Source organism: Stegostoma tigrinum, chromosome 9 (genome assembly GCF_030684315.1).
Source record: "Stegostoma tigrinum isolate sSteTig4 chromosome 9, sSteTig4.hap1, whole genome shotgun sequence".
NCBI classification, from domain to species: Eukaryota; Metazoa; Chordata; class Chondrichthyes; order Orectolobiformes; family Stegostomatidae; genus Stegostoma; species Stegostoma tigrinum.
Genome location: NC_081362.1, coordinates 37,043,961 through 37,188,139, shown reverse-complemented (window position 1 = coordinate 37,188,139; position 144,179 = coordinate 37,043,961).

The following is a 144,179-nucleotide window of genomic DNA, read 5'->3' as shown; positions in this document are numbered from 1 at the left end:
ATGTGGAGTTCAGTATTGTCAGAAAACCAGGAGTGAGAAAGCACCACACTGTTCAGAGTACATTAAAAAAAAATGCAATATTTGGTGAGAGTACTAAAGGCCAGTTGTGCTGTCTGAGAAGTATTGAGGGATCTGTGCAATGTTAGAGTTGAAATATTGATCAAATGCAGCAAGGTCAAGGCACTACTGCTCTGCACTGCTGTGAAGCTAGTACTAATGACTTGGATATTCTGATAGCCAAATAGTAATTGGAGCAGCACAGATTGGAGTTGTGCATTGGGACCGTGCAGAATTTCAGTGCAACAGAATCCTATTCTGTTCTATATCAAAAGTCAGGTTCCTGTGAGAGTTGGAAACCATAAACAGTTCAACATGTCCTAGTACTTTAATAACTCCACCAACTGAAGTTTTTTTTCCTTTCATTCAACCAAGAATGGAAAATCATAATCTAGCATATTCGCACTCCACCATTACAATCAAGTCAAGGGATCAACCCTGGTTCAGTAAAAATAACAAGAGGGCATGCCAAGAGCAAAATTAGCATACCTAAAAATGAAGTGTCAACCTAGGAAGCTTGCAGGCCAAACAACATTAGCAGCAAGTGGTAGACAGGGCTAATTGATCCCACAATTAACAGGTCAGATCTAAACTCTACAGTCCAGCCTCATCCAGTAATGAATTATGGTGGACAATAAAGCTCAATTGATGCGTCTCCATCTTCAATAATTGGGAATCCCAGTGCATCAATATAAACGGAAGTATTTGCAACAGCCTTCAGCCAGAAGTGCAAGAGGAATATCCATGTTAGTTTCCTCTGAAAGTCTCCATCATTACTGATGCCAGTCTCCAGCCAATTTGTTTCACTCGGTTGACGTCAAGCAACAGCAGAAGGCACGAGATACGGCAAAGGCTATGGGCACTAACAACATTCTGGCAATAATACAGAAAATTTGTGCTCCAGGACTTGCCACCAACTTAGAAAAACAATTACAACACTGGCATCTACCTGACATATGGAAATTACCCACGTATGTCCTGTGCACAAAACCCTGGACAATTCAACCCAGCCAAATACCTCCCCATCTGTTTACTCCCAATCCTCAGTAAAGTGATGGAAGGTGGCATCAGCAATGCTACCAAACAACACCAGCTCAGCAATAATCTGTTTGAGTTCTGCCAGGGTGAGTCGGCTCCTGAACTCATTATGCTCTTGGTTCATATGTGGACATAAGACTTGAATTCCAAAGGTGAGGTGAGAGTGACAACTCTTGACATCAAGGTCGCATTTGACTTAAAAGCCTGTATACCATCTACAAGACCAGGAGTGTGATAGAATATTTTAGTGAATCATAGAATTTTACAGAATAGAAGGACACCAATCCACCTTGCATGTCTGTACTGGCTCTGGACAGAGCTAGTCAGTTAGTCCCATTCTCCAGATCCATCTCTGTAGTCCTCTAAATTCATTGCTTTTAAATATACATCTGGCCCTATGGAATCAGCCCTCCCAATTCTCTCAAGCAATACCACCCTCGGCTAGATGAGTGCAGCTCCAACAACACTCAAAAGCTTGACACCATCCAGAACAAAGCAGCCTGCTTGACTGGTAACACATCCACAAACATGCACTTCTTCCACCACTGACACTAGGTAGCTGCAATGTATATCATCTACAAGCTAGACAGCAGAAATTCACCAAGACTCCTTAGATGGTACCTTCAAAACCCACATCCACTGCCATCTATAAGGACAAGGACAGCAGATAAAGGGGAAAACCACCAACTGAAAAATACCCTCCAAGCCACTCACCATCTTGCCTTGAAAATATATCAGCATTCCTTTGGTTCCACTGGGTCTAAATCCGGAAGTTCCCTTTCAACACTATTGTGGGTCTACCTACAGCAGTTGGATCGCAGCAATTCAATAAAACAGCTCCTCACCACTTTCTCAAAGGCAACAAAGAAAGGGTAATAAATGCTAGCAATGCCGAAGTCCCTCAAGTGAATCAACAGGTAGGACTAATTAAGCTCCTTTTGAAGAGATCTAGCATGAACATAAAAGACAAAATAGCCTCCTTCAGTGGTTCTAAGTCTATTTAAATTGCTTTTCCAGTAAGGTGAAATTGAAGTCTTAGATGGCGAGGAGCACAGAAATAAGAGGGCAAATCTTCCATCTTGTGTGTTTTCACAGAATATGCCATGAGACAGAAACATGATTTTGGGAAACATCATTGATGAATGGACTAGGGTGTCACAGAGGAAGGGCTCTCATTGGAATGTTTAAAGGGGAGGTAAAAGTATGTTTTGTAGTGTGATTGAGTTGGATATGATGAACACAATGAAGAATGATTTGTTGAATGATCTGCTGGCGGTTTGGAAGATGATGACAGGAGAACCCATAACATGATCCTGGGATGGAGTAAAAGTGTGAGAGCTGCAATATGGAACATGGGAAGCATGTCAACGTCCTTGTCTCCAAAATGGAGGAAATCATCAAATGAGAAAACATACATACAGAAGATTGCAATATCAAAACAAAGACAATAGAGAGAATTGAGAAGTTCTTAGAGGAATCAGGATATGAAATATTTATGGGAGTCATGAGCTTATAGTGAATACTCTTCTTAGATAGCCAAAGATTCAATGATGGTAATGCCATTATGTGACAAAGGAAATGGTTATTCTTCTTTTTGATGTTGGTCATTACGTAGCAGTTGTATGGTGTGAATGTTAACTGCCACTTATCCTAACCTAAACATTATTAAGATTTTGCTGCATATGGAAGTGGACTGCTTCAATATCTGAGGAGGCACAAACAGTACTGAATATTGTGCAGTCATCAGTGAGCATCCCTACTTCTGCCCTTATGATGGAAAAACAAGATTTATTGATGAAACAGTTGAAGATGGTTGCATCTAGGAACGTATGTTAAAGAATTCCTGTAGTGAAGTGCTGAATTTATTGACTTGGGAGACCAGAACCAATTTACTTTGTGCTGACCACGACTCCAACCAATGGAGATAGCTCCTCTGAGTCCAATTGATGTCGGTTTTGTGAGTGCTTGTTGATGCCATACTGATTCTAATGCTGCCTTGGTATGAAGGGCTGTCATCTTCTCTCTTGAGCAGAGATTTTCTGTCCATGTTGAGACCAAGGCTGTAATAAAGTCAGGAGCGGATGAAACCCCAAACCGCCTTTCAGTGAGTGGATTATTGCAGAGCAAATGCTACTTAACATTGCCAATGACAACTCACAATCCATTTTGCTGCTAACTGAGAAAAGATTGATGGGGTGAAATTTGGTCAGGTTGGATTTATTCTGCCTTTCGTAGATAAGACACAACTGACAATAATCCTTATTGCCAGGTAGATTCCAGTATCACAACTGTACTTGAACAGCATGTTTTGGGGCTTAAATATTTCTGGAGCACAACTTTTCAGTACAATTGCACATAATATTGTCAGGACTTGTAGCCTTCAGCCATTTCTTGATATCACTTGGGGTGAATCATCTGGTTGAAGACTGGAATCTTTGATGCAGGGGTCCTCAGGAGAAGGATGAGCTGGATCATCCACTCAGTACCTGTGGCTGAATGCTATTCTCTCCTCTTAAAGCTTTTTCAGTTATCTTCCGGTGGTTTTAACACTTCCCAATCCTCTGTATGCTTTTTCTTTTATACTAGGCTCCCTTTCCAATCAACTCTGGCCAGTTCCTCACTGATGCCTTTTTTGTTACTTTTACTCAATTGCTATTCCATTATATCTGATTCCAGCATCTCCCTTTCAAAATGCAGGATGGATTTTATTGAATTATGGTCACTGTCTCCTGAGGATTTCTTCACCTGAAGCTCCCTGATCAAGTCTGTCTCATTACACATCACTAAACCCATAATTGCCTGTTGCCTAGTGGGGTCTACCATGTGCTGCTCTAATAGACTATCTCGTAGACATTCTACAATTTCCTTTCTTGGGAATCCACTACCACCCTGATTTTCACATATTGAAGTCTCCCATGATTATCATAGTTTCTTCTTAGGTGCCTTTTCTGTCTCCTGATTTTTTTTCTGCCTCACATCTTGACTTCTGCTAGGAGACCTGTACATAATTCCCATTTGAGGCTTTCTTCCTTTGCAACTCCTCAACTCTACTCACACAAGTTCTATGCCTTCCAACTCTGTGGCATTGCTTGCTATTGATTTAATTTCATTTCTTACTAACAAAGCAACCCTGTCAACTCTGTGATAATGGGAACTGCAGATGCTGGAGAATCCAAGATGACAAAGTGTGAAGCTGGATGAACACAGCAGGTCAAGCAACCTCTCTGATGAAGGGTCTAGGCCCGAAATGTCAGCTTGTGTGCTCCTGAGATGCTGCTTGGCCTGCTGTGTTCATCCAGCTTTACACTTTGTTATCCTGTAACCCTGTCAACTCTGCTCAACTGCTTGTCCTGTCATTGGGACGCATTTACTTGGGAACTTTAGAATAATACATTTAAATGGTATAAATGCAGACTATTTGGGTCTTATTCTACACCATATTCATAATGTAACCAACTACAGTTTTCAATCTTGAAAGATCTTTTAAAACAAGTTTCATACGCTTACTAATTTGAATTGATTCAATTGTAATTTCCCTTTTATGATTTGAACTTCTAAGAGATTTACATTAACAAAAAGAAAACCTACTGATAGAAACCTGAAAACCTATCAGAGAAATTTGAATCAATCAATCTTCAGTGTTACTGTATCTTCCAAAAACAACCTGTCAAATAATCAACACCTTAAATAATATCAGAACACGTTAACTTTGAGTCACAAGCTAACCCTGAGAAATTATTTTTCTCTCCACTTGCAATTGATGTATTGTTACAGTTCATGGGTTTTCTGTCAATGTAGCCCAAAGTTTCAAACTCTTGTGTAATATTAAGTTGTCATATTTGTGCAGTACATACAAATTCAATCCTTTAATACTGTGGTAGCTGCTATTTCTGTCAATTAATCACTTCATCATTGAAAGTTAACTATTATTAATGCAGAGTTAAGTTCAACAAATTTTAATTTCTTATGCTGGGAACCAGTTTAGAGTTGTCAGTTGAGCTTGCATCATGGCACACTTTTGTGTAACGGAAGCTGCATAAATAAAACCCTGTTATTTATATACAGTAAGAACATACATACCAATATAAGAAAAGCCGACAGACATTTGCTGGTTCATCTCTTGCTTTGATCAGTCTGAGTCAACCTGCCCGGATTAGAATTTACACAAAAAGCCCCAAAGTTTTTTGAAAATTATCCTTAACTTGTGCATTTTCCATGGTGATGCCACTACCAATCGGAATCTACTCGCTTTTCTTTCCTCATACAGCATAAATGTTGGTTTTCCCTTAACTTGGTATTTGTGTGAATTGTCCTCATAAGTACATAAATGTAAAGATGTAAAGCTTCAACAAATGTCTTTTTCAGTTATACTCAAGTTCTGTACAACCAAATGACTACAAGTTTTAATCACTGGATATGTTCAAAACATAAAATTTTAAACATTTTTCTTACATTTGCTTTCTGTATTTTCCCTCTCTAGATAGAATTTTTCATTTCCTTTTTTTTCTGTACCTGATTTGGCCTTGAATTCAATCACTCTAATTGGCATATCCTTTTCAGTAATTGAACTGCTAATTTCATAATCCATGAAACTGATTAATTAAGGACATGGCCAGCTGTTTGCCCGGATTCCCTTACAGTGACACTATTGGTTAGAATTTCAAATAGCTTCCCAAGTAAAATGATAAATAACCTGAAGTCTGAAGACAGGTCTAACAGCATGTTATATTCCTTGTACACTGTGTAACATTCAGTATTATTGTCACAGGATTTATTAACATTTTCTAAAAATGTTTTAATTACATTGAATATTATTCCTTTCTTGAAAGTATGTAGGTGGCGTTGACGTCTCTCCTGTAGGATATGCTACTTCCCGATTAGTCCGCCTCATTAAACTAACAAGGATAATGAGCTTACTACGTCTGTTGCGTTTCTCAAACCTTATGAGATATGTGCGATACTGGAAAGAGGTATGTGTAACTTTGTATTAAATAGTACAAAAAGCTTTGTAAATATATTTATATTAGTATCTAGCTTGTGTTTCATTCAACATATGAGCTTATAGGTCAAATTGAGATATATTTAATTTTTACAATCGGCATTTGAATTAAAACTATATGAGTTTACAGCAAAAAAAGACTATATTGCCTGTTTCACTTGAGCAACTTAAAACAAAGCAGAAATTTTGCATTCCTGGTGTGGTGTGAACAATGAGTACAAAAGTGAGGAAGTACAGAGAATTCTCACATTACTTCAGAAGAGATATACAGGATTTGAAACATTATCTCTCTTTCTCTGCTGCACATATGCTGCTAAATCTACTGAGTTTCTCCAACATTCTTTGTGTTTATTGTACCCTGTGAGGGTCTACTAGCTTCCAACTTTGAGGCAGAGGTGGAGATAGGGTTTCCTATGCTATCATTTTTGCAGAACCTCTCTACCTGACCCTAATAGCTGCATAAGAGAGGAGGAACAAAAGTTTTTGCAGATTAAGAATGAGTTACCACTGGTGTTATGGGAGAGTGGTACACCACAGCAAAATGCAGCTCACTGGGTTGGTTTGCCATTGGTGTTTCCTCATCGTCACAAGAATATTTGTGCTCATCTCTGGCTAACACTAGAAATTTTGCCTCAGTGTGAGGAGTCTGATGTCCATCAACATCTTGGTGAGCCAGCTGAGCCACCTTTACCTGCAATGAAACATTGGGAGAGAGTTAAAATGATAGAAGTGGTCAGAAGAGCAGTTAATGGTGATTCAGGAGGAGCAGGGGTGGTGATGTGACCTCAGTGTGTGAATAGAAAGCACAGAGCGTAGGAAGGTTTAGTACCTTTAGAAGGATGATGTGGGTGGGAGCCATTGAATCGACATGTAAGCGATATTAAGAGTTGTAATCCATGAATCTGAGTGAGATTGAGTGCATTGGCAGAGTTAGAATGAGTGATGGCCCTGTAGGCATGAGTTAGCAGAGAGAAGATTGCAGAGCACAGAAGATTAGCGATCTTCTTGCACTGATGGATGACCCCTCTAAACTGGAACATTGCACTGCTCTGGTCTATTATCTGGGTCCAGGCTGGTTTGGCCTAGTGGGATAGCTTCCTATGGTGATCAAGAGTAAAGACGTTGGATCTGCTCTCCATCATCCTTCACCATCCATTAATCCCCCCAATGTTTTTCTCTGTGAAGTGGGATGAGAGTGTGATTTTCTTCTGGGCCATAATGTTGGAGCACCACAATGTAAGAAGTAGTTCCTGGCTTGCAGCATCTGAAGTAGTGAACAGCTGGGCTTGAAATATGGTGCTAGCAGCGTGAATTCTGGCATGGTCCCATCAGAAGCATTAGCACCTCTCCAGGCACCAGGAATCTTACTCAACAAAATGCTTAACTCAGAAATGGGGAGATTCAACCCAATGTGCTTGCTGTATGCTGTCCCTGTTCATTGTCTTACCTTGCTTCAAATATTTATTTGATTATGTTGTAAAAGAAGCTGCACCTCTAGCGTGACAACTGTAACTCAAAGCAGTCCATATTCCGTAAAACATCTAGATAAATTTCTCCTTGAATTGATTACCTTACTTCAAGATCATGCCCTGCCAATTTTGAAAATAAATTCTTCACTGTGAATTACATTTTGGATAGCAAGATATTATAAATGTCAGTAGAGGGTTAAATAATAGCACCACCAAATGAGTAAAAGATCTACTCAGAAATAAGAGAATATAATCACCTGAACATACTTAATTTAGATCAAAAATCACACGACACCAGGTTATAGTCTAACAGGTATATTTGAACACACCAGCTTTTGAGAAAGGGTCATTGGACCCGAAACGTTAACACTGTTTTTTCCTTCACAGATGCTACCAGACCTGCTGAGCTTTACCAGCAACTTTGTTTTTACTCCTGATTTACACCATCCACAGTTCTTTTGGTTTTTATTTAACTTTTGAAGTGTTGCTCCTTCATCAGGTGTAGTGAGAGAGGAGGTATCAAGGCACAGAATTTATATTTAACAGATCACACAACTGATGCAAATGTACTGAATAACCTCAAATGGCTGGCTGACTCCTTCCTGTTAAAACTTAAATCAGTTAGAAAGGCAATGCAGATTTCCATTGATCAAAATGTAAATCTCAGAATTTCTTTCAAGCCACTGCCCTAAGATAACTAAAAGTTTTATCAATGTATAAAAGAGATGACATCTCAGGTTAGACAAAGCACTTTAGGTGTTATGCCTTGTTTGGAATCTGTCTGTGTTTTAACCTGGAGTCAGAGTAGTTTAATTTCCAAAGCATAAATTTATAAAATGCCCCATTGACTGATTGTGTCTACAAATTGTGTGCTTTTTGAACCATCTGATGGACCTGATCTCAGTCAAATAGAGCTTCCTTCTCCCCAATATCTTCAGCATCCTCTTCAAAAGACTGCTATCATTCCCCAAGTTTATCAGTATCTATCAGATTGCTTGCTTCAGATCACATGATAGGATGGTGCAGCACAATGTTTGGATTATACTGAGACACCATTCCAAAATGGCCTAAGCAGTGGAACTGCACCTTCAAAAACAAAAACAAAATTGCTGAAAAAGGTCAGCAGGTCTGGCAGCATCTGTGAAGGAGAAAATAGAGTTAGCGTTTTGGGTCCGGTGACCCTTCCTCAGAACCTGAGTTTTGAGGAAAGGTCACCTGACCCGAAATGTTAACTCTATTTTCTCCTTCACAAATGCTGCCAGACCTACTGACCTTTTCCAGCAACTTTGTTTTTGTCCCTGATTTACAGCATCCGCAGTTGTTTTGGTTTTTATTCAGTATTGAACTGCACCTTCATCTGGTCTATCCTCTGCTCCACCATTGTATCTATGCTCTGCATCAGTTGGGGTTGTACAATGGCATCACATTTGCATTGCTTATCCCTTGTCTTCCAGTAACTAGCCTTGTAAGGCACCTGCCACCTCAGACACCTGATGCTCAAGATTGGTTCAGGATGTAGGAGTCATGGCAGATGCCAGGGTATCAAGTACATAATAGTGATCATAGTTCACCCTTGATTGAACCCCTTCTTGTTGATAAATTCCACAGCTTTGTGATAGAAGCCTCTCAGTGCAATTAATGGCTTCCCGCACTTGTGGCCAGCCAGGTATGTTCCCAAATTCTATTGTTGGGCTAGTACTGATCTCACTAATGGTACACAAAATGACCCAGTGTGATCTTGCACAGATGGCATATTTTTGTGAGATGGATATATTTGTGAGTGCATGATTGAGAGATCCCATACAGGTCAATTGTCACTTCCCAGAAAGAACCAGTTACACAGAAATTCAAAGCATTGATCACCTTCACAGCCACTTGAAGAGATGGGTTTTCCACTCCTGCAGTCCTGAGGCCCTGCATTAACAACTGGCTCAGTATCCTGGGATATATTGAACTGAACTTACCCTATTCCTTACTTCTAGCCAGGAAATGGAGTTGAGGCCTGTAGACTCTTATTCTCTTGTAGATCCCATGCATTCTGAGGGGGCCTATAGCTTCAACCTCTGCTGAGCTGGGTGATCATTGTTCTCTCTGGTGACCTGCTGTTGCTTCTGGGCTTGGCCTTGGCCGTGGTCTTCCTGCACCCACTTTTCCTTCTTAGGAAAGCAGCAACAGTGACCAATCTCTTATCAGTGATAGGATGCAGGAGCTTTGGTAGAAATTACCTACACTGGGAATGTAAGGAGCAAAAGATATTCATAGTTCTCAGAAGAGTTACTGGAGACATACCCTGGAGATGAGGGCTGCATACACTTCTCCCTGAGTGAGACATGCTGACAAGAAGGGACATGTCTCCATCATTCATTTAGCTTCAGCGTCAGCATGTGCAGTACTTGTGAAGATGCTACGTCAGCTAAATGACCACACATTACATCAAAAGACAGTGTCTGCTGCACTCGGACACCCAACCTATTTCAGACGCACAAAAATCATTCAGTTTTTCATTGCATTCAGTGTAGATCATCGTTAAGCTCAAATGTCAGGTGATGAAACAATATTCTGTGTCTCAAACAGGACCATTGGAAGTTGCACATTTAATGGTTCACTTTGGCCCAACATTGATTTATTTTTAAGCCATTGCTGCTAAGTTCAGTCTCATTGCAATGGCAGTATTCAATTTGCAAGGATCGATGGCTTGTTGCACGTAGCTTTTGACCAGCATTTGAAACCTTAGAACATTTACTGTCCATGTATTGCAAATAGGCAAAGAAATGCCCATGATCTTGATCAAATGTGTCAATGGGCTGAAAACCTGCGGATGGAGTTCAATCTGGATAAATGGGATGTGTTACATTTTGGTACAACTAACAAGGGTAGGACTTGTACAATTAGTGATGGGGCCTGTAGAGCAGAGGGACCTAGGGTTCAGGTAAATAATTCTTTGGAACTTGGTTAAAAAGGTGTTTAGTACGTCAGCCTTCATTGCTCAGTCCTTTGAGTATAGGAGTAGTGAAGTCATGCTGAGGTTGTATAGGACATTGGTGAAGCCTTTTCAGAGTACTGTGTCCAGTTCTGGTTGCCTAGTCATAGGAAAGATATTAGCGAGGTTTGAGAAGATTTGTAGCTCAGGTTGAGGTTCTGGATGTGAGTTTGCTTGCTGAGCTGGAAGGTTAGTTTTCAGACGTTTCGTCACCATTCTAGGTAACATCATCAGTGAGCCTCCGACGAAGCGCTGGTGTTATGTCCCGCTTTCTATTTATCTGTTTAGGTTCAGCTGTTCGCGGGTGGCACTCTGTCGGATGGCATTGGTTTCCCATCTTCGGGCCAGTTTTAGTGTATTGTGCCCATAGGTGCTAGCGAGTTTTGAGAAGATTTGTAGCTCAGGTTGAGGTTCTGGATGTGAGTTTGCTCGCTGAGCTGGAAGGTTAGTCTTTCAGACGTTTCGTCACCATTCTAGGTAACATCATCAGTGAGCCTCCGGTGAAGCGCTGGTGTTATGTCCCGCTTTCTATAAATCTTCTCAAAACTCGCTAGCACCTATGGGCGCAATATGCTAAAACTGGCCCGAAGATGGGAAACCAATGCCATCCGACAGAGTGCCACCCGCGAACAGCTGAACCTAAACAGATAAATAGAAAGCGGGACATAACACCAGCGCTTCGTCGGAGGCTCACTGATGATGTTACCTAGAATGGTGACGAAACGTCTGAAAACTAACCTTCCAGCTCAGCAAGCAAACTCACATCCAGGAAAGATATTATTAAGTTGGAGGGGTTTCAGAAGAGAGTTATCAGGATGTTCCTAGGTGTAGATGGCTTGAGTTATAAAGAACGGCTGGATTGTCTGGGTCTTATTTCACTGGAGTGCAGGGCATTGAGAAGTGATATTATAGAAGTTTATAAAATAATAGGGGGTATAAATAGGGTTAATGGTAGGTGTCTTTTTCCTAGGATGGAGGATTTCAAGACTAGGGGACATGTTTTTAATGTGAGAGTAGAGAGATTTAACAAAGACATGGGGGCTGTATTTTTTACAGTGGCGCTTGTGTGGAATGAACTTCCTAAGGAAGTGATGGCACAATTACAACATTTGAAAGGTATTTGGATAAGTACATGAATAAAAAAGGTTTGGAGGGATATGGGCCTTAAGCAGGCATGTAGGACTCGTTTAATTTGGGATTATGTTCAGCATGGACTGGTTGAACTGAAGGGTCTGTTACCTTGCTGTACGTTTCTATGGGCCAAAAGGCTCCCTTTGATGCTGCATCATTTCTGTGGATCCAAATGATTGCAAATTAAATGGAGCTGCAGTTTTCAAACATCTGCTTCAAGTATTTGCCCCTGCAATGTCCTTGCACCCAGCATTCATGGAACCCATGCTTCCATCCACCAAACTGACACTGACCCAGCCCACCCTGGGCATTGACACAGATATTTCCTTTCCAATTGCATTATGCATCGCGTGAAAAAGTGGCATCTAGAGGCAAATGATGGCAGGGAATAGCAGGAAACCCTCCCCCCTCCCCAGAACTTTCATGCACCCTTTTACCCCATTTACCCTGACAACCCCTTTCCATCCATCTCTACCAGGTGTTGAGCTACTGCAGCAAACTTCCCCAATTGTTCTCTCCACCTCAAAGTCCCAACATTAAACCTTAATGATTCCCATTCTAAGGTACCCTGTTGGAGGCTGTAGTGTTGGTCACTGCCAATAGCCATCCTCTACTATTTTTTTAACCATGCCTTACAATACTGTTCTGCCTGACTATGATACAACTTGACATTTTTGTCACTGTCATTGTCTCACCATTATAAATGCCTCTGCTTTACCGCACCAGCCTTGACTCCTCTACCAGTGCAGGGAATCCTTGCACCTTTCTGACCAAACAGCAAACCAATCCCCAGGACTGTATTTACTCCAGACCTCTGAATGACTTCAACAAGCAGCTCCCAGGCATAACTGACCAGACCCTGAACATAGTGTTTTCAGCTCCCCGATTGATGATATGTGATTCCATTAACTGTTGATGCTGGCCCTATAGGACTAACCAATGCCCACTACCTAAACTGTTACGACATATATTCCTGAACTGTGCCCAGACCAAGAGGATGAATGAATGCATTCAAGCCCGGGACTGAATGCAGACCGTTCCCTTGACTGACGACAACGGGAATCTGTGAAAGACAAGCCCTCTAGCCTTGACCAGACCGATGATCATACCCCATCCAGGTTCTCTGGCATAGCTTTTTAGTTGACCAAATGAGCAGTGCATTGTTGTACAGCCAGGTGGCACACACTGTAGGTGTTGGATTAACCTCTCGTGCACCATGCAGCAAGATATCCCCAGCCCTTGCCCCATTGACAGATCCCTATTGTCAAGCACAACAAGCAACCTGTCTGTAACTGCTAAAAAGCACATCAATATGGCTTACTGGTAGCCATTGGCTCTCACTCAAGTGCCAATGTGCTAACTGTTGTGACAAGGTAAGGCAACGCAAGACAAGCAAGGCATAGATGCTGTGAACATTCAGGCACATGCTTATGGAGCAAGTGCTAAGAGAGCAAGTGAGCAGCCCTGAGACATAGCCTGGTCCAATCTGTCAGTTGGATGCCTGACTCTGCATGCAATGCATCTCTGCAGCAGGTTTTCAATGCTAGTCACTGGTGCACCCTGCAATATAAATCTGTGCTACCTACATGGGCTGCAGATGAATCAGAGAAGTGCCATGATAGTCATGAGGGATTGTCAACTGTCAGATGCCAACATCTGTTGATGAGATATATGTGTGTGGCTGGAACCTATGTGCCCTCAAATTCTCTGCATTATGAGCAACAATCAGTCTGGTCACACTCAGCAGCAAGCTGAATTTGCCAGGTACCAGTTCTGACTTCCCATGTTGAGAATTCTCGACGTCTAGTTTGCTTGGTAACTTAGGGACATGAATAGTAATGAGAAGAGTTGTGGCAATGATGAGACATGTAACAAGCCACAATCCCTCCTAATGGGCAACTTGCCACTGTCAATCGAGGAAGCCACCTCACCGGTCAGCAAAAGAGCACAAGATGCAATGAGATGTCTCAAGCCTTGTGATAGGTTTCAATGGAATTCTCATCCAATTCTGCCATAAATCCCATCATGGACCAAATCCCTCAGACCCTGTAAGATTCTGCCCTCTCCTTTTATTTCAAATGCACTCCTCATCAGTATCTCATCAACTTATTTTATTTCCTTTGTAAATATTAAGTGAAATAGTTACTTATTCCTTTAGCCATCTCTCTACCACAATCTATATTTTAACCCATCTAGTCTCACAGTTGCCATATTTTATCATAGAGCTCCTTGATTATTTAATGTCATTATACATCTTTGCCTTCTTAATTTGTTTTTACTTTTCTTCAATTCTATTCATGTTCTTTTTTATTATGTACTCATTTGTTGTCTATGTACTTAATATATGTCCCCTTCTTAGCCTTCAACTGTTTCCTTATGTCCTTGTTCATCATTGCTGTCCCACTGGTATTTAGTTTGGTTTTGCCTTTCATTTTCCTTTATTTCTGGCTGTTTTATCTCTTGTTTGCCAATATAATTGTCTATTTTATTTTGCCCAAATTCCATTTTCAACCTCTCAAAACCAGCTTTTCTCCAGTCTATTACATTGTTTTTGTGATACTTATGTACTCTTAAGTTTAGAATGTAATGGAATTTAATGATATGATAAATCATTACCAAAATGTGTTTGTTTCTTTCTAATCAATTTGTTTTACTTCTACAGATTCATGAGTGGGATGTAGGTATGACAAAAGTCTTGCATTTAGTGTATTGGATTGGTGTTGCAGTACTTTTTTGTCACTGGAATGCCTGTTTACAATTTCTTATTGTCATGATACAAGAATTTCCTGATAAGAGCTGGGTGCGTATTCAAGGTCTTGAGGTGAGATATTCATTGTTCTTCAATAAGCTGCCTTAATTTTTCACTTTTTACCTTTATAAACTTCTTTTTTCTTTAAAGTTTCACAGTGCAAATGTTTTTTTGTTAATCAAGTGCAACGAAAAAGAGCTTTTACATAAGAAAAATTCTACAACCTGGCATATTTAGAAAATCTTCCAAATGTATAGCAATTTGACACAAATTATTTACATTCTAAAAATAAATGCAAATTGTGTATTTTAACATAAATTATGTTAAATCATGTTTGACTAATTTATCCTACTTCTTTGACGAAGCAACAAACCTCATAGATAGAGATCCATCTGTAGATGTGTAATGCTTAGATTCCCAGAATGCAGCTGACAAGCAGATGCATCAAAGGTTATGACATAAATTAAGAACTCTTGGTACAAAGATTAATATATTAGCATTGACAAAGGAATGGTTATCCAACAGCAAAGAAAATAAATATAAATGGGTCACTTACAGTTTGGCAAGATGTGGTGATTGGACACCACAAGGATCAACGCTGGGGCCTCACCATTTACAGTTTATCTGAATGACTTAGATGTTGAGACAAAATGTATGGTAGTTTCATAAAAATAGATAGCAAAGTAACTTGTAAAATGGAGGTGTGGTTATTATAAAGGAATACCAATAGGTTGAGTGAGACGCAAACATTTGGCAGATGGAATGTTATACAGTAAATGTGAACTTATCCACTTTGGCAGAGGCAGCATATTATTCAAATGAAGAGAGTTTGCTGAACTATTGGGGATGAAGGAATCCAGGTGTCTTGGTATGCAATCAGAAAAGGTCAGTATTAAAGTATAGAGGTTGATGTCATTTATTGCCAGTGGAATGAAACGTAAAACAAAATGTTCTGCTACATTTATGCAGGACATTCGTGAGATCACATCTGGAGTATTACGAACAGTTTTTGATTCCTTATTTAAAAACAATGGTGTAAATGTATTGGAAGCAGGTCACAGAAATTTTATTTGACTGATACCTGAGAGGAAGGAGTTAACTTGTTCTTTGCAATTAGGTACAATAGGCTGAGATAACGTGGGGATAACAGTTGTTATGGAGTTGGGCAGCAGTATGTGCAAAGTAGTAATACGGTAAAGCATCTTCAGGTAAGATGGCACCAAAGCACAGTGACTCTGTACACTGTTACAGTAGATCTTATTCTTTCTTACCGCAAGCCAGGAGGGATCAAAGGCCTTCTGGCCTCTCGTAGGCCTGAACTCCCTAACCTCATGGAAACCTGGAACGGAGACCTGCCCAGCGTGGGAACAAGAAACATGGTGATCCAACATCAAGAAGGCCCAATCGAACTGATTACGTGACACCCCAGATGCTGAAGACAATGACTGGTGCTCAGGACCCCATCAGGAGCACATACTTACCTTCTGCAACAACAGACCTCCCTCACCGACTCCTGGGATTGACTAGGAGCAGCCACCTGCCCAGGAAATGGAGGAGACGTTCCGGCACTTAAAGTGAGACTGAAACTATGGGTTTCAAGTCCTCCCTCCCCTACTCCTAGCAAATGCCCAAGCCACTGAAAATAAGATGAATGTCCTCAAAGCTAGACTCATCTTCCAAAGAGAATTGAGAGACTATTGTACGCTGTGTTTCACAGAGGCATGGCTCAGTCCTGCTACACCTGACTGTGCCTCACAACCTGAGGGCTTCTCAGTTCACTGAATGAACTGCTTGTCATCCTTGGGCAAGGCAAGGGATGATGAGTTCTGCTTCCTTATCAAGTCCTCTTGGTGCTCAAATGTGATGACCCTGGCAGGTTACTGCTCCCCTTCTGAGGAAAGGTCACCGGATCCAAAATGTTAACTCTGATCTTTTCTTCACTGATGCTGCCAGACCTGCTGAGCTTTTCCAGCAACTTCCATATTTATTACTGGTCCTTGTACCTAGAATACCTTACAGTGAAGTGCTATAACCAGCCATTGAGTTTATCTCCACAATCCTGACAGAGGTTTATATCCCATCCTGTGCAGAAGTGGAGTGCATTTGATGAAGTATACAATCATTTTGAGGCGGAATACCCTGAGGTCTTGTTCATCATTGCTAGTGACTTCAATTAGGTCAACCTCAAAAAAAGTGCTACCAAAGTACCATCAACACGTCTCTTGTCACAGCAGAGGTCCGAACAACCTTGACGATTGCTATACAATCATCAAAGATGCCTACTGCTCCGTCTCCTGCATTTTGGAAAATCAGATCTCAACTCTGTTCCTCCTCCTGGTTTACAAGCAGAAATTGAAGCATGAGGACCTGGTACAGAAAGAAGAGCAGTGTGGGTTTGAGAAAATGGAAGGGCTGCTAGTGGACTGCTTAGAGTTGGTGGACTGGTTCATGGTCAAGAATTTAGCAGCCAACCTAACTGAGTTTTCCACTACAGTGAGTAATATGTAGATGCTTGTGTGCCAAAGGTGCTAATCTGAATATTCCCCAACTGGAAACAGTGGAAAAACTGGGAAATTCACTCCCTACTGAAGGCCAAGTCAGAGGGATTCAAGTCGGTTGACCTGCTCCCATACAGAAAATCCAGGTACAACCTTCAAGGCCACCAGTGATGCCAAAAGACAATACCAAACCATGCTTGAGACCCAGACTAACTACATGGGCACCTGCCATTTGTAACAAGGCTTACACTACATAACGGATCACAAAGCGAATGCAAACAGAATCATAGGCAACAATACGTCCCTATCCAATGAGTTCAATGTATCCTATGCTCACTTTGAACAGAAGGGTGGCAAATGCACCTATACCCATGGTCACCGCCACAGACATTAGATCGGCCTTCTTGACAGTGAACCCATGGAAAGCAACTGACCTGGATGGAGTCCCCGGCTGTGCACTCAGATCCTGTGAGGACTGGCTGGTGGGAGTATTCACTGACATCTTTAACTTCTTCTTACTTCAATCTGAAATCCCCACCTGCTTAAAGAAGACCACCATCATCCTGATGCCAATGCAGCGTGTCTCAATTATTAAAGCTGGTGGCTCTGACCTGCATGATTATGAAGTGCTTCGAGAATTAAGTTACGGCTCACATCACCCCCAGCCGACCAGATTGCCTTCATCCTTTGTAATTCACCTACTAGCACAACAGGCCCATGGCAGATGCCATCTCCCTGGCCCTGTGCTCATTCCTGGAACATCTGGATAACAGGGATACTCACATCGAGCAGCTACTTATCAAGTACAGTGCCATCTTCAAAACCAGAGTTCCAAACAAAGAGCTAGGTCTGGCTCCCCCCTCTGTAACTGGATCCTTGATTTCCTGATGCCTAGATTGTAGTAAGAATAGGTGATAACACCTTCTCCATGGTAATCCCCAGCACTAGTGCCACACAATGTACTCAGTTCCCTACTATATGTACGCTCATGACTGTATGGTCAAATTCTGCTCCAATTCTGCTCCAACTCCATTTACAAGTTTGCTGACAACATCATCGCTGAGGGTCGAATCTCAAACAAAGATGAAACAGAGTATGGGAAAGACAATCTTTCCATCAATGTCAGCAAAATGAAAGAGCTGGTCATTGACTTCAGGAAGTGAGTGGATGTCAGACCCCTGTCTGCATCAACAGTGCTAAGGTGGAGAAGGTCAAGAGCATCAAGTTCCTGAGAGTAATGATCACCAGCAATCTGTCCTGGTCCATCTACATCAACATGATGGTCAAGAAAGCACAACAACGCATCTGTCTCAGCAGGCTAAAGAAATTTGGCACTTACCAAAGACTCTTACCAATTTTTATAGACGTACCATAGAAAGCATCCCATCTGGATGCATTACAGAACGGTACAGCATCTGCTGTCCCCAAGACTGCAAGAAACTACAGCAAGTTGTGAACACAGTCCTGTCCATCACACATAACAGTCTTCCATTCATTAGTTCTATCTATAATTTCTGCTGCCTCAGGAAAGCAATCAAGATAATCGAAGATAATAAAATGTGAGGCTTGATGAACACAGCAGACCCAGCAGCATCTCAGGAGCACAAAAGCTGACATTTCAGGCCTAGACCCTTCATCAGAGAGGGGGATGGGGTGCGGGTTCTGGAATAAATAGGGAGAGAGGGGGAGGCAGACCGAAGATGGAGAGGAAAGAAGATAGGTGGAGAGGAGAGTATAGGTGGGGAGGTGGGGAGGGGATAGGTCAGTCCAGGGAAGATGGACAGGTCAAGGAGGTGGGATGAGGTTAGTAGGTAGGAGATGGAGGTGCGGCTTGGGGTGGGAGGAAGGGATGGGTGAGAGGAAGAACAGGTTAGGGAGGCAGAGACAGGCTGGACTGGTTTTGGGATGCAGTGGGTGGAGGGGAAGAGCTGGGCTGGTTGTGTGGTGCAGTGGGGGGAGGGGACGAACTGGGCTGGTTTTGGGATGCTTTGGGGGAAGGGGAGATTTTGAAGCTGGTGAAGTCCACATTGATACCATTAGGCTGCAGGGTTCCCAAGCGGAATATGAGTTGCTGTTCCTTCAACCTTCGGGTGGCATCATTGTGGCAGTGCAGGAGGCCCATGATGGACATGTCATCTAAAGAATGGGAGGGGGAGTGGAAATGGTTTGCGACTGGGAGGTGCAGTTGTTTATTGCAAACCGAGCGGAGGTGTTCTGCAAAGCAGTCCCCAAGCCTCCGCTTGGTTTCCCCAATGTAGAGGAAGCCACACCGGGTACAATGGATGCAGTATACCACATTGGCAGATGTGCAGGTGAACCTCTGCTTAATATGGAAAATCATCTTGGGGCCTGGGATAGGGTTGAGGGAGGAGGTGTGGGGGCAAGTGTAGCATTTCCTGCAGTTTCAGGGGATGTTGCCGGGTGTGGTGGGGTTGGAGGGCAGTGTGGAGCGAACAAGGGAGTCACGGAGAGAGTGGTCTCTCCGGAAAGCAGACAAGGGTGGGGATGGAAACATGTCTTGGGTGGTGGGGTCGGATTGTAGATGGCGAAAGTGTCGGGGGATCGAAGATAATCGAAGACTTATCCCATCCCAGTTATACTCTCTTCCATCAGTCAGAAGATATAAAATTAATACACATGCGAATAAATTCAAGAACAGCTTCTTCCCCGCTGTTAGCAGACTTTTGAATAGACCTATTTGTCTCTGCGTCTGCACCTTCTCTGCAGCTGTGACACAGTATTATGCACTCTGTTCTGTTACCTGATGCACATTGTATGGTACAATCTGTCTGTAGAGCATGCAAACAAGATTTTTCACTGTATCTTGGTACATGTGGCAACAATTAGTCAAGTCAAATCAAATCATACTTGAGAAAGGGTTCATATGGGGGATTGTTAAGTTTTGGTCAGGAACCTAGCCTCAAAGAGGGGTTGTGTATGACCTCAACTGATATGATCACCTCATAAGCAGGGGCTTGATAGGAAAAATTAGCTGATGCAGGCTCATGTGGATGGGTTGGGTGGGAACATGAGGAAATGCAAAAACTATGGGTTCCTGAGAAGGGCTTGCAGAGTGTAGATATGGATGTTTGAGATCTCATTGACACATAAAGGCAAAGATTGCAAGCCACTGGCTGAAGATTGCTCACTTTCACCTCCTGTTGTCCTGGAAATAGAAAGTATGAAATGAGAAAAAAAAACTGAAGCCACACTCAGAGTGGGTGAGGTAAGTGAGTCAAAGTTTTGAGTATTAAAGAAAGGCAGGTTTTTTTTCACTGGAGTGTGGGAGGTTGAGAAGTTAACTTATAGAGGTTTATAAAATCATGAGGCTATAGATAGGGTTAATGATGGGTGTCTTTTCTCTAGGATGGGGGATTTCAAGACTAGGGGGCATATTTTTAAGGTGAGATGATTAAGGTTTTAGAAAATTACGAGGAGCAAATTCTTTACACAGAGGGTGATTCACATATGGACTGAACTTCCGAAGGAAGTTGTGGATTCAGGGACATTTATGACATTTAAAAGACGCTTAGAAAAGTATATGTATAGGAAAGCTTTGGAGGGATTTGTGCCAAGGGCAAGTAGGTGGGACAAGTATAGTTTGGGATGATGTTTAGAACAAAGAACAAAGAACACAGAACACAGAACAAAGAAAATTACAGCACAGGAACAGGTCCTTTGGCCCTCCAAGCCTGAGCCGATCGAGATCCTCTGTCTAACCTGTCATCTATTTTCTAAGGGTTTGTGTCCATTTGCTCCCTGCCCATCCATGTACCTGTCCAAATATATCTTAAAAGACGCTAATGTGTCTGCGTCTACCACCTCTGCTGGCAACGCGTTCCAGTCACCCACCACCCTCTGTGTAAAGAACTTTCCACGCATGTCTCCCTTAAAACTTTCCTCCTCTCACTTTGAACTCATGACCCCTAGTAATTGAGTCCCCTACCCTGGGAAAAAGCTCCTTGCCGTCCACCCTGTCTATACCCCTCATGATTTTGTAGACCTCAATCAGGTCCCCCCTCAATCTCCATCTTTATAATGAAAATAATCCTAATCTACTCAACCTCTCTTCATAGCTAGCACTCTCCATACCAGGCAACATCCTGGTGAACCTCCGCTGCACCCTCTCCAAAGCATTCACATCCTTTTGGTAATGTGGCGACCAGAACTGTACACAGTACTCCAAATGTGGCCGAACCAAAGTCCTATACAACTGCAACATGGCCTGCCACCTCTTGTACTCAATACCCCGTCCAATGAAGGAAAGCATGCCATATGCCTTCTTGACCACCCTACTGACCTGCGTTGTCACCTTCAGGGAACAATGGACTTGAACACCCAGATCTCTCTGTTCGTTGATTTTCCCGAGGACTTTTCCATTTACTGTATAGTTCGCCCTTGAATTTGATCTTCCAAAATGCATCACCTCGCATTTGCCCAGATTGAACTCCATCTACCATTTATCTGCCCAACCGTCCAGTCTATCTATATTCTGCTGTAATCCCTGACAGTCCCCTTCACTATCTGCTACTCCACCAATCCTAATGTCATCTGCAAACTTGCTGATCAGACCATCTACACCTTCCTCCAAATCATTTCTATATATCAGAAACAATAGTGGCCCCAGCACAGATCCCTGTGGAACATTACTGGTCACAGGTCTCCAATTTGAGAAATTCCCTTCTATTACTACTCTGTCTCCTGTTGCCTAGCCAGTTTTTTATCCATCTAGCTAGCACACCCTGGACCCCATGTGACTTCACTTTCTCCATCAGCCTGCTATGGGGAACCTTATCAAACGCCTTACTGAAGTCCATGTATATGACATCTACAGCCTTTCCCTTATCAATCAACTTTGTTACGTCCTCAAAGAATTCTATTAAGTTGGTAAAACATGACCTTCCCTGCACAAAACCATGTTGCCTATCACCGATAAGCCCATTTTCTTCCAAGTGGGACCTATCACTGATAAGCCCATTTTCTTCCAAGTGGGAATAGATCCTATCCCTTAGCATCTTCTCCAGCAGCTTCCCTACCACTGACGTCAAGCTCACCGGTCAATAATTACCTGGATTATCCTTTCTACCCTTCTTAAACAAGGGGACAATATTAGCAAGTCTCTAGTCCTCCGGGACGTCACCCTTGTCTAAGGATGCTACAAAGATATCTGTTAAGGCACCGGCTATTTCCTCTCTCGCTTCCCTCAGTAACCTGGGATAGATCCTATCCGGACCAGGGGACTTGTCCACCTTAATGTCTTTTAGGATACCCAACACTTCCTCCTTCCTTATGTCAACTTGACCTAGAGTAAGCAAACATCTATCCCTAACCTCAACATCTGTCATGTCCCTCTCCTTGGTGAATACCGATGCAAAGCACTCGTTAAGAATGTCACCTATTTTCTCTGACTCAGCGCATAACTTTCCTTCTTTGTCCTTAAGTGGGCCAATCTTTTCTCTAGTTACCCTCTTGCTCTTTATATATGAATAAAAGGCTTTGGGATTTTCCTTAATCATGTTTGCCAGCAATATCTCATGTCCTCTCTTAGCCCTCTTAACCCTCGTTTCAGATTTGCTCTACATTCCCGATATTCTTGCAAAGCTTTGTCTGTCTTCAGTCGCCTAGACCTCATGTATGCTTCCCTTTTCCTCTTGGCTAGTCTCACAATTTCACCTGTCATCCATGGTTCCTTAATCTTGCCATTTCTATTCCTCATTTTCACAGGAACATGTCTCTCCTGCACGCTAATCAACCTCTCTTTAAAAGCCTCCCACATATCAAATGTGGATTTACCTTCTAACAGTTTCTCCCAATCTACATTCCTCAGATCCTGCCAAATCTTGGTATAGTTGGCCTCCCCCCAGTTTAGAACTCTTCCTGTAGGACCACTCCCATCCTTGTCCGTGAGTATTGTAAAATTTACGGAATTGTTGTCGCTATTTCCAAAGTAGTCCCCTACTGTAATATCAACCACCTGGCCTGGTCATTCCCCAACACCAGGTCCAGTATGGCCCCTTCCCAAGTTGGACTATGTACATACTGCTCTAGAAAACCCTCCTGGACACACCTTTCAAATTCTGCTCCATCTTGACCCCCAACACTGAGTGAATCCCGGTCAATGTTGGGAAAATTAAAATCTCCCATCACCACCACCCTGTTTCTCCTACACCTTTCCATTATCTGTTTCCATATTTGTACCTCTATCTCACGCTCGCTGTTGGGAAGCCTGTAGTACAGCCCCAACATTGTTACTGCATCCTTCCTATTTCTGAGTTCTACCCATATTGCCTCACTGTTTGAGTCCTCCATGGGCCCTCCTTCAGTATGGCTGTGATATCATCTTTGACCAGTATTGCAATTCCTCCACCCCTTTTACCTCCCTCTCTATTCGTCCTGAAGTATCGATATCCTGGGACAACTAGTTGCCAATCATGCCCTTCCCTCAACCAAGTCTCAGTAATAGCAATAACATCATACTTCCAGGTACCGATCCAAGCCCTAAGCTCATCTGCCTTATCTACTACACTTCTCGCATTAAAACAAATTCACCTCAGACCACCTGTCCCTTAGTGTTCATCATCTGCTCCCCAACTACTTTTCCCTTTAGTCACACTGACTCCGTTATCTAGTTCCCTGCAGGCTTTCGTTACTACCTCTTTTCAGTCCAACATTTGGTTCCCATCCCCCTGCCACATTAGTTTAAACCCTCCCCCATAGCATTAGCAAAAGCACCCCCAAGCACATTGGTTCCAGTCCAGCTCAGGTGTAGACCGTCCAATGTGTAATAGTCCCACCTTCCCCAGAACTGGTTCCAATATCCCAAAAATCTGAACCCCTCCCTCCTATACCATCTCTCAAGCCACGCATTCGTCCTGGCTATTCTTTCATTTCTGCACTGGTAGCAATCCTGAGATTACTACCTTTGAGGTCCTACTTTTTAACTTGGCTCCTAACTCCCTAAATTCTGCTTGTAGGTCCTCATCCCGTTTTCTGCCTATATCGTTGGTGCCTATATGCACCACGACAACTGGCAGTTCACCCTCCCGCTTCAGAATGTTCTGCAGCCGATCGGAGACATCCCTGACCCGTGCACCTGGGAGGCAACATACCATTCGGGAGTCTCGTTTTCGACCGCATAACCCCCTATCTACTCCCCTTACAATTGAATCCCCAATGACTATCACACTTCCACTCTTTTTCCCGCCCTTCTGTAGAGCAGAGCCAGCCACGGTGCCATGAACCTGGCTACTGCTGCCTTCCCCTGGTGAGCAATCTCCCCCAACAGTATCCAAAACGGAATACCTGTTTTGGAGGGAGATGACCGCCGGGGACACCGGACGCGGTGTGACCAACTTGCTAAACGTGCTATCCACGACCCCCTCAGCATCGCGTATGCTCCAAAGTGAGTCCATCCGCAGCTCCAGAGCCATCATGCAGTCTAACAAGAGCTGCAGCTGGACACACTTCCTGCACGAGAAGGAGTCAGGGACATCAGCCCTGTCTCTGAGCTCCCACATTGAGCAAGAGGAGCACAATACGGGTGTGAGATCTCCTGATATTATTGAACTTAACTTAGATAAATGAAAAAGGAACCAAAAAGGTTTTTGGCAATCACACGATATATATAAAGAAATGTGGAATAGAAAAAGCCTAACCTTATCTACACACCACTGAGTTTTTTCTCGGTTAGAGGAGGAGGGCAGGTGGGAGACACTACACGTGTAGTGTCTCGGGTTCAGCCGCTGCCCAAATAAATGAAGACTGCTCCCGCTCAAGGTAAGCTTTTTAAGGTGGGAACAAAAGGCCTTACCCTCCCGGCAGCCTCCTGGTGCTTTCTCTCTCTCTCGCTCTCGCTCTCCTCCTGAAAACGAAGACAGCTCCTGCTCAAGGTAAGCTTTTTAAAGTGGGAAAAACATGGACTGGTTGGATTGAAGGGTCAGTGAAATAACTGCACAGAGCCTGGATCCCGTCACCAAGCCATCCTTTCATTTTATCAGTACAATAGTGTCTCTGGCTGTGGTCAGCCAGCTTAGAGTCAGTCCTCCACTGAGGAGATTCTAATCTCCTAGTTGTATTTTTTCTTTCTCTCCTTTGCAACAGTTGTGCTTTTTTTCCCCAATACTCTGTTGTGTGTGTGTGTGTGTGTGTGTGTGTAGGTGCAAGACACAGTGAAAACAACAGTTGTGTAGATAACATTAGTAATATTCCACCACTAGGAAAAATACCCATGTGGCCAGGCAACCAGTGACAAACAGAAACTGTGCTGGGGAAATGGTCACATGAAAGAAAAAGTGAAGGGGAAGTTTGGGATCGAATCAAAATAGAATTGGAAGGGGAGATAAAGCATTGCACCCACCTCAGTGCTGTCTCTCCCTAAAGGTAGCAAAAGCATTAGTGGACACGGCGTGCTCCTTTTCCAGGAACACCTAAGCTCAAATATAACCACGGAAGAGGTGCAGGCAATCAGCATAAATTACCCTTCCATGGCCTGCAGCCTGGACCTGTTAATGGCTAGCTTGGCCAGGCCCAGGAGCAGGCCCAAAAGGAAATTGTCCAACCTGCCTGCTCCCCAGAGCATCATGTATCTTAAGATCAGGAACATAGGACTGAAGTGCAACCACAAGCAATTTGCCAGCCAGAATTCCTCAGCTGAGCTAAGGTAAACCCCCAGATAGAGGAGGTTGGTGGTTCTCCAGCTGAACCCCTGGAATTCCAGCAGACAGTCCATTTGCCACAAATTGACCAGGGGTCTGGAACATTTGGCCCAGTTGACCTGGTGGAAGATGCCGAGCACACCACCCGGCTCTCGCGCATCCTCCCCAGTTCAGTCAGGCTGGTGAGCATGAGGAACTGGAAAGACCACGCCCATGCCCAGTCTGTGCAGAACCAGCCCCAACAACTTCCTCCACAAGATGCATGGAAAAGGCTCTATGAACAGGAAATACAACTGACAGGACAAGGGGCAGCCCTGATGTACGCCTCTCCCAAAGCAAAGGGGTGCCATCAGGGACCCACTAACTTTAACCAAACACTCTGTGGCAATGTACAAATGTTGGATGTGAGCAATGAATTGTGTCCCAAGCAGGTACTTGTGATCGACCCTGTCGAAAGCTTTTTCCTGATTGAGAGAAAGGAAGGCATCCAACAGGCCAATCCTCTGACAAAAATGGATCAGGCCCAGACCAGATGGACATTGTTGTGAATCCTCTGGCCTGGGACTGTGTATGGCTGGTCAGGGTGGACCATGAGAAGTCAACACCCTGGTGAAAATTTTTATAGTCCATGCTGAGAAGGAAGTCCGGATAACAGTTCTTCAGAGATGACTGCCCTGTGCCAAGGGAGTGGCAGTTCACTGCTGGAAGATACTCAACCAGGACCTGTGTATAGTCGCCTCTCGGGATGTCCAGACCACCCTGACGAACACCACAGTCAGCTTGTCCAGCCCTGGGGACCTGCTCCTTGGGAGCTGAGTGAGGGCGCCGGTCAGCTCTTCAAAGGTGACAGGAATGTCCAGCCTTCCAGTGTCCTCTGGGATGAGCTGTAGCAGGTCCTCCCACAAAGATCTGCAAGCATCCTCACTGGTTGGATCTGGACAGAACAGAGCCGAGTAGTAAGTGTGAACTTGGGCCCTGAAGCCCTCCGGATCTGAGATGAGGGACCCATCGTTGGCCAGCAGCACAAGGAGCTGCTGATGAATGTCACGCCTTTTTTTCCAGCGAGTGGAAGGAGGGACAGTCGTGGTCCAGGTCCTGGAGGGACTACATCTGCGACCTCACGGGACCCGACAAGCTGGAGATCCTGGAGCACTGCGTTCTTCTCTTTGTTACGCCAGGTCCATGTCGGGCTGACTGAGACATGTCTCCAGGTCAAACACCTCTTACTTCAAATCCCTTTTCCTCGATTTCTGCCTCTTCATCAACCCCCTCACGTACTACTGACAGAAGACGCGGATGTGAGCCTTGCCCACGTTTTGCCATAGCCTTAAGGATAGGCAGCCCCTCTGCTTCCTCCCCTAGCCCAGAATTGACAAAATGAGTTTCAGAACCACTGTGATCCAGAAGCAGATTGTTAAAGTGCCAGGTTGCAGACCGGAGCTGGGCAGTGAACAGAAGGAGTTCTATCCACACCGGGTGATGGTCTGTACACAGTACCTGCTGTGTGGACGCCACCAGCACGCCGGAGGCATATACCCACGAAATGTACGGCGATCGATCCTGGGCGCTCCAACACCAGGCCTCATGAATGTGAAGACAATGGAGTCAGGATGGAGATTTTGACAGATGCCCACCAGATCAAAGGTCTTGACCAAGTCCCTCAGCCTCCTCCCCAACACCAAACCAGACTGGGCAGCGCTGTGATCCCTGCCCTCGAGGACATAGTTAAAGTCTTCTCCAAGGGCAACGCACTGGCCTTCATCGATAGCAGTGAGATGAACGGACACTTTGTAGAACTGCATTTGCCTCTGCCTGACTGAAGAAGCATATATGTTCACAAAGTGAAGAAGCACACTCCCTCCAGCCAGACCATCAAGCGAAGCAAACGGCCTGGCACTGGCTCCTTGACTGTCAAGTTCTCCAGCTGAAAATGTGAGACCACTCAGATAGCCACTCTACCAGAGTTGCGGGTGAGGTGATTCATGTATGCCCTTCCTCACTTTAGGAGCCAGGCAACTTCGTCTCCTAGAGATGCATGGGTTTCTTGCAGGAAACACACCGCATACTTCCAGTCCCACAGGACCAATAAGTTCTGGAATCTGTGTTATGACTCCCTGCCGCTGTTGACGTTGAGGCTGGCTATGGTGGTCTTCCTACCAACAGTATCATGCAACCACCACCAGTACAGTGAAACCGTAGGGGAGGACAATGGAGGGGCATACAGTTCCTTAGCGCTCTCCAGGAGTGCGCCATGGAAGTTCCTCAACCACTTCTGCTTGTTCAGGTCCAGCTCAGGTGTGTGGTGAGCAACCTGGGTGAACGAAAGACCAGCTCAAAAATCTTCCAGCGGTCGATTGTTAGCTGGACTCTATCCCGATTACCACGAGCATTATCAACAAAATCCCAGAGTTCCCAGAGGGGGAGCTCGGTGGGGAGCACCAGGGAGTCCAAAGCGTTGACAGAGACACACTCCACATCGTGCCCAGCACTGAGCCTATGCCCACTTCTGGGAGGACATGCACAGCTGTTGACCCCGCCCCCACAGCAAGAGTGAGGTCTGGTCCAGCATTGACAGCTGCTCCTAACCCCCCAGTGACCCCACTCCCATGGTCATTGGCGGGACCATCCTTCTTGCAATTCATCAAGAACTGTTCTAGGTCTGGGTCATTGGGTGGCAGGGACTCTGGGCCACACTCCTCTCCTGACACCAGGATGCCTTTCCCCTCAGGGAAAACGTTCTCCTGAGGTCCAGGGTGCTAGGTAAAACAGTCTGTGAGGGAGGAATGAGGAAAACATTTTCCTCCTCCCTATAGATCGCCGACCCGACAGGAATTGCAGGCCCACCACCCACACTGTGGCCTGTGTGGGGCTCAGGGACATGTGGAATGACAGTAGTGGGAGGACCCACTGCAACCCCTGGGGTACCAGACAGGTCAGGCCACTGTACAGGAAGAGCAATAGGCACCACAAGCTTGTCCCTGGGGAGGAGCTGTGTTTTACCCACCATGTGGACTTCTCCCTCCTGCAGGGAGTAGCAGCGGCACCACTTTCCAGTTTTTAAAATCTGCAGCGTTGTCCTGCCCTCTCCTCTCCCACCCACCCTGGTGATCACGGGATCTAAAGGTCCTCCCCCCAGCTTTTCCAAGAATACTATTGGCTGCAGGAAGGCAGGGGGCATTGCAAGGGCAGGGAGGGTCGGTTGTGTCACTTCCTACCCCAGCCCTTGGGGCAGTGGGCGAGGCAGGAGCCAATGTCAGAGCCCATGAGGGTGGGTGAGTCAGGGCAGGGGTCAGGCATGGAATACCCAAAGGCTGGTAAGACAGGGTTAGGGTCAGGGCTGGGTGCGGAACCCGAGGTCCCATGAGGCAGGGGCGGACCCGCAGCCCTCTGGGGGCCAGCAAATCAGGGTCAAGGAGGTCAGGCACAGAGTCAGGGGTTGAGGGTGTGCATTTTCACACTGGGACGGGCAGACTGCGGTTCTGGCTCCCTTGGGGATGATGGGGCAACCAGGGCTTGGTGGGAACAGGGAGATACATCTACAGGAATGTCCTTCATCCTCCCCCATGCCTTTTTTCAAGCAGGATGCCCATGCTTGTGGGGCTCTGCATGTTGTTTTAGGGGGTGGGGGAAACAGGTGCAGGAGTGCCACCTGCAGTTGCCGTGGAGGCCTGGGCAATTTTTGTGCATATGGCCCACTTCAAGGCAGAGGAGGCACACCGTCCACTGTCCAGAAGACATGGTAGGCCATGCCTTCATTGTGAAAGGTGAGGGAGCCTCACAGTGACCTCCCAGGCCAAGCACATAAAAACCTGGTGTTAGAAGGAGTAGATATGTTTAATGGCAAGTTCCTTTAGACCGAGCAGGAGCAACTGACTGGATATCTCCCAAAGCTTGCAGATGAGGGAGAAGGAGTTCACTGGCAATAAAGGTGGTGGTGGGGTGGGGCGGGAGTGGGGAAGAAGGGGGTGGCAGCAGGGAGGTGCATGGAAAGTTGGAGATCACAACCCTCTGGGCCGTGACATCCAGGGGTTTGACAGGCAGAAATGCACCATCCACAGTGAGCCCCTTCTCCATGGCAGGCACACTGCCTGCTCGGCCTTCAGATCTTTTCATACATTTTGGCCACAGTAATGACGGCTAGTAGGCTGACTACACTGGCTATAGCCTTACTACGGGCCTTGTTAGTCATATTGGGGTAGGGATAGGCCTTTATCCTTAGGCTCTTAGTAAGGAGACAAAACAGGGATGGGGTCATAACTGGGGCTATGGCAGCCAAGCCTAAGGCAATGCCTACCCCAGCAGAAGTGTAGCTAGGCCCTGCTGCCCTTGGGGTTAGACATGTCACCAGAGGAGAGAGCAGGGTTTGGGGTGGGGTGGGGTGGGGGGGTGCGTGCAGGGAGAAGAGTAGTGCTGCTAGATGCTGCAAGTAGTCAACTCATTGGCAGGGCTCAGGCAGCAGCAACAGTCCTCAGGTGACAGGGTCTCGCAACAACAGCCTACAGGCAGGCCCAAGGCTGCAACAACAGTCCTCAGGTGGGGCCTGTGGCAGGCCCCAGCAGCAGTTGGAGGGCCAAGGCAGTGGTAGCAGCAGAGGTGGAGGGCCAAGGCAGTGGTAGCAGCAGAGGTGGAGGGCTCAGGCAGTGGTAGCAGCAGCAGCAGCAACAGAATGAGAAAGAGGGGCCTAATTAGACTCAGGCAACAGCAATAGTAGATATTAGAAGGCTTCCACAGCCTAAAGGAGAGTTGAATCAACTCCACAGTTCAGATGCAAACCTTCTTCTCTTACACAGTACACTGGCTATGGGCCAGCCAGCTTAGAAGTCAGTCCTCCACTAAGGAGACTCTTATCTCCTGGTTAAATTGTTCAAGCAAGACTTTCCTGATTGGGGTTATTAACTTGGGCCAATTAAGAACCTCATGGTCCATGGGTCCACCTGGTCTCAATTGCTACAGTCTGTTTCCATGCTGTATGACTCTATGACCCAACAATGTGAGGGTCTTTAAAGGAAAACGACATTGGATGGTTGGCTGGGTCATCCGAGCGTACTTGTGCCTGGATGGTTTGCTTATCCATCTAGGCTTTGCTATATTGATCTTTGCTAGACGTTTTTAGATATTTTCATTAATCCTGGTGAGGCATGACTTGAACATGATTTAACATGCAATGCAAAAAAGATGCCAGCTATTTCTCTTTGGCAGGCAGCTGTTGCTGGTAATCTTTCCTGGTGGTGGGACAGCATCAGGAGTTGTCTGATATGTCTAACCAGCATTTTACTGTTAGCCCACTGCCCACCTCTTCCATTCTGCCACCCATGGGCTTATGAAATTCTATCAAATGTTTCAGATGGATTATATTCCAGTTCGTGGTTTTGCGTGAGAGAACTGGTTCTGCTGAAAAATCATAAACAGCATGATACCTCTGGCATTCCAGATGTAGCCTGCTCCGCTGAGTACTTCAGCCATTTTTTGGTTTTTATTTCAGATTTCCAGCAGGAATATTTTCTGAAGAACAACCACACTAGCCTCAAAATGTTAACTGAGTTTCTGTCTCCACAGATGCTGCCAGACCTGCTGAGTTTCTCTTGTCTTCTCTGGATTTGTTTAAGTACCTTTCTTCTGTTGGAATAATGTCAATGAAATAACTCCATAAAGGCTGGTATCCCTTCAATGAGCCAACCTTCATTTACACATGCATAGTACATGGCACTGCCCCAGCTAGCTCAGAGCCAGCTCCTAGAGTGAGCACAGCCCTGACACTCTTGTTTATAATATTAGAATATGGGGCGCCACAGTGGTTAGCACTGCTGCCTCAGAGGACCACGGACCTGGGTTTGATTCCACCCTCAGGCGACAGTCTGTGTGGAGTTTGCACATTCTCTCTGTGTCTGCATGGGTTTCCTCTGGGTGCTCCAGTTTCCTCCTATAGTCCAAAGATGAGTAGGCTAGATGGATTGGCTGTGCTAAATTTCCCGCAGTGTTCAGCAATGTGTAGATTAGGTGGGTTATGTGGGATGCTCTGACAGTCAGTGTAGACTCGTTGGGCTGAAGGACCTGTTTCCACTCTGTAGGGATTCTATGATCTATGGTGATCTATCAGCCAGGGGTCCCTGAAAGGACCTGATTAACAGCCCCAATCAGGGAACTCATATTCCACACCGGTCTGACCTCATTCAAATAACAATTGTCAGTTGTATTTCTTTTTGAATTCTGTTTCTATCCTGTGACTGAAATAACAATTTAACACTAATGTTTGTTTTCATTTCCACACAGAACCTGTCTATAAGGGTCCAATATACATTTGCTATTTTCAGGGCTCTTAGTCACATGATGTGTCTTGATTATGCTGCTCTTCAATTACCTGAAGGTAAAAGTCATGTATCTTTAAATTCTTATATTACTAATCAAGATTTAAACAGATTAATTGTTTTCAATATTTTGTACTTATTGTAAACATACATATGTTGGAAAGGTAAATCAGAGCAGGACTCGTGCACTTTATGGTAAAGTCCTAGTGATTGTTGCTGAGCAAAGAGATCTTGTAATGGTTCCTTGAAAGTGGACAGGATAGTGAAGAAGGCGTTTGGTATATTTAACTTCATTGGCCAGTGCATTGAGTATAGGAAATTAGGAAGTCCTGTAGCAGCTGTACATGACATTGGTTAGGCCACTTTTGGAATACTGCATACAGTCCTCCCTACTCTTGGAAAGATGCTGTGAAACTTGAAAGGGTGCAGAAAAGACCTACAAGGACGTTGTCAAGGTTGGAGGGTTTGAGCCAGGTTATATTTTCTGGGATGTCCTGTGCCTTCTCTGTCGATTCTTCTGTCAGAAATCCCTTCTCCATTGATTCTTTGGTCATGAATATTAACTAGTTGTGCCGCGGGTATCGTTGTTATTTAGATGGTGCTTTCTCTAAGACACAGAGGAGGCTGTGAGAGCCAGTGATTCTCTCTTGAGAGCTGAGGTCTATTAGCTCTGATGGATGTCAGCCATCTCAGTGGCTGTGACCAAACGCACTCTTCTTTTTTACCCTTCACGACAGATCAGTTTCTTACAATAGGATTGGTCTTATGTTTTTAAAGCCCTCAGATTTAAATTTAACTGGTTTTTGGTATCTGAGTTCCTGGTTCAAATTGATTGGTTAAATTCAAAAGCCTGTTGTCTTGATAAAAACTGCTGCTTGTCCTGCTAACTATATGGCATTTTGATATAAATGTTTCAATTTGGGTGCTATCTATGTATTTGCAAACTATCAAATTGCTGCTAACAGGTATCCATTTTAAATCTCTGAGCACAGAAAAAGTACATCATCTTTTAAAGACACCATGCAATGTTTTCTCTCCAAGCATTTTACAAACACCAAATTCAAATTTTCTGCCTCAAGCACTCTACCCAACATCACAACCGAAGTTTATAAGATGATGAGGGGCATGGATAGGGTGAATAGCCAAAGACATTTCCCAGAGTTGGAGGGTGGGGTCCAAAACTAGAGGGTTTAGGTTTAATGTGAGACGGGAAGATTTGGAAGGGACCTAAGCAGCAACTTTTTCACACAGGAGGTGATGCGTGTATGGAATGAGCTGCCAGACGAAGTGGTGGAGGCTGGTACAATTATAACATTTAAAAGACATCCGGATGGGTACATGAGATGGGAATTGTTCAGAGACACATGGGCCAAATTAACGGGACTAGATCTATTTAGAGATAGTAGGAACTGCTGATGCTGGAGTCTGAGATAACAACGTGTTGAGCTGGGTGAACACAGCAGGCCAGGCAGCATTAGAGGAACAGGAAAACTGACGTTTCAGGTCTGGAACCTTCTTCAGAAATGGCAGTGGGGAAGGGGGCTTTAAATAAGTAGAGAGACAGGGAGGCGATGATAGAAGGTGGATAAAAGGTGGTCAAGGAGGTGGGTATGACACCAGTAAAGGTGGATGTAGGTAAGGAGTTAGGATGGGGGTTGGTCAGTGAGGTGGGAGGGGCAGGTAGGTCGCAGGGAAGAAGGACAAGTCAAGGAGATGGGGATGAGACTAGTAGGTAGGAAGTGATGAGGGTGGTCAGTGAGGTCGGAGGAGCGGATAGGTGGGAGAAAAGACGGACAGGTCAAGGAGGTGGGAATGAGATGGACCGGTCTTGGGATGAGGTCAGGGGTGTGGAGATTTTGAAGCTTGTGAAGTCCACATTGAGACCATTGGGCTGCAGGGTTCCCAAGTGGAATATGAGGTGCTGTTCCTGCAACCTTCAGGTGGCATCATTGTGGCACTGGAGGAGGCCCAGTTTGGACATGTCATCCAAGGAGTGGAAGGGAGAGTTGAAGTGGTTCACAGCTGGGAGGTGTTGTCATTTGACACGAACCGAGCATAGGCACTCCACAAAGCAGTTTAAAACCTCCGCTTGGTTTCCCTGATGTAGAGGAGGCCACATTGGGGACAGCAGATACAATATACCACATTAGGAGATGTGCAGGTGAATGTCTGTTTAATGTGGAAGGTTTTCTTGGGGCCTGGGATGGAGGTGAAAGGGGAGGTGTAGGGGCAGGTGTGATACTTCCTGCGCTTGCAGGGAAAATTGCCAGGGGTGGTGGAGCTAGTGGGGAGTATGGAGCAGACAAGGGAGTCACAGAGAAAGCGGTCCCTCCAGAAGGCAGATAAGGGTGAGGGGGGAAATATATCCTTGGTAGTGGGGTCAGATTGCAGGTGGTGAAAATGACGGCGAATGATGCATTGAATCCAGATGTTGATAGGCTGATACGTGAGGACAAGGGGAATTCTGTCTTTGTTGCTATTGCAGGGAGGGGATGTGAAGGCTGAGGTGCAGGAACGCAAGAGATGTAGCCAAGGGTGTTTTCAACCACTCTGGAGGGAAAATTGCAGTGCTTGAAAAATGAGGACATTTGGGATGTCCGGGAGTGGAATGCCTCAGCTTGGGAGCAGATGCAGCGGAGATGAAGGAATTGTGAATAGGGGATGGCATTCTTGCAGGATGGTAGGTGAGAGGAGGTGTATTCTAGATAGCTGTGGGAGTTGGTGGGCTTGAAATAGATATCAGTTTCCAGGTGATTACCAGAGATGGGGACAGAGAGGTCCAGAGAGGAGAGAGAGGTATCAGAGATGGTCCAGGTGAACTTAAGGTTGGGGTGGAAGGTGTTAAAGGTGTTAGTAAAGTGAATGAACTGTTCGAGCTCCTTGTGGGAGCACGAGGCAGCACAGATCTACTTAAGATATCTGGTTGGCATTGATGAGGTGCACCAAAGTCCCTGTTTCCAAGCTGTCTACCTCTATGACTCTACGTAAACTCTCAAAGATAGTTTATAACAAATTGTGTCCACTCTTGGCAGCTGTCAATCTCATCAGGTGATGCTTTGTGTCTTGGGTGGGTATCTTTGTGTGGCATGGGGGCCCTGCAGTCACATTGCAGTTAGGGTTAGAACATATAAATTCCTAGATTAATACAGTGCAGTAAGTGCTCTTCGGTTTAACGACAAAACTACACTAAACATTTGCTCATCAAAATTTTCTGCACTTGTCCTATCCTTGAATATTATGATATTTGAAGTAATCATTGAAATATCTTTAAAAGACTATAAAATTTCCAGCCTCCACTACTTTCCAAGGCAGTGGATTCCAGATTACGACCAGAAGGGGGGTGAAAAGGGTTTTTTTCCCAAATCCCCTCTGAATCTCTCGCCCTTTACCCTAAAACTAAGCTGTCTTGTGATTGACACCTCAACTAAGGGGAATAGCTGCTGTCTATTCACCGTGTCCAAACCCCACGTAGTCTTATACATCTCAATCATGTCCCCCTTTGTCTTCTCTACTTTAAAGGGAAGAGTCCAAGCCTATCTAGTCTCTCCTCATAGCTCAATTTTTCCACCTCAGGCAACATCCTAGTGAACCTCCTCTGTACCCCCTCCAGTGCTATCACAGCCTTCCTGTTGTCAGGTGACAAAAACCACACATTGTACTCCAGTTGCAGCCTGACCAACACTTTTTACAATTCCAACCTTCCGTCCTTGCTGTTATATTCTATGTCATAGATCATAGAATCAATTGAACTTCCCTCATGCACACACTTGATGACATTTTCAAAAAATTCTGACAAATTTGTCAAACATGAATGCAATGTAACAAGAAGTTTCATGCTTCCACATCAGTTACTAAGGTAAATTTTCAAAATGAATATTTCACCTAACCGCACCAATTCATTGTATTCTCATTACTCACCCACCAACAATCTCTATCATTCAGGATCAACTGTATTTCAGTTGACTTTGCCATCAACTTTCCTTGCTTTCACAGATGAAGCACTATCGTAAGCTCAGCATCCACAACTTTCACCGTAACAGTGGATAACCAACCATGGTGGCCAAATCATCCAAACATTTTCAAGACATTCAAAAGTACAATTGGGTCTTCTTTAAAGGAGGGGCAGTGCCTAATAGGAAGCAGGTCCAACCAACTGGAACAGGTCAAGAATTTCAGCATGTTTTAATGTTTGTGGAGTATGAAGTCCTGGCGTTCCCGGTAAGTCATATCAAAAAATGGTGGTTGCTGGTTATACAAATGTAATTACTAATTAGGGTGTCACTCTTCAACAATACTTATATATTGAGCCCCCTTCTCTTAGATGGTGTGTGTGTAGTTGACATATTTCTTGATCCGGCATGAGCCCAATTATAAAACATATATCCTGGTTGTTGACCATTCAGGTGGCTGTATTCTGCAAGTTGTCTGTCTTTTATCAGAATCCAATGAAAATTTGGAAAATGGTTGCCTCCTGCTGGAGTTCTCCCTCATTGGGAGTAGCAGCTGTCATCTGGGAGCCTTTGTTCAGGAACCCTCACTTCTTCCATATGGTAGCTGGCAGAAGAGTAGATTTAGCCTGTGGGAGTGATCAGATTGGGGGACACGCTGGATAGCAGACAATGGGTTGGATGATGACATTCAAACAATTAATTTTCAGCTCCGACCTGATGCTATGCATTGCTATAAAAGTGGCATTTACCCCAACAGTATTCATGGAATTCTTATGGCTCAAGAATGTGATGAACTCTCTTCTGAACTAAACCTGTTTGAACAGAATTTCACATTGACCCTGGGCCTCAAACACTCTTGCAAACCTGCACCCCATAATTTGAGCTGTCTCACAAAAATTCTTTCAGTGCTAGGCCATCAAAGTTGATTTTGTATGTGTTTTGCATGATTTTTTGTGGAGCTCGCCTCCAATGGTAGGAAGGTGCCAACCAGGGGCAGTGTTCTTCCTAACTGCTTTATGTTATCTTGTAAGCACTACAATGACAAAGTGAAGGTTGGTTTGTGAGCAGTTCAGCATTTGCTGCCAGGATGTCTTCTGTTGCAAATACAGAATGCTGGAGAAACTCAGTCAGTCTGGCAGCATTTGTGGAGAAAGAAAGAATTAATGTTTTGAGTCTGATATGAGTCTTCTTGAGTTTAGTGCTTTCACTTCACACTTGCCTGACATTCAAAACCCTCAAACTCCTCTTCCCTAATGTTTCGAGCAAAGTCAACAGTTCAAACTTATTTTTCACTTTTGCAGGTAACAGGTAACATTTATCCTGAAAATAATTTGTATCTGTGCACATATGGTGCTTTATTTCGTTTAAAGTTACGGTGATGGACTTCCCGTAATAGTTAGCTGAGAGCAAGAAATCCAAACTTCTTTTGGTGTGCTCTCTTTCAGAAATTCAGATTTCATGTGGCCCTGACTCGTTGGAAGAAACAGTGGGGGTGAAATTTGTCTTTGCTACTAGTGAAATTATCACTCATGTTTTGGGGTACAGTGGATAAATATTTCAGTGTCTCGTTTGGAATAACTTGGGGAACTATTTTTAAATTGGCAAGAAATGTGAGTTAATTGCCCTTTTGGAGAAAAAAAAACCCTAAATTCAAACTGAGGATACCCTCCTTTGTGTTATGTGGCAGCACTACCATACAAAGCAGGATAAGTTAAGAACAAAATCAAGGATCCATGAAGTATTGTCATAATCTGCAGTAGAATTTTATTCCACAAAAAACTAATGGTGCTGCGTATCTCTCTTAATGTAATGAGCACTATGTTAGGAATGACAATGGTTCAAAGAGGAGTGTAGAAAAGCATGCCCAGAGCAGCATAGGTATAAAGAACAAAGAAAAACAAACAACAATACAGCATAGGAAAAGGCCCTTCACCCCTGCAAACCTATGCCAACACATTTTGCCCTTCCATATTAAAACTGCCTTCACTTATGGGATCTGTATCCCTTTCCTCCCTTCCTATTCATATATTTGTCCAGGTGTTTCTTGAATGCTGTTTTGAGTCTGCTTCCACCACCACCTCTGGCAGTGCTTTCTAGGCACTCACCACCCTTTTTGTGAAAAACTTTCCTTGCACATCTCTTTTAAACTTTTTCCCCCTGCGCACCTTGAACCTGTGTCCCCTAGCAATTGACCGCTCCACCCTGGGGAAACAGCCTCATACTTTCCACTCTATCCATACCATTCACAATCTTTTAAACTTCTATCCAGTTGCCCCCCAACCCCCTGCTTTCCAATGAAAACAAATCCAGTCTATCCAAACTTTATTCACAACAAAAATTCTTAATACCAGGCAATATCTTGGTAAAAATAGCAAGAACTAAAGATGCTGGTGTCAGAGATAACAATATCTGAAGCTGGAAAAACACAGCAGGCCATTTCAAAAGCCTTCGTTCATAAGGCTTTTCTGAAGAAGGGTCCCAACTCAAAATGTCAACTTTCCTGCTCCTCTGATGCTGCCTGGCCTGCTGTGTTCCTCCAGCTCCACACTTTGTTATCAACATCCTGATAAACCTTTTCTGTATCCTTTCCAAAACATCCACGTCCTTCTGGTAGTGTGGTAACCAGAAATGTAACAACAGTCCAAGTGTGGCCCAATTAAAGTTCTACAAAGCTGCAGCATAACAGACCTATCCTTATACACAATGCCAATGAAGGCAATCATGCCATAGACCTGTTTTACTACTTTATCTACCTGCGCTGCTACTTTCAGTAATCTGTGGATCTGCACACCCAGATCATTCTGCATATCAATACACCTAAGGATTCTGCCATTCACTGTATTATTTCCACCTGTACTTGACCTTCCAAAATGCATCACCTCACATTTGTCTGTATTAAACGCCATCTGCCATTTTTCTGTCCATGCCTCCAACTGATCTATGTCCTGCTGTATCTCTGACAGTCTTCCTCACTATTTGCAATTCCACCAATATCTGTATCATCTCCAGGCTTACTGGTTGGACTTGCTATATTTTCCTCCAAATCATTTATGTAGACCATGAACAGCAGAGGTCCCAGCTGGAACACCACTAATCACAACCTTCCATTCTGAAAAGCATCCTTCCACCACTACCCACTATCTCCTATGACTAAGCCAGTTCTATGTCCATTTTGCCAGCTCACCCTGATAATGTGTGACTTCACCTTTTGTACCAGACTACCATGAGGGACCTTATTAAAGGCTTTACTGAAGCCCATGTGAACAATCTCAACCAGTTTTCCCTCATCAATCATCTTCTTAATTTCTTCAAAAAGCCCGATCAAGTTAGTGAGGCACAGCCTCCCCTGCACAAATCCGTGATGTCCATTGCTGATAAGTCCATTTGTTTCTAAATGTGTGTAGATCTTGTTCCTTAGAATCTTTTCCAATGATTTCCCTACCATCAACATGAGGCTCACAGGCCAGTCATTTTCTGGATTTTCCCTGCTCCCCTTCTTAAACAATGGGACAACATTGGCTATTCTCCAGTTCTCTGCAATCTCAACTGTGGCCAAAAAAGATACAAAGATGTCTGTCAGTGCTCCAGAAACTTGCTCCCTTGCCTCCCTCAATAGTCTGGGATAGATACCAGGACAGAGGGACTTATCTACCTTAATACTTTTTAAGATCCTCAACGCTTCATTTTTTAATAGAATCTTAAAAATTTGACACTCCCTTTCCTGAGATCATCCTCCACCAATTCCTTCTCTTTGGTGAATACCAGCACAAAGTATTCAGTTAGGACCTCACCTACCTCTTCTGGCTCCACACATAGATTCCCTCATTTGTCCTTGAGATGACTAACCCTTTCCCTACCCTGTATAAAAAGCCTTGGAATTCTCCTTAATTCTGTTTGCTAATGACTTTTCATGACACTTTTTAGTCTTTCTAATTCCTTGTTTAAGTTGAAACTTAAGTTTGACTTGAAAATAAAATGTCAATGTGGCAAGTCTAAAGTTCTACATGTTTATATGCATTCTAAACATCAGAATCTTTGGATAAAGCCCATTGACACATCAAATAATGGATTAAGCAAAGCTCTGTCATCGAAAGTCAAACAAATAAATTGAGAAGGGAGTTTGATATCCCCATCCTCAATTCTGGTGAAGTATAAGAATCAAGGCTAATACATTTGCGACCATATTTATCCAGAACTGCTAATTGGATGATCGATCTTCTTCCCCCTGCCTCCCCCAACCTCGTAGCCTCTTTCTCCACCCTAGAAGATGGATCACACTCTGCTGACAGATGTCTCCTCAGCATCATGGCCCACCATCTAGAAAAGGCCTCCTGGCCAAGCAACCCATCAAGGCCTAGGCTCCTTAGCTTTTCTGGCCTCCACTCCAACCTGGGCCCTCCATTTGCGCCCATCATTATCACAAGCACCCAAATCCTGGTTTCAGCACATTGCTGTCAAAAGGCTTCCGCAATGGCTCACTTACATACTTCCTTTTTCAGATAACAAAGTGTGGAGCTGGATGAACACAGCAGGCCAAGCAGCATCTTAGGAGCACAAAAGCTGTCGTTTTGGGCTAGACTTTTCATCAGCAAAGGGGGAGGGCAAGAGGGTTCTGAAATAAATAGGGAGAGAGGAGGAGGCGGATCGAAGATGGATAGAGGAGAAGATAGGTGGAGAGGAGACAGACAAGTTAAAGATACGTGGATGGAGCCAGTCGAGGTGAATGTAGGTGGAGAGTTAGGGAGGGGATAGGTCAGTCCAGGGAGGACGGACAGGTCAAGGGGGCGGGATGAAGTTCATAGGTCGGAAATGGAGGTGCAGTAGGGGGAGGGGAAATTTTGAATTAACCAAGCGGAGGCTTAGGGACCACTTTGCAGAACTCCTACGCTCAGTTCGCAATAAACAACTACACCTCCCAGTCGCGAACAATTTCAACTCCCCCTCCCATTCCTTAGATGACATGTCCAACCTGGGTAACCTGCACAAGGATGCCACTCGAAGGTTGCAGGAACAGCAACTCATATTCAGCTTGGGAGCCCTGCAGCCCAATGGTATCAATGTAGATTTCAGTCCCCCTACTGCATCCCAAAACCAGCCCAGCTTGCCCCGCCTCCCTAACCTGTTCTTCCTCTCACCTATCCCCTCCTCCCACCTCATGCCGCACCCCATTTCCTACCTACTAACCTCATCCCGTCCCCTTGACTTGTCTATCCTCCCGAACTGACCTATCCCCTCCCTACCTCCCCACCTACACTCACCTCTACTGGATCCATCCCTGCCTCTTTGACTTATCAGTCTCCTCTGCACATATCTTCTCCTCTATCCATCTTTGATCTGCCTCCCCCTCTCTCCCTATTTCTTTCAGAACCCACTCCCCCTCCCCCATTTCTGATGAAGGGCCTCGGCCTGAAACATCAGCTTTTGTGGTCCTGAGATGCTGCTTGACCTGCTGTGTTCATCCAGCCCCACACTTTGTTATCTCGGATTCTCCAGCATCTGCAGTTCCCATTAACTCTGATACCTCTTTTTTTACTTGCTTTACTCACAATTCTTCCAATCAAGGGCTACTTCTTTTCCACTATTCCTGGTGCTATCACCAGTATATGCAAAAGAGAACTTGTTCTTAGTTGAGGAGCAATGCTTTAAACATTCTGTATGTTTCATGTAAAAGTTGAAGGCACTTTTCTCCCATTGATCACTCCATGATTGAATTTTCCTTGGTTCTTTGGGGCTCTTGAAGCAAAATTCACTTGCTGTCTCCATGTATTTTGAGCACTGTTTCATATGTAATTCAATGTCTGCTCATTCTTTGAATTTTCTGTGTTTAGGTGTTACAGAAATATGGATTCTAAACCTCAGCATGTTAACTGGATCTATCATGTATGCTTTACTATTGGCTCAGGTCACAGCAATGGTTACGACAGCTGACTCAAGCAGACGGGTTTACAGAGAAAAGGTACAATATTTGTTTCAAAATCATCTTGAAGCACACTTACGTAAACTTAGATAATTGAAACTGCTGTTAAATTAAAATTTCAATTCAGGGTAGGAATACGTAATCGATACCTGTTCTACTCTGAATGGAAAAACAGTAATGATAATCATTCTCATTTGTGAATTCAGTTACTTACTGAATATATGTCTTATTCTGGGGCTTCAATTTCACGCAGAAAGAAGGGATAAGAAAATTCTTTTTACATTTTTTATATATTAAAGATAATTAAATTCAAATGTGCAGGCTGACATTATTTCCCATACCTTCTCCATCTTGTCCACACTGTGAGACTGTCCACCCTTCATCAGCTCCATATCTTTCTGCTTCTGCACTGAATCTGTCCATTTTATTCTACCCTACAATTGTTGGTCTAAACATTTGATTCTGCTTCTTCTCCATGCAACTAAAATTCCCCTGAATGTTTTTTGAGATCTCTTGTCTCCTTCAGTACCCCTCAATTTCCCATGTCTATACATCTTGAGAATTATTTAGGTATCTCCAGGGTCCTCATTTGGTTCAGAGGCAAGTCTTATTTTTGGGAATGTATATGCAAACTTATCTAGTTTTGATATCCAAACAGATAATGTAAAACTAAAATTATGGTACAGAAGTGGATCAGTCAGGCTATTGTGTCTGTGCCAGCTGAAAAGCAGCTCGCTCGTCTAATCCATCTTTCAAGCTCTTGGACCTTAGACTCCAAGGTTATGGCATTTCATGTGCATGTCCAATTACTGTGTTAATCTAGTCATAGTAATGAAGACTTTGACCAGATTTTTCCATTTGTTTTATTATTCAATTGTGGGATTTGAATGTTGCTGGGTGGGCCAGCATTTACTATCCATTCCTAATTACCTGGGAGAAGGTGATGATAAGCTGCCTTCTTGAACCACAGCACTCCATATGGTGTAAGGTACATGCATAACATTTTTAGAAAGGGATTTCCAGAATTTTGATCCAACGATGGTGAAGGAACGGAAACTTAGTTCCAAGACAGTATGGCTTGTGGCTTGGTGGACACCTTGCAGGTGATGGTATCCCTGTGCATCTGCTGCCCTTGTCCTACTGGATAGTAGAGGTTTAGAGTTTAGAATTAGCTGTTTAAGGAACCTTGGTGAGTTGTTGTGTTGCATCTTGTAAATGAATCACACTGCTCTCACTATGGGGGTCAGTGGTGTGTATAGTGAATATTAAAGGTATTAGATGGAGTGGTAATTAAGCACATTGCTCTGTTCAGGATGACATCAAGTCTTGACGGTTGTCGGAGCTGCACTCATCTAAGCAAGAGGAGTGTATTAACTCACAGTCCTGGCTTGTGCCTGGTGAATGGTGGACACACTTTGCAAAGTGAAGAAGTGAGTTATTTGGTGCAGAATTCCCAGCCTCTTACCTGCTGTTGTAGCCACTGCACCAGCTGCACATAGTATGAAGGAGAAATATTTTCCCAGCCCAACTCTTCATTATCAGGCCAAACATTCTCAGCATATGAGGTAGACAATGTACAACTGAAATGTAAATGACTTCATTTTTTCAGGGGGAGAGGTGGAAAGTGTTTGGATTTGTACAGCCCATTGTAATGGCAACACAATAACTGTGGATACTCAGTGATTGCAATGATACAGTTAAAAAACCTAATGTTCTCCAGGACTATGGGGGTAATAGGGAAATGAGGTGACTACTGACATTAGGCAGGATATAGCAGAACTGGAGACCACTATCAAGGTGGGTGCTCCCATTCTGTCTCCTCTTTGCTTGAAACAGTAAGTTGTGAAAAGAGCATAAGGAAGCTAAGAAAGGATATAAATAGGTTAAGTGAGTAGGTAAACATCTGGCAAATGAAGTGAAATGTGGGAAAATGTGTGAATGTTCATTTTGGCAGGAAGAATAAATAGCATTGTGTAAGTAGTGAGAAATTGTAGAGCTCTGAGATGCAGAGGGATCAAAAATGTTATTATATAAGTAATAAGGAAAAGTGATGTAATTTTATTGTTCCTTCTGAGAGGAATTGAATACAAAAGTAGGCTTACCTTGCTTGAGGCATACAGGTATTGGTGGGATCGCACCTGGGATACTGAGCATAGTATTGGTATCTTTATTTAAGGAAGGATGTAAATATATTGCATCTACTAGAGTTTAGAAGAGTAAGAATAGATTGGATTGAAACATCTAAGATGCTAGGGGGTCTTAACAGGGTAAGTGTGGAAAAGAAATTGCATCTTGTGGAGACCCAGAACTAGGGATCACTATTTTAAAGTGAATGGTTGTCCAATTGAGACAAGATGAGGAGAGTGTTTTTCTCTCAGAAGGTCCTGAGTCTTTGGAAAGTCCAGTTTCAAAAGGCATTGGAATATATTTTGACTATTGAAGCTTTAAAAATATTCAAATAAATTCTTGATGAGAAAGGGGGTGAAAGTCTATCAGGAGTAGATAAGAATGTAATTAGTGAAACTGTGATCTTATTAAATAACTCAAGGGGCTTAATTGCCCAATGCTCTTGATTTGTATGTTTGTGTATAAAGAAAACATCAGTCACCTCCCAGATTCATCAATGAATGGATGACTGTGAAAATCTGTAGAAGTCCTCAGTGGTAACCTCAAATATTCACTGGCATAAAAGTTGAGGACCCTGTTATCTGTAAGGAATGGCATTGCTCGCAGGCTCTGCAACTGCAGGGATTTGTCTACTAGCTGATAGATGTAGGCATCTTGGCTTATCCTGAGGTGCCATTAGTATTACCCTTTTGTGTGTGAACTGCCAGCAACTATCCCCTTCCTATAGCACTGCTGCCACCAGAGCAGCTGGTTTTTGACTAGCTGGTAGCTTTTGGGGCATGTGGTTGGAGTTTCTTTTTAATTTTGTTTGAGGGATGTAGATGTTGCTGGCTAGCCAGTGTTTATCATCTGTTTCTAGAAGGCCTTGTGAAGGTGGTGGTGAGCTGTCTTCTTGAACATCTGTAGCCCACGTGCTGTGGGTAGACCCACAATACCATTAGGGATGGACTTCCAGGATTTTGACCCACAACTGTGAAAAAAATGATATATTTCCAAGTCAGGATGGTGAGTGGCTTGGAGGGGAACTTGCAGCTGGTGTTGTTCCCAGGTATCTGCTGTTCTTGTCAGTCCAGATGGAAGTGGCTGTGGGTTTGCAAACTGATGTCTAAGGATCTTGGGTGAACTTCTGCAGTGCATCTTGTAGATGGTACACATTGTTACTACGGAATGTCAGTGATGGAGAGAGTGGGTGTTAGTGAATCTGCTGCCAATCAAGTGGGCTGTTTTGTCCTGGATGGTGTCAAAATTCTTGAATGTTGTTGGAGGTGCACCATCTATGCAAGTGGGCAGTCACACTCCTGACTTGTACTTTGTAGATGGTGGAGAGGCTTTGGGGAGTCAAGAGATGAGTTACCATAGTAACTCTTAGCCTCTGACCTGCCCTTGTAGACATTGTGATTATGTGGCAAGTGCAGTTGAGTTTCTCATCAATGGTAACTCCAAGGAAGGACATTCAATGATGGTAATGCTATTGAATGTCCAGAGGCAGTGGTTAGATTGGCTCTTATCAGTGAAGGCCATTGCTTTGCATTTGTGTGGTTTGAATGTTACTTGCACTTGTCATCCCAAGCTCTGAACAGTTGAATTTGAACATCACCTGCTTCAGTTTTGTAAAGAAAATAGAATTATAACAAAAATTGAATGCACTATTACGAAAAAAAAATCCACTATACATTATGCTGGAACTTTACAGTAACTGAATCATTAATTCTTATCCTTTCAGGCTTCATGGCTGTTATGGGTAATCTTGTGAAAGCCCACTTATAAATGACTTAGATCATTGTGCAATAGTTTTCATGTTTAAAAATCTTTTTGTCAGCTCCATGAGTATAAGGAATTTCTGCGTCACCATCATCTGCCTAAGGAACTTCGTTTGAGAGTTTTAAATCAGCTAGCCCACCAATTTAAAGGAAAATGGTTTGATGAAAGGGTTATCCTAGGGGAACTTTCAGAGTCACTAAAACAGGTAATTGAGTTGTAAAATTAGAATATTTTTAATAGAAGATGGCTTCCTATGTTCAGTTCTTTCTGAATCTTAGTTATACTATCACTCAATAATATGGCTCTTAACTATTGCTGAAAACTGAGATGTGTTGTCAAATTTTTCCATTTGCATTCATCAGGACAAATGCAAACTTTGAATAATTCCAGAAGTTTGTTGCATAGGACTGTACTCAATTATCCTGAACTGGCATATCCAAAATAGTTCAGATAATTAGAGTTGACTTGCAAACCAGTCAGAACCCTTTTCTCCTGTAGCATAAATGTTGTCATCCCTTGAAATTGGGCATTCTTGAATTTCATGGTGATTGCACAATAAAAAGCTTTCACAGCTCTATCTTATTTGAGGAATGTTCCTACATTGGTGCCATGTAATTCTATGAATACACAAATCATCTAACAAGATCAGGATGTGGAGGTGCCAGTGTTGGACTGGAGTGGACAAGGCCAGAAGTCAGATAGCACTAAGTTATAGTCCAATAGGTTTATTTGAAATCATACGCATTTGAAGGGGCAATGCTATGAAAGATTGTGATTTCATATAAACAGGTTGGACTATAACCTTGATGTTGCCTGATTTCTGAACAAAATCAAGAGAAGATGAAAATGCTGCAGGTTGCAAATCTGTGGAATGCCCTGGTTGATTTATCCTACTCCACTGTTCCCATTGCAGCATCTTGGCTTTAGCCTTACCAGCATTTTTATAAACATTTTGTATTTCCTTGCTAAGAAAGCTAAGACTCATAAGTAGAAGTATTCTCTTAATATGTGATAATTTTTAACACAATGCTAAATAATCTCTTCAACCCAGATAAGGAGAAATTTTAACTTGTGTTTCCTGTGGTTGTTAGAGATTTTAAAGAGGTAAATTTTACATGTTTTCTTACTTTTCTCTCTTTTTATCTGTTTTACTTAATGTAAATTTTCGTTCCCTTTATTTAATTCTATTGCTTTTCCAGATTTGACACTAATCCTCTCTGTTACCACTGTTCTTCTGTCGTTCTCAATCTTTAATCTTACTGGTCCAGAAGGGTACACGTTGATCACAATACAATAATGTCCTGAAGTCCCACTGCCCTTGCTGTTCAATTTGCACTCCTAGCCAGTTATGACACACATTTTATTTGAACTGAAGGATACAAGGAGAAGTCTAAACATTATAGAACATAGAACATAGAACAGTACAGCACAGAACAGGCCCTTCAGCCCACAATGTTGTGCCGACCATTGATCCTCATGTATGCACCCTCAAATTTCTGTGACCATATACATGTCCAGCAGTCTCTTAAATGACCCCAATGACCTTGCTTCCACAACTGCTGCTGGCAACGCATTCCATGCTCTCACAACTCTCTGCGTAAAGAACCTGCTTCTGACATCCTCTCTATACTTTCCACCAACCAGCTTAAAACTATGACCCCTCGTGCTAGCCATTTCTGCCCTGGGAAATAGTCTCTGGCTATCAACTCTATCTATGCCTCTCATTATCTTGTATACCTCAATTAGATCCCCTCTCCTCCTCCTTTTCTCCAATGAAAAGAGACCGAGCTCAGTCAACCTCTCTTCATAAGATAAGCCCTCCAGTCCAGGCAGCATCCTGGTAAACCTCCTCTGAACCCTCTCCAAAGCATCCATATCTTTCCTATAATAGGGCGCCCAGAACTGGACGCAGTATTCCAAGTGCGGTCTAACCAAAGTTTTATAGAGCTGCAACAAGATCTCACGACTCTTAAACTCAATCCCCCTGTTAATGAAAGCCAAAACACCATATGCTTTCTTAACAATCCTGTCCACTTGGGTGGCCATTTTAAGGGATCTATGTATCTGCACACCAAGATCCCTCTGTTCCTCCACGCTGCCAAGAATCCTATCCTTAAACCTGTACTCAGCCTTCAAATTCGACCTTCCAAAATGCATCACCTCACATTTATCCAGGTTGAACTCCATCTGCCACCTCTCAGCCCATCTCTGCATCCTGTCAATGTCCCGCTGCAGCCTACAACAGCCCTCTACACTGTCAACGACACCTCCGACCTTTGTGTCGTCTGCAAACTTGCTGACCCATCCTTCAATCCCCTCATCCAAGTCATTAATAAAAATTACAAACAGTAGAGGCCCAAGGACAGAGCCCTGTGGAACCCCACTCACCACTGACTTCCAGGCAGAATATTTTCCTTCTACTACCACTCGCTGTCTTCTGTTGGCCAGCCAATTCTGTATCCAAGCAGCTAAGTTCCCCTGTATCCCATTCCTCCTGACCTTCTGAATGAGCCTACCATGGGGAACCTTATCAAATGCCTTACTGAAGTCCATATACACCACATCCACAGCTCGACCCTCATCAACTTTTCTAGTCACATCCTCAAAAAACTCGATAAGGTTTGTAAGGCATGACCTACCCCTCACAAAGCCGTGTTGACTGTATTTGATCAAGCCATGCACTTCCAGATGGTCATAAATCTTATCCCTCAGAATCCTTTCTAACACCTTGCAGACGACAGACGTGAGACTTACCGGTCTATAATTGCCGGGGATTTCCCTATTTCCTTTCTTGAAGAGAGGAATTACATTTGCCTCTCTCCAGTCCTCAGGTACGACTCCAGTGGAGAGCGAGGATGCAAAGATCTTCGCAAGTGGCGAAGCAATTGCATTTCTCGCTTCCCAAAGCAGCCGAGGACAAATCTGGTCCGGGCCTGGCGACTTGTCAATCTTAATGTTTGACAAAATTTTCAGCACATCAGCTTCGTCTATCTCTATCCATTCCAGCATGCACACCTGCTCTTCAAAGGTTTCATTCACTACAAAGTTGGTTTCTTTCGTAAAGACAGAAGCAAAAAACTCATTTAGGGCTTCCCCTACCTCCTCAGGCTCCACACACAAGTTCCCTATGCTCTCCCTGATCGGCCCTACTCTTTCTTTGATCATTCTCTTATTCCTCACGTAAGTGTAAAATGCCTTTGTGTTTTCCCGGATTCCTTCTGCCAAGCCTTTCTCGTGCCCCCTCCTGGCTCTCCTCAGACCATTTTTGAGCTCCTTCCTTGCCTGCATGTAATCCTCTCTAGCTGAACTTGACCCTAGCTTCCTCCACCTTGTGTAAGCTACCTTCTTCCTTTTCACAAGAAGCTCCACCGCTCTCGTCATCCAAGGTTCCTTTATCTTACCCCTTCTTGCCTGTCTCAAAGGGACATATTTACTCATCACTCCCAACAACTGTTCCTTAAACAGTCTTCACATGTCTATAGTTCCCTTACCATGGAACAACTGCTCCCAGTCCATGCTTCCTAACTCATGTCTAATCGCATCATAGTTTCCTCTTCCCCAATTAAATATCCTCCCATTTTGCCTAATCCTCTCCTTCTCCATAGCTATGTAGAATGTGAGGCAGTTATGGTCACTATCACCGAAATGCTCTCCCACCACAAGATCTGATACCTGCCCCGGCTCGTTTCCGAGCACCAAGTCTAGAATGGCCTCTCCCCTCGTCGGCCTGTCAACGTACTGCGTTAGGAAACCCTCCTGAACACACCTTACAAAAACAGCTTCATTCAAATCTTCTGCTCGAAGGAGGTTCCAATCAATATTAGGAAAGTTAAAGTCACCCATTACAACAACCCTACTGCGTGCACACTTTTCCAAAATCTGTCGACCTATGCTTTCTTCAATCTCCCTGCTGCTATTGGGGGGCCTGTAGTAAACCCCTAACGAGGTGACTACTCCCTTGCTGTTCCTAATTTCCACCCATACTGACTCAGTAGGCAGATCTTCCTCGACAATGGAAGCTTCTGTAGCTGTGATACCCTCTCTGATTAGTAGTGCTACACCCCCTCCTCTTTTTCCCCCCTCCCTATTCTTTTTAAATGTTCTAAACCCTGGAAGATCCAGCAACCATTCCTGCCCATGAGAAACCCATGTCTCTGTTATGGCCACAACATCATAGCACCAGGTACTGATCTATGTTCTAAGTTCATCACTTTTATTCCTGATACTCCTTGCATTAAAGCAAACACACTTTAACCGATCCCTTGGTTCCTTCCCAGGAAAATCCTTCCCACTAGCTGGTCTACCTCTTGCTACTGCCTCACCTGCATCAACGCTCACCTCTGGTATACAGCTCAGGTTCCCACCCCCCTGCCATACTAGTTTAAACCCTCTCGAACTACTCGAGCAAACCTTCCACCCAGGACATTGGTCCCCTTCCAGTTCAGATGCAACCCGTCCTTCTTGTACAGGTCCCACCTTCCCCAGAAGGCATCCCAATTATCTACATATCTGAAGACCTCCCTCCTACACCAGCTGCGTAGCCACGTGTTCAGCTGCGCCCGCTCCCTGTTCTTCACCTCGCTATCTTGTGGCACCGGTAGTAAACCAGAGAACACTACTCGTTCGTCCTGCTCTGCAGCTTCCATCCTAACTCCCTGAAATCACTTTTTATATCCTCAATCCTATTTCTGGCTGTATCATTTGTGCCAATATGTAACACGATTTCTGGCTGTTCGCCCTCCCCTTTTAGAACCTTATACACCCGATCGGAGACGTCCCGGACCCTGGCACCAGAGAGGCAACATACCTTCCGGGAATCCCGATCTTGACCACAAAATCTCCTGTCGATTCCCCTAACTATCGAGTCCCCTACCACGAGTACTTTTCTATTCTGTCCCCTTCCCTTCTTTGCCACAGTGTCAGGCTCAGTGCCAGAGAACTGACTACTATGGCTTTCCTCTGGTAGGTCATCCCCACCAGCAGTATCCAAAACGGTATACTTATTGCTGAGGGGAACGCCCACAGGGGATCTCTGCACTGTCTGTCTGTCCCCTTTCCTTCCCCTAACTGTAACCCATCTGTCCTCGTCCTGAGCCTTAGGAGTGAACAACTCCCGATAACTCCTCTCAATTACCCCCTCTGCCTCCCGAATGATCCGTAGTTCATCCAGCTCCAGCTCCATTTCCCTAACACGGTTTTCAAGGAGCTGTAGTTGGGTGCACTTCCCGCAGATGTAGCCAGCGGAGACGTGTGCCACATCTCCCAACTGCCACATTATAATGCCTTGTTACCAGGTTTGGATCAATATCTTTGTTCAATGCTTTGAGTTTTTATATTTGCAGCTGATAAATTCCGTAACATCTATTTAAAAGCGCACAGAATGAAGGAAAATCAACTTGTTTGATAAATACATAAGGAATGTGAGGGTGACCGTGGAAATAGTAGGAGTGATTGGAGACTGAAACAGTAACTTCCGTTTCTTGGTGAAAGAAATATTTTATGTTATAAACATAGTGAGAGAGGAAATATTAAGGATTTGAAAGTGATGCAGATAAAATATATCTCAGTTTGCTAGAGAAGAAAAGTGGGAAATAATTGAGGTCCTATCCATCATTTTCCATACCTGTCTAACTGTAGGTACAACAACGGAGGAATGTCAATGTTTACTGTTATTAAAAGAAGAAGGAAAGAATAGATTGAGTAATTCCTCAATAGTTGTTGGGAAAAATATTCGTTGAAGTTCTGCGGGCGAGAATAAATGATCAGCTAAACAGATATAGATTAATCAGCATGAACTTATTGAGGGAAAGTTATGTTTGATAACTTGACTGAATTTTTAAAAGAGTTACAGAGAATACTCAATGATTTTTGTGAATAAGTGATTTTTAGTAAGACTGTTTACAAGGCCCTATTTGGTAGAGTGGGCAGTAATTGAAAAGCCCACAGAATCCAAAGGTAAATCGCAATTAAATACAAATTGCCTCAGTGGCAGTAAGCAAAGTGTTAAGTTTGTTGTTACTGGAAGGCTATTTCCACTGTGACTCAGCAGCTTTATTCTGTTATCATCAGTAAAAATTGTATTGTGGCTAATCTTCATAAGAAAGGACTTCCAACTTAAGAAGTTGATAATAATTCTATTATTTGTCTAAACCAAAGGTTGACTGATGTTTCCAAAAGATGCTTCTACTTTTTCTCCTTGATCTACTCCAAACATGGAGAAGCATATGAAGTGAAAAAAAGCACCTTATTCAGACTCTTACTTCAATTCGCTTAGCTTTCATTGCTCCTTCATAATGATACACGCAGTTGCTATCTCTGTAGCTTCACCAGTGTGAAATCAGTGATTGTTTGGTGGGAGAGGAAAAAGTCTCAGACTAGTTTAATGGCAATCTTAGACAGAGAAAACTGGGGACTGAATTTTGGCAGAATATAACAAATTTTGTCAGATTTCATGGAGGGTTTCATTCAGAGGGGCCTAGTGAGATTTCTCATCCTATTTTCTGAAACTCATTACCTAGGTAACACATGCCACTAGCACCCTGGTCAGCGTAACCCACCAATGTCTCTCACCAATGCTGTAGTACTCACTCTGGGCAGCACGGTGGCTCAGTGGTTAGCACTGCAGCCTCACAGCACCAGGGACCTGGATTCGATTCCACCCTCAGGTAACTATCTGTGTGGAGTTCGCACATTCTCCCTGTGTCTGTGTGGGTTTCCTCCAGTTTCCTCCCACAGTCCAAAGACATGCAGGCTAGGTGGATTGGCGATGCTAAATTGCCCGTAGTGTTCAGGGGTGTGCAGGTTATAGGGGGATGAGTCTGAGTGGGATGCTTCCGGGGCAGTGTGGACTTGTTGGGCTGAAGGACCTGTTTCCACACTGTAGGGAATCTAATCTAATCTTTTTCCCTGACCTTCCGGGATTCTCATTTCTGGTGCTATATTTAAAACAGACTTGTGTGCCAGGTCAGGTGCTGGCAGTTTGGAGCTGCCCTTTATGGTTTGTGTGACTGTCCCCGGAAATGTCAAACAGAAGGAAATTAGCAATCTACTTTGCTGACAGAAGTCTAGAAGGTCCTGATGAATGGCATGGTGCAGAAGAGGGCCATTCTATTCTCCTAGAACTGGAAGTGGAGACAATACCAACCAGGACCTACCAGCCTGTTGAGATCACCATTCAGGTCAATGCTGTTCCCACAATGAAGAGCAGGTGTGCATGCTGGAATGGATAGAGATAGACGAAGCTGATGTGCTGAAAATTTTGTCAAACATTAAGATTGACAAGTCGCCAGGCCCGGATCAGATTTGTCCTCGGCTGCTTTGGGAAGCGAGAAATGCAATTGCTTCGCCACTTGCGAAGATCTTTGCATCCTCGCTCTCCACTGGAGTCGTACCTGAGGACTGGAGAGAGGCAAATGTAATTCCTCTCTTCAAGAAAGGAAATAGGGAAATCCCCGGCAATTATAGACCGGTAAGTCTCACGTCTGTCGTCTGCAAGGTGTTAGAAAGGATTCTGAGGGATAAGATTTATGACCATCTGGAAGAGCATGGCTTGATCAAATGCAGTCAACACGGCTTTGTGAGGGGTAGGTCATGCCTTACAAACCTTATCGAGTTTTTTGAGGATGTGACTAGAAAAGTTGATGAGGGTCGAGCTGTGGATGTGGTGTATATGGACTTCAGTAAGGCATTTGATAAGGTTCCCCATGGTAGGCTCATTCAGAAGGTCAGGAGGAATGGGATACAGGGGAACTTAGCTGCTTGGATACAGAATTGGCTGGCCAACAGAAGACAGCGAGTGGTAGTAGAAGGAAAATATTCTGCCTGGAAGTCAGTGGTGAGTGGAGTTCCACAGGGCTCTGTCCTTGGGCCTCTACTGTTTGTAATTTTTATTAATGACTTGGACGAGGGGATTGAAGGATGGGTCAGCAAGTTTGCAGACGACACAAAGGTCGGAGGTGTCGTTGACAGTGTAGAGGGCTGTTGTAGGCTGCAGCGGGACATTGACAGGATGCAGAGATGGGCTGAGAGGTGGCAGATGGAGTTCAACCTGGATAAATGCGAGGTGATGCATTTTGGAAGGTCGAATTTGAAAGCTGAGTACAGGATTAAGGATAGGATTCTTGGCAGCGTGGAGGAACAGAGGGATCTTGGTGTGCAGATACATAGATCCCTTAAAATGGCCACCCAAGTGGACAGGGTTGTTAAGAAAGCATATGGTGTTTTGGCTTTCATTAACAGGGGGATTGAGTTTAAGAGTCGTGAGATCTTGTTGCAGCTCTATAAAACTTTGGTTAGACCGCACTTGGAATACTGCATCCAGTTCTGGGCGCCCTATTATAGGAAAGATGTGGATGCTTTGGAGAGGGTTCAGAGGAGGTTTACCAGGATGCTGCCTGGACTGGAGGGCTTATCTTATGAAGAGAGGTTGACTGAGCTCGGTCTCTTTTCATTGGAGAAAAGGAGGAGGAGAGGGGACCTAATTGAGGTATACAAGATAATGAGAGGCAATAATAGAGTTGATAGCCAGAGACTATTTCCCAGGGCAGAAATGGCTAGCACGAGGGGTCATAGTTTTAAGCTGTTTGGAGGAAAGTATAGAGGGGATGTCAGAGGCAGGTTCTTTACGCAGAGAGTTGTGGGAGCATGGAATGCGTTGCCAGCAGCAGTTGTGGAAGCAAGGTCATTGGGGTCATTTAAGAGACTGCTGGACATGTATATGGTCACAGAAATTTGAGGGTGCATACATGAGGATCAATGGTCGGCACAACATTGTGGGCTGAAGGGCCTGTTCTGTGCTGTACTGTTCTATGTTCTATGTTCTATGTTCTATAAAGACCGAACGGGGAAAAGATCAAAGATTTTCTCTGCTTTTGAGGGTAAGTGCTACCATTGTCTCCACTCTACATCATATTCGCTCCCTCTCCGTAACTGCACCCACCTCATACCAAGGCTCATAGTCTATCAGCCTCACTGTTGCATGCAACATCTTGCCTTACTCCCTCTCACTCTCCGAGGCACCCTCATCTGACTAAACCTGCAAGGTCTTTTCACTGCCTGCTCATTCGCTCACCACCTTTCCTCTACCTGCTGCAACACCAGCAACTGTGCCAGCATTTTCTTCAATCTCAATGTCTCCATTTGTTTCAAAATGGATGATGGGGTGCCTGAGATTCAGTTCCTCACCACCTACGAGAAAATGTTTGTGACCCTGGCAGGTGAGGACTGCAACCACTCATAGCGATATTCAGATCTCCATGTCCCAGCAACAAAGTTAGGATCACTGTCCTTTAATGCTGCTCTCCCATTACCACCACGCTTAACATAAGTGAACTTCATTTTTTTGATGCTTTATCTCTTTTGTCTCTGGAAGGTAGTATTGGCAAGTATATATTTCCATCGTCAAGAGGGTAATTTCACACTCCTCTACATCTGAGGAAGAAACCACAGTTCCCTTGGAGAATGCGCCAGCCAGGCTGTTTCCTGCATTCTTCACCAGCTTAGTAACTCATAGTTCAGTGAGTATTTTAGTCAGACTACGATCAGGAGCACATGCTGATAACCACATCACTGCCATGTATACACAGCTGGCCAAGGAAAAAATGCCCCAGGTCGCTGACTTCTGGAGGCCAGACATCAGTTCAGCCCCAGGCAAGAGAGGATGCCATGGTGTTAGGCATTCATTATTTCATTGAAATACAGAATCAGACATAGGAGAAGCAGGCAGGCTTGTCAGAGGCACTGGGCAAACTGACTCAAATGTTGGAGCACTCCATCAATGCTGTTTGCACTGTAGAGCCTCTGGAATGTGTACGTTTGGCTGCCTCCATGGATATGTTGGCAGCTGCCATGGAAAGCTATGTCCAGAATCAGCGTACTGGATATATGCATAGAGCTATACTCCTTTGTTTAACCTATCAGTGCACTACACCCATGACAAAACAATGGGTGGACAAGAGTTTGACCTCATTTCAAGTGCCCTTTCCTCAGAAGGAAAATTGGCAGTGACAGAATGCACCTAGCCAGAGGAGGAATCACAGACAGGCCTCAAAGATACCTCTCAGTACACTCCAGAGGTAGCTAGGTCTTTCGTTTCCACCCTACCTGGCCCCCTCATCCCTTTGGCAGTTCCAGCTGAGGAGGGTGTCAATGCCTCAGGGCAGGATACATTTAGTCTGTTACGTCCCTGTAGCCGCAAAGTGCCCAGTATTGTCAAACCAGAACTCCATAGCTGCTAGATGTAGCTCTTGTATCGAAATAGATCAAAGGTTATAGGTGAAAGCAGGATTAAGTTATTTAATTGGACGATCAGCCATGATTGTGATAAATGGTGGAGAAGATTTGAAAGGCTGAATGGCCACCTCGTGCCCCTATCTTCTATGTTTCTATGTTAATAGTCTCTGTGGTTGTGTAGGCTCTTTTTATCCCAGCGACCTCACGACTGCACCAAAATGAAGTGGGAGAAAAAGGAGGAAAATCTTCTGAGAGCATATTGGTGGTACATGTGACATTTCATCATAAATATGTTCTCACATTTGAGATAACAAGACGTAGAGCTGGATGAACACAGTAGGCCAAGCAGCATCAGAGGAGCAGGAAGGCTGAGGTTTTGGGCCTAGACCCCCAGCCTTCCTGCTCCTCTGATGCTGCTGGGCCTGCTGTTTTCATCCAGCACTCCATCTTGTTATCTCAGATTCTCCAGCATCTGCAGATCCCACTATCTCTGAAACAATGTTCTCATATTTGTTCAGTTTTCTTCAGCAGCTATGTGTGTGACTGTCTTTCCAGGTGCAACCACAGTAATGAAGGTACAGAGGCTAGCAATCTGCGTTTTATGGTCCAAGGTGTGATGGAGCAACTTGTTACTTTCGCAACTAGGGTCAGTCTTTCCAGACCACAATACATTGTTTTTGCATCACAGCCGTTAGCAATGTTCCTGCTAAGCTGCGTGGCTGCAGGTGTGTGCAGCAGCTTCAAGGTTCTGTGCACAGTGATCGGCATTGGCATTGATTTCCAGATGTGGAGGTTACTGGCATGCATTCGCCTCAGATGCTAGGAATTCTGGAAAGAAAATTAGAGGGAATGCTGATCAATGCTGCGTCTGCTTCCTGATATTGCATAAGTGCTTGGAGTCAGGATTTGGATTCTACAAAGTTAATACCTAAGCTTCACTTTACAGCACTTATTGCTCATAGGTTGTTTACCTGTACTGCAAGAATCCAATTAATACTATTGCCTTTTGAAGGTATTCATTTTACACAGAAGTAAAGACTCCTCCCTTACAAAAAGAAACACTTATTCCATTGACTCTGGGTGTGGTGGCATCCATTTTCATCTCCTTTGTGCGCATGTTATTTACATCACAGTGGAAGGTAGCAGTAGTCAGGCTACATGCTGCGAGTCACATACCCAACCTTAGTTTCTAGGAGACCCCTCCGCTACCCCCAAGTCATGATATTTTTGACGTGGTAGCTCTCGCTGTCAACACGAGTGGCTCTGATCTTCTCCAATATTCTTATGCAATCCATTATGTAACTCTTCTAATCCCCTCTCTTCCCATAAATCCCTGGCATATCAAGTCATCATAATGCAATGTTCCACCATTGAAACCAGGCTGACTGTTAATGACCTCCCCACCGTAGCATTACTCCTTTCCCTCCCATGTTCTGTTGGATTCTCCGCTTGGTTCAGCTACCCTCCCAACACAAATGTTACCCTCTCTGCACCCCAGGATGCTGCCTCCAGTGCCTACAATTTAGTTTTCCAGCTGACTGATTTGTATGCAGCTTCCTAGTTGACATATTGTGGCTTCCTGGACTGTCTGTAATGGGCACACAGGGCTGACTATGACACACTCTCTTGACTGCCCAAGTGGCTTATTGACAGTGTCCAAGCATCTGGACTGATATTGGAGGTGACCCATGAATTACTGTATCCGGACTTTCTGGCAGAAAGTTGTCTCCCTTGACTTGACTGAGAACTACTTGCCTGAGACTTTTGAAACAAAGTAATTTGGTCGATGCAAATGCAATATTTTGCCATGAACACTGATGACACAAAATGCAGGTGTGAGATTGATGAAGCACAATTCACACCTTAGACCATAAGATACAGGAGTAAAAGCGGACATTTGCTCCATCAAGTCTGTTCTGCCATTCACAGCTGATCTGATAAATCTCAACTTCACTTTCCACGCTTTTCCCCATTATCCTTGATTCCATTACTGATTAAGTATATCTTTCATTCTCAGTCTTGAATATACTTAATGGCCCAACATCTACACCCTCTGTAATAAAGAACTCCACAGATTCATTACCCTCTGAGGAAAGAAATTCCTCCTTGTCTCAGTCCTAACTGAGTGATTCTGATCCTAGACTCTCAATTACATTGAACAAGATGGCGGCAGAGTGGGGCTCCCATGCTGGAGCTCATCCACTCCTTTTTTTCCCTTTCTCTTCTTCTTTCTTTTCTCTCTTTTTTTAAACTTTTCAACTGATTTGGACAGGATAGGTTTGGACTGGAGCCAAGTTCGACGCAGACTGGAAGTGAGCCCCTGCCTTACGAACTGAAGGTGAGGCTCCAGCGTGCAGTCTGGAGGCTTAGCGCGCAAACTGAAGGCAAGATGAGGCCCCATTGCAGACTGGAAGCGCTTCACTGTCACAGCCTGGAGGCAAGTCCCCGGTGCTGTCTTGAGGCGAGGTCTCGCATGGACTGGAATTGTGTGAAAACGGGTGGAAGGACTGCAAATTTTATACTTTTTATTCCTTAATTTTTCTATTTTATCCTAAAGAACCTGCACTTAAGTGTTTGCACCTCGTTATCTTTTTACCTAAGATAACACTGTCAATGGCAACTTGTAAACTTTTCACTGTACCCATGTGAATACATATGACAATAAATCCATTTCAAATTCAAATTCAAGAGGGGAAAAGAACATCTCTGCATATCCTTGCCAAGCCCCCTAAGAATCTCATATGTTTCAGTAGGTTACCTCTCAGTCTTCTAAATTTCAGTAAGTACATGCCTAACTTGCTCAACATCTCCTCATAAGAAATGTCCATCCACATGTGAGATTAATTTAGTGAACCCTTTCTGGACTGTCCTGAGTGCCTGTGTATCTTGCCTTCGATAAGGGGAACAAACCTGTTCACAGTATTCTAAGTGCAGCCTAACTAGTTTTTTTTTAATGTAGTTTTAACAAGACTTAGCTATTTTTGGAGTCCAATCCCTTTGATATAAAGGTCAACATTCCATTTGCCTTCCCTATTATTTGATGAACTTGTTTGCTAGCTTTTTTAAACTTAATGAGAACTCCTAAAACCTTCTGTGCTGTAGCTTTCTGTAGTCTTCCTCCATTTAAACAGTATTCTTCCTGCATAACCTCACAATTTCATACATTATATTCCATCTACCATGTTTTTGTCGACTCACTTAATCTATCTTCTAGGTGAACCTTTCATTTTTTTGGCTAAGTGCAAGTTGTGTTGAAGCTTTTCAAGGGATTCTCACTGTGTGGTGTAACAACATTTCTTAGTGTATCTTACTAAACATACCTTATTAACTAATTACCTTATGGCATCCCTTATTCCAAATTCAGCCATGTCTTGCCATATGCCACTCCTGGAAAGACTTGTTAATCAACGGATAATTGCTGAAAGACTGGCATCGCTTTCAACTGCACCTCTTTGAAAGGTCTCAGCATTCCCGTAGAACCGTTTGCAATCCAATATTGCAGCTCACTGGCATCAGAATGACGCAACTGCCACAAATCCACACCACTCAGAGAACGTAATTGACATGTCTCCCTTGCACACACAATTCCTTTCTCTTACCCACACTGTTTAACTACCGTCCCACACAGTTTATCTGTCCATAGCTATATCCTCTCTCAACACCTTATTTATGTCCCTGCTACAGAGCGTCCAGTGACCATGGTAGACTCACATTTTGTCATTGCTGAGTAGGGGAACAAGATTTTCTGAAGAAGGGTCTAGGCCCAAAACGTTAGCTTTCCTGCTCCTCTGATGCTGCTTGGCCTGCTGTGTTCATCCAGATCCACACCTTGTTATCTCAGATTCTCCAGCATCTGCAGTTCCTACTATCTCCAAAACTAATAGAGGTTGCAGTTGGCCCCCCATTTTCAATCCAAATGCTAAAATAAAGACTAACAAATAGTTTATGATCAGATCTCCAGATCTTTCTTTTATTTTGTTCATTATAAGTGCTGTCTACATAGCTGGTTGTTCAAGTAGTCATGGAAGTCTTGCTATAGACGAGTTGGAGCTGGGGCTGTGTATGAATAGATATTTGGCTGGCATGAGCAATTGCTTGGTTTGTGGACTAGTGATCAGCTAATAATATCAAGTTTCATAAGGCCAAAAGATATAGGAGCAGAATTAGGTCATTTGGTCTATCAAGTCTGCTCCACTATTCAATCATAGCTAACATATGTCCTGCCTTCTCCCATAACACTTGATCCCCTTACTCATCAAGAACCTATCTTTGTCTTAAATACAAGCGATGACTTGGCATCCGTAACCTTCTGTGGCAATGAGTTCCACAGAGTCACCACCCTCTGGGTGAAAAAAATCCTCCTCATCTCAGTTCTAAAGGGTCATCCCTCCACTCTCGGGCTCTGCCTCGGGTACTAGTCTGCCCTGTTAGTGAAAATGTTTTCTCCATGTTCACTTTATGCAGGCCTCTCAGTATAGTGTTAGTTTCAGTGAGATCCCTCTTCACTATTCTAAACTCCACTAAGGACAGATACAGGGGCCTGAGCTGGTCCTCATATGACAAGCACTTCATCCCCAGGTTCAAACATGTAAACCTCTTCTGGATGCCCTCCAACACAAGCACATCCTTCCTTAGATATGGGGGCCCAAAACTGTTCACAATATTCGAAATGCAGTCCGACAAAAGCCTTATAATTCCTCAGAAGTACATTTCTGCTCTTGTATTTTCGCCCTCTTGAAGTGAATCCTGCAATTTCATTTGCCTTCCTGCCAACTGAACGTATGTGTTAACTTTAAGAGATTCCTGAGCAAGGCCTCCTAAATCTGTTTGTCCTTCAGATTTCTGAGGCCTTACTCCATATAGAAAATCATCTACAACTCTATTCTTCCTATCATAGTGCATGAACTCACATTTTCCCATGTCATATTTCATCTTCCACTTCTTTGTCCACTCTCCTAGCCTGTCCAAGTCCTCCTGCAGCCTCCCTGCTTCCTCAACACTATCTGTACTTCTACCATCTTTGTGTCATCCGCAGACTTGGCAACAATTCCCTCAGTCCCTTCAACCAGATCGTTAATGCATAACGTGATTAGTTGTGGTCCCAACACTGACCCCTGCTGAACTCCACTAGTCAGTAGCTGCCATCCTGAAAAAGATATCTTTATCCTCACCTTTTGCTTTCTGCCAGTCAGACAATGCTTATCCATGCCAGTAAAGTGCCCCTAACACCATCAGCTCTTATCTAGTTTAATAGCATCTTGTGCAGCATCTTGCCAAAGGCCTTCTAGAGATCCAAATAGATCATGTCCACTCGTCTTCCTTTGTCTAACTTGCTCAGTATCTCCTCAAAGAATTCTAAGGTTTGTCAGCTATGACATCCCCTTGAAGAAGACATGCTGACTGCTCCTATTTTACCACGCATTTCCAAGTAGTCCACAATCTCATCCATAATAATAGACCGTAAAATCTTAACAAAGACTGAAGACAGGCTTACCTTGTCTTCTATCTCTGTCCCTTCTTTATTAGGGGTGTTACGCTAGCCATTTTCCAGTCCTCTGGGACCCTCTCTGACACCAGTGAATCCTGAAAGATCACCACCAATGTATCCACAATCTCCTCAGCTATCTTCTTCAGAACTCTCAAGTGTGGTGCATGTGGTCTGGGTGATTTATCCACCTTCTGACCTTCCAACTTCCCCAGCCTCTTCTCCTTAGTGACAGGCATTACACACACCTCTGCCTCTTATATTTCTAGAATTCTGCAGGTGTCTTCCCCATTAGTGCTTTTCCAGTCTTATTTTCTGGTGGCCCAATGTCCACTCTTGCCTCTCTCTTCCTCCCACTTATTACTTTTTTTAGTTACCTTGTGCTTGTTTTTAAAGGTTTCCAAATTCTCTGACTTACCTCTAATTTTTGCTACAATATATAGTCCTCCTGCCTGCTAACAATAATGTGATTGGCTCCCCCAGAAAACAGAATAGCCTGGGGCTGGGGCGGGGTGAATGATTTGTCAGAAACCATCGGACTTCTGGAAGCAAAGGAGTTGTGTTTTGCTCTGCAGTAAAAAGCACCCCAAGCCTGATGATAGCCAGTTTATTTTCCCTTAGCAGCTGCTGTAAGCTGTGACTTTTAATTAATGCCAAAGATCTATATAAATGTGAACCAGTCACCCTATGTATCCGTCAAAAAAAGAGAAAGTATCTGGAAAAGGAAGATTGAAGCAGTGTTCTGTATATGTATGTATGTTAATGTATGTGTTTAATAGCAAGTAGAGTTATATGTTGACACTTTATTTGTAATAAATCGTTATTCTTACTCAGTACAAAGACCTGTTCCACGCATTCTTTCAATCTGTGTCTGAAAGACAGGAAAGTTAGAGAACTAGGCATATTTCTTAAGATCTTTAACATTTGTAACAACTCTGGGAATAACATAGTTTGATTTCTAGCATGCTACCCCAGTGAGGCATAACACCAGGACCAGATGAGATGCATCCAAGGCTACTGGAGTAGGTGCAAGTAGAAAGTGAAGAGCGCTGGCAGTTACCTTTCAGTCTTCCCTGGATTCATGGGTGGCACTGGAGGATTGGAGAATTGTAAACATCATTCCCTTGTTGAAAATGTTGTTTAGAATCAACTCAGAAATTACAGACCAGTCAGTTTAAATTCAGTGGTGGCAAAACTTCTAGAAACTAGTTTTTGGCATGGAAACATGGAAAGCTATGGATTGATTTGGAAGAGTTAGCATGGGATTTGTGAGTGAAAATTGTGTCTAACTAACTCACTAGAGTCTTTTGAAGAAGTAATAGAGACGGTTGATGATGGGAGGCCCATTGATGTACTTATAAAATATGGTTACAAAATTGACTAACTCTTCTGACGCTGACTGTGCCCATGATGATTCTTCCAACGCAATCCATAATTTTCCATGTAACTATGAATTCCATCCCAAATAATACTTTCTAAAAGATTCCCCCGCACTGAAGCTAAACTGACTGGTCGGTATTTTCTGAGTTGACTACAGGACAGGAAGTGGAGAATAATAATTATTGGGTATTTTTCATTCAGGAAGATGATTTGTTATGAAGTTCCCCAGGAGTCGATATTGGGAGTCTTGTCTTTCCTGTTATATTTAAATAGAACATTTCAGATTAGGAACAGGCCCTTCAGCCTATGATGTTATGCTGAACATGATGCCAAATTAAACTAATCCCTTCTGCCTGAGCTTGGTGCATATCTCTCCATTCCTTGCATATTAATATGCTTATCTAAAAGTTCCTTAAATGCCCCTTATTCATCTGCCCCCACCACTACCCCTGACAGCACATTCCAGGCCTCTCCCACGCTCTGTGTAGGAAAACTTGCCTCTCAAATCTCCTTTAAACTTTGCCCCTCACCTTTAATGCATGCCTTATAGTAATAGACACTTCAACTCTGGGAAAAAGATTCTGATCGTCAAACCTATCTGTGCATTTTATAATTTTTAGACTTCTATCAAGTCTCTCTTCAGCCTCTATGCTCCAGAGAAAACAATCTGAGTTTTTTCTAGCCTTCCTTTATAGCTCAGATCCTCTAATCCAAGCAGCATCTCAGTAAACCTCATCTGCACCCTTTGTAAAGCCTCCACATCTTTCCTATAATGTGATGACCAGAATTGAATGCAGTACTCTAACTGACTTTAGCCAAAGAGTAATAAAGCTTCAACATGACATCCTGACTCTTGTACTCAGTTCCCCCACTAATAAAAGTAAACATGCCATACATCTTCTTTACCACCCGATCTATTTGATTTAGGGTGTTGGTGCGCTTGAGTGAGTGTGATTCCATGGATAAGACACTACAGTTATGAAAGAAGGTTGATATTGTATCCATTGTACCCGGTGTGGCTTCCTCTACATTGGGGAAACCAAGCGGAGGCTTGGAGACCGCTTTGCAGAACACCTCTGCTCGGTTCAGAACAAACAACTGCACCTCCCAGTCACGAACCATTTTAACTCCCCCTCCCATTCTTTAGATGACATGTCCATCATGGGCCTCCTGCAGTGCCACAATGATGCCACCCGAAGGTTGCAGGAACAGCAACTCATATTCCGCTTGGGAACCCTGCAGCCCAATGGTATCAATGTGGACTTCACAAGCTTCAAAATCTCCCCTTCCCCCACTGCATCCCAAAACCAGCCCAGTTCTTCCCCTCCCCGCACTGCATCACAAAACCAGCCAAGCTTGTCCCCTCCCCCCACTGCATCCCAAAACCAGCCCAGCCTGTCTGCTTCCCTAACCTGTTCTTCCTCTCACCCATCCCTACCTCCCACCTCAAGCCGCACCTCCATCTCCTACCTACCACCTCATCCCGCCTCCTTGACCTGTCCATCTTCCCTGGACTGATCTATGGCCTCCCTACCTCCTCACCTATACTCTCCTCTCTACCTATCTTGTTTTCTCTCCATCTTCGGTCCGCCTCCCCCTCTCTCCGTATTCATTCCAGTTCTCTCTCCCCATCCTCCTCTCTGATGAAGGGTCTAGGCCTGAAATGTCAGCTTTTGTGCTCCTGAGATGCTGCTTGGCCCGCTGTGTTCATCCAGCTCCACACTTTGTTATCTTGGATTCTCCAGCATCTGCAGTTCCCATTATCACTGATAAATTTGAGATTGTTTTCCTTGGAGAGGAGAAGGCTAAGCGGGGAGCTGAAAGAATTTTTCAAAATCACGATGTCCGGACAAAGTGTATAGGGAATAATTGTTTCCACTCGTAAATGTCTCACAAACCAGAAGGCACACTTTAACAGTGTTTTTTTCAAAAAAGCAATGTGAGGTGATTAACAAAAAACTTTTCACACAGTGATCAGTTGGGGTATTGAATGCATTACCTGAAAGTGCATTGGAGGTATTTTCAGTTGAGTCTTTGAAGAAGACATTGGATGATTATTTAAATAGATATAATGTACAAATTTATGAGGAAAAGATAGGAGGTTGGCACTTCTTTTATTCATTCAAGGGATGTGGGCAACATTGGCTGTGCCAGCATTTATTGCCCATCCTAATAACCATGGAAAACATAGTAGTGAGCTACTTCTTTTGGAACACACATAGTGCTGTCAGGAAGATTTTCAATGAAGGAATAATAGTACAGTTCCAAGACAGCAGAATGGTATTTGACCTGTTCAGAGAGTTGGTGCAGACGTGATGGGTGAAATGGCCCTCTTCTAGTCAATACCAACTCTGCAATACTGTGATCAATTCAGGGCACTGGCAATCATTTGAGCCTAATTGTAAGTGGAACATTTGTCACTAACTAGAGAAGTTGTGGTTTTGTTATGTGTGTTAGTGTATCCAGAGTTGAGATTGTACATTAGAGAACAAACCTTGGGGGTTGCCTCTGATGTGGGAAAAGTCAACTACTTCTTCTACGAAATCTACAATTCTTTGCAATCTACTGACTGTCAAGGACTCAGTGGCACCAGGTAACACATTTCTCGCAGAAGCAGTTTTGCACTTAACCCATCAGTTACAATACATACTCTGGAAGCAACTATTCTCTGTTTTCCATAACATTCGTGTAGCACTGTAGTGATCTGTGTCACTTTTTATCCTTGATAACTGCAGGATAATGCTTGTGTGCGTATATTCAGAGTGCTCTATATCAACTGATAACTCAAAGCAAGCTCAGTTGCTTATCAATCCCATCCAAGGAAAATATCGAGTGGATTGATTATCTACTGTGATAAATGTTCTTCCAGGCCTGCTTCCTATGTTTAACCTTCTCAGTTGTGAATAATACTGTCTCTGATGGCTGTTCTTTAGCTTCAAATTTTTCTGAATTTCAAGTAATTGTGGGAGGTTGGGTGGTAGGGGGGTTGGGGAGGGGTGTGCGACAGTGCAGTGCTGATTGGAGAGAGATTAATTTCTTCTTAGTTCACCCTGCTGGTGTCTCTAGTCCACACAGCATGGAAAAGCTATCCATGCCTAAATAGTGTTCCATAGCCGCCACCTTTATTATTCCCTGCCATAACCACATCTCGGGCTGAATGTAACTAAGGTGTCCTAACTGTACCCGAAATGAGTTTCCAAACTGATATTCTCTCCATCATTGAACTTACTTACTTCTTTCCTGTAAGTATTGATTGTGTTCCTGCCTCATGCCTTAAAAATATTCAACGACACTGCACCCATGAAAGATATTTCAACGAACCATTACCCTCAGCAAAATCTCCTGATCATCTTCTTAAGTGGAAGGCCCCATTTTTTCGAACATTGTCTCCTAGGTCTAATCAGTCCCATAAAAGGAGGTATCCTTTCAGCATCTACACTGTCAAATCTCCTCAGGATTTATGTGCTTCCACAAGACTATTTCCCATTCTTCTAAACTGCCCCCTCATCCCAGGAACCAGTTGAGTGAACATTTTCTGAACTGCGTATAAAACAATTATGTCTTTTCTTAAATAAGCAGACCAAAACTGTGCACAATACTGTAGATATGGTCTCACCAATGTCCAGTACAACTGTAGCAAAACATTCCTATTCTTATATTCCGTTTCCCTTGCAATAAATACTAATAATTCATTTGTCTTTTTAATCATTTGCTGTACCTGCATACAAGTTTTTTTAATCATTCATGTACCAGGACACATGAGCAGTCTATATCTCTGAATCCTGTGATCTCTCCCTGTTTAAATAATTGATGTGAGGAATAAAAAAGCAACCCAAGTAGACAAGTTTACCTTTCCTACTTTATACTCCATTCTTCAATTATTTTACCAATTTAGTTTTAAATTTCAAAATTCTCATCTTTATGTTCAGAATCAGTCCATCTCTTAATTTCTTCAGCTTTACTAACCTCCAAGATCTTTGAGCTCATCCATTTCTGGATTGCTACAGATTCCCAATTTCCTGTGTATCTATGTCTTCAGGTATAGGTGTTTAGCTGTTTAGGTGTAACCTCTGGAATTCTTATCTTAAACTACAATACCTTATCTCCTATAACCTGCTACTTTCAACCATCTTCAACATTTAGCACCTGCACTAATATATCCTGTGACACTAGTTGTCAGGCATCATTTCTGTAAAGTATTCTCAGATCCTCTTTTATGTTAACGTCATTATATGAATGAAAATTATTGTTAATTGATAGTGCCTTATGAAATGACTTCGTACACTACTCAGTCATATAGACACTTCATTTTCAGGCCAAAAATGGATTGACAATAAAAACAGTTACCCCATTGCCAACTGCATCCTGAGATCAAACAAAAAGTAAGCATTGTTTGACAAGAAATAACAATTGTTTTTATTGTGTGCTCTAGGAAGTAATCCATCATAACTGCAGCAGTCTAGTAGCCAACGCTCCCTTTTTCAAGGATTGTGATCAGAACTTCATGATTGCATTGCTCAGTAAACTGAAGTTTCACATTTCTCAAAGTGGTGAGGTCCTCTTTCATGAAGGTGCAGTTGGGAACTATATGTTATTTATTGAGAGAGGTACAATGCTTGTGGAGGGACATAACTTTTCAAAGAAGTTAACTGATGGAGCATTCTTGGGAGGTAGGTGAGAAAATGTATTTTTTACTATACTGGGGCATGTGACCTTATTTGTAATGATTGAAAATGAATTGCAAGCAAAGTAAAACTAATTACTTATCTCTGGTATATATTAAGCCTTTGCCTGATTTCTTGATTCTATTGTATGATTGTTTATCGTGGATGCTTTGTGAATTTGTTTTATAGTGTTGTGAAATATAGAAGGAAAAATGGGCATATATTATCTCAGAAATTATACTTTTGTTTTCAAAAATGAGTATGATTAGAATGATCCACATTATTCACATCGTAAGCTTCGCAATGGTGGATATTTCTACGTTGCCATAAATGATAACAAAAAAATCTAACCCATAAACTGATATAAAAATGTATTCCTAAATTCATCAATAATCAGCTGTAAGTGCTTATCATAAGATAAATAAATCGCAAACGTGTAAGCACTGATATGTAACTCACAAAAGTAGAGAAAAAACAATTATGAGCTTCTAAACTATTATTTTTGTTAATAAATTTGCTTTTGTTTTACTGCCATAACATTTATAGAACTTCATTTGAAATTATATTTCATTGATATTGCTGTTTCCACTATTTTAATTAAAATATTAATTTGCTTTTTTTAAAGCCATCTTGTAACATTTTGAACCAGATTATGTAGTTCTTTATAAGTATTTAGTGTATAAGTCTTAGAGCAGATAGCAATATATATTTATGTATATTTAAGGGAAGCACTTGTGATGTCATCATAGCATGGAACCTAATGGTACAAAGTTCCCAGTCAGAGTTTGGGGTGAGCTCTTATACTATAGTGGTAGTGTGCTTACCTTTGAGCCAGGAGGTCCAGGTTCATACCCCATGTGCTCCAGAGGTGTGTAATAACATCTCTGCAAGTAGGTTGATTCAAAATTACTGATAAAGTTCTCAGTCTCCGTCTTGCTGAGCTGTGTCCTTATGCAGTGTGACACGCTGACGGAAGCTTGCTATAGTACATCTGAATTACTTACTTGAAGCCAGACACATGAGTATCCGTGATTGTAGTGTACTTACAAAGGTACCGGGTGCTGTAATAAAGGTTCATTGAATTCTTCAGTACTATATGACCTGCATCTCATGGGACAACATCAGGATCCTGGGGCAGACCAGACAGTGACAAGGACGGGAATTTCTAGAGGCCTGGCTCTCCACCAACAGCGACATCAGTAAACACATAGAATTAGACACTTTATATACACCACTGCAAAGAAAAGCCAGAAATGAGGTAATCAACTTCAACAGACCCAGAGTTTAAATATCGAGGGGAAAAACACAACAATGCTTCATCAGAGGCTGCACTGATGATGTTTTCCAGCAGGGTGAGTAAACACCTGCAAACTAATGAACCAGCTCGGCGAGCAAACCAACCACAGCATCCACAACCCGAGCTAAAAATCTACTTAACGACCTGAGATGTTTCCATTTCTCAGGAAGACGAAAATCAAGGGTCATTGTTTAAGAATAAGTTGGCTCCCTTGTAAGATAGAGATGAGGAACATTTTTTTCAAGATCCACTAGTATGTGGAGTTTTTCTTTCTAGAAGGTAGTGGAAGGTAGTGGAAGGTGGGTTCTTAATAGTATTCAAGACTGAATCAAATTGAATTTCGCGAGGCAAGGTGGGGTAAATAGACAAGTGTGACCATAACTAGATCAGTTACGATCTTATTGAATTGTGGAGCAAACAACAAAGAAGAAAGAAAATTACAGCACAGGAACAAGCCCTTCGGCCCTCCAAGCCTGTGCCAATCCAGATCCCCTATCTAAACCCGTTGCCTATTTTCCTAGGATCTCTATCCCTCTGCTCCCTGCCCATTCATGTAACTGTCTAAATACATCTTAAATGATGCTATCATGCTCACTTCTACCATCTCCGCTAGCAATGTGTTCCAGGCACCCACCACCCTCTGCATAAAGAACTTTCCAGGGATCTTTCCAGATATGAATTACTTACTTGAAGCCAGACACACGAGTATCTATGATTGTAGTGTACTTACAAAGATACCGGGTGCTGTAATAAAGGTTCATTAAATTCTTCAGTACTATATGACCTGCATCTCATTGGACAACATCAGGATATCTCCCTTAAACTTTTCTCCTCTCACCTTGAAATTGTGACCCCTAGTAATTGAGTCACTCACTCTGGGAAAAAGCTTCTTGCTATCCACCCTGTCCATACCTGTTATGATTTTGTAGACCTCAATCAGGTCCACCCTCAACCTCTGCCTTTTTAATGTAAATAATCCAAATCCACTCAACCTCTCTTCATAGCTAGCACCCTCCATACCAGGCAACATCCTGGTGAACCTCCTCTGCACCCTCTCCAAAGCATCCACATCATTTTGGTACTGTAGCGACCAGAACTGTATGCAGTATTCCAAATACAGTCCTATACAACTGTAACATGACCTGCCAACTCTTGCACTCAATACCCCATCCGATGAATGAAAGTATGTCGTATGCCTCTTGACCACTCTATCGACCTGTGTTGCCACCTTCAGGGTACAATGGAACTGAACACCCAGATCTCTCTGTGCATCAATTTTCCCCAGGTTTTTCCATTTACCGTATAGTTTGCTCTTGAATTGGATCTTCCAAAATGCATCATCTTGCATTTGCCTGAATTGAACTCCAGCTGCCATTTCTCCGCCCAACTCTCCAATCTAGCTATATTCTGCTGCATTCTCCAACAGTTCCATTCACTATCTGCTTCTGCACCAATCTCAGTGGTGTCTACAAACTTCCTAATCAGACCAACTATACCTTCCTCCAGATCATTTATGTATATCACAGACAACAGCGGTCCCAATATGGATCCCCGTGGAACACCACTGGTCACAGTTCTCCATTTTGAGAAACTCCCTTCCACGACAACTCTCTGTTTCCTGTTGCCCAGCCAGTTCTCTATCCATCTAGCTAGTACATCCTGGACCCCATGCACCTTCACTTTCTCCATTAGCCTACCATGGGGAACCTTCTCAAACACCTTACTGAAGTCTATATATATGACTTCTACAGCCCTTCTCTCATCTATCAACTTTATCACTTCTTCAAAGAATTCTATCAGTTTGGTAAGACATGACCTTCCCTACACAAAACCAAGCTGCCTATCACTAATTCTGATGAAGGGTCTAGGCCCGAAACGTCAGCTTTTGTGCTCCTGAGATGCTGCTTGGCCTGCTGTGTTCATCCAGCCTCACATTTTGTTATCACTAATATGCCCATTTTCTTCCAAATGTAAATAGAGCCTATCCCTCCAGTATCTTCTCCAGCAGCTTCCCCACCACTGACATCAGACTCACTGGTCTATAATTACCTGGATTATCCTTGCTACTCTTCTTAAACAAGGGGACAACATTGGCAAATCGCCAGTCCTCTAACTCACTTGAGCTCAGGCATGCTGCAAGGATATCTGTTAAGGTCTCAACTATTTCTTCTCTCGCTTCCCTCAGTAACCTGGGATAACTCCTATCGGGACCTGGGGACGTGCCCAGCCTAATGCCTTTTAGAATACCCAACATTTCTCCCCTCCTTATGCCGACTTGACCAGAGTACTCAAACATCTATCCCTAATTTCAACATCCATCATGTCCTTCTCCTCAGTGAATACCGATGGAAAGTACTCATTAAGAATCTCAAACATTTTCTCTGACTCCTCGCATAACTTCCGTCCTTTGTCTTTGGGTGGACAAACCTTTTTTCTAGGTACCCTGTTGCTCGTTATGTACAAACTTGAAGGGCCAAATAATTTATCCTGATCAGGTCCAATATCCCTAACAGGTTTATTTATGGTGTTTCTAAAATATCTTTACAATCACAAATTATCATCCTTATCACATGTCAGCTACTATTAATTTCTAGATCCATGAATCTGGGTTTGCTTTAGTTCTAAATTGACACTTAGGTTTAATCAGTAAAGTATAGTCAGCATCGATCAATTGTCAGTCTATCAAAATGAAACAACTCCACAGAGGCTGCTGTCCCATCACCAAGTCACCCCTTATTTGCATGTGGAATCCTTATTACTGAGCCAACTCCCTCAGAGCTAGCTCTCAGAGTGTGCAGAACCTTTGATGCTGCTGTATATATCTGTCAGCTGGGGTTTCTTGAATGGATCATGTTAACAGCCCCAATCAGGGAATTCATGTTCTATGAGGTCCACTTGGCTGGCATCATTAAACTCACCACACATAATTTAACACAAAACAAATAAACACTACAACAAGTATGGCAAAGCTGACGTGAATCTATATACGCATGGAACACATCCAAATCTAATTCACTGCTACCTTTCTTGAATGTCCCACTACATGTGATATAACACACTGGTCATTCAACATCAAGTTTGGACTGAATTTGCTTTATAAATACAAGTAGTTGTTGATAATACTCCATAAGTAATGTTGTCAGTCAGCTGGTTCGGTTGTTCAACAGAATGCCTTCCTCTTCATGTTCCAGAACCAACTACTTCTTCTTTGTTCTTTGTATGTTACATGTGGATTCCACCTGTTTCACCTTCTCACTTCCATCATGTCACCGTTTCTGATTTGGAACATGGGAAAGATATTTACCTACATTTTACCATACAATAATGTCACATAATTTTTACTGCAGGTCAATGCTGTTATTTCTCATTTTTTATCCCAGTTGTTTACAGGACAGGCAGATACTTATATCAATCATAGTGCATCTCCAATTTGTTATCATTACTGAAATAACAGCATGATTCAGTTTACCATCTTCTTTGATATTGTACAGTTGAGCATAATGGACTAAATCTTAGCCTTTTTGACTAATTCCAAATTACATTGAATTTTTAAAGGGTTTTCACCTTGGAGTCTGGTGAAATTTCTCACTTTATCTCACCAGACCCTCTGCATTAATTACCTTCCTCACCCCAAGGCATTGGTCACATCTGATTCTGGCCCCATCTTACCACACACCATTCCTGAAACAACTCACCATTTAACAGATATCAGCTGAAGATCAGCATCACTTATGTTGTGCCACATTTTGTGGACTTGGATGGGCATTGGCATTCCAAAGCTGCCCTGCTCAAGAACAAACTCTGAACATGTGAGTAAAAGGGAAGATGACACCTTTAATCTCTGACAGGGACTTGGACCCTTGTTGACAACATGATGCAAAGGACACGAGTCCTCTTCCTGGAAAAAGGGGAGCTATGCTACCAGGCTCTGCCAAACTAGTCTGAAGTCACCACATGGATCATGCTGTCTCCAGGGCGCAGAGAAATGTCCACAATGCCGTAAGAAATCAATGATCTTCTCTGCTTCACCAGTGTGAGTGCCACAATCTTTCCTCTGCCATCTCACATCTGCCCTGTCTCTGCTACTGCACCTACATCCCACCAAGGCTCATACTCTGCCACTCTCACCATTGCATTCAACACCTTCACTTGCTCCTTCTTACACCCCACAACAAGGTAGGTAATTAATGAAGGGAGTTTTGTAAGATATAGCAAGAATATTTGCTAGGTAGTTTGGTGGCAAAAGTAATGTTGGCTTGATTGTAAACATTTGTAAAAATCTATCTGCTTTAACCATACATCTAGTTTGATCCCTTGCAATGGCACAGAGGCTTAAGTTTCCATTTACTGAGAGCAATCGTCACTGACAGTAATATGACAGTTTCCTTTGAGGTTGAGACAGGGATTAAACAGGTAATTGTTATCACCCCATCCTTTTCTGTACTTCATCACTGCCATTCTTCATCTTGCCAAGAGCAAGTTTCCCAGTGGTGTGGACATTGCCTACAGGATGGACAAAAACTTTTCAATATCAACTGGTTGAAATCCAAGAAGAAAAAGACATGTAAAATAGAGGAAAGAACTGCAATGCTGGAGATCTGAAACAACAAAAACAGAAACTGCTGGACAAAGGTAGCTGGTCAGGCTGCATTGGTGGAGAGAAAATGGAGTGAATGTTATGAGTCCTGTGAACCTTCTTCAGAAGTTTTGATGATGCCAGACCTGCAGAGTTTCACTAACAATTTCTGTTTTTATTATAATAAGATAAATAGATACATTTTCAGGGTCAGATGAAATGTATCCCAAATTGTAGAGTGAGGCAAGGGAGGAAATAGTGGGAGAGCTTATAAAAATTGTTAGTTCCTCTCTGGCCACAGGACAGGTGCTGAGCATTGGAGGATACCCAGTGTGGTACCATTATTTAAGAGGGGAGCAAGGGATAAACCAGGAAACCACGGGTTGGTCAGTTTAATCTCAGTGATGGAGAAACAATTGGAGGCAATTCTGTGCTACAGAATTAATCCTTGATTGAATTTTTTGAAGAGGTGTCCGGGTGTACTGGTGATGTCAATATATTTGATAAAGCCTACTTCAGCAAAAGTTTTGATAAGGTCCTGCATGAGAGTCTGATAACAAAGGTAAGAGCCCGTGGGATCAAAGAAATTTGGCTAATTATATCTACAATTCGCTGAATGGCAGAAAGCAGAGGGTGATGTTTAAGGGCTGTTTTCACAACTGGAAGTTTGTCTCCAATGCGGTCCCACAGGGGTCAGTGTTGGGGCCTTTGCTGTTTGTGGTTTATACAAATGATTTAGACTTGAATGTAGGAGGTTTGATCAGTAAGTCCGTAGATGAAAAAATAATTGTTGGGTGGTAAATAGTGAGGAGTATGTTCTTAGATTACAGGAGGATATAGAATGGCTGGTAAAACAGGCTGATCAGTGGCAGATGAAATTCAATCCAAATAGGTCTGAGGTGATACATTGGGCAAGACAAACAAAGCAAGGGAATACTTGATAGGTGACCCTGGGAAGCAATGAATATTAGGAGGGGGTCTTTGTGTGCATGTATATTGGGTCTTTGAAGTATCAGGACAGGTGGATAATGTGGTTAAGAAAGCATATTATATATTTACCTTAATTAGCTGTGACATAGAGTGTACATGGAGGTTGTGCTGAAATTGTATAAAACGTTAGTTAGGCCACAGCTAGAGTACTGAGTGCAGTCTGGAATCCACATTAAAGGAGGGATGTGAATAGCACAGGAGAGGCTGCAGATAAGTTTTACCACAATGTTGCCTGGGCTGGAGAGTTTGGTTATGAAAAGAGACTGGAAAGACTTGGGTTGTTTTCCTTGGAGCAAAGGAGATTGAGAGGGGGCATGATTGAGATTTATTAGATTATGAGGGGCATAGACAGAGTAGGCAGGAAGAAAATGTTCCCCTTGATGCAGGGGTCATTGACTGGGGGCATAGATTTAAGGCAAAGGATAGAAGGTTTAGAGGTGCAGAGGGCACTGGGAATCTGGAACTCACTGCCTGTAAGGTTGGTAGAGGCAGAAAAGCTCGTAATATTTAAAAGGAATTAACTGGTATACTTGTGATGCCAAGGCCCTGGGTTTAGTGCTAGAAAGTGGGATTAGAATAGTTAGCTTTTATTTTGTATGACTGGCACAGATGCGATTTGCTGAAGGACAGTTTTATGTAGTGTAGATCTTTATGGTTCTACGACTCTGTGGAGATTCCTGTGATCAAATCCTGTTTTAATAATGGCCATTATACCTGGCTACTTGCTGAAGCTGCATACTTGCTTTCACCATCTAGTGGGATGTCAGGAGTTGCCTACACGCAGAAGATTGGTACAACATCAAGGTGTGTTGATACGAGGAGTGAGTTGCAGGCTGAAGCTTAGGAATTTAACAGTAAGAAGAGCAAAAGATTGTTGAAAATATAGACCTGGTATCAGAGAGTAGCTAAAACAAATAATGTATATATAAATTTAAACTGCAGATAATTATATAAAGGAGAGTGGAATTAGGATTTTGGTGATGAAGAATGACGGGAGGAGGCTTGGGTCCAGCACACATGCTGTCTTGAATTGGTTGGCCAAATGGCCTGTGTCTCTGCTGTATCTTATATGTAATCTTACATAACCTACCAAACCAGAAATGATCCGTTCATTCCTTCTCTGTTTCTGCCCTAAAACAAACCTAAAACCACACTAATATATATTATAAAAGAACGAAAGAACTGCAAATGTTGTAAATCAGGAAACAAAGCAGAAATTGCTGGAAAAGCTCAGCAGTTCCGGCAGCACCTGTGAAGGAAAAAAACAGAGTTAATGTTTTGGGTCCAGTGACCCTTGGACCTAGAACGTTAACTCTTTTATCCTTCACAGATACTGCCAGACACACATATATATTCCCAATTCGATTAGCCCTAATTGTTTGCATGGCACTTTAGTAAAAATGCAAACATACAGCATCCACTGGTTTCCTTTCATCCAGCCTTCTAGGAATTCCACAAAATAAAACTCAATAGATTTATTAAATGGTGTTTTCGTTTCATAAACTTGTTTGAATCTGTAACATTGTATTATTTTAGTAACAACCTTGTAACCACATCCCGAAAGACAGAATAATCAAACACGTACAGCATAGTTTCGCAATGACCTTAAGATTTTTTCCTTATGTTAAAGTACTTCACAGTGCCAGGTATCCGGCTTCAATTTCAGCCTCGGGCGGCTGATTCTGAGAAGTTTGCACATTTTCCCCATGCCTGCATGGGTTTCCTCCAGGTGTTCAGGTTTCCTCCCACAGTCCAAACTGCAACAGTAACATATATTTGTACCAAGATTCTACTATTAGATACAATTTGGTAAGCGCCAATAAAATACCTGTACGTGGAACCATTGTACTTGTGAATATAATCCTGCACAACACATGCAAATATGAAGTCAAATTAGCATTCATTGTTGGATCCCACAGTCCCCATTTTGTCTGCATCCCTTGAGTTTTTCATCATGGGAGGCTCGCTGGCTCACTGATTAGCAATGCTGCCTCACAGTACCAGGGACCCAGGTTTCACTCTGTCTGAGTACTGTTTGCACATTCTCCCTGTGTCTGTGTGGGCTTCTTCTGGGTGCACTCGTTTCCACCCACAGTCCAAAGATGTGTAGGTTAGGTGGATTGGTCATGCTAAGTTGCCCACAATGTCCAGGGATGTGTAAGCTTGGTGAGAAATGCAGGGTTACAGGGATAGGGTTAGGGGTGTGGGTGGGTCTGGGTGGGATGCTCTTCGGAGGAATCAGTGTGAACTCAAAGGGTGAATTGCCTACTTACACACTGTAGGGAATTCTATGATTCTATGGTCATCTAATACCTGTCTAATTTCCTTTTAAAATTCTTCATGGTGTCAGATTCCAACACCATTTCAAGGTACGGAGTTACAAATTTTCATCTTTTCTGTAAATCTTTTTCCAATGATTTTGAATCTGTTGCCCTCTAGTGATTGACGCTGTTATAACTTTTCTTACTTCTTAATTAATCGTAGCAAGTTATTTCTGTACTTAGAAGTATGTCTTTGCCAATATTTATTTACATGTGGATTATACAGAACCAAACAGGTTTCCTTGAATTTCACAAGAGTTAAGATTTATTAAGCTAAAACCTATCCAAGTAAAAATATTAAAAGAATATTAAAAATGTAAACATATGTTCTAATGTCTAAAATTAATGTCAAACACACATAATCGAACGAAACATTTAAATAATAACCTTGAGTATACATAAGGTAGAGATTTATAGATTTATAGATTTCTGATTACCATGGCAAAACTGAAATCAATGGAAATCCCGTGGTTAGAATCATACCTGGTACATAGGAAGGTGATTATGATTGTGGAATGTAAGTCATCCCAGCCCCAGGGCATTTCTGCAAGAGTTCCTCAGGCCCAACCATCAGAAGTGGGGATGTCGCCAATGATTGCACAATATTCAGCACCATTCATGACTCCTCATATACTGAAGCAATTGGTGTCAAAATGCAACAAGATCTGGACAATATCCAGACTTGCGCTGACAAGTGGCAGGCAACATTTGTGCCACCCAAATGCCAGGCCATGACCATCACTAAATACAGACATTCTAACCACCACTCCTTGACATTCAATGGTGTTAACATTACTGAATCCACCATTATCAACACCCTGGGGGTTTATCATTGACCAGAAGCTCAACTGGACTCACCACATAAAAACAGTGACTACAAGAGTAGGTCAGCAGCTATGAAGACTGCAGTGAGTAACACACTTCCTGACTCTCCAAAGCCTGTCAACCATCTACAAGGCACAAGTAAGGACTGTGTAATGGAATACTCCCCACTAGCCTGGATGTGTGCAACCCCATCAACACTCAAGGAGCTTGACATCATCCAGGACAAAGCCCACTTGATTGGCACTGAATCTACAAGCATCCGCTTCCTCCACCACCAACGTTCAGTGGCAGCAGTGTGTACTATCAAAAAGATTCACTGCAAAAATTCACCGAAGATTCTCAGACAGCACTCTCCAAAACCACGACCACTTCCATCTAGAAGGACAAGGCAGCAGATATATGGGAACATCACCACCTTCAAATTCCCCTCCAAGCCACTCACAGTGACTTGGAAATATGTTGCTGTTCCTTTGCAGTCGCTGGGTCACAATCCTGGAATTCCCTCCCTAATGGCATTGTGGGTCAATCCAAGGCAGATGGACTGCAGGGGTTCAAGAAGGCAGATCACCAGCACCTTTTCAAAGGGCAACTAGGGACAGGCAATAAATGCTGGCCAACCAGTGACACTCACATATGGGAATGAGGTGAATAAAAGGCATTGAAGTTTTCAATCAGCCATGATTGTTTTGCATGGTGTGATTGGCTCCATTGGGAATGGCTTACTCCTGTTCGTAAGTTCCTAAAGCTATTCACATATTCCCAAAGGTTTATTATCTCTGGTGGGGCTTCATGGAATCTCCATCTCCATCTCAACAATATGGAATGCGGCTACATTGTGATGCAATTTATCCATCTTTTCTCAAGATTCAGTCAATGTTCTTGTTTTGGTAAAAAAAAACTCTTTTTATTTAAATCCAAGCTATAAAAGCAGCAATTAAAAATTAATATAACAATACTCACTAGATGGAATATTTTCCTCATCCGCTTTATCAGAACCTCTCAGCATCTTGGAAACCTCTAAAGTTCACCTGGAGACCATTCTTGTTCTGGACTCCTGTACCTACCCTGCATATTACTGTTAGAATTTTAGAGGTTCCTATGAGATCCTCTCTCATTATTCTGAAGTCCCACAAATATTATTCTAACCAATTCATCCTCTCCTCATGTATTAGTCCTGCCATCCCAGGAATCAGCCTGGTTGTAGGGTGTAAGATTGTAATGAATATATATGTAATTCATAATCAAGGATTTCACCCTTAAGCAAGCATGCATGTCCTGACTTCAACCTTCTTAAAGTAGCCAGAGCAAATTCAACATGTGGTGCAGCGAGGCGGGAGAGACCAAGTTAGGTCAAGTCTATCGAAAGTCAAACCTATTAGAGGATGGACTACCCAGTCTTTTTTCTCAGACTGAATGCTGGTGTCCAGAGATGCTTGTAACTAGACAGCGTAGGCAGTCAGCTGTGAAAGTTCACTGCATGGTCAGTCAGTTTAACAGGCCCACTGCTCACTTTTACATCTCTGATATGGTACCAGATCTCTTTCTTTCCTCCCCTTTTAAAGTGCCATTGTTTTGATTTTTTTCACCAATTTTCCAAAACAATGTAACGCCTATAAAGTACTAATTATTGCTCCAAGAAATCGAGGAAATCAGCTTCAATACTGGAAGAAACCTCAAAATAGGAGCAGCTCTTATAGCCACAATTTTCTCCTGCCTGCCATCTTGGTTACCCAGAATCCTTGGTGCACTTGCCTTCAATGGTCATTGTATTGAATATAGGAGTTGGGAGGCCATGCTGCAACTGCACAGGATATTAGTTAGGCCACTTTTGGAATACTGTGTGTAATTCTGGTCTCCCTGCTATAGAAAAAATGTTGTGAAACTTGAAAGGTTTCAGAAGAGATTTACGAAAATGTCTTCAGGATTGGAGTGTTTTAACTATAGGAAGAGGCTGATTAGGCTGGGGCTGTTTTCCATGGAGCATCAGAGGCTGAGGAATGACCTTACAGAAGTTTAAAAAGTCATGAGGGATGTGGATTGGGTGAATAGTCAATATCTTTTACTCAGGGTAGGAGAGTCCAAAACTAGAAGGTATGTTTAAGGTGAGAGAGGAAAGATTTAAAAGGGACATAAGGGGTAACATTTTCATGCAGAGGGTGGTCTGTGAATGGAATGAACTGCCAGATAAAGTGGTGGAGGTTGGTAGAATTAGGCATCTAAATGGATATATGAATAAGAAGGGTTTAAAGGGATTTTGGCCGTTTCTGACAAATGGGACTAGATTAATTTAGGATGTCTGGTTGGCTTAGAGGAGTTTTACTGAAGGGTCTGTTTCCATGCTGTACATCTCTATGACTCTATGACTTATGGTAGAATCCAAAAAAAATGAAAGAATCTATTCACATTAGCTAGGAAGGCAAAGCAATATATTTCAGATGATCATGACAAGTCATTGACCAGCAACCAAAATCATATTAACCTAATTTAACAAGAACAAAAGACAACCAGTATGTGTTACTATTTGTTGGTATTGTGCTGAATCATGAGTACTAATCTGACAATGTCAGAAGGGCATGGTTTGAGAAAAGGTTGAACATCTTAAGATCTTGTAGGATGAAAACCTGTATCCACACATCTTCAAGTAATTTACTAATGTAATTTGTTACAATGATTGCTATGATGCAATAAAATATATAGTTGAATTCAAGAGCCTGTTCTTGTTATGACTCACTAATGATTTTACTCTACTGTTATAAACTAACTTACAATGTTATAAGTTATACTGTTATAAACCAGATGCTCACCACCCTGTGGGTAAAAAATCCATTAAATGCCTGTGTCCCCTCTAACCCAACTACCAACCACCTAAAGCTATGTCCACTAGCAATTGACCTCTCTACTAGGGGAAACAAGTTTTTCCTATCCATTCTATCCAAGTCTCTCATTGTTTTGTTTGTCTCCATTAACTCACCCCTCAGCCTCCTCTGTTCAAAGAAAAGCAGCTCTGGCCTGTCCAATCTTTCCTCATATTGCAACTTTTAAGCCAGGCAACATTCTTGTAAATATTATCTGTATGCTGTTCTTCCTGTAAAGTGGCGACCAGAACTGTACATAAAGATCCAGCTGTGGCTCATAAGTGTTATAGATATCCAGTATTTCATCCTTGCTTTTGTATTCAATACCTCATCTGATGAAAGATATCATCCGATATGCCCTTTTTACCAGCTTATTTACCTGTCCTGACATCTTAAAGAACCTGTGGACCTGCACTCCTAGTTCTCACATTTCTTCTACCTGTCAGTGCCCTCCCATTTATTGTTTTATTTGCCTCCCTAAATGTATAACTTTCACTTCTCTGAGTTGAATTTCATTTATCAGTTTTCTGCCAACTCAACCAAACTATTGATATTCCAATGCTATCAACAACCATTGTCTTCACCAGAGACTACTTGGTCAATTTGTTATCATTTGCAAATTTTCCAATCACACTTAAGTCTAAATCATTAAGATATCACAGAAACAGACCCCTTAACCATTTTCTAATCACAGGACTAGCACAGACATTTTTATCACCAGGGCAGGCAAAGGCACATAGAAAACAGGCACTAAAGAAGGCACTAAAGACCGCTCAGTTCGCAACAAACAACTGCATCTCCCAGTCGCAAACCATTTCCATTCCCCCTCCCATTCTCTAGATGACATGTCCATCATGGGCCTCCTGCACTGCCACAATGATGCCACCCGAAGGTTGCAGGAACAGCAACTCATATTCCGCCTGGGAACCCTGCAGCCTAATGGTATCAATGTGGACTTCACTAGTTTCAAAATCTCCCCTTCCCCTACTGCATCCCTAAACCAGCCCAGTTCGTCCCCTCCCCCCACTACACCACACAACCAGCCCAGCTCTTCCCCCCCACCCACTGCATCCCAAAACCAGTCCAACCTGTCTCTGCCTCCCTAACCGGTTCTTCCTCTCACCCATCCCTTCCTCCCACCCCAAGCCGCACCCCCATCTACCTACTAACCTCATCCCACCTCCTTGACCTGTCCGTCTTCCCTGGACTGACCTATCCCCTCCCTATCTCCCCACCTATACTCTCTCCACCTATCTTCTTTACTGTCCATCTTCGGTCCGCCTCCCCCTCTCTCCCTATTTATTCCAGTTCCCTCTCCCCAACCCCCTCTCTGATGAAGGGTCTAGGCCCGAAACGTCAGCTTTTGTGCTCCTGAGATGCTGCTTGGCCTGCTGTGTTCATCCAGCCTCACATTTTATTATCTTGGAATTCTCCAGCATCTGCATTTCCCACTATCTCTGATACTAAAGAAGTGCACAAGGTTGAGATTTGAATGGAATATTGGACAAGTTTATTTGATGAGCTTGGCTTGGACTCTGTGTTTTGTGGTGGCTTTTATGTCAGTATTGTGGCCAAGTTGATGTGGTGATGGTTGCTACCAAAGAAAAGTAACATATCAGAGTGCTGTTGGAAGAGAGACCTTTTGAAAAATTCATTCATCATTTGTGAATGTTAGTGGCTGGGCCAGCATTTACTGTCCATCCCTTAATGCCCTGGAACCAAGTGGCTTCCAAGACTATTTTAGAGGGCATTTAACAATCCACCACATTGTTGTGGGTCTGGAGTTACACCTAGGCCACACCAGGTTAAATTCCATCATTCCATGTTGGGATTCAAACCCATATTCGCAGAACATGGGGCCCTGGTACCCTTAATCTAATGATATTATCTATACAGGTATTATTCCCATAATGCAATAATTGCGTTTTGTGTGACCTCGTGCTCTTAAAAAATCGCATTGGAGGAAATCGCCATTGGAAATTGCTATATTATATGGTAGAAAGTTCACATTATCCAAAGCAGCTTCCACTATTCATCTATTGTGTTACAGCCAATTTGTGTTAATGAAACTCTCATTATAGAAGAAATACCTGGACCACATTTCTCCTGTAACATGATAGTTATGTTTTTGTGCAACCTCACGCTATAGAAAATTGCCATTGAAAATTGTGTTATATGGAAATTGCTGTAGAAAATTGTTACACTGCATAGTAGAAAGTTTGTGTTATCCAAACAGTATCCAATATTCATCAATGTTACAGCCACTTCTCATTAGCAAAACACATGATGGAGCAGAAACACCTGTATGTCTCCTGCTTCACTTAGTAGACTGATTAGCCACTAGGGACAGCACAGCCAGAAAGGGCAGGAAAGGCAAATGTTGGTTGTCTCTTCCATTCCACCCTCTTCTCATTCTCCTCCTTATCAACTCTTCGCTATTTACCTGTATACATGTGTGCCTTCTTGACAGGCATTTCATCTGGAATGCAGCAGACCATGATTGTTTGTGAATCAAGTTTGGCAAACACTTCAGAGGTTCTCCAGAGCAGTTTAAGCAGCAGAATCATTGCTTACCAACCCAATGGTTTGTGCCATTACATTTTGTGCCCCAGCTTCGTTCTCATTTTATAGGAGTCACATAAACTTGGGTTCTGCACCAGAATTCTGAGCCAGCTTGTCATTGAGCAATTCTTATCATCTGGTAACTACCATCTGGTTTGGTGCAATGGCTTAAGTACTGATGTGCAGGAGGTTAGTGCAGAATAAAGGGATCATACCTTATGCTAAGAAAATGTGCCTTTTATTTGGATGATGTCCACCAATTGCATAATCAGATTATGCTACATCTCTGCATTAAGACTCAGTGTGTGCAAAGCAAAGTGTGTATGGGCAATGTCACCCAGCATTATGGGATGCCCATCATCCTAGCAAATTCATTTGCATACCCCACCTGTTTTTCTTTGGAAAGAGAAGACAATGTATTCCTATCTCCTGGCATACAGAGCATCAGTGATCTCTCTTCTATAGCAGTAAACAGCAAACAATAAAATGTTAACGTAGACCCATGCTCCAACCTGGACTGACTTTTAAAACTTCAGGGCCAAGTGGCCTTTCTTAGTATTGCTAACACTACCCTGTAAGGTCAGAAGATAGCATACTTCAGTGAGCACCTCCATCATGTGGCAAACATCACACACTGTTCCTCACTGAGCTTAGTATAAGAAGATTGTTCACCGAGGATTTGAGTGGCTGTTATATCCTGCTAAGATCCCTTCAGACACTCCTCCCTCTTCAAGCAGCTTTCCTTCTCGTTGTTACCTCTGCTCAATCTTCCTGTCATGCTACAGACAAAGGAGGTAGTAACTAAAGTACCCACCACAAACAGTGGATGATCTGAGTAGAGACCTTGAGATGAGAATCAAAGCCTTCACCACATTCAACACTACTGTTTGTGTACTTGGCCAACTTAATTGTGATCAAGCCACGAAATTCTTCGATGAGAGCAGCTGCAGACAATGGAAATCAATCAGCAAGTAACCCGAAAGTTGCTGAACCTCTTATGTAGCTATTGCAGGCTTTATGACATATGAGGAAAGACTGGATCGACTGGGCTCGTAGTCACTGCAATTTAGATGAATGAGGGGGAATTTCATAGAAATATATAAAATCCTGATGAGACTGGACAGGCTAGATGCGGGAAGAGTGTTCCTATTGTTGGGGAAGTCCAGAAGAAGGGTTAAGGTCTAAGAATAAAGGGTAAGCCATTCAGAACTGAGATGAGAAAGAGTTTCTCCACTCAGAGTTGTGCCGCAGGAGGCTGTTGGGACCAGTTCATTAGATATATTCAAGAAGGAGCTGGGCGTGGCCTTTGCAGCTAAAGGGATCAAGGAGTATGGGGAGAGGGTGGGAATGGGATACTAAGATCAGCCAAGGCATTAGCTGGAGCATTGATGTTGACTACTGCAGTCAAAACAACATCACACCCTGACTGTTTTCACAATCTATCAGCTTTGCATTCTTCCGGCACACTTAATTCTCATGCAAGCTTCCTGACAAAAATAGACTTCAGCACAGGTGGTACTAGAAACATATGTACTTGGTACAACAATGTATTGTATTCAAAATGACAGCTGCAAGCCAAATAAACAGAAACCACAGAGATAAATTTTGTGGCCTAAATCCACTAAAACTCATTGGTCTTTTAGACTTCATCCCTAGCTGCCTCAATGTCATTTATGGAGTACATGAAGTACACCTTTCTTACGCTAGTTTTCATTTTTCATTATTCTGCCTATGTACATGAATTTTTCAAGCTCATAATGCAATTTCCCAGCTGTTTCCTTTGATTTAGCTGCCAATTCTTGTTCAATATCATCTTTCAAATTTAATCAATTAACATTAGATTTCTGAGTCTAGGTTTGTGTATGCATGCGGCTGTACCTTAACTGGAAAGACAGCAGCTCCCAAAGAAAGAATCTGCACAACCACAAAATCTGCCACAGAGGGAGCTAGCGTAGTGTCAAGCACCAAGTGGAGAAATGGAGATAACGAGCGTGGATATAAAGATTTTTGTTTATTCATTCATGCACTGCACATATCACTGACAACTCTAGCAATTACACTTCATCTCTAATTAAGAGTAACATTTGCATCATATATAAATGCCCAGACAATGGTCACGTCCATGTTTAGCACCATTTCCGACTCCTCAGGTACTGAAGATGCCCATGTTCAAATACAACCAGATCTGGGCAATTTCCATTTTTTTAAGGGCAACTAGGGATAGGCAATAAATGATGACCAGAAGCTGACGTCCATGTACCATAAGTGATTTTTTTTTTAAGATTACCCTTGAGAAATTGGGTGTTAATGATGGTGTGGAGTATGAGGAGAGTGGTGATTAGATTGGATGGATTAGGGGAAAAGTCTGGGTACGGCAAGGAAATGGGTCTCTTTAGGTGGTTGTGCACGTTTATTCTGTTTTAGGGAAGTAGGTATTAATGGTTCAGGCTAGGATCAAGTAATTTTTTTCAATAACTGTCACTCTAATGAATAAACTTTAATCGGTAGCTTTATAATTATTTCCTCTTTTTTTTTCCAAAAAGGCATTTTGAAAAACATGGGGAGGAATGTGTAAGAGTCCAAATCATGGTGAAGCAGGTGGAGTTTGCAGCAAGTCAGCATCATTATGAAGTCTACTGGGATGGAGTGTGTAGCATTCCGGATCACAATGAAGCAGACCAGGAGTAGCCATTAGCATCTCTGTGATGCAGGGTGGGAGGGGTGTACAACTGTCAATATAAAGCGTGAGGAGAGCAATGAACTCCGAAAAAAAATAGTGCAAGAGGAGAATGCTGGACCCCATATGAAGCATTACAAGATGAGAGTGGTAAACTTGGTATCAAGCAGGGTGCGAGAATAGCGATGAACCCAGTAAGTATAAAACAGTGCAAGTGAACCGTGATGAACTTGATATAAAGTAGCAAGTAAGAAAATCAGTGAACCCCATATAAAATAGTGCAAGAGAAAAGCGTCAAACCTGGTATGGAGCAGTGGAAAAGGAAAGTGCTGAACTCGGTGTAAAGCAGTTCATCAGAAGCACAATGAACCTTGTCCAAAACAGCACATGAGAGAACAGTGAGCCCATAGAAGCATTGCAAGAGGAAAGTGGTGATGTTGGAGTAAAGTAACGTGTGTGGAGAGCAGTGGGGGCATGGACCTGTTTGAGATATCTGTTGAGAAGGGTTTAAACTAGAATGACAGGGGAATGGAAATGGAAGCAGGGAAACAGTAGACGGAAACGTGGATAGAAACGAAAGAAAGTAAAGTCAGAGGTAAATGTGGAAGGCAGAACAAAACAAGGATGATAAACAAATGGGCCATAGTACAAATTAAAGTGAAAGTGACCATCAAGATTAAAAAATCCAAGGCATTCTGCCTTACAATGTAGAAATTTTGCAATAAAGTAAGTGAATCAACAGCGAAAATAAATATAAGTAGTCGCAATTACAGAGATGTAGTTACAGGGTGATGAAGGGTTGGACCTGAACATCCAGAGTATTCAATATTTAAGAAGAAAGACAAGTAGGGAAAGGAAACAGGGTAGTATTGTTAGGAAAGGAAGAAGCCAATGCAGTAGTGAGGAAGGATATTGGGCTCAGAAAATCATGATGTAGAATATGTATTAATGATATATTGTAAAATGTATCGTGGAGATAATAAACACCAAAGGAAAGACTTTGGGTTGTCCATAAATCCTCAGACAGTAGTAGAAATGCATGTGACGGCATTAAGAGCAATTAGAGATGCATGCAATAAACGTAAAGCTATAATTATGGATGACTTTAATCCACACATAGATTGGACAAAACAAAACTAGCAATAATACCATGGAGGATTTCCAGAATGTGTATGTGATTTTTTTTAGGCTAACACATTGAGGAATCACTTAGCGAATGGTTATTCTAGACTGGGTATTGTGCAATGAAAACAAATTAATTAACAATCTTGTTGCACAGGGTTCATTGGGGAAGAGCCTCTATAAAAAGCTGGAAATATTCATTAAGTTCGAGAGTAAAGTTTAATCTAAAACTAATGTGCTGACTCTAAAAATAGTGAAATCTGAGGATAAAGGACATGTGTTGGCAATACGCATTGGGGAATTTTAGTAATAGGGTTGACAGTGGATAGGCAATGGCTAATATTTAAATAATATATGTATCAATTACAACAATCATTCATTCCTTTCTAGTGCTAAATTGAAACAGGAAGGTTGCTTAACCATGGCTTGCAAAAGAAATTAGGGATAGTATTAGATTTGAAGAGGAGATATATAAAATTGCCAGAAAAAAATATCTAAAGTTTGGACTGGAAACAGTTTCAAATATAGCAAGTAGGACAAAAAGGTTGATTAATGGGAGCAAAATGGAATATGAGAATATACTTGCAGAATAATTAAAAATTGACTATATAAGCTTCTATAAATATATGAGGATAAAAACTTAAGTAAAGACAAGTGGAGGTCCCTTACAGTCAGAAATGGGGCTAGTAGATGATCAGAACCAAAAAAAAGCAGTGATTTGAAAACATTTTGATTCTGACATCACAAAAGAGGACGCAACTGATTTCACAAGCTCTAGTGAGAAGAAGGAATTGGAAAAAATTGGCATTAGTGAAAAAACTGTGAGACAAATTAATGGTGTTAAAAGCTGACAAATCCTTGGGTACTTATAAACAAAATCCCAGGGTATCAAAGGAAGTGTTCCTGGAAATATTGGATGTATGTGTGGTCGTCTTCCAAGGTTCGATAAATTTTGGAGCAGCTCCTACAGATTGGAGGATAGTAAATTTAACCTCACTATTTAAAAAAGGAAGGAGAGAAAAAAAGGGAACTATAGACCAGTTGACCTGCATCGGCAGTGGGGAAAATACTTGAGTTTATTATAAAAGACATTATACCAGAATATTTGGAAATCATTAAGGGATTAGATATAGTCTGCATGGGTTTATGAAAGCTAAATTATGTTCAAATAATCTACTGGAGTTTCTTTTGAGGGAACTAGGAGAATAGATATGGGAATATCAGTGGATGTAGTATATTTTGATTTCAAGAACTCCTTTGATAAAGTCCCACATAAAAGGATAGTAGGCAAAAATGAAAGTACGCAGGATTGAGGGTACAATATTAGCATGGATTGAAAATTAGCTGACAGCTTGGAAACATAGTTTACGTATAATACAGACAGACTTGGAGAAGGAACCCAATGCAATATTTCAAACTTTGCCAATGACACAACGCTGGATGGGATTGAATTGAGGAGGATCCATGGAAACTTCATGATGATCTAGATAAATTGAGCATGTGGGCAACACATGGCAGATGCAGTATAAAGTGGATAAATGTGGAATTATACACTTTGATATGAAAAACAGAAAGACAGAGAATTATTTAATTCGTGATATATTGTAAATTGTAAATGCACAAAGGGATCTCAGTATCCAGGCAGGTGCAGCAAGCAATTTAGGAAGGCAAATGGCCTTCATTGCAGGGGATTTGAGTTAAGAAGTAAGAATCTCTTACTGCATTTACTCTGGTGCTTAGAAACACCACTTCTGCAGTATTATGTACAGTTTTGGTCTCCCTACCAAAGAGAGGTTATAGTTGTCGTAGAGGGAGTTCAGTACAGGTTCATTAGGCTGACACTGTGGATACCAGGTATTCTAATTAAGACTGCAATGAGGGAAATGTTTCTTTATTCACTCCCACAGAAAGTTGTGGAATCACTGAGTATGCTTAAGAAAGATATTGATACGTTTTTGGTCATTAAAGGCTTCAAGGAGTATGGAAATAAAGTGGGGATATGGCATTAAGATGAAGATCATGCACCGCTTTAGTGATACAGGACTGAATTGTCGGGGATCCTGACAGGTGGTTGTTTGGCAGCAAATGACACTGTCAAGTTGCCTCCCTGGTGCCAGAGTCATGGATATTTCAGGGCAGCTGCAGGGCATTTTGAAGGGAGAGGGTCAACAGCCAGCAGTTTTGGTGCATGTCAGTACCAATGACATCATTTTTTAAAAAAGAAATGAGGTCCTGCAGCAAGAGTTTAGAGACTTAGGTAGTACATTAAAGAAGAAGTCTATTGAAGTTGTAATTTCTGGATTACTCCAGTACCACATGTGACTGAGGATAGAAGTCGGAAGATGGGTCAGATGAATGCATGTCTAAAGGGATGGTGTAGGATGGAGGGCTTTCAATTTTTAGATCATTGGGACAGCCACTGGGGTAGATGGGACCTGTACAAGCTGGATGTGTTGCGTCTGAACTGAAATGGATCCAATATCCTTGTTTGGAGGTTTGTTGGTGCAGTTGGGGAGGTTTTAAACTGATTTGGCAGGGGAATCGGGCACACAGCAGATGTAAAATTGAGAGCAAGACCCAATCAACTGTAGAATCAATAGCAGGACAATCTATTAGGTGAAGAAGGCATTGCCAGAATAGGGCACATAGGAGGTCTGGAAAGCTAAAATGTATCCATTTTAATGCAAGGAAATTAACTTTTAAATGTGGATGAACTTAGAACATTGATCAGCATGTGGAAATATGATATTGTTGCAATTGTTGAGATATCGTTGAAGGAAGGACAGGACTGGCAGCTCACCATTCCTGGTATAGAAGTTTCAGGTGGGATGGGAAGGCAAGTGGTGTATTGCATTATTGATAAGGGAAACAATTACGGTAGTCATGGAAGGACTTTGCAGAAAGGTCTTCAAATAAGGCCATCTGGATAGAGGTTAGGTATTAGAAAAGGGGTGATTACCTTGCTGGTTGGTGGGAGATAGAGGACCAGATATATAGGCAAATCACAGAGACATATGAGAGAGGGTTACAGTGGAAGGGACTTCAACTTTGTTAATATTAACTGGGATTCTCTTATTATGAAAGGATCAGATGGAGTGGAATTTTTAAAATGCATTCAGGAGAGCTTTTAATGCCAATAAGTAGACAGCCCTAAGAAGATGGGATAGTGCTAGACCTAATCTGAGGGATTAAAACTAGTCAAGTGGTTGAAGTTTCAGTGGGCAGGCATTTTGGGAATAGTGACCATATCTCTGTAAGTTTCAATGTCCTAGTGGAAAGTGATAAGAATAGTGCACAAATTAAGTGTCTAAATGGGGGGAGGACTAATGGGAATAACATTAGATGGGATCTGGCAAACATAGACTGGAAAACATAGCTACTTGCAGGTAACTCTACATTTGAAAAGTGGGGGTTCTTTAAAAGTTGTATTGTACGAAATCAGGGCAAGCGTGTTCCTCTAAAAAAGAAGAGTAAGGGTAGCAGGTCCAGGGAACCCTGGACGTCAAGGGAGATCAAAAATTTTATGAAAGTGAAAGAAGGAAGCATATGGCAGGCACAGTGCATTAACCACAGGGGTGGCCCTTCCAAAGTATGGAGAGTGTAGGAGGTTGCATTACAAAGGAATGAGGAGGGCAAAGAAGGGCCTACCTTTGGCAGATGAGATCAAGAAAAACCTCAAGGCTTTTTCACATAGAACATAGAACAGTACAGCTGCAGTACAGGCCCTTTGGCCCACTATATTGTGCTGAACTTTTACCCTATACCTAAGGTCTATCTAACCTCCACCCCAACCTTGTACTATCATCCATACGCCTATCTAACAGACGCTTAAATGTCCCTAATGAGACTGACTCCACTACCGTCTCCGGCAATGCTTTCCATGCTCCTATCGCTCTCTGAGTAAAGAACCTACCTCTGACATCTCCCATATATCTACTCACTCACTTTAAAACTATGCTCCATTGTAATAGCTACCTCTACCCTAGGAAAACGTCTCTGGCTGTGCACTCTATACCTCTGATCATTTTGTACATCGCTATCAAGTCACCTCTCATTCTTCGTTGTTCTAAACAGAAAAGCCCAAGCTCTCTCAACCTTTCCTCATCAGACCTTCCCTCTATTCCAGGTGACATGCTGGTAAATGTCCTCTGCACCTATTCCAATGCTTCCACATCTTTCCTATAATGAGGCAACCAGAACTGGACTCAATACTCCAGATGGCAGAATCAGAGTTTTGTACAGCTGGAGCATAACTTTCCAGCTCTTGAACTCAGTCCCTCCATTAATGAAAGCTAACATACCATACACCTTCTTAACAACTCTATCCACCTGGCAGCTTTTAAGGAACTTTGGATAAGAACCCCAAGACACCTCTGCTTCTCCACACTGCCAAGAGTCTTTCCGTTAACACTGTATTCTGCTTTCAAATTTGTCTCTCCAAAATGAATCACTTCACACTTTTCAGGGTTAAACTATGTCTGCAACTTCTCAGTCAAGTTCTGCATCCTATCAATGTCCCTTTGTAACCTAGAACAGCCCTCTGCACTATCCACAACTCGACCCACCTTTGTATTGCCCGCAAAATTACTAATCCACACTTCCACTCCTACATCCAAATCATTTACAAAAATCACGAATAGAAGGGGGCCCAGAACAGATCCTTGTGGTACATCACTTGCAACTGAGGACCATGTTGAATATTTTCTGTTCACTACCATCCTTTTGTCTTCTAAGGGTCAGCCAATTCTTAATCCAATCTGCCACATTTCCCCCCATCCCATGCCTCCTTACTTTCTGCATGAGCCTACCGTGGGGAACCTTATCAAACCTTACTTAAATCCATGTATGCCACATCCACTGCTCTACCTTCATCCATGTATTTGGTCACGTCTTCAAAGAATTCAATGAGATTTGTGAGGCATGATCTACCCTAACAAATCCATGCTGACTGTTACGAATCCAACTGTGCCTATCCAAGTGATCATAAATTGTATCTCTCAGAGCCCTTACAAATAATTTGTCCATCAATGAAGTAATGTACTTTTATAACTACATTAAGCATAAGAGGACCAAAGTGGCAAGAAGCCAGAGGACACAGGTGAGGTCTTAAATCAAATGTATTCATCGAGGAGACACTATATCTGGGAATTTCAGTGGGAGGATGAGATTCTAGAACATCTTATGATTAATAAGGAGGAGGCATTAGATGTTTTGGGAGGCATACAGGTGCACAAATTCCCAGGGCTGATGACATGTATCCCAGACTGCTATGGGAGCCAAGGGAGGAGACTTCTGAGGCCCTAGTGAAGATATTTAATACTTTCTGGCCACATGGCCAGATAACTGGAGGATAGCTAATGTTCCTTTGTTCGAGAAGGACAGTAAGGATAGGTTAGGTAATTACAGACCAGTTAATTTGACATCAGAAGTTGGGAAATTATTGGAAAAATTTCTGAAGGACAGGATTAATTAATACTTGGAGAGGCAGGGGCTGATCAGGGAAATAAGCATGGATTTGTTAAAGTGACATATTTTCTGATGTAATTACTTGAATTTTTGAAAAGATGACTAAATATATTGATGAGGGTAATGCACTTGACATTGTCCACATAGATTTCAGTAATACCATTGGCAAGGTCCAAGATGGAAGGCTGGTCCTAAAGGTAAGAGCCCATGGGATCTAAGGCAATTTGGCAAACTGCGTCCAAAATTCGCTTACAAATTAGAGACAAATAGTGATAGTGGAGCATTGTATTTTTAGTTGGACGCCTGTGGCCAGTGATATACCACAGGGTTTGGTGCTTGAACTGTTGCTATTTGTTGATTACGTTAACAATTTGGATGTGAATGTACAAGGTATCATTAGTAAGTTTGCAGATTACGTGAAAATTGGTGGTGTTGTTAATAGTGAGGAAGATGCTCTCAGGCCACAGTCAGATATTGATCAGCTGGAAAATTGAATTCCAGGTGGAATTTAATTCCAATTAGTGTGAGGTGATTCAGTTTGGGAAGCCCAATAAGGGAAGGACATGAAAATCCCTAGTGAGTACTGAGGAACAAAAGGACCTTGGTGTACAAGTGCATAGATTTCTGAATGTGTCAGCACAGGTAGATAGGCTGGTGAAGAAGGCATACAGGATGCTTGCCTTCATTAGCCCAGAGAGTAGAATAAAGGATCAAGGAAGCCTTGTTGCAACTTTATAAAACATTGGTCAGGCCAGAGATGGAATACTGTGTGTAGTTCCAGTCACCTTATAATCAGAAGAATGTGATTGCACTGTGGAAGGTGCAGAGGGGATTCACCAGGATGTTGTCTGGGATGACAAGTCTCAGTTCTGAAGCAAATCTGGATAGGCTGGGTTTGTTTTCCTGGGAGCAAAAGAGAATGAGGGGGTATCTGATTGAGGCAGATAAAATTATGAGAGGTGTAGACAGAGTAGATTATGCAAATCTCTTCCCCATAGCAAGTTCATCTAAAACCAGAGGGTATAAATTTAAGGTGAGGAGCAAGTAGTTTAATGGAAATCTGAGAAAGAGCCTTTTTTCTCCCATGGTAAAAATATGGAACGTGCTGCATGTGAGGGTTGTGGAGACAGATACTTTTGCAACATTTTAGAAGTGTTCGCGGGAGAACCTAAAATGCCTAGGCTGCGGACCAAATAGACATAATGAGCTTAAGGGCCTGTTTCTATACAATATGGATACCCACACGGATATTAATTATGAATATGTATCAGCCAAGATCATGTTGAATGGAGGAGCAGGCTCAAAAAGCCCACATCAGTGCTTAGGTTTTGTGTCCTTATGTTTCTATGCAAGAAGAGCATAATGCACAGCCTCTATTGATAAGTATAAATGATAACTTCATTGCTCATAATTATTCATTGAAGCAAAATTTTGTGTAGTGGTCACGTATTCATTTACATGAAATTTAAATTGCTATGATCTTTCAGGCAAAGCTAGTTGCGGACAACACATTATCCATGACCATATTTACAGTTCCTGGGAGAAGTAGGAAGGTGTGCAAGCACCATTTGTAAACTATATTTGTGCAGATTGACACCTGATCCCATTACTTCCAGAAGACAAGCTGGTCTTCAATGGGAGGGAACAAGGCAATTATCTGGAACCTGCCACACCACTAATTAAGTACCACTTAAGATACTTATCGACTTAAGAGACATCTCTTGAACTGTTTAGGATTTAAGTCAGCAAGCAGAAGGAGCATGCAGTGTTCATAACATGTCAGGGTGAAATTGATGTGCCAGCGATGAGGGGCCATCAGGTCTACTGGAGGTTCTGGTCAACTCATATAAAAGATGGACAGTCATATCTGCTGCTCAACCAGTAGCACAGAATTGTCATTGCTCATGTTGAGAGTTGTTCATTTCTCACTAGTAAGTGATTGGATTCCAGAAAAGGGCATCAAACTGCTCACTTCACCTGGGTGGCAAAGATTGGCAGATGAAACCATGGTGAATGTACCACTAGCAGCTTGGAGACTGGATTTGGTTGAGAATAAGATATTCTGATGTCAGCCTCAGTAGAGGCAACATAATGGCAAGGGGAGGAGCATAGAGAGGAGCTGAAGAAGAAGAAGCGATACCTATTACATTGGATGCGTTGATCCAATGGTCTGCAGATGACTGAACTCCAGTATTGGAGAAAATAGTGCCTATCTGAGCACGTGTTATTGGAGATTTGCATCACAGTACACAATGACCTGTTGCCTTGTTTGCCCCTTTGTAGTCCCCTCCCTCCAGACATCACCCTGAATGTTTAAATAAAAGGAAAACACTGCAGATGCTGGAAATCTGAAATGTAAGCAGAAAATGTTGGTGAGGCACAACATGAGTAGCAGCATCAATGGAAAGAGAGGAACAGTTAATGTTTCAAGTCTGATATGAGTATTCTTCAAAATTAAGAGAGACATGTTAGAGTGGGTGAGTAGAGCAGAGGAATTAAGGTGGTTGACGGCACATCGATCATTCTTGATGAAGATGTCAAGTACAAGTAATCTAACGGTTCATCAGCTATACCTATATAACCATTAAGGCATCAACAAATGAGGCAGCTGGATTGTTTAAGAGAAAAAGACTCCACTCTTTCAAAGGCCAGCGGTCTATGACCAGAAGAAACACATTCTGCAGTCCTCTGGTTGCTTTGTAGACAGTTGTGGAAGCTTTCTCAACCTGAAAGAATCCCAGCAGCCAGACCTCTTCAGACCTCCTGTTGCTGGAAGACAAAGTGCATTTGCTGAGGAGGTGGCTCCTGATAACTGTAGGGAAGCATAGAGATGCTACTATCAGAGTCAGCATTGAACAGGACATTAACATGTTCATGATATGCTTTTGTGTTATCTTCGCCAGTTGGATGGTGCTATCCAGAACGTGCCAACCAGGGGATCCTCTCTTGCAGTCAGCGATAGCATGCTTCACAAAATGTGAATATATGTGAAGATGATAATGAAAGAAGCCCTGCAGAGGAGCCTGGTACCCATGCATTGAAGAGACTGTTGATAACATCTGAGGTGTCATGGGCATGTTAACTTAATCAAGGACTTACCCGAGTGGCTCCTGGGCCTGTGTCAGATGATTCTCATTCTAAAGTTGAATGACTGACACAAAGGGTGGTATGTAATGGAGGTGATATGTGTCTCACCTGCTAGTTAGACAGCTGATGAGAGTTCCATGTCAAGACCCTGTAGCTAATGCCTGCCACTTTTAATTGCTGCACTTTACTGGACAGTGGGTGGTATTTCCCAGAGTGAAAGAGCCCAAAGGGTAAAATCCCACCCACTGAGAGTTGTAGATTATCCAAATCCGGTAGCTCTTCATTGATTGAAGTGCCACTAGAGCTCTGTACGAACTCAAGCACAGAGGAGTGATGGGAGGACATGGGTAGTGGGACAAAGGTAGGTAGAAGGGTCTACCCCGGCAAGAGCAAGAACCGAAATTCAGAAGGGTATCCTCCTCCTTCCTGAAGCTTGTTTCTTTGATCAATTCCTGAGTGCCTTTGAATAAGGAACTCTATACTCCCCCTCCACTGCCACAAGTTGACTAATATTTGCTTTTCAGAGTTTCTACATCATGAATTAACTGCCCAATGCAGGGTGAATACCAGTGACAACACAATGAAATCCTCAGTTAGATATTTATTGCACACTTAAGGGCCTCAGTTGGACTTTCTTTGTTGCAGCTTTGGCTTTCTTAGCCTCTTTGTCAACCCTGATTCCTTGCTCATATTGAGCCTTGCGCACCTCAGGTTTTTGATTCCTCTTGGTCATAACCACAGCTAGAGAGGCACCAGTAACTGCTCGGTGGAACTGGTGGGAGGGCTTTCTCTGCATTTCTTCAGTTAGCTCTTTTTTGCACTGCACCTGTATAAGTCAGTTCAGTTGATCTTAGAAAGGAATGCTGATTCACATTTTATATTCAGAAACTGAAAACCTTTCCACCAAACCTGGCATTGCACATCCGGAAGTATCTTATATCTACTAGAGCTGCACAGTTTCGCGTTCATGTTGATGATTAGATGGTGCGAGGGAAATTTGCTGGATGCATTTGAGCAAGTATGGATCTCAGGAAAAATCCATGAGCATAATTGGTTTGGTGAATCCAACTGTTGGTGAAGATCTGGAGTTATGCTTATGAATGTATATTGTAATTCAGTTTCAGGCTCCAGGAAAGCAGAGATGCATGGAAGGAGATGATTAATCAAAACAAGAGCAATTGTTGATGCATTATATTGTTAAGTTTTTATTGTTGTTTGTTCATGATCATGGAATTTTTAGGCTTTATTCGCATATCAAGACCCCTGCATTTCTGTTTTCATCTATTTTAAAAATTGAAGTTACTGTTCCGTAGTCACATTATACCATAAATTTGGAAATCTGGTGTGGGATTTTAACAGCTTCTAGCACCATCACCCCACCTCACAAACACTGCAGCTCAACAAGTCTATGACGTCCTTATGCCATTTAGCTTTCAAAAAAGTCACCATCACAATCCATCAATACACAGAAGTCTGAGTAAAACTATCAAACAATATTTCTTTAACTACATTATTCAAATAAAAATGCAAACCAACTGACGCTTGAAGTGAAACTAATGGTGTAGCACCTTTTGCTGATGCCCATTTCTATATGGTACTTCAACTGTGGCTAAGGAGAAGGTGGAGGAGGCCTGCATCCTGCTGAGATGCCCATGGCTTTTTTCTTTACGTGTTTGATGAGCCTGTGAGGGCTTCTCCATAGGTTGCAATGCACATGTCATTGCAGAGGCAAGATTTATCACAGGATCTTATGACAGGAATGATTGCAGAAACAAAGCTGAATTTGGTGTGTCTCCCCCCAACCCCCCCCCCCCCCCCCCATACCCCCAGAGGTGATCAGGCATCCTCCCCTTTGACTACACAAGCCCTTTCATGGCACCATTGATAGCTGGGTGAGGCTACCAACTGTGTCACACTGCGAGTATCTCTGTACCTTTAGTCGCACTGAACATTTCATATACCATAGAGTCTCACATTGTCTTCATTTTAGTACACTGCTCTTTTTTAATGTTATTAGACTTTATTGAAAGAACCTAAGAATAAAGTATATACACCTGAAAGGCAGCCAGTCAATAAACTTTAGAAAATTGAACTGAGCACAGGAACTACAATAATGTTTATTGAAAAAAGTTCAATCACATATTTTCCTCCTTGTTGTGATGAATGTGCCCCTGACGTGAACAGTAATCTGCATTCCTGCAGCTCTCCACAACTTTGCTGCACTGCTGTGTACCCACACAGAATGTTGCCACATATGGCTCTCCATGAGGTTGACCTGTCTATCGATGGTGAACTCATGAACTGAAATCGCTGAGCCATAACAGAGCTCAAGTGTTGACTGGATGTCTCAAATACCAACAGATGGCTCCACAATTCATCTTAGAGCCCCAACAATGTAGAACTCCTTAAATGCTCCAGACAAACCATCCTTGTCAAAAATACGGTGGTTCAGCAACCACCTGACTCTGTGAGTCCTCTCATCCTCTGAAGAGGACTCCCACAAGTAACACTGTCTCATATTCCTCCTTCTTTTCACTCTTGACGTGATGCTCCCCAAATATTCCCTGATGCATGTATTGCTTCCTTTGTTGTGATCCAAGCTCCAGACCCTGTAGAAAAATAAAGGCCATTGATTAGAACTTGCACAATTGTCAACTGCTGCATTAGGACAACCAATCCCATAGATGCCAGCAGACAATGCACTAAAGGTGATTTTGGCAGGCATTTCCTCCATGTCCTTCACCTGAAGATTGAACTAGTGGCTTCCAGACCCCACCTTGTAAATAGCCAGCAATGATAGCACATGTGCAACATCCAGCACCCATCTTCTTTAATCCATAATTGAAAATCCAGCCCCGCTGGAACAAAATTTGACACATTGAATAATGAATAGTCAAACTTATATTTCTAGTTTTGCTCCTCCATTCATGTGGAGGTTGGTGATGAGGGAGAAGATCAACTGTAATTTTGTGGAATAGCAGAGCAGGCAGAAAGGCACAAAAAATCAATTCAGCTCAAATTTACTATGCTCTTAATAGCTCACTCCATACTGGGATGGTTCTTACAGATTGGAAGGAAGAAAATCTTGCATTTATATAGTACCTTTCATGACTAACAGCTAGAAGTACTTTACTGACAGTGAAGTTTCTGTTAAGTATTATAATGTCGAAAGCTTAGCAACCAATTGCATTCAGCAATCTCCAATCAACTGCAATGTAATACATGATCTGGTAACCCACTTTTTTGATATTAATTGAAGAATAAACATTGGCCGGAACACCAGAGATAACGCACCTATCCTTCTCAAGAATAATTCCATTTGACCTGTTATAACTATCTGAGAGCTTTGACAGCACCTTGGATTAACATTTCTTCAAAACGTAGTACTTGCAACAATGCAGCACACCCTTGTCTGAAATATCCTGGATAATTGCTTGACTGGCCCTGATTTACCACTGCCCTCCTGGCCACTCTTACACCTCTTCCCTAAACCCACACTCCATCTGATATCTAGTTTCAACCTGACACTGCTGGTGCTCTGACCTTTCCAACTCCTGTCCTGGCATGCAGACATGAAGTGATAGCCCAGGCTGACATCTTGTACAAAGGAGGTAGAATCATGATCCCAAAGGAGATGTGTAAAGGAATTGAGACTATCCTGAGGAAGGCAAGAACAGTGCTCTAATGGTCAAACATGAGCTGTTAGATTCAGGATTACATGTTTTAATGACTACCAAACTTAGTAAGGTAAAGAGCTAATTTATCACACATAACATCCCAGGCAGACCATGACTGAAGATTGTTATAGAGTTTCTCACTGTTCCAGGAATGGTCATCATGTTAACATCAGTGACTGTTCTGATTTGATTTGCTTTATTATTGTAATATGTACCAAGATACAGTGATAAGTATTGTTTTATGTCCTATTCAGACAAATCATAAGTTAGATAAGCACATCAGAGTAGTAGAATAAAATGCAGAATATAAAGTTACAGCTACAGAGCAGGCCTGTTCATAAGTCTGATAAAAGCAGGGAAGATGAAGCTGCCCTTGAATCTGATGGGATGCATTTTCAAACTTTTGTGTCTTCTGCTTGAAAGAAGAGGGTGGAAGAGAGTGTAATGGGAGTGAGATTTGATTATGTTGGCTGCTTTCCTGACGCAGCAGAAAGTATAGCAGAGTCAATGGAAAGAAGTCTGGTTTGCATTCACAATTCCCTATAAATTTTTTCAGACATGGTGGGACTATTTGCCACAGCAAGCAATGATGCATCCTGATAGGATGCTTATTATGGTTATCTATAAAAATTGGTAACAGTCATTGTGGACATACATATTTCCTTAACCTTCTAGGGAAGTGAAGGCGTTGGTGTGCTTTCTTGAAAGTAGCGTCGACGTGGATGGACCAGAACAGTTTGATGGTGATAGTTACCTCTAGGAACATGAAGCTGTCAATGATTTCCACCTCAGCACCATTGATGTAGACAGGGGCGGTCCTCCACTCCGCTTCATGAAGCCTGTGACCAGCTTCTTCTTTTTGCTGATATTGAGGGAGAGATCTTTAAATTGTGATATTAAGCTCTATCTCTTTCCTGTACTCTGTCTCATTGTTGTTTGAGATCTGATCAACTGTCATGATATTATCAGCAACTTTGTAATAGAGTTAGAGCTAAATTTGGCCATACATGTTGTGAGTGTATAAGGAGTATCATCATCAGCAGCAGTCCTTTGCATGCAAGGAGGACTCTCTTCCACTCTCAGAGTGAGTCCATAGGTAGCTGTACAGACTGATGTGCTACTGCAGGCTCTGTTATATGTGGGTCAGATGGTGGTCATGGGAAGGGGCTGTTGTGGCATTGGTGTGGCAGTGCACTCCTTTCATTGTTTTGCCTGGCTTCTATTTCTTTTCCAGCAGCAGGTCTCTAGGTGCTTGATGCTTTTGCAGATTGTCCTCCTTCACTTGGATGATGTTGGGTCAGTGATTCCCAGGTATCTGAGCAAATGTCACACTTTGCCAGTGAAGAATTGGGGCTATCACTGAATTTCTTCCTCTGCCCACCTGAGGTTCATCTGCCATTTTGAAGCTGGGAGTCTTGTGTCAGTCATGTGGATGATGCACCCAGCCTATCATAGCCAATCAAGGGTGGTCAGTGCCTGGGAGTATAGTAAGGGGCTGAGTAGGCAATCTGGCGGCACATTGTTGTTGAGGATTAGCATAGAGGAGGTGCTATTGCCTATCCTGAGTGCAGTCTGTAGGTCAGGGAGTTGAGGATCCAGTGCAGACTGGGAAGAATTGTTCTAGGTATCCGAGTTTGGGGATGAGTTTGGTTGGAATTACGTTTTTGACTGTAAACGTTGGACCAGCTGATGTCATCAACTACCAGCATGATTGTAGAATGCCTGAAAGCACACTTTAATCATTATTGCATTCCAGACATTATAATGACCAACAATGACCCTCAACCACTACATAAGGAATCGAAACTTTTAATATGATAGATTATCTGGTTTTGCTAAGGGGACATCATGTCTGACCAACTTGATTGAATTTTTTGAAGAGGTGATCAGATATATAGGTGATGTCAATGAATTTGGTGTAGTCTACCCAGACTTCAGCAAGGCTTTTATTAAGGTCCTGCATAGGATATTGATAGTAAAGGTGAAGAGTCCATGACACCTGAGGAAATTTGGCAATTTGGATCTATGGTTGGCTGAGTGATAGGAAGCAGAAGGTGATTCTTGAGGGGTAATTTTCTGACTGAAAGTCTGTGTCCAGTGGAGTCCCACAGGGTCTGTCTTGACTCTTGCTGTTTGTAATTATATAAATGATTTAGACTTGAATATAGCAGAGTTGATCAGTCAGATCGTATATGATACAAAAATTGGTAGGGTGGCAAATAGTAAGGAGAATAGTCTTAGACTACAAGACAATATAGACAGGCTCATCAGATGAACAGATCAGTGGCAAATGGAATTCAACCTGATTAAATGTGAACTGATTGATACACTTCGACAAAGAAGGCAAGAGAGTTCATGATGAACAGATGATCAGAGGGACCTTGGTGCGCATATACACTGGTCCATTAAGGTATCAGATCAAGAGGATAAAGTAGTTTAGAAGGCATTTGGGATATTAGTCTTTATTCATTGAGGCATAAGGTTTAAAAGCAGAGAGGCTGCACTGGAACTGAATAAAATGTTGGTTTTGTCACAGCTAGTGTTGTGCGCAGTTCTTAATTTCACATTACAGGAGGGAAATGTAGCACTCGAGAGGCTGCAGAGGAGATTGACAGGATGTTACCTGGGCTGGAGTGTTTCAGTCATCTGTGAATTTTCACTGAAGTCATTTGTGTTTATTACAAACAGCAGAGGTTCTAGCACTGATCCTTGCAGAATCAGCGATCACGAGTCGCAAACCTCCAGTTGGAAAAACACCATTCTGCAACTACCCTCTGTTTCCTATGACCAAACCAATTTTGCCTCCTATTTACCAACTTACCATGGATCCCATGTGACTTAGTCTCCTGGACCATCATAGCATGAGGGATCCTGTCAAATGCTTTATTAATGTCTAAGTAGACAATGCCCATGCCTCTGCCCTCATCAATCATCTTCATCACTTCCTCAAAAAGCTCAATAAAGTTTGTGAGGCAAGACCTCTCCCTCATAAAGCCATGCCTACTATCCATAATAAATGCATTATTTTCAAAAGGCAAGTAAATTCTGTTCTCTGGAATCGTCTCCAATAATTTCCACACCGCAGATGAAAGACTTACTGGCCAATAATTTCCTGGATTATCTCTGCTGACTTTTTTAAACAAAGGAAAAACATTGTCTATTCTACAGTCTTCTGGTACGATGCTTTTAGTTAAAAAGGATGCAAAGATCTCAGCCCAGTAACCTCCTCCCTTGTCTCATTCAGTATCCTGGGATAGATCCTATCAGGCCCTGGGGACTTATCTACCTTAATGTTTTTCAAGACAGCCAGCACATCCTCCTTCTTAATATCAACATGCCCCTCTCTAATCTTACGATCATTTATGCCATTCTCCTTCGTGACTACCAATGCAAAGTGCTCATTAAGAATCACACGTGCTTCTTCTGGCTCCATGCATAAATTCCCTCCTTTGTCCTTGAATAGACCAATCCTTTCCTTGGTTATGTTCTTGCTCCTAATATATGGGTAAAATGCCTTAGTATTCTCCTGCCAAGAACATTTCATTGTCTCTGCTAATTTATTGTTTAAATTCTTTTCTGCTTCCGTTGTAATCCTCAAGGACCTTGTTTGATCTCAGTTTCCTAAATCTTCTACTTTTTGATTAAATTTTCAATATTTTTGTCATCCCAGGTTCCTGAATCATGCAATCTTTATCTTGCATGGTCACAGGAATGTCCTGATCCTGAACTCTGACCTCCTGGCCTTTAAAGGATTCCCACATGTCAGATGTGGATTTACCTTCAACGACTGCCCCAATCTAATTTCTTCAGTTGTTTCCTAGGACTGTTTGAACGAGCTTTCCCCCAGTTTAGCACTTGTACCTGTGGACCAGCCTTATCCCTATCCAAAACTTTCTTAAAATTTACAGAAATATGATAACTGTTCCCAAAATGATCCCGCACTGAAACTTCAATCACCTGTCTAGGTGATCCTTCCAATGAAACTCTAAAACAGGTGGGGGATGGGGACTAGCTGACTTCTTTCAAGTGAAAGCAGGACCTGTTTTTGTTAGGATTAGAAGAAGTGGAACAGTAAGATTTCTTGTGTATTCCACCACGTTCCTTTGAGATGGATAGCTGCTCCCTCACATCCTCTCCCCTGGCAACTTCTCCCCAGTGTAACAGCTCCTCTGAAGTTCTCCCCTAACTTGCTTGTCCAATTTGCAGCTTTTTGTCCACTATAGCTGTTCCCTCAATCTCCCATTAAAACCAATCTTTTGCGACCCCTCCCAGCTGAAGCTGCTCTCCCCTCCCCATGACCCCCACGGCCGCCTCTCCCCCATTGTAACTGCTTTCTTATAGACGCTCCTTCCTCACTTTGCATATGCTGCTATTGTTTGGGCCCACAGTAAACTTCAGCTGATTGTTGCTACTGATTTTCCTACTAATTACTGCTTGACCAATTTCAGACTGTTTCTTTCCTACATTTGCGGCTGAGCATGAAACTTACAGCAGCAAAGGTGGGAGAGATACAGCCTGTGACTGATGAACAGCTCTTTATGGAACTTGTCTCTTCAACTTGCTTGAACTTAACTGTAGTTTGAATAATGGTTAGCAGGATGAACACTAGACCCACTTGTTGGACAATTGTCATAGACAGGTTTTAACCGCCAAGTAATGTTGGGAGAGGAAATTGCCTAAATATTTTCCCATTGACCAAGGTTTATATCAGGGTTTTGCTTCTCCCAAGAGATCAGATGTTTTTAGGTGAGCAGGATATTATGTTACAAAAATTAGTGCATTTGTGTGGAACAGGTTGGATGAAGCCGAAAAGACTTTACTTGTCTGTCATTGTTTATATGCTTACATGCTCATATCTAAAAATGCAAAAGCAATGTGCTCCAGATACTTAAAAGAAAATCAACAATATGCATAAGCAGCCAATGTGAACAGACAGTGTATAAATTGAACAATTTGCAAACAAAACTGTTGTGTTCTTATAGCTTTGATAAAAATACATTTCAGATATTTCCTGCGACAGTGAGTACTAATTTCAAATCCACATCACACTTTATGTCTAACCACATATTGAATTATTTACACCTTCAAGGCAGTTGATTGAACTGAGGCATCAGTCAATTAGCAAATCTGAAATTTGTATGATTCCAATTTACCGTGGAATTCTTCGCTCCTTTTTTGCTTTAGATTTTCACCCTGACATTGACAAATTACTTCTGTGCTGGCTGAGATTGGAAATTAAAAGCATTTAGAGTTGCTCATGCATTTATGCTAATGAGAAGTTCTGATATAATTTGCATGCCAAGCAGGACAATCTGAAACCTCATCAATTTCAAAGCATTTCTGTTTGATATGCAAATGTACTTCTTAAGGAAAAATGCTATATTGAAAACAATGTAGAGTACAGGATTTTGTCTTCCATTGCATTTTTCAATTTCGTATTTTTCTTCAAAACTCAGTGTTAAATCAGCTGTTCATTAACATCTTAGATGTTTATCAAAGCAACAAATGATCCACTATCCACTGCATTACAGTTTAGCTTCATTTTAAATTCACTGGAAAAGAACCCAAGGACAGATGACTGGAGAGAAGTGTATCCTGACAGCATGCTCCATGGACATACTAAATTAATTCAAACCATACAGAAAAGAATTAATCAGTCTAGATGACTACAGATCTGCAGCTAGGATCTTGTTAGTGCATTTTATCTTTATTTAAAGCAGCACACATTGTTTTAACTGCTAATTTAGATTAGATTGATACAACAACTGTAGAAAATGAAAAGAAAATTATTATAATTTGTAATTTAAACAGGTATTTATAAGATATGATACAATCAAAGATTTAATTTATGTAACACTCTTATTTAATTGAGTAAAATTACTCTTATTTTAATATTTAGAGTAATGCAGAATGGTTTGAAATAGTAACTTTGTTCACTTGAATATGTTTTTCTATTATTAAAGTTCAATTCTAAGCCTTTACCAAAAACAAAATGTAATCGCTGCCTGATGTTGAAAAATATGGTAATACTTTTCCAAAATGTTTGTCAATTCTATTACCAGAGCATGCTACTGCAGAAAAAGTTGATCAATTTCTAGAATATAGAACATAGAACATTACAGCACAGTACAGGCCCTTCGGCCCTTGATGTTGTGCCGACCTGTCATACCGATCTCAAGCCCATCTAACCTACACTATTCTGAATCACAATACTTTTAAATTTTGCAGTTGTTATTTACATTTTTGATACAATTAGCAAATAAGAAGACATTATTCTTAATATTGTTACACTTCACATATTACTAGTAAGGTTCAATAGTAAATAACTTGAACAGAAACTGTGAGTATAAGCTGTACTGCATAGTTGGATCAAGGGCTTATATAGAATGCCATATAGCTTCAGACACTTGGGGATTTGAACCATATATGAGCCCTTTGCTGATTTCTTTGTTGACTGGGTGAGCTGCTGTAGGCACCCTGACCACATCAGACTCCTCCTCTTCATTGTAGGATATGGAAAAGTCACCACCTTCCTCCTCTGGCGGCTCTACCCCTCTCTGCAATGGAATTTGTGCAAAGAACAGCCCACTACCATTCTCAACACCCTTGCTACTGCTCACTGAAGCCAGAAACTTTCTGCTTCCCCCTGGTAGTTAAAATTCTGTTCAAGGTGTTTGTAGCTCACCTACTGCTCAATGTGATTGTGAATGATATTTTGTGATTTAGTGAATGGTTCTCAATGACTGTACCAGTGTAATACTGCCGAAGCACATGCTGTGCTTTCATGTAATCACTATATATCTTTCTCCAGAAGGGGACTTTTAGCACAGTGGTAGTGACCTTCTTCTGAGTTAGGCAGCCTGGGTTCAAGTCCCACCTACTTCACTGATGTATAAAACCTTTGCAGAACATAGCATTAGAAAATATCCATAATCTCTATACCAAATGCATATTTACTGGTGAACAAAGCTCTTGTAATCTATGAATTTATAGAGATGATGCATCAAGATTATGGTCTGAATGGATGCCTGACTGAGAGATGGTGGTACCTTACCCCTAATGATGCCTCTGCTGACTATATATTCCAGCATAGGTCCCATCAATGTCATTGTATTGATAATGTGACACTTGTCATAAGATCATACCTTTCCGTGACACCTTTCTCTACATTTGAGTTTTTTAAACTTGTTCCAACCCTGTTAGAACGCTTTGATGTTAGAAGACTTTAACTTTAATTGTAAAACTTAAGTCAATTACAATTATTGACTGGTGTGGAGGTGACCATGTTGGACTCGAGCAGACAAAGTCAGAAGTCGCACAACACCAGGTTACAGCCCAACAGAATTTCAACTGACGAAGGAACAGCGCTTTGAAAGCTTGTGATTTCAGATAAACATGTTGGACTATAATTTGGTGTCATGTGACTTCTGACAATTTTGGCAGAGTTGATAGACCTCTTTAAAGCTATCACTCGTCTCAATTAGCTGCAAGATCTATTGAGCAGAGAAATGTATTTTCACAATTTTATACAATTTGTTAAGTTTATCATAATAAGTATGAAATTAATAATAGTTATTACAGTAGTTTCAGATGTTCTATATCAAGACACATCTCTCTACCCCTGGCTGACTAATCACATGCCTCTTTTTTTGTCTGATGTTGTTCTTTTGTCTTTGGTCTTCTTGTTTTGTATCAAACCACTAAGAATCACAGATAATAAGGTGTAGAACTAGATGAACGCAGCAAGCCAAGCCACATCAGAGGAGCGGGAAAGCTGACGTTTTGGGTCTAGGCCCTTCTTCAGAAATGGGGGGAGGGGAGGGGTATTCTGAAATAAATAGGAAGAAAGGTGGAGGTGGATAGAAGATGGATAAAGGACAAGATAGATGGAGAGGAGACACAGGCCAAGGAGGCGGGGTTGGAGCAGTAAAGGTGAGTGTAGGTAGGGAGTTAGGGAGGTGATAGGTCAGTCCATGGAGAACGACAGGTCAAGGAGGCAGGATGAGGTTAGTAGGTAGGAGATGGGGTTGGGGCTTGAGGTAGGAGGAGTGGGAGGACAGATTAGGGAGGTGGGTATGAGCTGGGTTGGTTCTGGGATGTGGTCAGGGGAGGGGAGATTTTGAAGCTTGTGAAGTCCACATTGATACCATTGGCTGCAGGGTTCCCAAATGAAATATGAGATGCTGTTCCTACACCCTTTGGGTGGCATCATTGTGGCACTGCAGGAGGCCCAGGACAGACATGTCGTCCAAGGTGTGGGAGGGGGGATTTAAATGGTTCGTGACTGGGAGGTGCAGTTTTTTGTTGTGAACTGAGCATAGGTGTTCCACAAAGCAGTCCCCAAGTCTCCACTTGGTTTCCCTGATGTAGAGGAGGCCGCAACAGCAACAGTGGGTACAGTTAGCCCTTCCTACTGTCTCACTAAGAATCATCGTTTATTAACCCTTGCTACTCATTACCCCTGTGCACCAGAGGCATCCTGAACTAATAGGCTTGCCAATCATGGACATTATCAATCCCAGATTGGTTAATTAACCCATGCCCACTCCCAATTCTATACAAATGATGGTCATCTTACTGAAATCCCTTCCCAATATTTCCTGATTGATTCCTTGAAATGCCATTCACATTCCTTTTCATGACAGCTTGTTCTCTCTTGTTTACTAAGCTCAGAGACCATTATGAGGATAACAAACCATCAGAGTAATTTGTGCAAGTGTTTGAAAAGATGTAGTGTCAACCCTTAGCAATTTAATACTGTCCCAAATAACTAATTGATAAATCTAAGAATTTTGGAAAGTTCTAAAATGTATCAATATCATAAGAAATATTTGTGAATCAAAATAACTACTGTATCCCAAAACAAGCCAAAGCTCTACAAGACAAATATAGAAAGGCCTGTTACATACCTTAAGTTACACAATGAAATTTTAAAAAATATATCTGTGTTTTTGACTAAAAGCCTTTTATCTCAAAGCTATTTTACATTTGTTAGCCTATGTTTACATTAGCTTGGGCCATGTAAACAGCTGTAAAACCCTATTCTTCCTCACCAACCATGTTTTACAACTGACCACAAGTAAACAGGATATAATTTAATTTCTAACTTGGTTAATTGGGTCAAAATTAGTGAAAAATAATTCAGTCATACACTATCATCTTTTTGTTAAATTATTGTTTAGTAGTCAATTGCAAAGAAGATGGTTGTAGGTTTTAGGAACATGTAGATGGATTGGTCAGTTTGCAGACCAGTGTGAGGTGTTGTGCTTTGGAAGAAGAAACAAGATGAGGGAGTATTTAATGAATAACAGGACACTGGGTAGCTTAAAGGTACAGAGGGGTCTTGGAGTAATTATTCACAGATCCCTGAAATCGGCAGAGCATGCGAATAGGATTGTTAAGAAAGACTTTCTTTCATTGGTTGCGGCATAGCGTGTAAGAGCAAGAAAGTAATGTTGGAGTTATACAGTGTTGACCAGGCTGCAAATGGAGTACTGTGTGCAGTTTTGGTCACATCACTACAAGAAGGATGTGTTAGCACTGGGGAAGGGTCCAGAGGACGTTCACCAGAATGTGGCCTGGAATGGAGAAATTGAGCTATGAGGTGAGAGTAGACAAATTTGAATTGTTTCCCTTAAAGCAGAGAAGACTGAAGGGAGACATGATTGAGGAGTATGGACATGGTGAAGATAGAGCAGCTATTCCCCTAAGTTGACGGGTCAATTGCGAGAAGGCATATTTTTAGGGTAATGGGCAGGAGAGTCAAGGGGATGTGGGAAAATACTTATTCTCTCAGCAGGTGGTATGAGTCTGGAATGCCCTGCCTGGGTAAATATGGAAGCTGGAAATCTAAAAACCTTAAAATGATATTTTGATGAATACTTCAAATGTCATAATATTCAAGGTTACAGGACAAGTGCAGGAATTTAGGATAAATGCACTTTTAGTTGTAGTTGTCATTGCAGACTTAATGGGCCAAAGGGCCTTTTCTGTGCTAAATGAATCTACAGTATAAATCTACTGCTGTAGAGGGTACAATAAAAAAAGTTATAACCAAAATTACTTCACTGATTTTATTACTCAGGCTCTGCAATTCTTCTTATGACTTCTAATGACTTCTCATCCTCAATTATTTCAACCTATAAGTTGTTGAAGTTTTGAAAATGTGCAGGAAAGTGTGGTTCCTATGTTCAAGAAGGGCAACAGGGATAGACTAGGTAGTTACAGACCAGTTAGTCTGATGTCATTGGTAGGGAAATTATTGGAAAAAGTTCTGAAGAACAGGATTACTCAACACTTAGAAAGGCAGGGATTGAAAACCTTGATATGTTAGAGGCAGGTGCTGGCTGATTGAGTTTCTTAAAAACTTGAGTAAATATATTCATGAGGATAGAGCAGTTGATGTAGTTAATGTGGACTTCCGTGAGGCCTTTGACAAGGTCCCATATGGAAGGCAGGTCAAAAGCATAAGAGCCCAAGGGATCCAATAGAAGTTGGCAAACTAGATCCAAAATTAGCTTGCAAAGAAGAGGCAAAGGATGATATTGAAGGATTGGTTTTGTGATTAGAAGCCTGTGGCCAGTGATGTAACACATGGGTCAGTATTGGGGTCCTTGCTTTTGGTTGTGTACATTAACAACTTAGTTGTGAATGTCATAGATAAAACTAGTAAGTTTGCAGATGACATGAAAATTGGTGGTGTTACTGATAGTGGAGTGGTCTCAGGCTACCATCTGATATTGATAGATAGAAAGTTGGACATTGGTAGATGGAATTTAATCCTGATAAGTGTGAGGTGATGCATTTTGGGAGTTCTAATAAGGGAAGGATATACACAATAAATAGTAGGTCCTTAGGGAGTACTGAGGAACAAAGGAACCTTGGTGTACAAGTACATAGATGCCTGAAGGTGTCAGCACAAGTAGAGACGGTGGTGAAGATGGATACAGGATGCTTGCCTTTGTTAGGCAGAGTGTAGAAAATAGGAGCAAGGAAGTCTGTTACAACTTTATCATGCATTGGCTGGTCTGCAGATAGAATACTGTGTGCAGTTCTGCTCACCGTATTACCAGAAGGACATGATTGCACCAGAGAGGACAGAGGGGATTCACCAGGATAATAGAATTCCTACAGTGCAGAAGAGAGCCATTCAGCCCGTCAGTTCCACATGCACCCTCTGAGGAGCATTCCATCCAAAACCCTTCTGTTTCCTGGTAATGCCACATTTACCATAGCTAATCCACCTAGCTTACACATCCCTGAACAGTGTGAACAATTTTGTTTTAGCATGGCCAATCTACCTAACAAGCACATCTTTGAACTGTGAGAGGAAACCAGAGCACCCAGCAGAAATCCATGCATACACGGGGAGAACATGCAAACTGCACACAGACTGTCACACAAGGCTGGATTTGAACCCAGGTTGCTGGTACTGTGAGACAGGAGCACTAACTAGTCAACCAGTGCTGCCCAGGATTTTACCTGGGATGGAAAGTCTCAGTTATGAGAAAAGTCTGGATAAATTATGTTTGTTTTGCTTGGAGCAGAGGTGGCTGAGGGGTGTTCTGATTGAGGTGTAGAAAACTGTGAGAAGTTTAGACAGGGAAGGTCGTGAGAACCTTTTCTCCATGGTAGACATATCTAAGACCAGAGGGCATAATTTTAAGATGAGCTGTAAGTGGTTTAGAGGGGTTCTTAGGAAACATTTTTTTCACCCAGAGAGTGGCAGAAATATGAAATGTGCTGCCTGAAAGGGTGGTGGAGGCAGGTATCCTCACAACATTATAAGAAGCATCTGGATGAACACTCAAAATGCCAGGACATATGGACCAAGTGCAGGTAAATGGGATTAGTATAGGTTGGTGTTTTTTATTTGGAATTGATGTAATGGAGCCCGTTTCTATTCTGCATGACTCTATGACTGTAAATCCAGTTGCAGCAAATCCCTGCCGTTGCAAAGGAGTTTGCAATCAAAACTGCAAGGAGCTGAATCTCTGTGTAACTCTTAGAAACTAAACTGCCTACTTGGACAGTATACAAATTGGTGTAATTGAGACCCGCCTGAAGGAGATGGAGACAAAAAACATAAATTATACACTGAAGATTAGAATTTTAAGCAAATAACTTGGTTGGTCCCCTTTCATAGAGAATTGAAAGAGACATGACTGCTGCCTGAGGGGTAAACCTGGGCAGCAATTTTGCTCCGCCCCTCATCATTCCACACCCCTCCCTGCAGAGAACTAAATACCTACATTTATGTAACAACTTCCATAACCATCAAATGCCTCAAAGCCCTTTGCCACCAACAAAAGACTTTGAATTGTGGTGTTATGAATAGAGACAAATGAACTGATTTGTTCTACAATTCTTCTGTCAGTGAGAGAGGTGGTTTTTGTTTGTTTTTCTTATTTTCTTTTTCCTGTTGAAATATGCTGTGGCGTGTTTCCCCAAATCCACATTGTAAATTACCTTTTAAAAATACCCAAAACAAGCTCTTCAGTGTCAAAACAATTAGAGTTTATTAATAAGTTCATGTGCACTGAAGGGTCTAGACCTGAAACATCTGTCTTCCTGCTCCTCTGATGCTGCTTGGCTTGCCGTGTTCATCCAGCTCTGCACCTTGTTATTTCATATGCAGTGTGATGGTTTTTCTCACGACACACGGTCACACAGACAAATAATATATCAGAAAGAAAGCTAATGTATTGTAAATACCTTACAATTATTAATTACTTAAAATCAAAGATATTTGCATTAATTCACATTAATTACAGTCCAGTGGTTCAATGTCCTTTGAATTTTTGCAGTTGCTTGGTCTTAAAGAATTCTTTTCTGTCAAAGCTCATATGCAGATGAATTGCAGTTGAAGGCACAGGAACGTAATTCTTGTTGGCTGAGAAATTAGTCCATTTTTCTAGTGAAATATAACTGCTTGAGGAAGAGATAGTGCAGGGCCCTAGAACTCAGTGGACTGTGAGAGGCCAGCATGTGCTCAGCCCCAGGCAGAAGACATAAACGCACTTGGAATACTGCGTCCAGTTCTGGGCGCCCTATTATAGGAAAGATGTGGATGCTTTGGAGAGGGTTCAGAGGAGGTTTACCAGGATGCTGCCTGGACTGGAGGGCTTATCTTATGAAGAGAGGTTGACTGAGCTCGGTCTCTTTTCATTGGAGAAAAGGAGGAGGAGAGGTGACCTAATTGAGGTATACAAGATAATGAGAGGCATGGATAGAGTTGATAGCCAGAGACTATTTCCCAGGGCAGAAATGGCTAGCACGAGGGGTCATAGTTTTAAGCTGGTTGGTGGAAAGTATAGAGGGGATGTCAGAGGCAGGTTCTTTACGCAGAGAGTTGTGAGAGCATGGAATGCGTTGCCAGCAGCAGTTGTGGAAGCAAGGTCATTGGGGTCATTTAAGAGACTGCTGGACATGCATATGGTCACAGAAATTTGAGGGTGCATACATGAGGATCAATGGTCGGCACAACATTGTGGGCTGAAGGGCCTGTTCTGTGCTGTACTGTTCTATGTTCTATGTTCTAAGACAGGAATAGACCCTCCTGCACTGATCATGATGCCATTCTAATCTAAACTTTGCTAATGTACCTGCTTTTACCACCTCCTCTGACAGAGCATTCAAAGAATCTGTGTAAAAAAAACTTTCCTTGCACCTGTCCCTGAAATTTATTCCTCTCACCTAGAAATTCTTCCCTCGAATATTTGCATTTCCACTTAAAAAGACTCTGACTATCCACCCTATCCATGCCTCTCATAATTTTATATGCTTCTAACAGTTCAACCCTCAGCCTCTGACACCCTAGTGGAAACAATTCAAATTTGTCCAACCTCCTCTTACAGATAGTACATTCCAATCCAGGCCAAATCTTTGGCACCCTCTCCAAAACTTCCAGATCCTTCCGTGGCGACCAGAACTGCACACTATGCTCCAGATGTGGCCTAACTTAAGTCTTATGCAGCTGCTTCACGGCTTGCCTACTTCTATATTCAATGCCCTGTCTGATGAAAGCAAGCATACATGCATCTTCTTTTTTGCCTTATTCACTTGTATTGCTACTTTCAGGGAGCTATGAACTTGAAACTCATGATCCCTTGATATATCAATAATCCTAAGAGCCCTGTTATTAACAATATACTTTTGTTTTGTAGTTGATGTCCCAAAATGCATTATTGTCCAGATTAGATTCTCTCTCCCATTTCTCTCTCAACAGTTCAACTGATCTATATCTGCTCTATTCTTTGATAACCTTTATTTATTATTAAAAACTCTACCAATCATCAAGTTGTCTGCAAACTTTCCAATCATACCACTTACATTTTCATCTGAATCATTTATATATTACAAACAGTAGAAGTCTCAGCACCGATCCCTGTGGAATACCACTGGTCACAGATCTCCAGTCAGAAAAGCACCTGCCCACAATTACCTTCTGTCTTCTATAATCAAGTTAATTTCATATCCAATTTACCAGTTTACCGTTTATCCGATGCAACTTATCTATCTTGAGAGATCTTGTCAAATGCTTTAGTCTATGTAGACCATATCCATGTCTGTGATAGTAAGAACTGCCGATACTGGAGCCCAAGATAACAAGATGTGGAACTGGAGGAATACAGCAGGCCAGGAAGCATCAGAGGAGCAGGAATGCTGACGTTTCAGGTTTGGACCCTTCTACAGAAATGGGGGAGGGGAAGGGGACTCTGATATAAATAGAGAGGGGGGCGGTGATAGCAGGTGGATGGTGGAGCAGATAGGCGGGAGAGAAGGCACTCAGGTCAAGGAGGTGGGGATGAAGCTCGTAAAGTTGAGTCTAGGTAGGAAGTGGGAATGGGGATAGGTCAGTGAGGAGGGAGGGACGGATGGGTACGAGAGAAGACAGACAGGTCAAAGAGACAGGGATGGGGTGGTTGCTGGTCTTGGGATGAAGGCGGGAGTGGGGAGATTTTGAAGCTGGTAAAGTTCACATTGAGACCACTGGGTTGTAGGCTTCCAAGGCAGAATATGAGGTGCTGTTCCTCCAGTTTCTGGGTCGCACCCTTCCCATCCCACATTTCTGAGGAAGGGTTCTGACCCAAAACGTCAACTTTCCTGCTCCTCTAATACTGCCTGGCCTGCTGTGGTCCTCCAACTCCACACCTTGTTATCCCATATCCGTGTCTACCTTCAACAATCATCTTTGTCACTTCCTCAAAAAATTCAATCAGTTTTGTGATAGGATCTCTCCCAATATAAAGCCATGCTGACTATCCATAATAAGTTCATTCCTCTCCTAATGCAACTAAATACTGTCCCTAGAAAACTTTACCAAAGATTTTCCTACCACTTACGTAGGGCTGCTGGCCTGTAGTTTCCTGTATTATCCCTGGTGACCTTCTTAAACAAAGGAACAACGTTGGCAACAAACTTCTTAAACAAAGGAACAACATTCTCCAGTATTCTGGGACCTTTCCTGTGGCTAAGGAGGATACCCATTTTTCTGTCAAACTTCAGAAATCTCTTCCCTCGCCTCATTCAGTATCCTGCGACACATCTCATCAGGCCCAGGAGACTTCATAGATCATAGAATCTGTACAAATCCTATGCTGAACAACTCCACACTGACTCTCAGAGAACCCGCCCAGATCCATCCGCCGATACCCACCTAATCTACACATCCCTGAACACTAAAGGCAATTTAGCAAGGCCAATCCAGCTAGTCTGCACATTTTTGGACTGTGGGATGAAACCGGAGCACCCAGAGGGAGGCACAGGGAGAACGTGCAAACTCCACACAGACAGTCGCCCCCATGCATGTAACCCAGGTTCCTGGCACTGTGAGCCAACAGTGCGAGCCACTGAGCCACCATGCCAACTTATCTACCTTAATGTTTTTAAGACACCCAAAACCTCTTCCTTCTTAATATCAACATGCCCCAGAATATCAACATATCCTCCCTAATTTTACCATCATCCATGTCCTTCTCCTTAATGAATACTCATTAAGTGGAGTACTCATTAAGGACCCCATGCATTTCCTCTGGCTCCATGCAAAAAGTCTGTCCTTTGACCTTGAATGGACTTACATGTTCCTTAGTTACTTGCTTGTTGCTTGTTGCTGATACATGTGTAAAATGCATTGGGATTGTCCTTAATCCTACATGCCAAGAACACTTCATGGCCCCTTTTAGCTCTCCTAATTTATCATTCAAGTTCTTTTCTGCTGCCTTTGTATTCCTAAGGAGCCTTGTTTGATCTAAGTTTCCTAAACCTTATCTAAACATCCAACTATTTTTGACCATTAGTAACTTCGTCAATCTATAGTGACAGGCACAGGAACATTGGACAGTTTTACCAGACGCAGTGAGTAAACTGGAATGAAGGACGGGGAAGTTCATTCATAGTACTGTGCATACTCCTGCTTGCCTCAATAGACAGGTTGGTAACTGCCATGGAAGCCCAGGTCCAGCAGTGTGCTCAGAATTTGCTAGATATTTGTTCCCTATCGCTTCACCTATTCGTCCTTAGAATTAAGGGTAAAGTGATTGGAGAAACAAGGAACCCAGCCTCACTCCAGGTACGCCTTTTTCAGAAAGGCAGAGTGTTGCCATTAAGTACCATCAGGGAGGAGAATGACACCCATATTCCACTCACCCTGCCCAGAAGCTTCTTCTCAATGTACTTCAGAGGTACCCAATCTGCCCCTTCACTCTACATGGGATCTCGATAATGAATGACATATATCAAGTGTCAATTGAAGACAGATAGGTGGAATTACTTCATCATATATTGGGCCAAAGTGTTGACCACAGTAGAGGCAAGGATCTATTGCAAGGTGTTCCCATTAACTTTACAATCAGCAATCTCCATACCAAAGTAGTAAGTTTTGGCTGCAGTCATGAACATAAGGGTGAAGGTTGTGCGAAATCTATAGCTAACTAGGATTCTTCTCAGATAAGCAATGCCTCACTACTATAATTTTTGATCTAAATTCTATCCTCCTTGGCATTTGAGGAGGCTGCTTAACTCTGTCATGGTCCCTGGTTAGTTCAGCCCTACTGCTAAAATGACAGTCAAACAGATAGGTGAGGATTGATACTGCATATATTTAAAGATACGAGATTCTATTTACATTGCAATGTGATTCATACAATGTGATCCATTGATCTTCCTCAACATCTAGGTGCAGCCCTATGGTCTGCACCTGTGGTGGAGGGAGCCAGCTATGTATTGGAATTTTTTTGTATTAAAGACTTGAAGGAGTGTGGAAGTACTTCTGACAGGGTCAGACATGCCAACAGTATCCTGCCACCTCCTCGGCTGCAACTTCCACTAGATTATGCTTTGCATAGAGGTGGAAGGACTGGGCACCAATATTCCCCTTAATTTAGTTTCTTGATGCATGGACCTCTGAAGTCCATGCATGGCAGTGACTTCTGATGGCAGAAGCAATGTGCTGACAACACCAATCGGTGTACGAGGATCCTTAGACTAGGCACGCAGCCACATAGCTTAGGGTGAACGCAGCTGAGCACTTCAGCAGTATTCAGAGAGGAGATTTCTGGGGACCTCTCAGTGCTGTCTGGTTTCCTGCTGGTAATAACTTATCTTCTTGAGAGGAAGGGACACTTTGGAAGTGCATTTGAGGTACCTTATCTCCCTCTTGTTTTGCTGTTGACACTGAGCACCAGTGGCTAAAGAGATAGATAGCAGGTCTGCGTGCACTTCAAGCAACTCTAAGGAGACTGCTTGACCTGGATTTAAATGGCGGATGCCAACCTGTCCATGGAAACAGCCAGGTACATACATGCCAGAACCATTATGTTACCAATAAAGTTTGGGGACTCCTCCAATGTTTGATCTAGTTTGCAGGATATCTCTGTGCCTCCCTGTGCTTTATGCAATGTAATAGTTGAGGCCGTAAGATCATTCTAAATCCTCTGGGTGCCAATAAGTATGATATGCTCACCAGAATGTTCTCCTTAGTCAAACCTAGATGGAGTTACCAAGGTGAAAGTATCAGAACTGGTGAAGGGTGCAGGAGAAAGCCTCATCAATGCATTCTCTAAGGGATCTTGCTTTCTTCCTCTGAGGTAAAGGAGATGACGGCTGGGGGTGACATCTTAAAGCAGTGTGGTTGCTGCTGGAGCCTAGAGAAGAGAAGAATGGGAATCAGTCACGGAACAGGGATGCAAGTATGAGCAACTTATGTATAAGTTCACAATGTTGATAATTTGAGGACAGTGAAGAACTTCACAATGAAGCTATCTTAGTTGCCTGGATGTGGAGGTCTCAGCATCTCCACGAGTGCTGTTGATTTGCTAATTCAAGGATTTACCCCTTGTACAGGGTGGATGATGTATATCGACCCTCCTGCCACCCATCTTTGCCCTTTAAGAGCTATTTTTAGATTGAAAACTGCTAATGTGATACGCTTACTCAAAATGAGACAGAATCAAAAAGCAAGTAACTATAGGTTGAATAACCTAACATCCATTGTCGGAAAAGTATTGGAATCAATTATTAAGGAAGGAAAAACAGAACATTCAGAAAATCATAATCTAATCAGAGTCAACATGGCTTCTTGAACGGGTTGATTAATAGAATTTTTTGAGAAAGTGTCAACTTGAGTGGATAGAGTAGAACCAGTAGCTGTGTTGTATTTTGGACTTCCACGGGTATTTGACAAGTTGCCTCATAAAAGGTTAGGCATAAGATCTGAATCAAAGCTGTTGGAGATAATACATCGGCATAGATAGAGAATTGGCTAATGGACAGGAAACAGCAAGTGAAGATAAGGGGTTCTTTTCAGGTTGGCAACCTGTATCCAATGGTTTCCCACAGAGATCAGTGATGAAGCAGCAACTGTTTACAATATATATTAATGATTTGGAGGAAGGAAGCAACTGTACTGTAGCCAAATTTTGCAGACATAAGTGGAAAGGCAAGTTACAAACTCTGCTCATAATACTCCAGATATGGGGATACAAACAGTTTACAGAGATACTGATAAATAAGTGGGCAAAAATCAAAATGTGGGAAACTGTCAAATTATTCATTTTGGAAGGGAGAACAAAAAGACAGTATTACTTAAGTGGTGTATTACTTAAATGGAGAAAAACTGCAGAAAGCTGCAACACAAAGGACTTAGGGTATTTGTGCATGAAACATAATGCAGCACACAGGTGCAGCAGGTAGTCAGGAAGGCTAATGGAACGTTGGCACTTCTTTCAAGGAGGATGAAGTAAAAGAATAGAGCAGTCATACTGTAACTGTGCAAAACACTTGTGAGACCATATCTGGAGTACTATGAGCAGATTTTGTCCCTTATTTAAGGAAAGGAGTCATTTCATTCGAGGCAGTTCAGAAAAGGTTCATGAGAATGATTCCTAGTATGCAGCAATTGTCTTATGAGCAAAGGCTGAACAGGTTGGGATTCACTGGCGTTTGGAAGAATGACAAGTGATCTCATTGAAACATATAGGATTCTTAAGGGGCTTGACAGGGTAAATACAAAGAGGATACTCCCTCCCATGGAGAGTCTAGTGGCAGAAGACGTAATGTCAGAACAAAGGGGCAGCAATCTAAGGCTGAGCTGAAGAGGAATTTCTTCTGTCATAAGGTTGTGAGACTTTGGAACTCCTTGGCTCAGAGAGTTGTGGAGGTTATGTAGGCTTAAAGCCAAGCTAGATTAAATTCTTGATCAGGAGGGGAATCAAACGTTGTGGGAAAAACAAAGGGAAGTGGACATGAGGAACATCAGATAAGTCATGATCCTGTTGAATGGTGGAGTAGCCTTGTGGGCTGAATGGCTCATTCCTGTTCCTATTTCTTATGGTCCTGTAGACTTAGTGACTGGCAGGCCATCTGTGATTGTGAAATATAGGGAAATAGTAGTGGTGTTGTACAACAAGAGTGAAATGTGTCAGTGACACCCATTGCCATTTATATGCCTTGTTCTTCCTGCTTCTAGATGATGCAGCAGGCTTTCAGCATAGACATCGGTCCATGGTACTGAGTTTGCAGTTATGAATTTATACCTTATTCTGGAGTAATGACTTTGGAGTGTGAGAGAGATAAAACAACCGCATGTAAAGTTAAACAATTGCAAAGATCATATGGTACATCATCACTCATGTCACCAAAATGTCCTTAATGGGTTTTCTTTATTCTCTCCCTTGAAATATGTCTTAGTGCAGTCCCTGGTTTTGCATTTGGGCTGGAGGGTATCTGCTCAGAGTGGAGCTGATGGCCTGAAGGTTAGGTCAGGCAGCCCTGGATCACTTATGCTTAGATAGACCAGACAAGCCCAATGTCTTCTTGTCAAATGTAAGCTGATCCTTCCTGATGTGAACTTCCAATGGTCAGAGGAGATTAGGGAGGGTGGAAGTGGATGGCCTGACCTGGAGATTTCTGTGTAAGCTTTATGTACTTCCTCCTCCAACAGGTTCCTTCCCGGCATTACCTTGAATCTTTGTGAAGAAATGGCAAATGAAAACTTGCAGATAGCTTGTCAGGTTCTCTATCCCTGTGTTGCCATGCTTTTGGTCCTAAAACACAATGGCTGAGGTGATGGAAATGTGTGCATTCTTCAGCAGACCCTGAGAATGCTGGTCCTGAAACTTCATGGCAGTTACCAACCAGTGCATGCAGACAGCCAGATAATTGTATGACCTGCTGCACTGCTGCACCTTCTCGGGAATAAGGTCTATTACATTCCCAAATCTGCCTGCCTTTCCTGTGCAAGTGGACAAAATTCCTGATTGTTGACATCACTTCTCTGAGAGTGAGCAGATGCTTGGTTCAGCAACTCTCCAAGTTCCATAGGCTTCCTTGTCCAGCTGTGGAGCTGTCACAGTGTGGTGCTCACCGGATTGTGATCTGACACTTTCTAAGCCTCATGTTCCCACTGTAGTGTCAATATATGACTTTGTGGGGTGCTCAGGAAGCAATCTTGTCAATGCTTCCTCTGAAGTCTTGGTACTCTGTATCCTCAGAGTTCAGGGAGGTGGCTTCTGTGGTCTTTTCACTGCTAAAAGTAGCGTGGACATGCTGGTGGTCCTGGAGAACCCAATAAAGAGAAGATATTGCTGTCAGGGGTTAGAAGTGGTGTACAATGAATGACATTCAATGACTGTTACTGTGAAAATTGCAATGGAATAGAGGACGGTACTTATGCAGCTGACAGGACATGGATGTTTCAGAATCCCTCCAGGAGCCACTCTGGTCTTCTCCTAAAAATGTTAGGATCCTTTTCTTTTTAATTCACTCATGGAACAACAGTATTGCTGGCTAGCTGTCTCCCTTCAGAAGGTGGTGATGAACTGCTTTCATATGCTGCAGTCCACGTGCACTATGTACAGATCCACAATGCTGTTAAGGAGGGATTTCCAGGATTTTGACCCAGTGGCAGTGAAGGAACAGCAGTATATTTCTAAGTCAGGATGGTGAATGACTTGATGGGGAACTTGCAAGTGATGGCGTTCCCATGTATTTGCTGTTCTTGCCCTTCTAACTGGAAGTGGCTGTGAGCTTGGAAGGAGCTATCTAAGAATATTTAGAAACTTTCTGTAATGTTTCATGTGGGTAGTATACACTACTGCAATTTAGCGTTGATGGCAGAGTGTCTGAATATTTGTAAATTCAGCCTCAATCAAGTGGGCTGCTTTGTCATAGATGGTGACTAGCTTCTTGACTGTTGTTGGAACTTCACTTACCTAGACAAGTGGGCCATATTCCATCATACACTTGGTTGTGCTTTATAAATGGTGGACAGGCTTTGGGGAGTTAGGAGGTGAGTAATTCATTGCAGTATTCCTAGCCTCTGATTGGCTCTTTTAGCTACATTATTTCTGTGGCTATTCCAGTTGAGTTTCTGGCCAATGGTAACCTTAGGATATTGACAGTGATGTATTCAGTGATGGTAACACTGTTGAAAGCCAAGGGACAGTAATCAGGTTGAATGTTATTGGAGATGGTAATTGCCTGGCCTGTGTGTGGTTGAATGTCACCTCACCTCTGGAATTTAGCTCCTTTGGTCATGTTTGAACATGGGCTGTAATGAGGCCAAGAGCTGAACTGCTGTTGCGGAGTTCCAAATTGGATGTCAGTAAACAGGTTTTAGGCTGAGCAGGTATTGCTTGAGCACTGTTGTTGACACCTCACTGATGATTGAGAGACTGATTAGGTGGTAATTGACTAGCTCAGAATTGTCCTGCTTTTTGTGTACAATATGTGCTTGGCCGATTTTCCATTTTGTTGGATGGATACCAGGCCGTGTGCTGGAACAGCTTGGAAAGGAGTGCAACTAGTTGTAGAGTGCAAGACTTCAGCACTATTGCTAGAATGTTGTCATGGCCCACAGCCTTTGCAGTATCCAGTGCCTCCAACCATTTCTTGATATCGCTTGGAGTGAATTGAAATAGCTGAAGACTAGTATCTGTGATGCTTATGGCCTCTGAAGCAGGCCAAAATATATCATCCATTCACACTTCTGGATGAAGATTTTTGCGAATGCTTCAGCCTTCCCTTTTCACTGATGTGCTGAGCTTACTCGTCATTAAAAATGGGGATGTTTGTGGTGCCTTCCCCTCCAATGAGTTGTTTAATTGCTCCCACCATTCAGGGCAGGTTATGGTGGGGCTGCAGGGCTTAGATCTGATCTGTTGGTTGTGGGATCACGTAGATCTGCCAATCATTTGCTACTTATGCTGTTTGGCCTGCTTAGTTTTGTAGCTTCACAACATTGCTATCTAAATTTAGTAGCATGTCCTCCTGCATTCTTCATCGAACCAGGATTAATCCTCTGGCTTGATGGTAATGGTTGAGTAGGGGCTACGCCGGTGCATAAGTTTGCAGTTCGTGTTGGAGTACAGTTCTGCTGCTGATGGTTCATAGGGCCTCATGGTACCTCGTCTTGAGTTGCTAGACCTGTTCAAAGTCTATCCCATTTAGTACTGTGATAGTGCTACACAACATAATGGAAGGTATTATCAAAGTGAAGATGGGCATCACCTCCACAAGACCTATGAGGTGGCCACTCATATTGATGGACAGACGTATCCGCGGCAGGCAGATTGCAGAAGATGAGGTCAAAACAGTTGTTTCCTCTTGTTGGTCCCTCATCGCATGTCGCAGATACAGTCTAGAAGCTATGTACTTTAGAACCTGATCAGCTTGATCTGTAGTGCTTCAAGCCACTCGGTGGTGATCCTTGGAATTTGGGCGTGTTTCCCTCATGATGCCCATTAATTGTTTCACCCTTCCCTTTGAAATGATTATTTGAATTAATTTTTAAATTATTTTAATTATTTAAGTTAACTTTCTTGTAAAATAAGTTGAACTTTGATTACAAGCGGTAAGAAAATATATTTTGCCTGGATAATGGCATATGACTTTTTAGTCAGCAGTTTTTGAAATCGAGATTTCCCTAAATTTTATAAGTTTAATACTTATTCAGTTACTAAACCAATAAATAAATAGTGTTGAATGCAATGGGAACCATGTTGCTAAATGAAACAATGAATTTTAAATATGTGGAAAGACACTGATTGCAGCAATTTTTCACATATTCCATTAAACATAATGATCATGTTCCACCACACTTGGCTACCCAATGTGACACACAAAATAGGGTGAATTTGACACAACCAGGTATAACAATACATTTGAATAAAGCTGGGAAAAAAAATTAAAATCTGAAAACTGTTAATGCATTTTTTTGTCCCCAAAGGGCTGAAAGAGTTCCAAATATCCATAATCCTTTGCAGTGTTATTTCCCTAAAAGGTTACTGACATGCCACAGCATTGCAAAATATAACTACCCTAGCTTGTCCTCTAACTCTACTTTGTTACTTTTACTTGGAATTTTTTGCCTGGAGTTCTTTGATTCAGTGACCTGTGATTTTATTGAAAACTTGATTGATTTTCTAAGGAAGAATAGTTGTGAATGAAATTTATCCAAATATTCTTTGGAGAACTTATTTCTCCTCACAGCATCAACATGCCCAGGTACTTTAATTCTCAGCTGCTTGCCTGAAAAGCTATGAAAAGCGGTCACTGCAGGCAAAAAAAATTGCCAGAAGAAAATAAGCCATTGACAACTAGCTTTGAGGGATAGTAGGAACTGCCCTTGCTGGAGAATCTGAGATAACAAGTTGTAGAGCTGGATGAACACAGCAGGCCAAACAGCATCAGGGGAGCAGGAAAGCTGATGTTTCGGGTCCAGACCCTTCTTCCCCAAAACATCAGCTTTCCTGCTCCTCTGATGCTGTTTGCCTTGCTGTGTTCATCCAGCTCTACACCTTGTTATCACAGATTTGAAGGGACAGCCTCACAGTAGGGAAGGTGTGCAGCGAGGGCTGAATGTGCCTTATGAAATCCTGAGGGACAATCTTACTTGTTATGTATCAACAATGCAAATCAAAATTTGGGTCCCTACCAGCTTAAAAACCTCTTCCCATAATCTTAATCCAATGAGAACATACCAGAGTCATGAAATTGGAGTCATGAAATCTGGGAGTACACCAGTACTGGAGTTACAGCAGCATGAGATTGTCAAATGAAATATTCCAGACTGTATCTGACACACTGCACATTGGAATCCTCATGTCATGGCACATCCTGACTGTCACAGCACAGCTGCAGGAATGCTGCATGTACAAAAGAAGCATGCAGAGTAGATTGTGTAATCAAACACCATTGAATATTTGCTTACAATCTGTCATTTTGGACCATGCAGATCCTGTTGATACCCTCTGTTAACTACTCCCCCCTAAACATGTATTCATGAAGTAACCTCCATTAACATTATTTAAAAGTCAAAACCGTTTGTCTTTTAAGAGAATTTGGGGAGGAAGTCAGATCAGTGTACAGAGTTGGTTGATCGGCCGTAAGCAGATTGAATGGCAGAGCAGCCTGGATGGGCCAAATGGCCTACTCCTGCTCGTTTTTTTCAGTGTTCCTATAATTTGCTTTTGACGATCTTTTGTTGTACAGCATTCAGAGGTTGAGTGTTACTTCCAGGAGTTTTGCAACTTTTCGCATTTACAAAGGAATGGCACTAATCTTGAAACTGATATTAGAGGATTTGCAAGGGCTGTCAGGAGAATTCCTATGAAAATACACCTTGAGCTAGGCATGTTAAAATGGCGACTACAGTGTTATTGCCCACACTGCCCCAATTTTTCAAGTGATACTCAGTCTCTTTGATTCTGCATATGAGAAAGTCTGCTCTTCTTTAAATGTTGCTAAAGTCATGTATCAACCCTGATCTGTCAATCACTATTGTACTTTCAATGTATCATCACTCTCAATTGACCACTACTAACACAGAAATCCAATGCTGGATTAATTGCACTAGTTCGGCCTTACACAAATTACAGTGGTGAGTGTTTGACAACAAAGATCTTTACATGCTCCACTCCCAGAGATAGAACACATTTAAAATCTTAAATCCAAACTTTTCAATGGATTTTATTCTGTAGTTAAAGGTGAAAAATTAACAAAAGTTCCTAAGCATTCTTACGAACTTCTACTTGATAGCTCATAATTTGCATTAATATTGGACTGACATCAGGAAGAGAAGTGTTGTGACAACAAGTTATTCTAAGCTACTGTAATTGTGTAAAGAGGTAGCACAGTGCATGCTGTGGTAAAGTGGGAAGATTTGATTTCTGGTCTGAGTTGGGTATGCTTGGACTGAATGCTCATCCAGGTGGCATTTTTGTGTCAATGCTGACAAATGAATTGAGTGTTCTTACTTTGATTGCCTTCAACTAAATGAGCGCATGTGGGTTCCAGTGCTTAGTTTTGCACCAATGTATCCATTGTTAAGCACTGCTGTATGTTCAGAAGGTTTTGAGGTGTAAAACTGAAATTTTAATTTGATACAATCAAATCCTTAGTTGTGCTGACTTAACAAGGTACAAACAATTAATATTTATGAATCAAGTAGAATTTATTCAGCAAATTTCAAAATATTTAATAAAAACGTGGTATAGGTAACGTGGATGCCAGTTATCCCTTGAATGCTGCCAGCCAGGTGATACCATTCTTTCTTTATCTCTGTAATGATATTAATATTGAAGTATGTGTCAAAAGAATTGCACCATGGAAGCCATAGTAAACTGTGTCAATGAAAACTCTTGTTAGAGGGGCAGATGATGCACTCCAACAAGTAGGTGTTCACTTCCCTCCAAAACTGTCAAGGGTACTGGTAGACATGTGTTCCCTCTCCAAGGATACCCAGGCACGAATGTAGCTGTAGAAGAGAAACAGCTTTTTTCTTTAAATTAACCCTACCACTAAACACCCAATTAACAAATTACAACAAACATTGGGACATTATAACAATAACAAAAAAGCAAAAACGTTATGAAACAAGGGAGGGAACTAAATCAAAATAACAGTTGAGAGAATGGTAATGTGTCCTCGTGCTGACAGAAGCTACCTCTTTCTTAAAGCTTCAAGGGTGCTGGTGAACATGTTAAGTTCCCATTCCAGTGGTATCTGGGATGGCCGTAGCCACAGACATGAGTGGGAACCCAGCTCTTTCTTTGGATATAGGGAAATACTTCTCATCTGTTGTAGATGTTTAAATCATAGTGTTTAGACATGTTATGACACATTTTTGTGTCTGGTTAGGACTTGAGCTTGGGCCTCCTGGCTCAGAGACTGCACCACAAGAGCCCACTCTCATGTTTTGCATCAACTTGGGATGGCATGGTGGCTCAATGGTTAACGCTGCTGCCTCCCAATGCCAGGGACCAATGTTCAATTCCACTCTTGTGCAACAATCTGTGTGGAGTATGTACATTCTTTCTGTGCCTGCGTGGGTTTCCTCTGGGTGATCCAGCTTCCCCCCACAATCCTAATATGCGTTGAATCAATGGATTGACCATGCTAAATTGTCCATAGTGTCCAGAAATGTGCAGGCTAGGTGGATTAACCATGGGAAATGCAGAGCCACATGGTAAGTTGAGTGGTTAGGTCTGGATGGGATGCTCTTCATGGGCTGAATGGCTTTCTTCTACAATATAGGGATTCTACGATTCTAAGTCATCAAAAATCCTCATGTACTGAGCAGTTGTCATCACCACACTCCTGTTTAGGAGTGAGCATAACAATGCTAGAGAAACTCCACAAGCAATGCTGCTGCTGGAACTTATGAATTTGGTGAAGGGGCTATCAAACAGAAATCAGTATCCTTTTTGAAGCCAGCTTCAAAAGCATTCGGGTAAAATGCCTCCAAGATTAACTATGATGATCTAGACACTGTATCTCAATGGCTAAAAAGCGTATCCTCATCAGATTCTGTTTTCTTAGCTCTCAAAATGCAAGCATTCAAGAAGAGGACAAAGGAAACATTACACAGGCTGAAACTCTTCTTGAAATTTAACATTGAAACTAATTACTGACAGGAATTTATAATTTATTCGAAATAGTAATGATGTACATCAAGCTGCATCATGCTTTCTATATAAATACCTTTATGATGTGGCAGAATGGACACAGAGAAGGAAAGAAAAGGAAGCAAATTCTGCACCTTGATCCTGCTACCTCATGAGACATTCTGCCTCATATCTCCAAATATTTGCAGGTCAAGAATTGGGTCAGACATATGAATAGGATATGTTTAAACACATAAGGACACATGGCAGAAGCTTAAGCGCACCTCAGCACAGGTAATAGAGAGGAACAGATATGCACAGAAGGGTGCTATCAGTGGAAGGTTCTACCCCTCAAGGGTAATTTCCAGAGAACCCTTGTTTTCACTTCAGCCAGCAGCAGTGTGTGAAGCTTTGGGGGTCCTCACTAAACCTCTTACAAATTGATATTCAGACATACAGCTGGATGAAGACAGCACCGCACAGGATCTTTCCAGTTGGGAATAGATGACATTAACACCATTTAAAAGTATGCTATTCAGTGTTGTATTTGAGAGGTATTTGGGGCTTTATGTAGAAGAAGAGGGAATGTTACCATGTTTTCACTGAGAACATATGGCCTCAATAGGCTGACAGAATTCCCAATCATGCAATCAACTGCACATGTTATCCCTGCAAATCCTTTGTCCCTGCAAATCCCATGTTCAAGGACAGATGAGCCCCAAAGGCTGCCATTCCATGAATATCTAGTTGATGCAGAACTATTGCTAGAAAACTGTCTCAGTGAATGTTCATTCTCGTAGCAGTAGCTATGATGTATTTATTCTTCAGCAAACAGTCATGCCTTTCATCTTTGATCCATTTCAAAGAACAAGAAGATGGCTGCCAGCTGACAAAGGATGCCCATTAAGAATTTGCCCCTTGCCTCCTGATCATGTAGGGGCAGCAAATGAGATGCATGCAGCAGCACCATTGCTCAAAGGTACCCTGAAACAACAGTTTCACCAGTTCCACTGTTCTGATCAACCCACCAGTGCTCACCAGAGCATCTCTCTACAACTTTCCATCATGAGGGCACTGTTCCTGCTACCACACTTTTGAAACCACCTTAGGAGGAAGAAGAAGAGAAGGAAATAAGGAAACTTCATAAGATGTGTCTGTGAGCTGACATTTGGATTCTTGTCCCCTGAAACTCCATCTCCATATGACAGTTGTCTCTCACTGCTCTGATTTTGATTTACTTTCAAATAAATGTTTCCAGTCTGCTTTATCTAAATCTCGTCTCAGTTTCATAAAATTAGACTTTCCCCAGTTAAAAACTTTTGTTCCCAGTATATTGTCGTATTTCTCAGTAGCTGCTAAATCTAACTAAAATATGATAATTTTGTGTGGGGACTAGAATTTATTATTGAAATATAAAAATACGGATTGACCCAATGACTTTAAATTAGATTGAATTACATATGTACTTTCTGCCCATTATTTTTTAAAAGCCATAAATAAGGGACCTTTATTTCTTATATATTCCTTTAATTACATTTTTGCTTTCAATTATTCACCATTTTGAAGCTGACAGACAAAAGTAAAATGAAAATGGAAGATTTACTAGTCAAAGGTATGTATGTTCTGATTATTCTAAAGGATTGCAGACCTGTGAAAGAGCTCAGAATTTCTGCACTAGCCATACCTAGGTTTGTGAGATCAGGGGTCAATCATTTATTTCTATGATGAAGGAAAACCCTGAACACCTATGAGCACCTACCCACTAAAGAGATCAAAAATTCCAATGAAAGAGTGGGCAGTCAGGTGGGTAGTCAGCGTATCTGGAGCCTAGCCCCAGTAGTTTATTTTGTCAAGAAGTTCCTTTTAAAATTAAAGAAAAACATGCTTGGGCTTCAGCCCTTAGTAATTGGGTATATTTTTATTGATCTGACCCTAGAGAGAGCTGGGAAATCAATAACTCCATCATGAAATGACCCTATGTATGAATTCTTTTCTGAGGAAGAAATGTTAACTCCGTTTTCTCCTCCACAGACGCTGCCAGACCTGCTGAGCTTTTCCAGCAACTTTGCTTTTGTTCCTGATTTACAGCATCCGGAGTTCTTTTGGTTTTTATTATGATTTCTTTTTGCTACCTGAGTTTTGGAGAATCCAGTATCACGTTAAAATTGGATACTTTCGTCACCCTGTTGCCTTGTCATATCAAACTTGACAAATTCCCAATAAATAATTTTCTTATTTCCTAAAAGGTATGTCAGTTACCAGACTAGTGTATGCCCAGACAATATCTTTGATGATTTTGCACAAGCTTTTCAGTGTATTTCAGGACACGTGATGATAAAATCAAAATCAAAAAATCAAATCCCACATCATTAATTAAAATGAGACTGATCAAAAAATTGAATGAAGTTATCACTTTAACCATCACAAATAAATTGTCCAAGTAGATCCTTTTGGCTGCACTTCTTCATGTATAATCTGGCAAAGTTCCTCTTTGCGTCTATGATGAGGTTTTGTCCTCATGCATACTCATGACTGAGATCTTCATACAATCCTCATGACCTATAAAATCTTTCAGGGATGGGAGGAACTAACTTTATGCAGAGTACATTCTTGTCAAACGCTGTCTCAATCTCCTGTCCTCCATTAAAATTACAAATGGGAAATTTAGCATTGGCAACCCTGTATCTGGTATTTGAGTATCTTGTTGAGGACAGGTGCAAAATTGTTTTTGTAGCCCACAGGTCTGTGTCTATCAGAGACAAGTTAACTCGTTCTGAGAGCAAGACTAATAAAAATGGTGTGCAGGCCCTCTTTAAGTTCAACTCCAAGGCAAGTACATTGATTGATTGATTGATTTCTTGTCATGTGTACCTAAGTAAAGAGAAAAGCTTGTTTACAAGCAGTACAGTCAGATCATAGTAAGCAAGGCCATATTGATGATAGGGTGAAAAAATACTTGGACAGAGGAACACAGGTCACATGGGTAGGCAAGTTCCAAATTAGCAAGATCAGCATTATTTGAAATTAGAGAGTCTGTTCATCAGTCTAATAGCAGCAGGGAAGAAGCTGTTCTTGAGCCTGATGGTGCATGTTTTCATACGTCTGGACCTTTTGCCTGACAGAAAAGGTTGTAGGAGAGCATTATTGGGGTGGGCTAGGACTTTGATGGTGCTAGCAGCCTTTCTGTGGCAACAAAACATGTAAATGGAATCCATGGGTCGAAGGCTGGCTTCTGTGATAGTCTGGGCTGTGCACTCAATCTTCTGTAGTCTCTTATGGTCCTGGACAAAGCAGTTGCCACACCAGGCCATTATGCACTCGGACAGCATGCTTTCAATGGTTCATCTGTAAAAGTTGGTGAAGTTCCTTGTGGACATGCCAAATTTCCTGAGTCACCTGAGGAAGAAGACGCGGTGTTGTGCTTTCTTGACTGTAGCAACTACAAGGGAATTCCAGGACAGGTTGTTGGCTATCACTTCTAGGAACTTGATGCTCCCAACCTCAATTAATTCCAAACAATAACAACATTTATACCATTCTAGTTTATCGCTACTGCGATAAAAATTTAACCGCTGGGAATTCAATATGAGAATGACGGATCTTCTCACTTATATTTATTTTCAGTTGCTTTCTGGAGACTTGCCAAGAGTCTTGCAAGAAAGCTTCAGCCTCAATCCTATAACTTAACCAATATGAGGCTGAAACAGATTCTGTGCCAGAATCTGCCACTGAATAATTTTCAGATGCTTTTTGTAATGAAGTTAATATTATTGCCAGAACTCACAAGGGGTAGGGTAGAACTTGCAAAATTGAATGGGAAATTGGGCATAGCAATTTGCACCAGGAAAAGTTAACATAAAACAAAAAATATTGTGACAGCAAAAAGTAAGATTTGGGGATTAGATGTATGAACTCTACATAAATTACTAAGAATCCCAGAATACAAGATCTAACTGTCATCTAAGCGCCATGGTGTAGGTGACTGTGGCCTTACAAACTTTCTGATTGTAGCAACAGTAAATAACTTTCTTATTTAAGCACTGGTTAAGCCAATCTTTAATTTTGCCAAGCTGCTTACCATGCATTTGGCCTCCTGCTCCTCTTCAATTCATCCTTCTGGCTATGTTTAGACACTACAGTCCCTCAAAATTGAAAACATTTTCCAAGAACTCCACTTGTCTTCTTATTGCCTAAGAACAGTTTTTTGATGTTGCTGGTTTCCTTTTTTAATGCTCCAAACTTCACACTTCATATTGAGGATTTATCACTGTGAAGCCTATCCACGTTCCCTTGTCATACCTTACCAAGCTTGCCTCATTAACTACATACCATCCCCCTGCAAAGCTATAAATCAGGCTAAATGGTTTTGCTGTGTGGGCAGGGATCTGGAGGTCGTGTTGGATGGGGTTCTGCAGAGGCAGGACATCTTCTTACCCCAGCATCAGGAGTAAAAACCACAATACTAGAACGTGCCAGCCAGCACTGAGATTGCCACCCATGTTAATGCAGTTTCAGCCATCTTGAGGAATGCCCAGCACTGTAGAAAGAAGACCTTGCCCACCCTACCAGCATAAGTGCCACTGTTTCTCTTCAATAGCTCACAATCACTAAATCTCGGTCACTATACCCACCTCTCACCAAGGCTCATATTCTACCACTGTCACTAATGCTTACAACTATTGCCCTCACTCACTAGCCTTCGACATCATTCACCCCTGCATACCCTGCCTAATCACTCGCTAAGGACACCTGCCCACCACACGAAAAATCACAGCTTTACCATTTACTTTCATCTCCCTGAATACCAGCTTCACTCTCATGCCAAGAGGAAAGCAGGACTCAGTACAGCAGAAAGACTCAAGATTGTTGGTGGGCTGCCTGACATTCAACTCTTCATTCCTTAAAAGGACAGCATCCTGATACTCAATGTCCCAAATGGCTGATGTACCATTTCCAAAACTCTGGTATCAAAGGCTGCCCTTGACTTACTCTGCTGGGACCTCTGAGCAATGGCTCTAACCTCTTAACTTGACTGAGGTCTGCTAACAGCCATGATAAGCTTTATGTGTGTGTTAAATGGCAAGGCAGGATAGAAGTAATATGAGCTGGATACTGGCTGAGAGGACTAAGTGCAAAAAGGCTAAGCAACGCAAGGCAGGGACGCTCTGAGCATCCAGGGAGCTCGAGAGCAAGCTGTGCACTATGAAAGCAAGTGACGGGGCTGGAGATGCAGCCTAGCCCAGTCCATAAGCTTTGTGTTTTAAGTTTGCATATGACACAAAGATAGATTAAAGGACAGATAGTGTTGAGGAAGACAGGAGTGTGCAGAAGGATTTGGATAGCCTAGGAGACCAGATAAAGAAGTGGTTGCCATCCTGGTATTCTGCAGGTGTCTTCCACTGTGAAAACTGATGCAAAGGAGCCATTCAGTTCCTTTGCCATTTCTTTGTTCCCCATAACTACTTCTTTGGCTTCATATTCTAGTGGTTCATTGTCCACTCTTTCCTCTGTCTTGTCTTTTGGATATCTAAAAAAAAACTCTTGCACTCTTGTTATATTACTAGCCAGCTTTTTCTCATACTTGATCTTCACCACGTTATATGCTTTTTTGTTTGCTTTTACGCTGTGCTTGACTGCCCTCATCAGCTATGGTTGCCTCTTCCTCCCCAAGTATGTTTTTTCTTCCTTGGGATGAATTTCTGTAATGTCTCCCATATCCCAGAAACTCCTGCCATTGCTACTCCACCATCTTCCCTGCTAGGCTCCTTTTCCAATCAACACTGGCCTGTTCCTCCCTCATGTGTCTGTAGTTACCTTCACTCAATTCTATTACTGTTATATCTGATTCCAACTTCTCCCTCTGAAATTATTGGGTGAATTATCATATTATGGTCAGTGCCCACTAATGTATATCCTTGGATATTTACTTCCCAGCCCTGATCCACTTGGAGTCACATCTCTGCGATACCCATAACATCATACCTGCCAATTTCAATTTGTGCTACAAGCACATTTACTTTGTTTTGTATATTGCATGTGTTTAAGTACAGCACCCTCAAGTCTGCATTCATTGGCTCCTTCTCATAGTTGTCCTCTTATCTGCCGTGCCTGAACTGTGTTTGCTGACCCTTTCTATGCTCTGTCCTATTACTTGTTCTGGAAATTTGAATAATCTCTGCTTAGTCTTCCCTCCACTTTAACTTTTTCCATAATGTTCCATGCAACTGAAAACCTCCCCCCCACAGGTATTTAGCTTAAAGCCCTAGTTATGCAATTTGCCACGACTGTGGTCCCAGCATGATTGAGGCCCCCTCAGAACAGCTTCCTTCTGCCCCAGTACTGGTGCCAGCCCCATGAATTCAAATCTGTTTCTCCCACACCAATCATTGAGCTATATGTTTATATGTTTAATCATGTTGACCCTGTGACAATTTACTCATGGCTTAGATAGTAATCTAGAGATCCTTTTTGGTTCTGCGTTCTAAGTTGGCCCCTAGCTGCTCACATTCCCCCAGCAGAACTCCTTTCTACTTTCTACCTGCATAGTTGGTACCTAGATGGACCTTGACAACTGGACCTTTCCTCCTCCCAGTCTGGGCTCTGAAGCCCAGATGAGAAATCCTGAACCCTGAATCCAAACATCCTTTGGAATTCTCAATATTGGCCACAGAGGACAGTTAGTATTCCCCTGACTATATATCCCAGATTTACAACTATATTTCTGTTTACTCCCTCCTCTTGAATGGCTCCAATGACCACTGTGCTATAGTCAGTTTGCTCATCCTCCCTAAAGTCCAGCTTTCAACCACACAGAGAGCAATAATCTCAAACCTATTAGACACGTTCAAGGCTGAGGATCCTTCAGGACTACCTCTTGGATCCCTCTACCTGTCTCACTGGCCATCCCACCCTCTTGATCCTGACCATTGACCATAGTGTACGTTTTCTTGCACTTTCCTTTATGACTGTGTTAATTAATTAATTGACATAAATACGGTGTTGTCAGCATAATTGGTGTTGTTGGTTATGTTCACTTTTATGTTTATAGCATCTCTCTCTTCAGTTCCTCTAAGAATGCAATAACTGTGTCGGGAGGAACAGTATGTTGAGAGATCATAGCGTTGTCGGGTCCCTCTTTTGATTGCTTTCCAGTCACTGAACTCATTTTCATATTTGATTCCTAATGAATCAAAGACCTTTCCCATTCATGTTGATGTCATCCTGCATTTTTATGAAATGATTTTATGAGGGCTAGTGCAGATTACATTCAATCAAAGGCGGCACAGAAAGATTTGAAAAGACCAGTTGAAGCAAAACTAATACATTTAAGTTGTTAGAGCACACAGAAAATTGTGGATTCTGTTGACCTTTGTGAAAACTATTACTGTACATGCATGGTACTAACCATTCCAGATGGCATCAGTATTATAAATGACATGAATTATTTGTTCAAGGATTGCACAATGGTAGTTCTGTACTGTACAAGTCTCTTCTTTAGAGAACCAGCATAGAAAGTCACATGGCATGTTACATTGCATCCCTTACAGTGTTTTATGTTGGAAATATAACAGCACTTTTAAAAGATGTGCCAAACTTGCTCCCTTCTTTCCAAATGAAAACATATCACTCTCAAATATGTAAAAGGTTAACCATAGTCAAGTCAACAACAGTAATAGGAGATAAGTATACATGGTGGTAAACTACAACAGAAACATGTTGACTCATCAGACTCAATAATATAAAAATGGTTCAATCAATTGACCTGATTTAGAAACAGGATAGCAATTCTTAAGAACGCTGAAACAGATTTGCATGACTTCCTTGCTGTGGAAGTACAATGGTTTGTTTCAATCAGCAATCTGGTTACTGTGACTACATATCTCATAGTGCACTGTTCATTAATTTTCTCTCTTTGGTAGGCCCTCTGACATTTCTGACCCTTTTCTTCAAGCTGAGTTTCTAAATACTTCAAACATTCTTCTGTAGTACAAAGTCTCTTTCACATTGCTAGGCATGGTGAACATTCTTGCACTTTTTTTTCTAAAATCAATAACATAACCATGAGATGATTATCGGTTGATAATGACCATGGCATCATTTCAAAGCGGTGGTATAGTATCGCCCATAAACCCATTTAACCATTGAATAGTCAGGGTAACCTGACATGAAATTCTTGACAAAAATTAAATCTGAGGAAGGGTCACCAGACCTGAAACGTTATCTCTGATTTGTTTTTTTTACAGATGCTGCCAGACCTGCTGAGCTTTTCCAGCAACTTCTGTTTCTGTTCCTGATTTACAGCATCCACAGTTCGTTTGGTTTCTGAATGAAACATTTACCTTTGTTTTACAGGAGATAGCATTTAAAATTATGAAAGAACTGCTACAAATCTATAGGAATTATTGAAACCCCACCTAGGGTATTATGTACAGTTTTGGTCGCCCTGTATATGATAGGATATGCTTGAATCAGAAGCATTCACATAAGCTACACCAGGCTGATTCCCGTGATGAAGCAATTTTCATAACACAAAAACTTGGAAGGATGCTTGTTTACTCATAGGAGTTTGAAGAATGAAAGGTGATTTTTTTTTCATTCAGTCTCAGGATAAGGGCATCACTGGCTAGGCCAGCATTTATTGCCCACTCCAGTTGCACAGAGGGCAGTTGAGAGTCAACCACATTGCTATGTATCTGGAATCACATGTGGGGCTGACCAGGTATTGATGGCAGTTTCCTTCCCTAAAGAACATTAGTGAACCTGATGAGTTTTTCTGACAATCAGCAATGATTCATTGTTGTCACTAAATTCTTAATTCCACATTCTTTTTATTAGATTCAAATTCCACTATCTGCTGTGACATGATTCAAACCCAGAATGTTATTAACTGTGTAAATGATGAGAGGATGTTTCCTTTATTGAGAAATCCAGAGGTAAGGAAATTTGCATAGTCCACAAGGGACCAGAGACGTCCGTCTGTTTGCAAGAAAAGTGTTATATAGCTTGAGGGCCCCCACTTCACATTAAGCATAGAGCAAGACAAGGAGGCACATCATGAACTACCAAAGGCTGTAAGGAGGCTGAACTTATCACATTGCCATCAGTTTGTACCACACACTAGTCCCCTCGCTAAGTGAGTTGAACAATCCCACTTCAGAGGAATCTAGACCTAGTTTAAAAATAAGGGGACTCCCATTTAGGACTGTAATGAAAGAATTTCTTTACAGCCTCTCCTATGTCTCGGTATCCTTTTTGTGATATTACAGCCATAAACATATATAAAACAGGTTTAGCAATTCTTCTTTGGGGTCTATGCCCACCTATAGTTTACTCCTGACCCACTTCCCCCATCCTCTCTCCACTCTATCCTCTGCATATAAACTAACATTCTCCTAGCTACCATCATTTCTCGGAAGGGTCATCAGACCCAAAATGTTAACTCATTTTCTCTTCACAGATGTTGCCAAATCTGTTCAGCTTTTCCAGCAACTTCTGTTTTTGTTTCTGATTTACAGCATCCACAGTTCTTAAAGTTTTTATTTGGTGTTTAACTCACTGTCACATCTCTTTTAGGCATGCCACCTTGAAGAAGTTCTGCTCCTCTCTCCAACAGGATTTCCGTTCCAATCTTTTATCTTTTCCACTGATACTAATTTCACTGTCACTCCTGGTGTTTGACTAGGTAATTGCTAAAACCTGTTTCCACAGCCATATCACATTCCTCAGTGACTGCCTCTGGCTCAGACTCACCTCATGTGGATTCCAATTAAAGTTTCATCCCTCGCACTTTGAATCCACCCAAGACCACAGGTATATCTGTGATATTCAACATTCCACAGACATCTGCCCTTGCCGCATCCTGAGATCCACACTCAGTGCCATGCGCCATCATATGCACACTCTTGACCTCTCTCTCCATAAGCATTACAGCACGCTGGTTCAGGGTTGCACCACTCTTCGGTTCCACTTCATCCTCCGGCTCATTTGCAATGCTAACAAGATTTTTTTTCTTTTCCTTTCAGGCATCAAGGCCCATAAGATGCAATAATTCAGAGATACCCATGGCCCTCTGGAACCATCCTCCCCCAATCTTTCCTCTGACTCCATTCCCTCCCCCAACCTGACCTCATTTCAGGTATTCACCATCCCTCCTGACCTTCCACTGTCTGATGCTGAATGTTCTGTGCTCAGCAAAGACCTCAGCTTTAATCCTCTGTGTCCCCGCCATAATGAGCAGCTCGCATCTACTGTCTTCTGAAAATCTACAACAGGACTGCCCAGGTAGACTCATTGTTTCAGCCTTCTTCTGCCCCACAGAGCTCATCTCTTTCTACCTCAGCTCGGTCTTTTCTCCCCTGGTCCAATCCCTGCCCATGTAGATCCACAATTCCTCTGACCCTATACAACAGTTTCAGAATTTCCAGTATGCAGGGTCCAGTTGCCTCCCCTTTACCATACACACATAGACTTGATGTAGATGTGGCAACTGCTTCGCAGAACATCTACATTCTGATCACAAAAAAGACCCTGAACTACCTGTTGCCTGCGACTTTAACGCACCACCCTGTTCCCTGGCCTACATCTCTGCCTCTGGCTTGCTGCAGTGTTCCAGTGAAGCCCAATGCAAGCTGGATGAACAACACCTCATTTTCAGCTTGGAGACCCTGCAGCCCTCCGGACTCAATATTGAGTTCAATAATTTTAGGGCCTAAACTCTCCCATATCCCAGCTCACTACCCCACGCACCAGGCCTTTTTACCACATAGCATGCCATTACACACCAGCTGTGGTTAGTCACTAACAGTTCCAATTAACAACTATTCACCCTCCCAGCCTGATCATTAGCAACTCCTTTGACTGTCCAACTGTCTTTCTCTCTCTTTGGGCTCTATCCTATTGTTTACTCCCTACCTCACCCACCTCCCTATTTTCTGCATATAAACTGATGTTTTCCCAACCACTATCAGTTTTGAGGAAGGGTCACTGGACCCGAAACATTAACTCTGTTTTTTTTCCTTAACAGATGCTGCCAGATTTGCTGAGCTTTTCCAGCAATTTTGTTTTTGTTCCTGATTTACAGCATACGCAGTTCTTACAGTTCCTCTTTACCATATATGTGCAATCCCTTTCTACATCCATCCCTCACTGTCCTGCTTCTTCCTGGAGCAAAGGCCTGAACTGTCCCCACCTTCCATCACCCTCCTTCGCTTGGTTGAACTCATCTTCACCCTCAACAACTTCTCTTTTAACTCCTCTCATATTCTTCAGGTCAGAGGAATTGCCGTGGGTACCCTCATGGGCCCCAGTTATGCTTGTCTCTTCATGGGATACATGGAACAGTCCTTGTTCCATCCCTGTTCTTGGCACCTCCCACAACTCTTTCTCCGATATATTGATTATATCATTAGTGCTGCTTCCCTCTCTCGTCCAGAATTAGAAAAGTTCGCCAGTTTTGCTTCCAATTTCCACCCTGCCCTCTCTTTCACTTGATATCTCTCTGACTCCTCCCTTCCCTTCATCGATATCTCTGTTTCCATTTCTGGGGATAGACTGACCACTAATATCCACTATAAACCCACCGACTCCCACAGCTACCTGGACTATACATCCTCACAAACTGTTTCCTGTAAAGATTCCATTCCATTTGCCCAGTTCCTCTGACACCATTGCACAGGTTCAGATGAGGCCAACTTTGACAAGGGAGCCTCTGAAATGTCCACTTGCTTCCTCAACTGATGATTCTCCAGCACTGTTGTTAACAGGACCCTCCATCAGTTCTGACACATCTCCTGCACTTCCGTCCTCATGCAACTCTTCCTTTCGGCAACAGTGATAGGGATCCCCTTGTCCTTACCTACCACCCCACCAGCATCCACATCTAGAAGATCACCCCAGCTGCCATTTCCACCACCTGCGGCGACATGCTACCACTAGACACATATTCTCCCCCAGACCTTTGCCTGCCTCCTGCATGGACCATTCCCTCCAGGTCACTACAGTCCACTCTTCCTTCACTCCCAACAATACACCCCCCAACAGCACACCCCCACCGAACCCCGACAGCACCTTCCCCTGCAACCGCAGTAGGTGTAGCACCTGCCCATCTACCTCCTCCCTCCTCAGTATTCAAGGGCCCAAACACACCTTCCAGGTGAAGAAGCACTTCACCCTTACTACACAATGCATTCACTGCTCACAATGTGGCCTCCTCCACATTAGGGAAACAAAGTATAGACTGGTTGACCGCTTTGCAGAACATCTATGTTCTGCCCCCAAAAATGATCCTGAGCTTCCAGTTGCCAGCCACTTTAACACACTACCCTGTTCCCTGGCTAATATCTCTGTCTGAAGCCTGCTGCAGTGTTCCAGCGAAGCTCACTGGAAGTTGGAAGAACAACACCTCATTTTCCACTTGGGTGGCCTTCAGTCCTCCAGACTTGATATCAAGTTCAATTATTTTACGGCCTGAACTCTGCCATGTCCTAGCCCCTTACCCCACACACCAACACAAAACCAGCCCAGCTCGTCCCCCCCTCCTCCCACTGAATCCCAAAACCAGCCCAGGCTGTCTCTGCTTCCCTAACCTGTTCTTCCTCTCACCCATCCATTCCTCCCACCTCAAGCCGCACCTCCATTTCCTACCTACTACCTCATCCCGCCTCCTTGACCTGTCCATCTTCCCTGGACTGACCTATCCCCTCCCTACCTCCCCACCTATACTCTCCTCTCCACCTATCTTCTTTTCTCTCCATCTTCGGTCTGCCTCCCCCTCTCTCCCTATTTATTCCAGAACCCTCTCCCCATCCCCCTCTCCAATGAAGGGTCTAGGCCTGAAATGTCAGCTTTTGTGCTCCTGAGATGCTGCTGGGCCTGCTGTGTTCATCCAGCTTCACACTTTGTTATCTTGGATTCTCCAGCATCTGCAGTTCCCATTATCACTAGCCACTGTTGTCATACTTGTTTAATTGAAGCTGGTTGTCTCGTGGTATGGAGGGTTTATAGAGGTATTTTCAGCCAGGAATGCATTGTATTGCTTGTATCATTACCAATGAATTAGCAACCTGTACTGTGTTTGCTTAGATATCAGTCATGATTTCACTGTGATTGATAAATCTATTTAGATATACCAACAACCTTTCATTTCATTTCAAAAGCTCTATTATGTTCAATTAGCTAGAGGTATTCAAAACCTTGAAGGGTCTGGACAGAATACATAGGGAGTAGCTATTCACACTGGTGGAAGAATTGATAGCAATACGGAACATATTTAAGGAAATTTACAAAACAAACAATGGTTTCACACCGGTTAAGATTGGGAATGTGTTGCCTGAAAGCATGATGGAGGCAGGTTCAATCAATACATTCAAGAGGGAATTGAATTATTATCTGAAAAGGAAGAATGTGAAGGATTATAGGGACAAAGGAGGACAATGACACAAGATGCATTGCTCCCTTTGGAGAGCTTACACAGATATGTTTGGCCAAATAGCCTCCCCCTTTGCTATTACAATTCTGTGTTTCTGAACTCCATCAGAGCAGAACAATCATATATACTGGAATAACGGGAACTGCAGATGCTGGAGAATCGGAACTAATAAAATGTGGAGCTGAATGAACACAACAGGCCAAGCAGCATCTTAGGAGCACAAAAGCTGACATTTTGGGCCTAGACCCTGCATCAGAAAAGGGGGAGAGGAGGGGGTTCTGAAATAAATAAGGAGGGGGAGAGCAGATCGAAGATGGGTAGAGGAGAAGAAAAGTGGAGAGGAGGCCTGTTTCCTCTCCACCTATCTTCTCCTCTATCCATATTTCAGAACCATCTCCACCCCACTTTTCAGATGAAGGGTCGAGGCTTGAAACATCAATCATATATACTGCATGGGAAATGTTATTTTCTGATACTTATCATGTATAGCAAAATGTTGCTATACATTTTATTAAATTTTTTGATAAGAACAAAGAGAGCAAAATCAAAAGTGTCTGTTTAAACATGCGATTGAGGCAAAAGAAATTTTGTCACTATACAAGTACAAAAATTATATCAAAGTGAAATGTGGGGAATGTAGGCGCCATGAACAATGCTTTGTCATGGGAATGATCACATCAGTAAAGAAAACTTTTTCCTTCTCTTATGACAGTTTATAGAAATTTGTATCTTTTCAAACCTCTTCCAAGGTTGCATTACGATGGATATGAAAAGTCCTATCACAATTAGTCATGAGTAATAGTGGACAATTAAATAGGCAACGGGACAAAGAGGCTACACAAATATCCCCAGTATGTAAGTGCAAAATATAAGGCTGAAGCATTGACAGCAATTTTCATCCAGAAGTGCCCAGTGGATGATCCATCCCAGCCTTCTCTAGTGGTCCCCAACTTCACAGATATTAGTCTTCAGCAGATTTGATTCAATCCACATGATATCAAGAAACTGTTGGAGGCACTGGACATTTCAGAGGCTTCTTTCCCTAACAACATTTCGGCAATTATATTGAAGGCTTGTGCTCCAGAAATTGCCACTCCCAGGACAAAGCTCTTCCAATACAATTACAACACTAACATCTTCTTAACTATGTGGAAAATTGCCTAGTTATGTCCTGTGCGTAAAAAGCAGGATAAATCCAACTCAGCCAATTACCACCCCATCAGTCTACACTTGATAATCAGTAAAGTGATGGAATGTGTCATCAACAGTGTTATCAAGCAGCACCTGCTCAACAATAACCTTGTTTCTGATGCCCAGTTTGGGCTACACCAGGGCCATTCAGTTCCTGACATCATTAGAGGTTTGGTTCAAACATGGACAAAAGAGTTGAATTCCGGAATAAGGTGACAAATGATATCCTCGACGTCAAAGCTAATACGTGGCAAATAACATTTGTGCCATACAAGTACCAGGCTATGACCATCCAATAAGAGATAATCTAACCGTCATCCCTTTATTTCAATGGTATTGCTATTACTGAATCACAACTTCAACATTGCTCTCACTGAATCACAACATCAACACCCTGGAGAATTCCACTGACAGAAACTAAACTGGATTTTGCCACAAAAACATTGTCGCTGCGAAAGCAAGTCTGTGGCTACAAATACTGCGGCACATAATTCACCTCCTGACACTCCAAAGCCATCTACAAGGCACAAGTCAGGAGGAATGCTCTGCATTTGTCTGGGTGAGTGCAGCTCCAAGACTCAGGAAGCTTGACACCATCCAGGACAAAGCATCCTGCTTATTGGCATTGTATCCTCAAGCATCCACTCCCTCCACCAGCAATGCTCATTAGCATCAGTGTGTGCTATCTACAAGATGCACTGCAGAAATTTGCCAAAGATCCTTTGACAGCACCTTTCAAACCATTTCCATCTAGAAGCACAGAGGCAGCAAATAGTTGGGAATTTTGCCACTTGCAAGTTCCCCTCCAAGCCATTTAAATTACCGACTTGGAAGTATTTCATTGTTCCATCATTATCATTGTGTCAAAATCCTGGAGTTCCCTCCCTATGGGCATTGTGGGTTTATTTACTGCATAGGGACTGTGGCAGTTCAAGAAGACAGGTCAGCACCACCTTCTCAAGGGCAACTTAGGATGGGCAATTAATGCTGGCTTGCCAGCAATACACCCCATGAGTAAAGAGAGAAAACACATTGGGAGAAACAGTGAGTACAGCTTGTTTTTATATGTGATGATTGTGATTCCTTCCTTCTTGCATCTTAACCACATAGTCAGCCTGTTCTCTGGCATGAATTACAAGCTGCAGATGGTATGACCATGCTTCTGCTCTCCACCCCAACCTCCTGTATTTATCTCAAACTTCCAATTTTGCATTTGTACTCTCAGGTACCCAAAATCTGATGCCTAGCATGCACGGGCTAATAATATAAGGCAATAGAACATGAGACCTCTAATGAACAAATATTGCATCTTGATTTGATACCTGCAATTATCAAATTGGATACCGGCACTGCTCAAAGTTTAGAAAGTCATACAGAGTCAGAAAATTGTAGGTTTTTACAACTACAGTGGGTAATGGCTTTTTAAAAAAAGTGGTGAGAGCAGTAAAAATAGTGAATGGGGCAAATCCGAATTGAGTGCCTGTGAAAAGAGGTCAATTATAAAACACCCAGATGAGATAAAGAATTTTATTTTCCCTTGTAAAACTAGGCTGAGGAGTCTAATTCAAATGATGAGTTTATAAAATTCTAAAGTATTTATTTAAGAAAAATGTTGACAATGACAAGTTGATTACTCTTCAGGTACAGACTTAAAGAAAATCAATTGAAAACCAGACAGAAAAAGCAAATGAAAACTGGAATCAAGATCAATTTTGCAGCTTTGAAGCATCAGAATCCTAACAACAAAGTTAGCGATATCTTTATAATATCAATGGATTGAATAACAATTTGAAGTTTTATGTGGCGACTAGGAAGTTTTATTAATTTTATACATTAAAATGTAATAAAATCAAGTAAAGAAAAAGTGTGCAAAACTGATCAAGCATGATTGAATTTGGCTGGAAAATATCTCAGAAACAGAAACCGTGGTGCAGCAACATCATGGCAGCCATCTGTTGAGTGTAGCCATTTTGAGATAGTTATAACTACAAATCACTAGGAGGACCTTTAACCATCTTGGAAAAAGGATATTTTCATTCATCTTGATTAGAGCCCCATATTAGTATGGGGAAACTGAACTTTGCAAACAGCAAACAGCCTTTAAATCAACAGAAATGTTAACAGCTTTCAATTTTAATACTGAATCTACAAAGGTTCAACAACAAACTTCAATCAACTAAAAACAGCACAAGACAAGAATATGAGTGTAACAAAACAGAACTGCAGAGATCAGAAACAAAATGGTGAAACTCATCAGGCCTGGCAGCATCTGTGAGAAGAGAGCAGAGTTAATGTTTTGAATCCGGTGACTCTTCATTGGAACTTTAGTATAATACAGGGATAACATTATGACTCACGGGGATTGTATGCTAGAAGCTAAGCCCCACTCTTCCTGGAGTCAACATGAATGTGAAGATTTTATTAAACAATTAATTAGGTTAAAATAATATGCACACTGGTTAATAAAATCAATCTGCTTTAATGTTAATGGCTTATCTATAACTGTATAACAATTTTATCCCTTTCTTAAAATTCCCAAATGCATACAGACAGATACACAAAAAGACAAGACACAAATATTGAGTGGGTAAGAAAAAAAAGTCATAAAAGCACAGTTCTGGCAATGGTCTGGATCACAGACATGATTGGCTTGTTTACTTTTGCCTCCTTTTCATTCCTTCTGACTCTTGGTTGATGATGCGAGGTATAGGCACACCAATTCTCAGTTTTTCATTCTTTAGTTGAGGACTCATCTTTTCAGAGTCTCTGAAGAATTTTTTAAATGCTTTTTTTCTTTTCAAAGAACAAAGAAAATTACAGCACAGGAACAGGCCCTTCGGCCCTCCAAGCCTGCGCCGATCGAGATCCTCTGTCTAACCTGTCTTCTATTTTCTCAGGGTCTGTGTCCATTTGCTCCCCGCCCATCGATGTACCTGTCCAGATATATCTTAAAAGAGGCTAACGTGTCTGCATCTACCACCTCTGCTGGCAACGCGTTCCAGGCACCCACCAACCTCTGCGTAAAGAACTTTCCACGCCTATCTCCCTTAAACTTTCGTCATCTCACTTTGAACTCATGACTCCTAGTAATTGAGTCCCCCACTCTGGGAAAAAGCTTCTTGCTATCCCCCCTGTCTATACCTCTCATGATTTTGTAGATCTCAATCAGGTGCCTCCTCAATCTCCGATTTTCTAATGAAAATAATCCTAATCTACTCAACCACTCTTCATAGCCAGCACCCTCCATACCAGGCAACATCCTGGTGAACGTCCTCTGCACCCTCTCCAAAGCGTCCACATCCTTTTGGTAATGTAGCAACCAGAACTGTA